Consider the following 144,179-nt stretch of genomic DNA (forward strand, 5'->3'; position numbering starts at 1 on the left):
CAGCACAAGGCATGGGAAGCGAGCTTACCCCAAAACAGCTGAGCTGAATGTGCCGACTACTCCTAGATGTGATGTGGGATGTCAGAGCTACAAGGTTGATGTGAGGAATGAGCTCTGCAGCATCCGGTTGATGAGTTTTGATAACATTGAGGTTGTGACGCACATGCCACAAATCTAGGGGAAGCGACACTTGGAGGGAGGTTTCTGAATTGTTCCTTGCATGTAACCTCCAACTGCTAAACATAGATCCCTGAAACAAGGGATGCCTTTGCATGTTGCCTTGGGTGAAACAACCCATGCATGCAAGTCTGTTTTTCTCAGTCCCGGAGGGAATCAATCAACTCAACAGCCCATGCAAGAGACTGCTTGACTGTTGGAGAAAAATGTGCATTTATGGATGGGAGCTGGGCTGGCTATCCAGGAGATTTGCGCAATTTCTAGGTTGGGTAGCTGACTGCTACCTAGATTTGCACAAATCCTTGGATGAATAGCGTACTGCTAGGAAAATTTGTGCAAATCCTATTGGGAGTGTTGGCTGGCAGGATTGCACAATCCTGGATCCCAACAGGCTGTCAGAGTGGATTGCACAATTTCTGGAGGGAAGGTTGGTTTCCCTCCAGAAATGTGCAATTTTAAAGGGGAAGCTGCTCATCCTGCAGTTGGACCATGTCTGGGTCAGCAGACTGTGAATGGAAAAGATCAAACTGTGATCAACAGGCTGCCTTTGAGCAAGAAAGACACTGAAGCTTGAGGACTTAACCAAGCAAGGCAAGTTGTTGTGAAGGTTGGTAGGGAGGCTCCAAAACAGGGTAGGAAAAATTTTGGTGGGTGGTTGTAGCCGCTACAATAGGTACCAAAACCTCCCAGGAATCCAAAGCTCAGCCAGAAAAGAATCCCATTGCACCATGGTTATCCAGGAAATTGCAAGACAATGTTAAAACCGCTGTCAAACCCGAAAAAAACCTATGCCAATGACAACAAATGAACCAAATAAACCAATGCATGTACCATGCATTCACACATCAACTAGGAAATCACACATGCAACCTGTTACCTGCAAAATCTTCATGTTGAAGTTGTTGATCCAACCTTCTCCTTGCTTTCCTTGCTTGTTCTTTTCCTTCCTTTGCTCTCCTTGTCTTTCCTTTGCTTGCTAGCTTTCTCCACTTGTTGATCTTCTCTCTATCTCTAAAACTAATTCCAAAGAAAAACTAACAAAATGCCCCAAATTGATCCTCTGATGCCTTTTTATTATTGATGTCTCTAATTTCTTCATTTTCCTTCATTTTTTCTTCAATTTCCCTCTCACACAAATTTGTGACCCTTCATCTCCCTTTTCTCCTTTTTTCTTTTATTTTCATAAATAAAATGTCAAATAATGCCTCTTTTTCCTTTTCCAATTTCCTTAGCCATAATAAATCGAAGTGACACCCACTAGGATGTTTTGCCCAACATTTAGCTTGGAATACATGCCCCGTGACCTTGGTCTTATTTTGCCTTTATTAATATTTATTACATGAATTTTATCCTGGGGTTTTTACAAACCCCTCCCTCTTAGGGGAACATCGTCCATAGTGTTCTATGACACCTATAACCGATAAAACCACTGAAAGCCAAAACATATTGCCTATGGAGCTTTATAACACAACTCGATGCAGTATTTACAATGACCAACATGACAATCATACGCTTAACACAACTCATCGCGGTATATATAATAACAACCATACATAGATATGTACACATACAAAAACTCCTTTAACTCAATCGGTAAATGATGATGGACACAAAGGTTGCATCTGATCAACCATCTCCCATGTAGTTTCATCGAACCCAAATTGCTTCCACTACACTTTAACTTGCTTGGTTCTGGAGCATGAGTTGTTCACGCTGCAATATGCACTAAGGTTCCAGCTAGACTTCTCCTTTTGGTTCCACTTGCAATACAAAACAATCAATCACATGATCAATATCCATCACATGTCTTTTAAGAAATGAAACATGGAAACATCAAGGACTTTCACTGTTGAAGGCAATGCAATTTTGTATTCCATTGGTCCAATCCTCTCAAAGATATTGAAAGGTCCACAATATCGAGGAGCCAACTTGGCACATGATCCAATCCTTAAGGAGATCTTCTTGGGCTTGATGCACAATTACACGTGTTCCCCAAACTAAATCTCCTTAAATACCCTATGTTGATCTACATAAACCATTTGTCTATCCTGTGTTTCCTTTAGATTCTTCTTCATAACCTACATTTCTTACTCCATCTCTGCTATAATTTCTAGTCCAATCAACACCTTGTTCATTGGATCACTCTAGTTGATAAGAGTATTACAACTCCGCCCATAAAGTGCCTCAAACAAACTCATCCTCAAGGACTCCTGATACCAATTATTGTACGCAAACTCTACTTGTGGAAGATATTCTTCCCACTTCTGTTGTTGATGCATAATGTACATCCTCGGCATGTACTCAAGAATCTTGTTAACCCTCTCTGTCTATCCATCTATTTGCAGATGATAAGATATACTGAAATCCAAATTTGTCCCCAAACATACAAACAACTCATTCCAAAACCTGGAAGTTAACTTAGCATATCTGTCGGATACAATCTTCTTGGGAACACCATGCAATCTCACTATCTCCCTGATGAAGACATGAGCTACCTCACTAGTTGAATTAGTATACTTCACTCGAAGGAAGTGAGCTACCTTGGTCAACTTGTCAACCACAACCATTATGGACTCATGTTGTCTAGATTTCTTTGGAAAACCTGTGATGAAATCCATGGAAATGACCTCCCATTTCCATTCTAAAATCGGAATCAGTTGCAATAGATTACCTTGATGCTTGCAATTTTCTTTTACCTATTGACAATCCAAACACCTTGAGATGAACTCATCTACCTCTTTCTTCATATTCGACCAATAGTAGAACTTATTCACAGTTTTTAGAGTTTTTTGATATCTCGGGTGACCTGAATATGGCTTGACATGAAATTCCCTCAAGATAAGCTTCTTGAGTTCACTGTTGTATGGAACATAGATCATGTCCCTAAATATCACCAATCCATCTATCATGAGATGATAATCCACACCTTCATCACATGTACTTTGCTATTGTAACCTATTCTTAAGTTGTTAATACTTGTCATCCTATTGTCCTGCATGTCCCATATGGACTCATAGTTTCTATTTGATTCACTTGCACTCTTCCGCTAAGAGCATCCACAAGCCTATTCTCCTTACCCTTAATATACATGATCTCGAAGTCAAATTCATTGAGCGTATTCAACCATCTAGCTTGTCTAGCATTCAGATTAGGTTTGTCAAACAAATATCTCGGCCCACTGTGATCACTCATTAAAACAAACCACCTTCCAAGAATATAGTGCCTCCACATCTTCAATGCATGAATGAACATTGCCAACTCAAGACCATGCGTCACATAATTCTTCTCATACTTATTTAGTTTCCTTGACTCATAACATACCACCTATCCCTCCTACATCAAGACTCCACCAAGTCCTCTCTTGCAAGCATCTATACATACCACAGACTCTTTATATGGATCTACAATATTTAGAATAGGATCATTTGTAAGCAACTGCTTCAACTGCTAAAAACTAACTGCACATTCCTCTGCCCATTCAAATTTCTTTCCTTTCCTCTACAAAGATGTAATAGCGTAGAAAATTCACGAGAACTTCCTGATGAACCACATGTAATAACCTTCAAACCCCATTAATGATCTTACTTCATCCACATTGCTAAGAGTTTCCCACTCCATGATAGCTCTGATATTTTCTGGGTCCATTGTTATACCTTTTTTGGAAACAACATGCCCTGAGTAATGAACTTTTATTTGAAAGAAACTACACTTACTAACCTTGGCATATAATTGATTCTCTCTCAGTAATCTTTAACATTGTTTCTAGGTGTTCTACATGTTCTTCCTCATTCTTAGAATAGAGCAACATATCATCAACAAACATTATCACAAACTTGTCTAGATAAGGATAAAACACATGAAAGTAGTTGGGGCATTAGTTAAACCAAAAGGAACCACAATAAACTCATAATGCCTATACCTGGTCTAAAAAGAACTCTTGTAAATTTCCTCTTATTTGGTGCGTACTTGATGATATCTTAATCTCAAATCAATCTGTGAGAACAATGTTTCTCCCTTCAATTGATCAAATAAATCATCAATCCTCGACAAAGGATACTTGTTCTTGATTGTCACCTTGTTCAACAGCCTATAATCAATAAACAACCTTATAGTATTGTTCTTATTCTTCACAAACAACATTGGTACAACCGAAGGCAACACACTTGGCCTTATCTATCCTTTATAAAGCATTTCCTTAAGTTGAAACTTCAATTCTACTAATTCTGAAGTACTCATCCTATATGGTGCCTTAGATGTTGGTGTTGCTCCTGGTACCAACTCAATAGAATGTTGACTTCCGAGTGAGGAGGCAATCCTGAAATCTCTGTTGGAAAGACATCCTGATATTTTTGTAAAACCATATACATCTTCAAGACTTTATCATCCTCAACATCCCTCCCTTTGTGATTGGAAACATTTACTACAAACAATACACACCCTTTCCTGCAACTATGTTTGGCCTGCATACCTGTAACCATTCTCACACGATGTAGGATTCTTCTTGCCCTGCAAGATTCTCTTCTCTTCATCATCATCCAAGCACTCAATAGCCTTCTCGTATCAATCTACCTTAGTCCTATGAAGGTACAACCAATCCTTACCCAAAAGCATACTGTATATGATCTGGATCTCTTCAACTACCGAATTAACCAAAATCTTTTACTTTTGTGATGTTAGCAAAATTGCATATGAAAGAGTATAAAACAACCACATGTGCATACTTTAAAGAAGAGGAAACATAACGACAACCATCAAATCAAATCACACACACACACATTGATAACAGAGTTCGCCCAGTGTGGGTTACATCTCTAAGCCCTAGTGTCAAGATTAGGGAGGTTGCTTCATTAAATGATGCAAGATGATGATGAGTATATAGTACATTCTTTGTCATTACAAGGACAAATTCCCTCGACCAGAGTGGCATGTCTCTCCATGAGACATTTTCCCTATAGGAATTCTCACTCAAATGGGCCCTCCTTCAGCACAACAAGCTAATAAATTCTCACATGACGTGGCATACAAATATCCTTAAACATAATGGTAATAAGGATCTCAACAACAAAATCAACATCTCAGCAAATCAAAAGAAATATATGGCATAATTACATCATATACCTCCACTTTCGCGGATGGAGAAAAAATGCAAAGCTTAGCTGGCGAAATGGATTGCACCGTTGAATTTGTGGCATGAAATCGTGTCAAACGACTATAAACTTGGCCCCTTTCTAACACCGTTGAAATCTGGACCCTCGAGAATATTGAAGATTCCCTCAAAGATTCTTCCTAGAGATGGTCGAAGAATCTGTTGCTCGAATGAAAATTCGAAGCACACTACTACGCTCCTTGCAAAATTCTGTGAAAAATGCCTATAAAGTCAGCATCATTTTGCCTCGGTCAAAAATCAACCTCCAAGGGAATCTTTTATATTCCTTAAGATTCTACCAAGATTCTTCACCATTGACTGCTTGAAATTTTGTTGCCCATATGAGGAAACGAACTGCACCATCACGTTCTCTATGAAATTTTGGTTCTTTTGAGTATAAATTTGACATATTTCTGTCACTCTGAAAAATTTCCCTCTACGGAATCTTTTAGATTCCTCACTGCATTAGAGAATATCCCAGGGAATATTATCTTGGAATATACCCTCTCGAAATTTGTGTGATCTCCTAGTTCTGCTTGTCCTTTCTGTCAAGGTTTCAAATGACCATTGTGCTCGATCTCTGCTCCTCCATTCAAATGAGAGAAATGTTGGGTTTTTTATATTTGTTTCGGCTGAGGTTACAAGTCATAGGTCATTGGCCTATTGGTAACAACCCCCGGTTGTCATGGGACCCACCCAGGGTAAAACCCTATGGGAACATTAGCATAACATTAATTTTAGAGGTGTGTAATCCGTTGGCAATTTTCTATGGTTTATGGCATATGGCTATGGCGTTGTAGGTATTGGTTACGGGGTCACCGTCAGCGGGTCGACCGATCGACAGGCGCGAATTTGACACCCGTCGGCCCCATTATGGTGTTTTCATTGTAATGTGATGAGTGGTGGGGTTCGATCTCCTGCCACCCGCATATATTAATATGTTGTTATGTGGTATGCGGTTGGTGGGGGTGGTAGCTTGCCAACCGAGCTTTATAGATATATATATATATATATATATATATATATATATATATATATATATATATATATATATATATATATATATATATATATATATATATATATATATATTTATTTATTTTTTACAAACCATACGGTTAAAAATAGTTCATCAGATTTTAAGAATTACTAGAAAAATTAAGTAGGCAACAAATTTTCCCTTTCCGACCATTGGATTCCATTTTCCGGAAAATTTCCAAATTGTTGCCTCATTAGTGGCTGCCACTTGACCTAGTTTAACCAAAACTTTGACTATGAATATCTTGAGCATACGAACTCAAATTTGAGTGTCGTTCACACCGTTGGAATCAAGGCAATGAGAAATACGACCTGATCCTAGTTTGGGTGGAATATGAGAAATTTGATTTTTTGAGATTTTCCATAGCCATTGTTGAATTATGAATGTGTCTAGAGCCACCTTGATCATTCCTCCCCGATGAGGAGCTTTTGATCCTCCAAAAGCATGAACATAATTTGAAACTGTTGTGTTACATTGTTTTCACATCAAGTGTCCTAACAGGTCACACTTCTTTCTCCTTCACCCTTGTTCTTTGGAGCCATAACTGATGTGTCGACACCTGCATCCTCTACAAACTTGTAGTACAATATTTGCAAACTACATGTTCAATTACATGACCAATCATGACCCAAATATCCCCATACTTGCCAAGAGTTTATAACACATACTTTGTGGTCAAGTTTACACCTTAATAAAAACCAATACCCCAGCTATCAACAAAAGCCCAAAACATCATCGCTGCTTTAATAAGTGATGGAAAACACATAATCACTTTCAAAATTTAAATTGAAACAAATGATTTACAAAATACAGCCATGACAAGTTTCCATATCTAATAAAACCAACTCTTACCCAACAAAGTGAACCACTAGGAATGTGGCGGTTTTGCTTGTTGAACATCTTCATCGACTGGTTTCTGCACGAGCGCCTTGTCCTTGAGACGCTAATCTAGATGGAGCCTTTGCTCTTTGATGTCCACCTCTGTTGCAATGACTGCAAAAAATCTTCTTCCTCCAAACTTACTTTACCTTCTTCCTTCCCTGATGTGTAGAAGGCCTTTCATGTCTCGTCCTCTTTTTTTCTGCCATTCTCTTCCAGCACTCAATAACCATATGGTTATGCAAACCACCAAAACTGCATATTTTTCGATGCCATGATTTTTTCTCATCATAAACACGCTTGTAATCAAAATGAAATTTAGAATATTGATACTATTTATACCTCTCTTGGCTATCTCTGGTGCAACCCTGGTGATGAGAGTTTGCATTAGCTCTTTCTCTACAATGTTTATTGTCATGGAAGGATTGTGTTTCAATCATCCTCTTTCTTTGATGGCTTCAACAATGTCTCGGAAGCTTCTTCTACCTTTGAGCACTCTCCTCCAGTGTATCCCAAGCCTGAAAATCGAGGTCTTTGTACAACCTTCAATGGTTGAGTCATTCCTTGGCCATTAACACCAAGTCCTCCTCCTTTACACCCCATCTTGGTAAGGAGTTTCATGTCAGTTCCTGGAATGGGTACCTCCATGTTTCTAATAGAAATAATGTCATGTAAAAATAAAACTAAAGAATGATCAACATTCTTTTACCTCAGCTGTCGATTCTAAAACAGGTGATGATGGCTTTGTTAAGCCTTCATTACGCTTCAATTTTCCAACGCCTCTTCCATGGCTCATAACTGAAGCTGCAATCTCTGCTTCTCCTCTTTTTCTTCTTGTATAAGTCTCCTCAATTCAACATTCTCTGCTTGAAGGCTCTGATTGATCTCCTCATCTGAATGACGATAAGATGATGAAGAAGATGAATGTTCACTCGAGGGGGTAGATGGAGCATTGTCTTCTACTCTTTTTTCTCTCGTTCCTCCCTTGCTATCTTTTCCTCATAATATGCATACATTATGTCCACCATGTGTGTCATCCTGAGGAGGTCATCATAGAAATCTCTATTGTTCTCCATTTCCCTTCTTTCTGCATGCTCAGTCTCTGGCATTCACACTCGTAATTCACATCAGCGAGAAGATTGCTCTGATACCAAACTTGATCCAGATCTCTTCAGCTACCGGAATTAACCAAGATCTTTTACTTCTGTGATGTTAGCATAATTGCATATGAAAGAGTATAAAACGACCAAATGTGCATACTTTAAAGAAGAGGAAACATAATGACAGCCATCGAATCAAGGCACACACACACATTGATAACGGAGTTCACCGAGTGTGGGTTACGTATCCGAGCCCCGGTGTCAAGAGTGGGGAGGCCGCTTCATTAAATGTTACAAGTTGATCATGAGTGCATAGTACATTCTTTGTCATTACAATGAAAAATTCCCTCAACAATAGTGGCATTAGTCGAACCAAAAGAAACACAACAAACTCATAATGCCCATACCTAGTCTAGAAAGCAGTCTTGTAAATGTCCTCTTCTTTGATGCATACTTGATGATATCATGATCTCAAATCAATCTTCGAGAACATTGTTGCTCCCTTTGTTGAGAAATCAATGCTAGTAGAATTAGGGTTAGATTTCTCTTCCTTGATATTCTTGTGAATTATGTTGGCTTATTTTATTTCTTTATTATATTATCTTTCATCAAGCAATTACCAAATTATGAGTGTATGAAGATCACAAGAACAAGAGACATGAGATGTAGGCACTCTACTAGGGAAAAACCCCTATCTAGGGGAAAACCCATTCAAAATTCTTCCTTCAGTAGTTAAGACGAGATAATCCATGACTCTTCAACCTAGACACAAACCTCCTCCAACCACCAAGTCATCCCTTCCTTCCAACAACTTCAATCTATACCTTCAACCTTGTAGTAGCAGTACTTCAACCCAACAAATCTAGAATTTCAACCTTCCCAATAGCAGAACTCTGACCCAACACATTCTTCTTCCTTCTTCTCCTGTAACTTCTCACTTTTTTTACACTTTCTTGATGTGTATCGAACTTGTCGAGTTGATATGCAAATAGATCGAACTGTTGTAGTATATATAGCCTCCTTTGTGGGTTGAATTGTCCTCTTGTAAGCCAACTTCATCAGGCAAGGGCCGACATGGCGTGGAGGTGACAAATTACATTTTTGACTCAATAATAATTCTTTTTACATGATTCAAAAGCCCAAGAAGGGTCTCATTAAATGGAAAATGACACTAATGACTTAATATATAACCTAGAAGTTCTCAATGGGGACTTTGATCTATAAAATGATGACCCAAGCATGAAACCGATGCTTTAATAAGTCATTGTAATAATAATAATAAAATTATTTTTCATTCTTTGACTCAAATATAGATATGAAGCCTGAACCTAGTTACATTCTTCAACACTCCCTCTTAATTAGGGAGGTATTCATAATTTACACACATATATACAAGTACAAGGAAGATCTCAAAACACAAGAACTACGAAGAACTTAGGCACACACGGTGCCACAGACTAGATTCCTGACTAGGGCAATCTATCTGGGTGGGACTAAGATGGACTAAAGCTTTCAGCCTCTCTAGGTACCATTAGGCTTACTTGCTAACCATCAACCTAGGGAACTAGGTGCATAATGCAAGGTCAAAGCTCTATGACCAACGCCACCCTCCCTACTTTGGGAACTAGACATCAACACATATGTTGGCCAGATGTCCTCCTAGGCATTTTGTATCACACAAGATGCCTCCTCAAGTCTCTTCCAAACACTTTTCGTTAACAAAATCAATGATATCAACCAAACCAAACATGCTTCTCAAATATTCAAACTTCTTATTAGGAAGAGACTTTGTTAACACATCAACTACCTATTCGTCGATCGGAACATACTGTAGCTTCATGATCCCATCTTGTACCAAACTTCTAATATAGTGGTACTTATTGTTGATATGCTTCATCCTTGCATGGAACACGAGATCTTCAGACATCTTAATGTTGCTTTGATTATCACAATTTATCACAGTAGGACTTAGAGGTTTCTCAAACAAATCTAACAGAAGTTTCCTCAACCATACAACCTCCTTTCCTACTTCACATGCAACCACATACTCAACTTCTGCACTACTTAAAGCAATAGGATATTTCTTTCTACTCATCCATGAAATCATCACATATCCCAAACTAAAACATCCACAAGAAGTACTTCTTCCATCTTTCTCACTGCCACCCCAATCAAAATTTGTAAAACCTGTCAACTTGACTTCCTTGTTATCATACTTTAGACAGTGATGAATAGTACCACATAGATATCTTAATATATGCTTGGAACCTATCCAATGATCATGACGAGGCTCCAACTAAAATTGACTAAGAATGTTCACAACAAAACATATATATGTTATAGTGTTTAAAAGATACATCAAAGAACCCATCAACTTTCAATATGTGGTAGGATCTACGAGACTTGAGTCAGATCTTCTCAACATCTTGAGATTGGTGATAATGAGGGTAGTCATGGGCTTGGAATCCATCATACCGAATTTATGTAACAACTTAATTATATACCTTCCTTGACCCAGATATATCTCCCCAGGTTTCTGCCATACTTCCAAACCAAAGTAATAATGCATGAATCCCAGATCCTTCATCTCAAACTTGGTTACCAACATCTTCTTTCATTCTTGTATCCTTCGCTCTACACTTGTAATAAATAAATCATCCACATATAGTAGAATAATGACTAGCTCATTATCCACAACCTTGATATAGAGATTTGGATCAGCAAAACTTTTGACGAACCTGATTCTTAGAAGGTATGCATCCATTCTTGCATACCATGCCCTAGGAGCTTGCTTCAAACCATATAGGGCCTTCTTGAGTCTACAAACATGAGTGTCTTTGCCATTTATTTCAAAGCCTTCAGGTTGTTCAATGTATACTTCTTCATCGATGGTTCCATTCAGAAATGTTTTTTTTACATCCATTTGATGGATATTCCACCCCATTGTTGCATCTAATGAAACTAAACGTCTTATAGTAGTATATCTTGTAGTAGGTGCAAAGTTTTCTTCATAGTCTATGCCTTCCTTTTGAGATAAACCCCTTACAACAAATGTAGCTTTGTACTTGTCTATGCTTCCATCAACAGAGTGCTTGATATTGTAGATCCATTTAGAAGCGACAACTGATTTGTCACTTGGTCTAGAAACAATTTCCCAAACCCCCTTTTTCATGATGGATTCATATTCTTCCTACATATCCTTCCTCCATACTTCTTAATGAGCAACTTCCTCAAATGCAGTTGGTTCATCTTCTATTAGTTTTATCATATATGCAGCATATCCAGAATATCTTTTTGATATTTTGCTTTCTCTAAAAGTTCCTTTCGTAGCTCCATGTCCTTCGGCATCTTCAAGATTAGATTTTAAGCAATTTGGGCTCTTCCTTGTGTCGGGCATGATCATAGGTTGAATAGGCTCAGTTGTTCCTTCTTCTTCTTCTTGATTTGTAGTAGGATTGTCGTGATGTTCTTCTTCTTTGAATAGTGGTATGTCTTCATCATCACAATCTATAGGAATATCTTTGGATCTTTTGTAGGCATGATTTTCATCAAATATAACGTCCCTGCTTACTTCAATATGTCTTCCTTCATTGATGTAGATTCTATATTCCTTTGAATAAAAAAATTAGCGAGTGAAAATCCCTTTAATGCTTGTAGAATCTAGCTTCTTTTGTTTGTCCTTTGGAACATAGATATATGCAGGACATCCAAAGATTCATAGATGGTCCACACATGGCTTCCTTCTTGTGAATGCTTCTTCGGGTGTCATATTGTCGAAGATTCTAAAGGACTTCTATTTTGTATATATACAATGGTCGTTGTTGCTTCTCCCCATAGAAGTTTTGGTATATCTTGATAAGAAATCATTGTTCATATACATTCTTCAATTGTTCTATTTTTCCTTTCTACATCTCCATTCTGTTCGGGATTGTAGGGAACAACAAGCTCCCTCTTAATTCCTGCTTCTTTGCAATATACAATTATTTGTTTTGAAGTGTATTCTCCACCATTATTGGATCTCAAAGTTTTTATTCTTCCCTCGGTTAAGGTCTCTACTTCAGACCTAAATTCCTTGAGCTTTTCAAATACTTCGTCCTTTGATTTGAGTAGATAGAGCCATGTCTTTCTAGAGTGATCATCAATGAAGGTTACATAATAAATAACACCTCCAAGTGATTTTCCAGACATAGGCCCACACACATCTGAATGAATGAAGTCCAATATTATTTAGACCTTGTTTTACTGCTTGTAAATGGCTTCCTTGTATTCTTTCCTAAGGCACATCCCTTGCATATCCCTTCATGATCTTCTTTGATATTGGGAATGCCATTTATGAATTTATTGAGAGAGGGAATAACCTTATAAAGTAAATTTCCATATCTTATATGCCATATTTCAATGGGATTGATTTCCATGAGAACTAGGGCTTGAGGAGATGGTGTTATGACTCTATATAGACTTCCTTCACGTATTCCAATAACCCTAGCTTTATCAATTCTGGAAGCTTTACCCCAAGCCAAAACTTTTCCATCTACAAAAACAATTATACCACCTTTATCTTCTAAGAAATAAATTGAAAGTAAATTCTTTTTTCAAACCTGAAGCATAGAGTATATTGTTGAGATGTACCTTTGCTCCATTGTCCAACTTTAAATAAGTTGATCCTAGGCCTTTAACAACATAGCATTTGTTGTCTCCCAATTCCACTGCATGAGAAGATTGTTCCTTTGATAGAGTGTGAAGTTGTTTACTATCTCCTGTCCTGTTTCTTGATCCTCCACTATCAATAATCCATGCATTGTCATCATTGAGTGAACTTGTGAGTGTAGCAAAAAACCCTTTACTTTTGACCTTGTTGAGTAAATTGTAGATGATTCTTTTGATCCAACTTTCTGCAATATTGAATCTCATTTTCAAGTATCTTATCATAGAGGGAATAGTCATTTCTTTCAAGCCAAATATAGTGATCTCCAATCTTCCTTGACCTTATCTTTGATACCATGTTGAGAAATCAACGCTAGTAGAATTAGGGTTAGATTTCTCTTCCTTGATAATTAATTGTGAATTATGTTGGATTCTATTATTTATTTATTATATTATCTTTCATCAAGCAATTACCAAATTATGAGTGTACGAATATAACAAGAACAAGAGACAGGAGATGTAGGCATTCTGTCAGGGCAAAACCGCTATCTAGGGGAAAACCTAGTCAAACTTCTTCCTTCAGTACTTAAGACGAGATAATCCATGACTCTTCAACCTAGACACAAACCTCCCCCAACCACCAAGTCAACCCTTCCTTCTAGAAACTTTGATCTAGACCTTCAACCTTGTAGCAACAACACTTCGACCCAACAAATCTAGAATTTCAACCTTCCCAACAACAGAACTTCAACCCAACACAATCAAAATTTCGACATTCCTAGTAGCAGAACTTCGATCTAGAAAATAGCCGAGTAACTTTGAATAAAAGAGAGAGAGAGAGAGAGATAGCCCAAAAACATCGACTTGCAATTATTCCTTCTTCTCCTTGTACTTCACACTTTTTCTGCACTTCCTTGATGTGTATCAAACTTGTTGGGTTGATAACAACGTAAACTTTGAAACGGAAACTGATATTGTTAACCGTTTCATAGAGATAGCAAAAAATTGACCCAATTTTGAAAAGGGGCGATGCAGAACACACATATTTTTTTCGAAAGCATAGTTTTTAGCACTTTAAATAATCAATACGATTACCCGTTTCGTAGGGGTAGTAAAAACGTGACCCGATTTTGAAAAGTGGTGATGCATAATACACTTCTTCTTTTTTTGAACATATTTTTGACACTTTAAATTTTCTTATGTATCAAATATAAATATTTGTTTTTAAATGTTAGTGATTTTCATGCTAATTTTGAAATGTGTTGATGCAGCATACCTTTTTTTGGAGGACTTATTTTTCACACTTTAAAATTTATTATGTCAATTTTTTTTTAAATTATGATTACTTAAAGAATTTTCAAGTTGTTTTATTTTTCTTTTTTTAAATGTTGATTATTTAAAAAAAAAATAATAAATAAATAAAAATTCTCATAAACCATAAAATAATTTGGAAAAAAGAAAAAAATGAAAAAAAATTAAATATATATATATATATATATATAATTAAGTAAATAAAAATACAAAAATTAAAAAAAAAAACATTAACAAAAACTAGAATTAATTAAAAATTAAAAACAAACTAGATTAAAAAAAATAGAAAATTAACCAAAAAATAAATAAAAAACTAATAAAATTAATATTAAAAAAAAAAAACAAAAACAAAATAAACTCAAATTATATATTAAAAAAAACCAAAAAACTGAAAATTTTAAAAATATATCTTTAAAAAAAATTAAAAAACATTTAAAGTTTATAAAGTTTTTTTTTTTTTAATTTTACTCATTTTTATTTAAAATTTTAAATATATATATATATATATATTTTTTAAACAATTTATTTTTTTATTTATAAAAAAAAAAAAAAAAAAAAAAAAAAAATTAATAAATTAATCAACAAATTTTTCTTTTTTCTTTTTTTAAAAGAATTTACCTCCAGCCGTCCGCGATTCCCAGAATATTTGTTTAAAAAAAAAATTTAATTTTTTAATTTTTAATTTTTTTGTTTTTAAATAAAAAATGCAAGTTTAATAAAAATATATATATTTTTTAAATCAAAATTACATATCCTTTTTTTTTAATTTGAGTTTATTTTTGTTTTTTCAGTTTATTTTTAAATGTTTTTAGTATTAATTTTACTAGTTTTTAAATTTTTTTTTTTTTGTTAATTTTCTATTTTTTTTTGTTTTTTAGTCTAGTTTGTCTTTTTTTTTTTTTTTTTTTTTTTCTTCTTCTTCTTCTTTTTTTAATTTTTTATTTTTTTCTTCATTTTTGTTAATGTTATTTTTCAATTTTTACTTACTCAATTTTATATATATATATATATATATATATATATATATATATTTCCAAATTCTTTTATGGTTTATGAGATAATTTTTTATGTTTTTAACATTTTTTATTTTATTTTTTTTTGTCTTTTTTATGTTTTTTTTTTTTAAGTAATCAACATTTTAATTTAATTTTAGTAGTTTTTAATTTTTTTATTAATTTTCTATTATTTTTTATATCTAGTTTGTTTTTAATTTTCATTTTTTTTTAGTTTTTTGTTAATGTTTTTTAAATTTTCTATTTTTACCTACTTAATTTTATAGTTTTTTTTTTTTGCCAATTTTTTTATGGTCTACAAGATAAATATGTTTTTTTTTACTATTTATTTGTTTATAATTTTTATGTTTTTTAATCCTTATCTTTTATAAGTTAATTTTGTTTTTTTTGTTTTTTTTTTTTTTTTTTACATTTTTATGATTGATATTTTGTTTTTTATGATGTTTGATTTTTTTTTTGTCTTTTTTTATATATTTGATTTTTTTTGTTTTTTATTTTTATGTTATCTTTTGTTTTTAGTATATATTTTAATTTATGTTTTGTTATTTTTTTTTAACTTTTTTTTGTTTTGTGTTTTTTCATAGTTTTAATTTTTCTTACTTTTTATTTTATTTTATGTTTTCATTATTTTTTTGAAATTTTAATGTTTTTCGAGGTCACGATAAAATATTTTATGCCATTATTTTGAAATGTTGAAATTTTACTCTTGAAAAAAAAAAGTGTTATCCCAGCGTCGACACTTTTTGTTTTGAAGGTGTTTTTTTGCACAAAATTTACCATTGAAAAAAAAGAAGTGTTATTCGAACATCAACACTTTTCGTTTTGAGGGTATTTCTTAGACAACTTTTTGCACAAAATATTGGTTTTCATCGCCATTTTTAAAACATGATGAAAATTTACCATAGAAAAAAAAAAGGTGTTATTCCAACATCAACACTTTTCGTTTTTAGCACTGTTTTTGATGTTTTTACGGGTTTTTTTTGTCAGAGTTCCCTTTTTGAGTTTATAGTTCCCGTTTCAAAGTTTACATTGTTTGATATGCAAATAGATCAAACTGCTCTTGTATATATAGCCTCTTTTGTGGGTTGAATTGTCCTCTTATAGGCCAACTTGGTGTGGAGGTGACAAATTACATTTTTGACTCAATAATAATTCTTCTTACATGATTCAAAAGCCCAGGAAGGGTCTCATTAAATGGAAAATGACTCTAATGACTCAGTATAAAACCTAGAAGTCCTCAATGGAGACTTTGACCTATAAAATGATGACCCAAGCATGAAACACGTGCTTTAATAAGTCATTGTAATAATAATAATAAAGTCATTTTTCATTCTTTGACTCAAATATAGATATGAAGACCGAACCTATTTACATTATTCAACACCCTTCAACTTATCAAACAAACCATAAATCCGCGGCAAAGGATACATGTTCTTGATCATCACCTTTTTCAACTGCCTATAATCAATACACAACCTAAGAGTACCGTCCTTCTTCTTCACAAACAACTCTGGTGCACCCCAACGCAACACACTTGGCCTTATGTATCCTCTATCAAGCATTTCCTTAAGCTGCAACTTCAATTCCATCGATTCTGGAGTGCTCATTCTGTATGTTGCCTTAAATGTTGGTTTTTTTCCTCGTACCAACTCAATAGAAAAGTTGACTTCCTTGTGAGGAGGAAACTCTAAAATTTTTGTTGGAAATACATCCATAAATTGTTATAAAACCGGATATCTCTTCAAGACTTTAGCTTCCTTAACATCCTTCCCTTTTTCATCAGAACCATGTACTACAAACAATACACACCCTTTCCTTCAATTATGCTTGGCCTGCATAGTTGTAACCATTCTCACTGATGTAGGCTTCTTCTTACCCTGCAAGATTATCTTCTCTCTATCATTGTCCAAGCACTTAATAGCCTTCTCGTAGAAATATACCTTAGTCCTGTGAAGGAACAACCAATCCATGCCCAAAGGCATATTGTACGAACCCAAGGAAACACATTTAGGTGTGTTGATTTAGACATACCGTTCAATTCAAATGCACAAGCTCTCACCCAATGATGAACTCTTTTCTTAGTACATTTAGCCAACTGCACCAACCAAGACTCTACATGCACTTCTTTTTTCAAACCACACTTATCCACTAGGTTAGGATTAACATAACTATAATTAGATATAAGATCAATCAAAATGGAAACAACTTGACCACATAGCTTACCTTCCATCTCAATAATGAATTCCTCGTGATCCACCTACTTGTTATCAAATGTCGCATAGATCTGAGGAATGCTCTGGCCAACATCTCTTGAGCACTGTAAATTTGAGGATTTCCACCTTGATACAACATAGAATCATGCTTGTGATGATCCTTGCCACAAATCCAACACTGCAACGGTTCTTTTCCACTAACCTTATTATGTTGCTCTCCAAGTTGAGGTCCATGTCCCTTCTCAACCACATTAAACTTCTTGTACAATCCAAAAAATTTCTTCTCACCTGCATCTTGAGGTCTTCCTCACTTTGGTGGCCACTTTCCTTTAGTCTTGCTATTCCCTTTCCAATCTCGCTTAGGCTCAGACTTATGCTTCGATTCCTCATAAAAGTGCTTCATCTTCCCAATGACTTCCTCCAGCGACTGAGGCTTGTCATACTCAATATGATTTTTGAATGCTAATGGAAACCCACTGATGAACCTTTGGACCTTTTTCTTCTCATCCTTGAGTTAAGGCACATACCTCAACAATTCCAGGAACTTAGTTATGTACTCCTTGTCTATTATAGATCCTAACTTAAACTCGTAGAAATCCTTAACCTTACCGTCATAGTATCTCTTTGACAAATACTTATTCTGAAAGAGTCTTTTAAACTCATGCCAACTCAACTCCTTGGTCCTTATGCCTCTACCATGCTTCACATCTTCCCACCAGATGTTGTTTTCCCCTTGAGACTGAAAATAGATATCCTGACTTTCATGTTCTTTGAATAGATGAAAATAGCTATGCATCTTGAAGAACTTATTCATCCCAAGTAACCATGCCTATGCATCTTTCGGTTTCTTTAGCTCTCCATCAAATGTAGGAGGCTTGGCCTTCTTAAACTCATATGGAAAGTATCCCCTCTCACTCCTCCTATAAGGATGATAGCTATGATGTCCATGATATGTGTCTGAACCGAAACTATAATATAATCCATAACCACTACCTTTTTTGTCAAGTGTATCTAAGAGTCTACCATATCTCACTGTGTCATCCTTGTCCAACCTGTGCCCTGATCGAGCTCTGCTACCATATGCCCCATTAATTCTATCCTACTATCCATAATTGATCTTTGATTGTCCCTATCTCTGCAAATCTGATAAACTCTGAAGGATCACAACATTGATCTCTTCTTGTTTTTCCTAAGCCCTAGAAAGTCTTTCTTGCAACTGAATGATCTTATCATTATCTGCCTTACAAATTCTAATCTTTACCTTTAAACTTCTCAAGGTGTCTGCTATGTCAAGGGAGTACCCATCTCTTGGTTTCTCATTTGATCTATAAGGAGAGTCTCATGAATTGTAATCCACCATTCTGCTAGTCATATATGATCTTTTTCTTCCTACAAACATACCATGTTAGATAACCAAATATAAACATAATCAACATACCTCAGTGAAGTCCAGGGGAGGCTATCTCATCTACACACATCAATCCAGATTAGCACAACACACATATATACATATTCATATCAACATATCGATATCATTCATGATAACACTAACTTAATACAATGACCTCATGCACGACAACCATAACCATGACAATGCATGCATAAGAACATGCATCTAGCCCGTCCAGTCCAAGTATCTGAACCATGATTTGATACCACTCTGTAAACACCCCTCCCACATTTACCCACTTTTATAAGCCCTCCGGGTAAATGTGAAATAGAGTGCCACTATGATATTACCCGACCTCTTAGCTCCAATTAAGGAAGTGGGGCCTAAAACTTAGACTTACTAACCACAAATTAACATCCTATATGGACTACAGATCACCCAGGAGTTGAAGAAACACCCCAGGTGGTCAATCCCTAAGCTGGAACTTTGTTTCAGTGACTTAGAATCCCAACCACACCCTTGACACTGCCTGCATGTGGTTGAAGGCATCTAACCGCACTCACAAGCCTTGCTCCATGCAGCTGTGACCTAAATTTCCCAGTTCAGTGCATGTGGTCCCAAGATCTGAGCCATAATTTCAGGCCAGCCTCCAGACCCCTGCCTAGAACCACCTGAGACTTCTCATAATGATAAATGACATAAGGACGATACTAAACATACAAAACTTGAATAAGAACTTGACCTAACCAGGTCTAACCATGACAGTCATTTTGTCAAACATATAATGAACATGTAAGCTACAAGTCATGAATGCATATTTGATCATAGGAGTCTGAAACTTATATGAGAATCACCAAGAAGGTCTTATATATTCTCATAATAGTTGCAATAACACTTTTTATACCCTGCATTCATTAACCATCAAATACTTGTCAAATCCTGAACAAGCCATAGCTAGAGCACATTACATATCCTATTAAATTTTTCAACTACGGTCAAACTCGACCTTGGATAGTAAAATGACTGAGATGGTGATTTCATTAGTCCTCTTTTCAAGAGGACCAAAATCGACCAAAAGATCACCCAATTTGGTCAAGTGGAAGTTCAGTTTTGAATTATTTTGTTCATACATGTATGCTGGAATGGGTCGACCCTAACCACATATGTAATTGCAAAGGTCGGCCTCAACCCCAAGTTGCCCCTCATGAAACCCTATAAATAGAAGATACCTCAAGCTCATTTAGATAGAATTTATCAAGTCATATTCTCTTCTCTTATTGTCTTGGTTTGTGTAGGTTTGTTGGAGGAAATTTCACACAAGGGTCTAAAATATCAAGGTCGAAGCTCTCACTGATCTAGGGATTTCTAGATCTCGAACACTAGCACAAAACTGGGCATTTTATTTCCTATACGCTGGCACACAAGACTATGAGAGCGTCTAGAGACCCATAGACACTAGCACAAAAGCTTATGATAGCGTCCAAGGGTCCAGAGGCAAATCTAGAGGTGTCAGTCCCCAGACGCTCACACGGAGTGGTCCTGAGAGCGTCCAGGTGGTCTTGGACACATGCACAATAACTACAAGAGAGCATCCAAGGGTTTTTGAGCAGATCTGGTGATTTTTTCCCCAGACACATGCACAAAATGGTCTGGGAGCATCCGGGATGCCATAAATGCTGACATACAGTTCACTGAGAACATCCAGACCTACTATAGACGCTCGCACAGCTCCTCATACCTACGTCCTGGACTCATAGATGATATTTCTATATTCCAAATATTTCGCTCAGTGATAGCAGTGTTCAGAAGTGTTTTGCACAGTGACAATAGTATCCAACAATTGACTTCAGTCTGTGACAACACATTACAACCATCAGAATGAAGGTTTTGATTATAAGCATGATTAGATCTGTTTCATGGATATCATATTTGTTTTGTTGCATAGATAAAGTTATGGATCTTGTACTCTCTTTTGCTAAATCATTTGATGGCGATCTAAGAAGAAGAAGATTTGCAAGGGTTTTCCCTGGTCTCGGACCAATCATGGTGTCTCTATGTGTGTGCATGTTTTTATTTTATTTGTTCCTTTATGTTTTGCTGCATTGATGATGATGATGTTGTTCTTTCTATATAATTGCATATGTTGATGGATTATGGTGTAGATATTAATAATGTAATAATGATGTGTGAACTTAGTGTATTAATGATTAAATGCAATTATCAAAGAAAAGAACAATGTAGTCCTATGAAAAATTAACACATCCATGCCTATAACCATCATATAATCATATTATTAACCATGACATAATAGTCATCAAATCATTATAATATCAAATATATATGCTCATATAATACAATAGGAAAATAATTCTTATTCACTGATGCAAAAGACAACCAAGTGAGGGACTTCCACGTACCACCCAACCACAAATTGAGTTGAACCAAATCTATCTTTCAACCAATCGCCCTCATGCCATATTCCAAACATGAATGTGGGATCTTAAGACATAAACAACCAGGGCTTCCCGAAGATTAAACCACCTCCACCCTTAGGCTACCACAATCTCGCCAAAACTGGTCAAGAGATCACAAAACCCCAACAAGCTTGGATGCCTCAGAGTTTCTTCAACATTACCTTTAGGAATATGTTTGTCTCCACCCACTTGTGGAGGGCTTCTCGGAGATTAAACCACCTCCACCCCCAACCCTTGGGAATATTCCCGAGACCACCTCACCTAGTACCAAAACCTTATGACAATCCAAATCTCAACCAAAAAATAATCCCATCACACCAAGCCTATCCAGAAAATGGAAAGGCAACGCTGAAACCACTGTCAAACCTAACAAAACCCATGCCAATGACTGCAAATGAACCAAATAAACCAATGTATGTACCATGCATTCACACATCAACTAGGAAATCACACATGCAACCTGTTACCTGCAAATTCTTCTTGCTGAAGTTGTTTATCCAACCTTCTCTTTGGTTTCCTTTCTTGTCCTTTTACTTCCTTTTCTTTCCTTGTCTTTCCTTTGCTTGCTTGCTTTCTCCTCTTAGTGCTCTTCTCTCTCTCTCTGAAACTAATTCCAAAGAAAAACTGACAAAAGGCCCCAAATTGATCCTCTGATGCCTTTTTATTATTGATGCCTCTAATTTCTTCATTTTCCTTCATTTTCCCTTCAATTTCCCTCTCATGCAAATTTGTGACCCTTCATCTCCTTTTTCTCCTATTTTCCTTTATTTTCAATAATAAAATGCCAAATAATGCCTCTTTGTCCTTGCCAATTTCCTTAGCCACAATAAACCAAAGTGACACCCACTAGAATGTTTTGCCCAACATTCAGCTTGGAACATGTGTCCCATGACCTTGGTCTTATTTTGCCTTTATTAACCTTTATTACATAAAATTATAACCTGGGGTTATTACATCAACGCCTCGGTGATTTTAGTTATGTATGCAACCTCGGTGATTTTATATATGTAGTGCACCGGTGGTATTTTTCCATGAAGCACGTTGCCAAAAAACATTTGCTAGAACCTTGAGTCGCTCATATTTTTTCAGTTGTGATGAAGTTTCGTTATAATCTCTGCTAAAACATCCACTACCACAAATGGATGTTTTAGCGAATGTTTTTTTGACAAAAATTTCCAATTTTATAAGACTAAAAACCTCTGTTATAACCTCCGCTAAAAGATATTTTCCTTGTAATGGGAACAATAATATGCCAGAATACCATTATGATGAGGATCCTTTCCACATTTTATACATCTCTTGCAACAATGGAGGCTATGCAATATCACATCATGTGGAAATATTACGTCCATAGGAATTTAGATTATGACCAAACACAATAATACCAATTGGAAATTACCAATGATGGCAGCTAAATGACTTTATTTTGCATTCAAACCAACAAAGTATTTTTACCTTCTTGACAGCATAGCATCAGTACCATGGCATTGCCTAGTAGTTTTATGTGAAATCTCGACAAATGTGTTTCCCTCTTTCCATCGTGACATTAATAGTGGAATTATCTCTTAGATTTCATTAAAAACAACTCCATCTGAGCATTTAAGGTCGCTAGGAAAATCTCAACATTTTTGGTGGATTTTATTTAACATATTTTGAACTAGGTTCATCTTCGTTTAATGGAGACAAGTTGATAAATGTAACTTTATTTTATTAGGACATTTGTTTGCATCATGTCTATATGTCCACAAATAATGAATAACATCTCATTCATTGGTCTCCTTCTTGTACGAAGAAAGTGCCTTAAGTGCTTAGAGTAGACTTCAATTGTTCACTTATATCATTCAACATTGTATCATCCATTTGGTTAAATAAAGGCATTCGCTAAACAAGGTCTGAACATAGATGGTGTTTAAGGTCACGATAGGGATTCATTGGTAGGTTTTTCAAGAAGATATTCTTCATCACTTCTTCATCAACCCCACTAGTTGCAACCTACTTATACTAATATACCACTAGATTCGTTCACTTAGATCCAGAGGTAGTTGGTGGTGTTGCATTCATTCCTCAATATCCATCTACCTAATTCTCCATTGTTATAGCTTGATTATTATTGTTTGTAGACAAGTCCGCATGTTGCCCATTAGACGTGAAAATAGAGCCAAAACAATAATGGTGATTATGATAGTGAAGGAAATCTCCCCAGCAAAAGGTGCTTGTAGCAAGGTTTTTGCCCCAAAGAGCTCAAGTTTTGTAAGTCCCACCATAAACAATAAAAGTATTTGTTGGAAAACTCAGAAGATGTCTCACTCTTCTGCACAACATTTATATAAATATCAAACTGGAAATAATCATCACTACCACCACAAAGATCTATAACATTGCTCACTCTAAATCATTCATCCCTATGTGTTGAGTTATGTCCCTAAAAGGTAATCAACATCTACGTTCTGGAAAAGAGAGGGAAAATCTCCATTTTTCCCTTATCCCATATACATTCTTGGCTATTGCCACCATGTCCTCATGAAATTAGGGTTTGCAAAATTCCTTTGCATATTAGGGTTTAATGTATGTAACTTTCCTCCTCCCATATTTACCCACTTTCATTGGTTTGCCTGGGATAAACATGAGCTGAGGATCACTATGATAAGACTAAACCTCCTATATGAACTTAAGGAAATGGATTCGACAACTTAAGACTTTATTGATCTCCCTCAGGTGCCACATGACCTCCAGGAGCAACCCAACCCCTCCAGGTATCCAATCCCTAAGTTAGCTTTCTGTTTCACAAACCTAGGGCCTCAGTCTCTCCCATAGGCTTGCTTCCAAGTGATTATGGACTTTTTCAGTCAGTTCTATGCCAACGACCCCGAATTTTGAGCCACTTTTTCAGGGCTAAGACTCATGCCCTTGCTCAGAACTCAATGAAACTTCGAGAAATGATAAATCACATAGAAACAAGGCTTCCAACCAAAACTTAAACCATGACTTGACCTGACCTCTCCCAACCATGACCAAAATTTTGTCAAACACATGGTGAACATGTAATCTACAGGTCATGAATGCATATCTGAACATCAGGATTTGAAAACTTATATGAGGTTTAGCAAGAAGGGTTTATGCATTCTCACAATAGCTGTCATAACACCAGTTAGGTCATGCATTCATTAACCAAACATTCATTGAATGAAATGTGATAAGATCCATACTTAGATCTATCATATAACCAACATATAAATAGATAGATAACAATGATAAAACAACCATTAAAGCCACATAATAACAATTACATTTACTTATCAAAGACAAGAGAAACTTAGCTCTTATTAACCATACGCAAAAGCCAACAAAGTCAGGTACTTCCACGTACCACCCGACCATAGATTCGTTGAACCAAATATTTCTTTCAGCCAATCACCCTTGTGGCGTATTCCAAGCATGAATGTGGGATCTCATGGGATAAACCAATCCATAAACAAACAAGGGAATCTAGAGGATAAACCACCTCCACCCTCACCATACCATGATCTCACCTAAACTAGTCCCGAGATCACAAAACCAAACCGAGCTCGAATGCCTCAGAATTGTTTCACCATCCCTTGAGGAATTTTCATGTCTCCACTGATGCAGGAGCATCCAACACCCTTAGTCAAAGGGAGGAATCCAAAGCAGAAAAAGAAAGCGAATGTGGACCAGGGGAGAAAAACAAGGACTTTTCTATTTTAAAATAGAGAGAAAAAGATGGAGTAGATAAAGTCTCGAGGAGACTTATTAATGAATCTGCCATGTGTTATGTGCATGCATTATCGAGCTTTAAGGGCTTTTTGTTAGAGGGTTGATTGGATCCTTCCGTGATCCGATCCAACAATGTTCCTTATATATATGAACCTACACGTTCAAGAAGAGAGGAGAAAACAAAGTGATATAGTTACAATATAGTTGAGAGGAGACTCTGTTCTAAGGCTGAAATGCCTTAGATGTAATTATGTTGCGTTTATTATAATAAATATGTGTTTGTATCTCCAGCGTGTCTGTAGAATGTCTATTTTCCAACTCTATTTCATATATGTGCGGCGAGGTTTTAATCCCAATTGTGCATGCATGTGATCGACCATCGACCACAGTAGGATCGATGGCGATCCAAGATGTAGAGTCAATTGTTATATATATGAATTTTGTGTGTGAAGATAGATCTGACAAAAGACCGTGTTAAGTACAAGAACCATTGAAGGTGAGCAAATTCATGTTTACACTAAGAAACATCGGAAAATTAGTTGGAATTTAAATTCCGAACTTGAACCCTTATAAAACATGGCCTATACCCTTATCGGGTCTGGAAGGTGGATCACAGATCGGCAAGTCAAAGGACCAGAGACAGTGGAATGACAGAACACCGATACGCCTATAGCAATAAATCAACAATGGAAAGTCAGGATGATCGATAGCGATTTCGCTGATGAACCGATGCCATTGAATATTGCCGATAATCTCTGATCGGCAATCGGAGCGATCGTTATTGGAGATCGAAGGTTGGAGTGGTGCCAAGGACTTGCGATAAGATAAGGAGCGGACCCACCGATAGTTATAAAGGTGGCCCTATAATATTTGAGGTCCGGCCATGGGTTCTAAGCAGAATTGTCTCGTGTTTTCTGTGTATTGGGGTTAAGGTTGATGCTTTGACTTTAAAGGGAATCCTGATAGTACTATGGGTTTCGATGGTCCCGATTATAATTTCAAAGCACTATTTAAAGGCTTAATGTGACATGTGTAAGCTCCCGATAGATGTTAATAAAGACCCGATAGTGGAATGGTTGGAAGGGTCTAAAGTAAGTCCACAGTTTAAAGGCTTAAAGCCTAAAATGCTTCCTATAGGCTTTGTGGGCCATAACCCATAGGCCTTAGAATTGATTTGTTTAGGGAAAAGGGATTTTGATTTACCCCCAAAATCTCATTCCCATCATCCACCCACCTGTTGAGGGTTTCCTGGAGAAAACCATCTCCACCCCCAACCCTTGGGGTTTTCCTAAGACCACTTCACCCGAATCCAAAACCTTCCGGCAATCCAATGGTCAACCGAGAAAGAATCCCACCACACCATGGCTATTCATAAATTGCAAGGCAAGGCTAAAAACCATTGTCAAAACCTGACAAAATCCATGCCACCAACAACAGTGAAACCAAATACACACATGCACATACCATGCATGCCAAAACCAACTAGGAAATTATACATGCACCCTGTTACCTATAAGTATTCGTGTTGAAGCTGCTTGATCCAACCTTTCCTTGCTTTCCTTCTCCTTCCTTTGGTTGCTTGCTTTTCCTTCTCCTCTTGGTGCTCTTCTCCTCTCTAAAACCAACTCTGAAAATGAATTGACCAAAAGCTACAAATTGATGCTTTGATGCTTTTACTATTATTATTATTATTCCTCTAATTTCTTCATTTTTCCATAATTTTCCTTCAATTTCCTCCTCACATGCAACCTGTGACCTTTCACCTCCCTTTTCTTTTATTTTCTTTATTTTTATATAAAAATGGCAATAATACCTTTTTTCCTTTTGAAAGCCTTTGCCATTGCCTTTGCCAATTTCCCCTTAGCCATAATACATAACAAGTGTTGCCTTCTAGGATATTTTGCCCAACATTCAGCTTGTAATAAGTGTCCCTTGACCTTGGTCTTATTTTTCCTTTATTAACTTTATTACATGAGCTTTTAACCCAGGGTTGTTACAAACCCCTCCCCATTAGGGAAACACCGTCCCTGGTGTTCTATGACACCTACAACCAACAAAACCACTGAAATCCAAAACATATTGCCCACGGAGCTTTATAATCCAATTCGTTGCAGTATTTACAATAAACAACCTGCTCAAAAGAAAAACCACCATGACAACTTGACAACCATACCACTTATTGGAGCTTTACAACACAACTCATGGCGTATTTACATCCATGTACATATATACATATACCAAAACTACTTTTCCTCAACTAGAAAACAATGAAGGATACATAGCTTGCATCTGATCAATCATCTCTCATGTAGCTTCATCGGGCCCAAAGTGCTTCCACTGCACTTTAACTTGCTCGATTGCTCTATTCGAGAGCATGAGTTGTTTCTGTAGCAATATGCACTGAGGTTCCTACTGGAATTCTCCTTCTGGTTCCACTTGCAATACAAACCAATCAATAATATGATCAACGTCCTTTACATATATTTTAATCAATGAAACATGGAAAACATCATGGATTTTCATTGTCATAGGCAATGCAAGTTTGTAGGCCACTTGTCCAATCCTCTCAAGGACCTCAAAAGGCCTGCAATATCGTGGTGCCAACTTGGCACATGATCCAATCCTCACATATCTCTTCTTGGGCTTGATGCACAATTGCACATGCTCCCCAACCTAAAACTCCTTAAATGCCTTGTGCTGATCTGCATAACTGTTATGTCTGTCGTGTGCTACCTTTAGATTCTTCTTTATAACCTGCATCTCATGTTCCATTTCCCAACATATCTAGTCCAATAAGTACCATGTTCAGTGGATCACTCCAGCTGATGGGAGTATTACAACTTTGCCCATAGAGTGCCTCAAACTGACTCATCCTCAGTGACTCCTGATAACCATTGTTGTAAGCAAACTCAACCAATGGAATGTACTCCTCCCATCTCCTCTGTTAGTGCATGACATACATCCTTATCATATCCTCCAAAATCCTATTGACCCTATCTATCTATCCATATGTCCATGGATGATAGGTTGTACTGAAGGCTAACTCTGTCCCCAAACCTGCACATAACTCCTTCCAAAACTTGGAAGTGAACTTAGCATCCCTATTTGACACAATCTTCTTTGGAACACCATGTAACCTCATTATCCCTCCGATGAAGACCTGTGCCACCTCACTAGTTGAATAAGCAATCTTCACTAGAATGAAGTGAGCTACCTTGCTCAATATATCGACCACAACCATGATAGAATCAAGTTGCCTCTGTTAGGCCCCTATACTACTAGTGTAACCCCTTATTGTTATTAGTATAACCCACTTATTATATTGATGTACCCATGTAGTGCCCATATTGTTACTATTGTGCCCCATAGAAGCCCACTATTGTTATTATTGTGCCCTTACATTATTATTGTTATGTCGGCTCTGATTATGTTATGACCCCTTAGACTCCTATATATAGAAAGGAGGTCTTTTCATTTGTATCATCCAAGAATTGTTCATTTATGTAATGTAAAGGAGGCTGCCCCCTCAAAGAGGCTGAATTCTAAGGCATTGATTTATCTTTTCTATCTTTTCTTGAGCTGGTTTCATAACATTTGGTATCAGAGCTTTGGATTCTAGGGTTTCGCTGCTCCAAACAGGTCATCGTGGAATTTTCGCTATAAATTTTTTTCTGTGACGTTTCAGAAGTAAAAAAAAAAACCCATTTGAGAATAAATCACGCTGAACCTTGGATCCGAATTTCAGAGCTTCTCACGTGATATTTACGGAGATATGATCAGAGGAAGTTGGTCTTTTACAGACTCCTGAATTACATTCAAAACAGGTGACCTGGGGAAAATCGTCATAACTTTCTCTCTGAGCATCATATTGAAATTTCGTAAGAAGGTACAGAAAGAGGACGGACTGTAGTTTTCTTGTATATATTTTTTAGAGTCAAAGGTTGAAAAAATTGACACGTGGCACTTCATACAAGTTCGCTATTCTGGAAAGGTCTATAATCAGGTCATCTTGGGAGATTGTGCATAACGCTTTTTTGGAGAATCCAATTTGGATCAGACTGGTGGCATTGGAAAGAGGACGCAGAAGGCTACTACAGGTAGCAATTTCAGAACTTAAATATCCGCAATTACAGAGTTACAGTCGTTTCAAGATCGAGGTCCTAAAATCAAGAAAAAGCAAGATGAGGAAGTTTGATGGCAAGGATTCGGTAAATTGGATACTTCAGATGGAGAAATATTTTGATCTACATGGTGTACCACTATTACAGAAGGTATGTATTGCATCTTCATATTTAGAACCGGATCAATTTTTATGGTATAAAGGGCTTTGTTCTCGTAAAAAACTTGTTACGTGGTCAATTCTCACAGAGGAAATGATAGCACATTATGAGGATACAAAGAGCAACACCTTCTTTAGAGAAACACCACAACAATTGGAAAGAGTAAAAGGGCTTTGTGACATACTTGAAAGTAAAATAATGGAAACAAGGAAGTCTACCTCTCACAACTTTAAAGATGGACGTGTTGTTTCTCCTAGCCTTCCACAACCTACAAGGGTTACACCACAAGTGGAAGAACTTACCCGCTGAATATTCCACATGGGAGGACAAGAATTTTATACAGAAGCATCAAGAACTACTCAAGCGTTGAGGACAACGCTTTTTGAAGGAGAGGGGCATGTTAGGCCCCTATACTACTAGTGTAACCCCTTATTGTTATTAGTATAACCCACTTATTATATTGATGTACCCATGTAGTGCCCATATTGTTACTATTGTGCCCCATAGAAGCCCACTATTGTTATTATTGTGCCCTTACATTATTATTGTTATGTCAGCTCTGATTATAGCTGGTTTCATAACAGCCTCGATGTCCTCAGAAGACTTGTAATGAAATCCATGGAAATGACCTCCCATTTCCATTATGGAATCAGAATAGGTTGAAGCAACTCACCTAGATGCTTACACTCTGATTACACCCGCTGACAATCCAAACATCTAGCCACAAACTCTACCACTTTCTTCTCTAGATTTGTCCAATACTAGAACTTCTTCATTGTTGTCAATGTCTTTTGATATGCTCGGTGACCTGAATATGGCTTGACATGAAACTCCCTCAAGATAAGCTTCTTGATCCCACTTTCATTCGACATATAAATCATGTCCCTGAATCTCACCAAACCATCTATCGTGAGAAGATAGTCTGCATCCTGATCACCTATACCCTGTTGTAACCTGTTCCTAAGCTCCACGTATATGTCATCATGTTGTCCTTCCTATAAGATCTGATCATGTAGATATGTCCCATAAGAGCTCACTATTGCAACATGGTTCATTTTCACTCTCCTACTAAGAGCATCTACAACCCTATTCTCCTTACCCTTAATGTATCTGATCTCAAAGTCAAACTCATTGATCATGGCCAACCACCTAGCCTACCTGGCATTCAGATTTGGTTGGTCAAATAGATATCTCAACCCACTGTGATCGCTCATCAATACAAACCTTCTTCTAAGAAGATAATGCCTCCACATATTGAAGGCTATGAATACTAGGTGCCAACTCAAGATCATGAGTCACATAGTTATACTCGTGCTCATTTAGCTTCCTGGACTCATAACACACCACTTGTCCCTCTTGCATCGAGACCCCACCAAGCCCTCTCTTGCAGGCATCTGTACACACCACAAACTCTTTGTCTGGATCTGCAATATTAAGAACTGGAGCATTGGTCAACAACTGCTCAAAATTGGCCACACACTCCTCTGTCCATTCAAATTTCTTACCTTTTTGCTGCAATGATGTGATAGGATATGCAATGCGTGAGAAGTTCCTGATGAACCTCCTATAGTAACCTGCTAACCCCATGAATAATCTGAATTCATCCACATCCTTAAGAGTTGCCCACTCCATGATAACCCTTATCTTTTTTGCATCCACTGCTATGCCTTCCTTGGAGACAACATGTCCCAAGTAATGTACCTTTGTCTAAAAGAAGCTGCACTTGCTAAGCTTATGTAATATCCCTCCCCTTAATAATAAATAATAAAAATAATACAAAAATAATAATTAATAATAAAATAATGAATAATAATAAATAAATCACTTAATAATAAATAATAATAATAATAAATCATAACTGTTAAATAATAAATGATATTAAAAATTATATAAAAAGAAATAAATAATAAAAATAAAAATAGTAATAATCATATTAAAGCTCTAAATAAGAATAAATAGAAATAAAACAAGAAAACTATCAAAAAGAAGGAAATAAAACAAGAAAGCTAAAAATCAAAAGAAAAGTAAAGAAATTAAACAAGAAAAAAAGTTGCATGTAGACACATGGAGTGTGTGCATGTGGTTCCCCTTCCAATGTCTTGTTCTATTTAATAGATGGTGAGGAAGATGAGAGGCATTCTTGCATTCTATCTTTCAAAGATTCTATCTTTCATTCTCTTGGGAGAATGGTGTTTTTAAGACATAGGAGTCACTGGCAGTAGTACGTTGATTGTGGGCTCGGGGGTGGCCAGTTGTAGCAAATCCTTGCACAATTGAGCCTACGGTTGGGTGGAGAGTCATCCCCAAAACCTTGTTGCGGTAAGCCTACTTCTACGACAGGTAAGCACTATTCGTAGTTGAATTTAATGTTAATTAGAAAAGTTAATTAGATATTTATTTTTGGATTATTACAGCTTAGCATATAATTAATGCTCTCTTAGCAATCTTAATATTATTGCTAAGTTTTTGACATGCTCTCCTCATTCTTAGAATATATCAATATATCATCAATGAACACAATGATTCACAAACTTGTCTAGATAAGGACGCAATACACTATTCATCAAGCACATAAAAGTAGTTGGGGCATTAGTCAAACCAAAAGGAACCACAAGAAACTCATAATGCCCATACCTGGGCCGAAAAGTAGTCTTGTAGATGTCTTCTTCTTTGATTTGTACCTAATGGTATCCTGATCTCAAATAAATCTTTGAGAACATTGTTGCTCCCTTCAACTAGTCAAACAAGTCATCAATCCTCGACAATGGGTACCTATTCTTGATCTTTACCTTGTTCAGTTGCCTTTAATCAATGCACAACCTAAGGGTACCATTCTTATTCTTCACAAACAATACTGGTGCACCCCAAGGCGATACACTTGGCCTAATGTATCCCTTGTCAAGCATTTCCTTCAACTGTAACTTCAGATCTATTAACTCTAGTGTGTTCATCATGTAAGGTGGCTTTAATGCTAGTGTTTCCCCTGTTACCAACTCAATAGAAAAGTCCACTTCCTTGTGAGGAGACAACTCTGGAATCTTTGCTGGAAACACATCCTAAAATTTCTATAATACAGGGTATCTCTTGAATATTTCTGCAAGCTCAACATCCTTAACTTTGTCACTAGAAATATGGATTGCAAATAGTACACACCCCTTTCTGCAACTGCGCTTAGCCTGCATAGTTGTGACCATCCTAACTGATTTAGGCTTCTTCTTTCCTTGCAAAATTATCTTTTCTCCATTGTCATTTAGGCACTCAATAGCCTTGCCATAAAAATCTACTTTGGTCTTGTGAAGATACAACGAATCCATACACAAAAGCATTCTATATGATCCCAGTGGCAATACATTCGGATGTGCTACTATAGGAATACCATTCAGGTCAAATGCATAAGCTCTTACCCAATGATGAACCCTCTTCTTAGTACCTATAGCTAACTGCACCAACCAAGACTCTGCATGCAATTCTTTTCTAAAGCCACACTTATCCACCAGGTCAGGATTAACATAACTATAATTAGATCTAGATTCAATTAAAATAGAAACAACTCGACCATAGAGCTTACCTTCCATCTCAATAATGGAGGTCTGGTGATATGCCTGCTTGTTGTCCACAAAAACATAAATATGAGGAATGTTATGCCCAACATCCCCAACTATTTGTGCCTCCTAAGCACTTTAGATTTGAGGCCTACCAACCTGGTACAATGGACAATCCTTCTTGCAATGATCTTTTCCACATATCTCACACTGCAATGGTCCCCTACCATCACCTCTAGTCTGTTGCTCTCCAGGATGTGACCCATGTCCCTTCTCAATTGCTTTGAACTTCTTGTAAGGAGCAACATTTTATTTCTCACTTGCATCCTGAGGTCTTCATCGCTTCGATAGCCACTTCCCTTTAACTTTCTCATTCCCATTCAAATCACGCTTAGGTTCAACTTTTTGCTTTGACTGCTCATAACAATGCTTCAACTTCTGGATGGCCTCCTCCAATTATCTAGGCTCATCAAACTCAATCTGGTCTCTATATGCTACTGGAAACCCACTGATGAATCTCTGAATCTTAGCCTTCTCATCCTTGAGGTAAGGCACATACCTCAACAACTCCAGGAACCTTCTAGTGTACTCATCATCTGTTAGAGAACCCATCTGCAACTCATAGAACTCCTTAGCTCTGTCATCATAGTATCTCTCTGATAGATACTTCTTCTTGAAGAGTCTCTTGAACTCATCCCAAATCAACTCTTCTTCTCGAATACCCTTGACATTATTCACATCTTCCCACCAAATGTCTGCTTTCCCTTTAAGACTGAAGGTGGCTATTTTGGCTTTCATGTTCTCTGAATAGTTATGCAATCTGAAGAATTTCTTCATCCCAAGCAACCATGCCTTTGCATCTTCTGACTTCTTCATCTCTCCATCGAATGTAGGAGGCTTGACTTTCTTGAACTCCTCTGGAAAGTACTCACTCCTCCTATAAGGATGATGATGATGATGATGGTGATAATGTCTTGTGGATGAAGAACTAGAATGGTTCCCATACATACCAGTCCTCCTTTAAGGTGTATCCAATGATTTTCCGCCTCTAGCTGTATCCCCTCTATCCAACCTATATCAGACCGAGACCTACCACCATAGACTCCATTAATTTTCTCTTCCCACTCTTGACTAATCCTCAACTATCCCTGTTTCTACAAATTTGACAAACTCTAAAGAATTGTTGTATTGACTTCTACCTTCTTTTCATGAGCCCTTGCAAGTCTTTCCTGAGCCTCAACCAACCTGTCATTGTCTGCTTTGAAACTTCTGATCTCTGCCCTCAAACTCCTCAATGTATCTGCTATACCAAGAGAATACTCATCTCCTTGCTACCCAACTGATCTATAGGGAGAGTCACGAGAACTGTAGTCTACCATTTTGCTCGTCATCTCTATTCTCTTCTTCCTATAAGTAGGCCATGTCAGATAAACCAAATAAATACCAAAATCAAAACCGTACCTCGTTGATGTTTAGGGGAAGCTTATCTCATCTGCAAAATCAGTCCACATTAGCATGATACATATATAATCACAATCATATCAATATAAAAACATAATGCATGACCATACCAACTGTGTACCATGACCCCATGCATGAAAACCATAACCTTGACAACATCAGATTTTACCCAAAGAGAGCGCAACCTGCTTTGATACCACCCTATAACCCACCTCCTCCCACATTTACCCACTTTCATCAGTTTGCTCGAGGTAAACATGAGTTGAGGGTCACTATGATAAAACTCAACCTCCTATATGACCTTAAGGAAATGGAGTCGACAACTTAAGACTTTACTGACCTCCCTCAGGTGCCACAGGACCTCTAGGAGTAACTCAACCCCTCCAGGTGTCCACCCATGAGTGATATTTATGTTTCACTGAGCTAGAGCCTTAGTTACTCCCTAGCCAAGGCCTCCAAGCGACTGTGGACTTTTTCAGTTAGTTCTATGCTAGCAACCCCGGAGTCTGAGCCACTTTTTTAGGGCTAAGACTCAAGCCCCTACCCATAACTCAATGAAACTTCTAGAAATGATAAATCACATAGAAATAAGGCTTCCAACCAAAACTTGAACCGAGACTTGACTTGACCTATCCCAACCAAGACTAACATTTCGTATAACACATGGTGAGCATGCAACCTACAGGTCATGAATGCATATCTGAACATACAGATTTGAAAAATTATCTAAGGTTTAGCAAGAAGGATTTATGCCTTCTCACAATAGTTGTCATAACACCAGTTAGGTCATGCATTCATTAACCAAACATTCATTGAATGAAATGTGATAATATCCATACTTAGATCTGTCATATAACCATGCTTATAACCAACATATAACCAGATAGATAACAATGATAAAATAACCATTAAAGCCACATAATAACAATTACATTTACTTATCAAAGATAAGAGAAACTTAGCTCTTATTAACCATATGAAAAAGAAAACAAAGTCAGGTACTTCCACGTACCACCCGACCATAGATTGGGTTGAACCAAATATTTCTTTCAGCCAATCACCCTCGTGCCATATTCCAAACATGAATGTGGGATCTCATGGGATAAACCAATTCATAAACAAACAAGGGAATCCAAAGGTTAAACAACCTCCACCCTCACCATACCATGATCTCACCTAAATCGGTCCTAAGATCACAAAACCAAACCGAGCTTGGATGCCTCAAAATTCCTTCACCATCCCTTGAGGAATTTTCCTGTCTCCACCCACTTGTTGAGGGCTTCTCGGAGAAAACCATCTCCACCCACAACCCTTGGGATTTTCCTGAGACCACCTCACTCGGATCCAAAACCTTATGACAATCCAAAGCTCAACCGAGAAAGAATCCCATCACACCATGGCTATCCAGAAATGAAAAGGCAATGCTAAAAACCACTATAAAAACCCGACAAAATCCATGCCACCGACAATAATGAAACCAAATACACACATGCACATACCATGCATGCCAAAACCAACCAGGAAATCATACATGCACCCTATTACCTGTAAGTATTCCTGCTGAAGCTGCTTGATCCAACATTTCCTTGCTTTCCTTGTCCTTCCTTTGCTTGTTTGTTTTTCCTTCTCCTCTTGGTGCTCTTCTCCTCTTTGAAACCAACTCTGAAAATGAACTGACCAAAAGCTACAAACTGATGCTCTGATGTCTTTTTATTATTGATGCCTCTAATTTCTTCATTTTCCCTTAATTTTCCTTCAATTTCCTCCTCACATGCAACCTATGACCTTTCACCTCCCTTTTCTCCTATTTTCCTTTATTTTTATAAATAAAATGCTAATAATACATTTTTTCCTTTTCAAAGCCTTTGCCATTGCCTTTGCCAATTTCCCCTTAGCCATAATACACAACAAGTGATGCCCACTAGGATATTTTTCCCAACATTCAGCTTGGAATAAGTGTCCCTTGACCTTGGTCTTATTTTGCCTTTATTAACTTTATTACATGAACTTTTAACCCGAGGCTGTTACAATGTCACCATGTGATGTCAACTTATCCATCTCCAGGATTCACCTAAATAAGTGCCTCTTTGATCATTAGATGGATATCGTCACCAAGATTAAACCTTTCGAACTTCACATTAGCCCTTAAAGAAAAATATAGAGCATGTTTCCACTAGTAAAAGGCCAAGCATTGAAATGCAATTTGTCTTGTGAGTTAAACCATATTAACAAAAACATCACAGTCTTTCATCGTATTAGCATATTCTCTAATTATATGGCGAGACAATGCTCTCCAGTAACACCCTTACGGTCTCCCAATCCATGTTTAAGCAAATAAAGCAAACGAAATGTATTAATAAACCTATTCCCAATGGACAAAGCTCTTTGTAAGAATTCCATAGCCATCTCAAAATTTTGCTAGGCCTTGGTATGACTGTGCCATATGACACCATCCTTCTAATATCTTGTTAAAAGGTGAAGCTTATTGCACATATAAAAATTCTGAAAGGCTACCCTGCATGCCCAAACATAATATGAATTAGTAAGATTATGCGACATAGGATGTGGTTTTACAAACTTAAGTGCTAAAGCTTTGAATGAACAATAGAGGAGAGATTGCAAGAATCAGCTAGTTGAGCGAGGTAGCTTCAACAAGATCGATTTTGTAAGAACTCTTAAAGAACCTTTGAAATGCTCATGGAAATACAAGAGATAAAGAAGTTTAAATGCCTTTTCTTGAAAATGAGTTCAATGTTAAACATGAATTCTTTGAAGATTCAAGCTTGATGTATGAACATCATACAAATAAACTTAATGATTAAAAATGACATGGATATGCGATGCAACTTTCTAACATGATAATGCAACTAGTATGACTGTGAATTAAAGCATGTGAATGAAGCAATACCTCTGCAAAACATGACGCATTCAAAAGAATGAGACCCAAGATGGGGCAAGTGGGGCATAAACAACTTACATTGTGAAAACACGAGCAACCATAGCCTTCAATGATAGCTAGGTCATCTAAAGATTTAACCAATCCAAGTCATAGGCATAACCATTGAAACCTTGAAAAGTAGAGGGGGGCCTAAGATTTGGGTATTTAGGCTAAAAATTTTGGGTGGTGTTGTAGCGGCTAAAAGATATCCTGAAGGGGCATATAACACTCCTTAGGTTACTTGATCCCTAAGACTTACTAGGGAAGCCTTCCTTGTGTTGGATTGTATCCTTCACTAAAGAGAGGGGTGTGGTTGCTAAGGTGACAATGGTAACACTCATGTGTGTTGCACATTGTCTAGGTCATTTAGTGAGGCTTTGCACTAGGTGCTAGATTTTGTGGTAATAGTCCATATTCGAGAGAGAGGAGAGCCTTGACTAAACCCACTCAAAGATTGGGCTTAGCTTGAGTTTCAAAGAGATGAAGCCTACTCTTAAGTGCTGAATTGCGTTCTTTGAGTCACCAATATTAAGTAAAGAGTAAGTCTTTAGGGTGATTCGAGAATTCACTTCATAAAACAAAACATATGATTATGCTTGATTATTGGTAGCTAGATCCAAACTGCATTTTCTTTAAAACAACCGATACACCTACAAGCCAAAAGAATACTTTAGCATGTCAGTAAAAAAACATTAAATCTTTACATTTTTCTAATTTATTATAGTAAATAAATCCAAAAAAAATATAAACAGTTATTTAACCATAATTAAAATTGTACTTATATTTTAAATAACAATAAAACCATGTCTCTTTCGGTATGATTACTTAAAACTTATACATAATCCGAATGTACCCGTAAATTATTGTTAGAACAGGTACAAACTCATTGGGGGATCTTGAAAGTGTCGAGAGCAATCTCAGCTGCTCAGGAGAACATTTTAAATATGAAAAAACCTACGAAAGCTTTTACCTGCTCAATATTTTATGTGCGATGAGGTTTGTGGACTCGAGGGCGTACAGAGCACAACTGATGTAGACGATCTGATGTCTTTTGCTCACATAATCAATGTGTAAGCAACAGAATTAACAACCCAGATCAAAGGGATCTCCGAAGAATGCCACTCCTATCAGATCGTTTTGTGTTGAATCCTTCTCGATGCATAGACGGTCACACGAATCTGGTGGACTGTTATGCCCACACAAGCTCTGCATGCCATCAGTTTTCACAGAAAATGCATATGTCACTGAAGGCAATCAACAGACTTATAATTTCAAGCTTTGGCATACATGCTTTTAATGTTTGCCTGGAGTCTGTTCCCTGCAGAAACTTGAATTTCAAGGTAATTGTCCCCGTTTTATCTCTAGTCCCTGCAAGTGATTGTTCATATTGTATTCATATTTCAAGACTCCTGCGTTGTCCTGAACTTTGCATCTAACACTGTTCTTTTGTTGGTTTCCTGTTTGGCAATGGCAGTTGTGTTCATTGTTGGGACCTTCAGATCTAAGCTAATTCCCATTAAGCAGAGCTTAACCGTCAAATAGGTTTACAACTTTGCGAAAGTCTCCGAAAATTCTCAAGTGGGTCTAACTTTTAAGTATCTTGGAATTTTCATAAAAATTCATAAAAATTCTAAAGTGGGTCCAAGTACTTTGTCAATTTTTGGAGAAATTATCATTTGGGTACAAGTATTTTGAAAGCTTCTGCCAGAAAATTTCATCAATTGGTTTGAAGATCTTTGTATTGGCAGCTTTCAATGGCGGCTTTCAAGCAACCGGGAAGTGGTGGGTTTATAGCAGCAGCAGCAGTCTTTGTATGTTTGCTTGTAATTCACATGAGTCTAAGGCCTCCCGCGCAGCAGCATGAGTACCTTGGGACTTTTCCTCCAATGTATGTCAATTCTGCTATTGTGTTTATTGTTCCGTTCGCGTTATTAAAAATTCTTCTTTGGAGAATTTTGTCAATTACAATGCCTTTGCACTTAGAGTGCCGAAAAAATATGTTAAGGTGTGGACAACCTAATTGATAAGAAAATTTCTACAGAAGAGAGTTTACTCCCTTAATTTTATTCACTGTTGACATATGTTACATGCACAGATAATTTTTTCTTCGTTTAATACAGAGACAGGACTGTAATATCCAGAACAGGCAGTCCACGAAAGAGTATATGGAACGTGCAGAGCCTTGTGCACTGGAAGCCTTGCGAATGGTGGACTGCAAAACCCATAACAGGTAATTGATTATTTGCCTTATTCTTTTTGCAGATGAAGTTTATAAAGTTTTAATTGTGTGGAGGTAGATCTACCTCTGAATCATCTATAATATTCTTTAAGATCCTAACTCAAAGGTCTTACTTCAACTCCTGTAAGGCCCTAATCCCAAGCTTTGATTAGACAAGGTACTGGGCCCTGCGCTCAGGTAAGGTCCTGGTCCCGACCTCTGCTAAGGCAGGCAAGGTCTTGACTGAAAAGTCTTACATAAGGAAAGGTCCTAAGCAAGGTATGTATTAATTCCTTGCCACTGAAAATATGCAGGTCCTCCCGTGGAAAGCAATGGATACATCAAAGTTGATTGCCATGGAGGTCTTAATCAGATGCGACGAGATGTAAGTGTCTGAAATAACGGATCAATGCTGAGTTGAGGTTGATTTTTTTCCTTGAAAAATGCTTCTCATACTGAATTAAATCACAAAATCCAAATTGGCTCGCGCCAAGCAAAAAGTTCTTAAGATAGGTTCAGTTAGTTGATCTCAACTAATTAAGCACAAGTCAACAAGCATACTCCATCTGGAGGCCATTCTCTCTCTCTCTCTCTCTATATAAAATTTTCCAGGGAATAGATCTCAACTAGTTATGCATAAGTCAGCAAGCATACTCCATCTGCAGGCCATTATATATATAATTTTCCAGGTAATATATTCCTAGGAAACTGCCTAGGCACTTCCCCTCATTCTGAGGATGGTACCCTGGCTAAACCATAGATTCTTCAAGGCACAAAGCCAGGTCAACAACTCATTAATAGGTCCTTTACTGCTCATCAGCAATCGGTCCACTAAAAGCATACATGTCTCAAAGTGAGATTTGAAACTAGGTGGGAAGGGTAACAAGTTATCCTCACAACTACTCAGCTATGCCCAATTGACTCTGAAGACTAAGATATACTCCAGTCATTTTGAATTATTTCACCCAACCCAAACAAGTATTTTTCTTTTTTCTTGCATATATATTATGAACTATCTAGCTCGGACTTCTCTGTTTCCCAAACCCAGAAACGAGTTTGTTGATAGTGTTTACCTTGCCAATCTTGTTGTCTCTGCAGCTATGCGATGGTGTAGATGTTGCTCGTCTACTCAATGCGACGTTAGTCCTGCCAAACTTTGAAGCGGCTTCATATTGGAATGATACAAGGTAGCGTACAATGTCTGATATGAGTAGGCATATTACTAATGTTCTGGAAATGTTTGACGATGCAATGAAAACATTTAGAATCTTCTTTGAAGTTTTGCAAGCAAAGAAATACTGGTGCCCTTGTTTTTATGGTTACGTAAACAGATTGCTAGGAAACAAATATGTCAATTCTGTGTAGCAGGGGAAACTGAAATTAACAGCATGTGTTATTAAAGGATTCAATATATAACCACATAAGGGAGAAGAATTCAACTACTTCCACAATTTGGAGTCAATAAAGTTATGAAAATAAATAGACTTAGAACTAGAGAACTTTGGGTGTCTTGACTCTTATTACACAGATCAATGAAAATAGGACGGACATTTCAGATACGTTGTAAATAGGACAGACAACTTGTAATGTACATGTTTGATAGACCAATTGGTCTAATATGCTAAGTGAATTTATTCAAATTTCACCGTCAGCTTATCCCTTTTTTATCCCCAATCAGCCACTAAAGAATGGTCAATCATGGCCTTCTGTGTTCAGTGATTTGTTTCTTTGGGGCTCTTGGTAGCTGGAACTGGGAGCTGATATGTTAGCTACAAACTTGCTCTCAATCATGGCCTCCTGTGCTAAGTGATTTGTTTCTTAGGGGCTCTTGGTAGCTGGAACTGGGAGATGTTAGGTACAAACTCGCAAGAGTCGAGCCTTTTGTAAATTTGTCCATGAAAAATGCGAATTGGCTGCTAGCATAATTATGTTGCTGGATGCATCGGATAAATCCTATTATCTTGGGGAAAAGACAGCTTAACCTAAAGGAGCATGCCAAACCCAGACATCAGAGTCCAAACATTATCTGTTTCCATCATAGTTGTTAAGTACTTTTGAAAATTCTTGACAATTTTGTTGGTTTGTAATATGTATAAAGCACATATGCACGGGGGAAGAAAAGAATGAATTGTCACAGTAAACTCTCTTAATTTTATATTTTATCAGATAAGATTGAATAATTTTATTAATGACCACAAAAGGTAGGTCAATGGGACCTAAAGGTTTACCTAATGTGAACGAAGTGTGGCACTGCGAAAGCAACTCCTATAACAACGCTGAAAGTGAAAGTAAGGAAGCATAACTACGTATCTGGATAAGTTATTTGCTATTAAACCAAATAATATAATAGTATAAGTGTAGGGATACAATAGAAAGGCTAGAGACTGAGATCCCAGTGCTGAATGAGAGGGAGGGAGGGGATGGCAAGGCTTTCTGGTCTTGATGGGAAAGGGTGAGAGGGGCACTGAGGTACATGTTTATGATGTGCAGATTGTTTCAAAATTGGATCAAATTATCCCAAATTTTTATGTTTAATTTAAGGATGTGGATTATCCTATATTAGTTTATTTCAGTTCTAGTTTTAGCAGAATATGGCACCCAACTAAAAAGGTCATTAAATCTTCAGCACCCCTTTAATGACCGTTTTATTTTCTCTTACACCAAGCATCTCCCTAAACTTCCAGCGTTTCTCCTTGATCAAAGCTTTCATGTAGATGTCTACCAGCTATTCTTTAGTTTTGCAGTACACAGCCGTAACTTCTCTAGTGTTGCAAAGAATGTGAGCTTTGAGCTTGAGGCCTCTCCCGAGTCCCAAGTATATGGCCAAGCATGATTGGTCTAGATATAGGAAAAAGGTGGAGAGGGGGTTATTGAACTCCCTGAATAGGAAATGGAATTGACCATGTATCTCATAGTAATAGGGATGTCTGAAAATAAAGTGCTCCTTTTCCTTTGTCTCTTGTAAATGGTAGATTTGCCATAACCTATCCTTATGTGGTATCTGGTGCTTAACTTCTACTTGAATCTAGTGAGGACCCACTCGGAACTGGCCTAGGGGATCCTAGGTCCATGCCTCTCATGTCAAAGCATGTAAGGGGACCATGCTATGAGGCCATTTTTCATCTCTCGGAAGTGCTTTGAATAAAAGGCCATCTTGGGTCTCAAACATCCAAGGGGGACGATCCATGTGACCTAGATATATTTCTTGTAAATACCTTCCTTGACAATCCCATTCATCTCTTGCTTATTAGGCAAGTGTTGACCAAGAGTATTCAAAGAATACGTGAATGAAGGCAGTCTATGATATACTAGCTAATTGAAGGAAACTTGAAACCTTTGAATTCCAAGCCAATGCTCTCTCGAAACGTGGGGTAGAATGAGTCATGGCCTCCCAATATTGGTAGTCAAGGTATGGGTATTGGTCTTTCCCTATCATCGAATCTTTGAAGGTGATGTAGCAACTCAACTAGTCTGAATATAGTCTTGATGAGTAAAGGGTTTCTACAAACTTTGCTTGGATGATGGGGCGGGGGACCATCCTCTGGCATTTGATGATATAATGGAGTAGAGGGTTTACCCTCTCTTGGTATGGGCCCAATTTAATTTGAATAAGTTTGGTCCCAATACGTTTGAATTGTATGAAATTATGAGTTTGATAATGGGGTCCATGAGGTCCAATTTGTATGAGATGTATTGAAATGGTGTTGAAAACATTGACTCTCTATAAGAGCAAGAGATCCATACCCCTTATTCACTCAAGGTTGGAAAGCTTGCCCCAATTTGGATGAGATGTATTGAAAATGGTGTTGGAAACATTGACTCTCTATAAGAGCAAGAGATCCATACCCCTTATTCACTTAAGGTTGGAAAGCTTGCCTCAACCCAAACCTGGGCTTTAAAAAGTTGAAAATTGAACCCTTTGGAGTAAAAGTGGAAATTTGAGAGGGACTTCTTCAAATAGTTGAAGGTCATCATCTTGGATTACCCAAGGCCGATTATCAACTCTTGGAGGTCACAAAACTTCGCAAGAGCATCCAGTTGCCTTTGTAGTGTATACAAAACCTCAAGAGTTGAGGCCAAGAGTGCTATGTCATTGGTGAACAAGATATGGAGATTAAGACACAATGGAAGAGACATCTATCACCTAGATGGATTGCTTATGTAAAAATTCCTTCAACTCATCTGCATAGATCTCGAATAATGCAGGTGAGAGGGGACACCCTAGCTTCAGCTTGATGGTACTCATGAAATTAGATAATCCATGTGTTGTATGAAGATAACTAAGGACTGCCTCATAAAGTCCTATGATAACAATGATAAGAATCTTTGAAACCCTAATGTCTTTGAGCCTTTGAAACATGGCTTCCCATGGAATTAAGTCAAAAGTTTTTTGTAAGGCTACAAAGTAGTAGAAGATTTGTGAAGAATGATGTCTCACCTGCTAAATGACCATTGATAGAGTGAGGATATGATCCATTGTCTAATATCTTGGCTTGAAGCCTGCTTGGCACCTGCTTGGAAGGTTTCTCCTTTGAGCCCTTTGAATAACTACAAATGAAAGGTTGTGGCAACTAGAGCTGAAATAAAATCAAAACATGTCACTAGATACAAAGATTGTGCATATTTTATCAAATGATCTCCTTGAGCGAGGATCAATGTTTTAAAAGTTGAATTGAACTCAGAATTGGTTGAGGGTCAGATCGAACTCAAACTAGAATTTCCCCATAGCTTGGTTTGTGGACTGGTTTATTAAAGCATACATACAATATTAATATTTTATTGAAAATAAATATATTCATGTACATTGATGTAAATCCAAGATTCTAAAGTTTAAACCATGTTTCCAAACCATTAGAGAAAATATGCAAAATCTACTCATATATATATATATACCATGTAAGGGAGAATATAGCAAAATGGCATTGAGTGTGAAGACTTGGGAGGGGAAATAGGGCACCAGTGAGAACTTTAAGAAAAATTTCTAAGTTATTTGAAAATATTTATTCAATAGCGCTTAGAAGGCGGACCCCTTTAGGAAAATTTTGCCACCAGTTAGTACATGGCTTCTAGAAGATTGGTTGGTCAAGTTGCCTCAACCTGGCTCCTAGAAATTTGGTTGCTTCAGCTGTAGAGCATGGTCAATTATCTAAAGTGAGTCCTTAAGTCGACACTGCTTACTTCTCTACTCACACAATCACCGTCCTTGTGGAAGGGGCTATAGTTACGACATTACATCCATAGACTATCGCAAAAGATCACCATACACTCCCTATAATGCTAAGTTGGAGTCATTAGAAGGCATCTATTTATGAAGAAAGTCTTTGTTATTTATATTGGGATTAATTGTGCTAAAAAGGGTCCTCGATGGTGCAAACCTATATTTGTCAAGTAGAGGAGGGCTAAATGAAATAAGGGCCTGTGATGGGGGTGTTTTTGATTGCTAAGAAAGATGAGGAAGAAATTCAACAACATTAATAAGAGTGGCAATTGGGCAATGATGGTAACAATGAAGTATTAGGATTATTGTCATCATCATCCAACATTAGCAACTTCTAGCCATTATTATTAGAACCAGATAAGAACTGACAAAATCGGTTGGTCTGAATGGTTCCAAGGCTGTATTGGTTTGGTTGAAGGAACAAAACTAGAAATAGCCAATTTGATATGCAACTAAATAGGTTGGCTTGATAACTGAAACTAATCAACTTGATACAAAATTGACCATAATTGCACAAACTAGTTGATTCTATATGGAACCATAAAACCGTGAGAGGGATTGCATAAACTCAATTTTTTTAAAAGAACATTTGTTAATACTTTAGAGCTAACCGTAAATCGCTACTAATCCTATTTTGGGCTCGAAGTCAGTTAGAGCCTTTTTGTTGATGTATTTTGATTTAGATATGGTTTGTACTCAGTGTAATTTTTGTTATATGCACCCTTGCTATATACATGAGAAGCTTTGCATGTTTATGTATAATAGTTTGGATTCACATGGATGCCCATGAAAATATATTTTTTCTTTCAAATTTGAATATTCTATGTATTTTTTTGTCGATTAGTTTTTTGGGTTGGTTTTGGTTTTTGGGGTCAATCAATTCGATGATCGGTCTAGTTTTGATAACATTGCTTCTAGCATAATTTGTTATCATTGAATTGGATATCATTGGAAGGAAAGGGGTCACCATCAATAGAGGGTCCATCACAATGTTGCACATTTGGAGAGGGCCCTTTACTATGTTGCACGGAGAGGGCCCTTTACTATGTTGCACATTTGGAGAGAGCTTATTAATGGAATGCTCATTGGAGGAAGGATCACCATTGGTTTCCTCATCAAAAGAGGGCTCGAGTCTTCACTAGGTTGCATATCCTTTTGAAAAAAGGGAAGGCTAGAAGAGTCCTCCATAATAAGAGAGGAGTTGGTTGAACAAGTAGGTCCATAGGTCTTTAAACATTATTTAGAAGAAGATCTCAAAAAGGTACCCAAGGTTGCATTGAGACTTGATGAATATGTTGTAATATCCACTACAAAAGACTTAGAGTCATGAACAAGTAACTTTACTAAAGAATAAGAGGCATGTTCCATGGAGATGTGTTGATAATCATCGCTAGAAACATCATTGGAAAGAAATAATGTAAGAGATCCTAATAGGCCACGAGGAACAAAATCAAAGAGAGTCTCGTGGTGCTTAGTCACATGGTAGATGGGGTCATAATGATGATACCCACCCATGTTCTAGCAAGGCATATATTGGATAGGTGATGTAATGCACCTTCCATAAGGGAAATGGATCCATGCCCTTGACCCAAAAATTCTAAATTGTGAAATAGAAGGCTTTTGCCTATGCAAGCAATCATAAGGAATCATACTAGAGATAGTAAGAGTAGGTATTTGGTTGATGATAAATGTTGCATAGACAATTGCTTCAATCCTGAAGGAAAGCTTCATTTTCTAAAAGTGAAGCATACAACAGGCCATCTCCATGATTTCCCTATTCTTTTGCTCAACTACATCGAAAGCACTCAAGCAAGCCATTGCATTGCATATTTACACTTGACTCTAGTCCAACTTCCATTTGTCCCAATGGTCTATTTGAAGCATGGGAAATAATCTAGGAAGGTCAAAGTTATTTCTTATCTCGATTCCCATGTATAGGAAAGTCAACTTAGAAGTAATATAGTGACAACGATACTCAAAATTGCTTATTGGATTGCCTTACCCAAAGGCATATAGAGCGATATTGATACTCAATAGAAGGAAGACAAGTTACGAAGTAAAACAATTCAATATATGAAGTATAACAATAAGTGGGGGGTTAGGTTTACTTGATGTACATGAGTTACCTCGAACTTTGTTTTTCCACCCTTCTTCATATGCCTTTTGCCTTTGATTGATTTTTCTTCATAACTATTTGGGGCTCTAGGGGATGAGAGCATGATGTGTAATATATAGCAGTGGATACCCCCTTAAGGTGGGGTAGTTCATCGGCCATTAGGGGTTGGGACAATCATGGGTTCCATAATGATGTAGGGGGCTCATCTAGGGCCCACAGGAACCAGGGTGATGGCCATGGATAAGGGGTAGAGCTCATATTTGGCTTTTGCCCACGCGCTAAATTTGTATGTCCCGGCCATCTTTTGCATTTTGTGGTACATTTCCTGTTGTGAGTGGCCAAATTATGCTTTTTATTTTCTTTTTAATTCCATCAACCTTCGAGCATCGTTGCAAGCCCAACCTAAGGTGTGGACAAGGGGAGAGGGAGGCTAACCTTATGTGGACCCGGATGGGAAAAGAGATGAATGGGGCTAAAATGAATGGAAGGGGGTGATATATATGGTGTCGGGAAGCGGGACCACACAACCAAAATCGATATTTCCCATGTAGTGCCAACCCTAAAGCTAATGGCCAGTAAAGGAGATCCCACGGGACTACGATACGAGGCTAACCACGAAATCGTGTAGTGGAGACAAGAGTACAGGCCTAGCCCACTCTTTCCGCCGAATCCCCCCACCATGCCATGCCCTAATGTGCCCATGACAAGCAAGGAAAATAACTCAACTATACTAATGAAAAGCCATACCTTCGGGGTCGGGAGGCCCACCTTCAAACATATAATCATAACAGATGGGCAAGGGACCACATGGCTAGCTCAGGTGGTGGAGATAATGGCACATCGAGCTATCTGGTGGCTGCAAGGGGTTTCTGACTGCCAGCTGAGGACCATCTAGGAAAAACGTTTTCTCCTATATATACTACCCACAGGTGGTCGGTAACAGGACCCATAGTTGAGATGACTAAGCGGAAAGTAGTTGATATGACTAAGCGGAAAGTGCCATAGCTTACTATCATCATCTTCATTGCCCATGACTATATGTTTGGATTCATCACAATATCTAGAAGCAACAATTTTGAAATTGTCGTTGATGTCTTTAGCAACCCCTCTATTTGGCCCAAATTCCACCTTTTTGTTGGTGTGAGTAATGTGGTAGATAGAAAGAAGATTTGGTTCCACTCAAGGAACATGGAGAACATCTCTGTATTGAGCTTTATCAATTTGAACAATATTGCAACCAAAGATTGAAAGAGTTGAGTTTTTAGTATTACCAATAGTTACCTTCTCATATTTATCTAAAGAATGGATAAACTCACTTGAATTAGATGATCTTACAAATGAGTGAGGTGGTGTACTTATACCTCTCCACTCTAGGGTTAACCCCCCAAGGAGTGTAGTTTGATTTGACCCTAAAATACAATAAAATGTAATAATGGGTGTAACAACCCACAACTACCCACAACTCCATTAGCACATGGCTAGAAAGGAAGATTAGCTGAAATATCTCTACATTTATCTCTTGCATTTACTAGCTCTCATTTGTTGTCCATGAAGGCCCATTGCTAGGTTGACCCATTATTTACATATACATTTGACTCTTACATACCCCCATTAGGGTCATTATATACATTACATATTACTCCCTTTTGAAAAGATTGGTCTTCAAATCTTTGTAGTCAGGGTTTTACATATGATGAAACCAACTTGTAGGATTTCCTTAGTTTTTTAGTCTCTTGTTGCTACTGTTGATTAACCATCAATCCATAATCAATTCTTTTTCATGTCGATCCTTTATAATTTGAGGTCAATCTTTTCATTTGATTCCATGCATTGTTGTGTGTTTGCCACTAGGTAGGTTATCATTGTTGGTCTTTGATATTATCTTGTCGAATCATGATTGTTCCTTAATGCCACATTCTGTGAATGTCATTGATTTTTCTATATGCATCTTTCAAATTGTGGATGTTCTTCTTACCCTTCTTGTATAATCTATAAATTGTCATTGTGTTGAAAGGCGCTCTCCAGTTAAATATGTAAGAGATGTTGTCCTGTCTTGTTATGTTATGTAAATGTTTTGACTTGGTCAAAATAAAATAAAATAAAATAACCCTATGTTAAACTAAAAATTCGACGCTATTATTTTTTTAATCAATTTTTTTTGGGTAGTTAAGGTAAATTTGAAATAAAAATAAAAATAGCCCTATGTTAAAATAAAAATTCTACGTTATTATTTTTTTGAATTAATTTTTGTTGGGTAGTTAAGATAAACTTGACTTGGTCAAGTTCTAGGTGGTTTTTGAGCTCCGGGTTTATGAGAACCCATGGTATAGCCCATGGTTTTCATGTGGAATATAGCCTATTTAAAAGGGGGAATTAAACTAGCCTAGATCCATCTTAACTTTGGATCTACCAAGTGCCGAGAGGGATCAAATCTCTTGAGATGTGAATATCTTAAGATGCAAAAAGATTTGATCCCTCTCGGCACTTGGTAGAACCGAAGACAATTCCTCACAACAGATCTTATAAAAGTTTGAAATCTTAGATTATGCAAATTAATTTTCCTTAGATCTAGATTAACTAACTATTAGCTTTGCTTGAATTTATGAAATAGCTTAAGTAAGAAATAGAAAGAATGTAGGAATTTCTCATTTCCCACCCCGGTTTTCAGTTTCTCCTTATTTCTCCCATATAGTTAAATTCCCTTTCCCATAACCATACATTTAACAAGCTGAAAAAAAATAAATTTGCTGAAAACACAAATTCTGGAAATTTTACAGAATGCTGGAAATTGCAGAAATAAAAATCAGCAGTAATAAACTGCCATTAAAATACATTTAAACACTGAGATTTTTGGTCAATGTGACCCTGGAAAAACCCCCTACAACTCTTGGGGAAAACCAGTTTGAGAGCTCTTATTTATTTATGAAAATTGCCTTTTACAGTGAGAAATTTTCAGCAAAAAATCAGCAAGCAAATTTACAACTTATCTTTTTTCCCATGCTTCACAGCAAACAGGACAGCAATAAATGCTGTACGGTCTCCTCGATTTTCGTGCCCACTTTCAGCATTAAATGCTGCTGTATGGCCCTCGTTTTGTGTGCAGAAAAACCAGCAACCTGCTCCTCGATTTTTGTGCAAACCTCTCCTCGAAAATCGTGCCAAAATCCGCCTTTCACTGTGTGCTGAATCAGCTGTACAAATCTGCTCAACTGCTGCCTTGGAATGTGTGCCAAGCTGCTGTCTCCTTCTCCTCCCTGCTCAGAAATCTCTCTTGCTCTCTTGCTCTCCTTCTCCCAATCTGCTCATGAAAGAATTGAATCGAATGTGATCTTTTCCTCCCTTAATATAACTCCAAGTGACTTTTGGGTGATCCAAGTGACTTTTGGGTGATCTCTAAATCCAATGGCTGAAATAGATTTAGATCAATGGCTGAGATTAAATGCTCATTTAAATCTCACTTTTTATTTTTTAATTCACTCCACTTTAATAAAGACCCACTTAGTCATTTATTTTCAAAGTCACTTTTCCTTTCTAATTTTTCATTGACTTTATAAAAGTCACTTTAAAATTAGACTTAGTAACTTTATCACTTAAAGTCATTTTTAAATTAGATTTAACTTTATAAAATTATAAAGTCACTTTAGGAGAAAAATTAAATTCTTTTGGACACTTTTCCCTAGGCCAAAGATCAAAGCCTAAGGGAACCACCTGTCCTCCGGTACCAAACTTCAACACTCCCTCTTACCGAGGAAGGTGTTCCTCACCACACCCATCTTGTCTCTGAAGTAGACATGCTTGCCCCGTGGTAAGGCTTTGGTAAGGATATCTGCAACCTGCTCATTAGTGGAAATATACTCAAGCTTCACAGCTCCCTTCTGAACATAGTCTCTGATGAAATGATATCTGATCCCGATATGCTTTGACCTGTCATGAAATACTGGATTCTCTGTGAGTTTAATGCAACTCTGATTATCACAGGAAATCACTGAAGGTCTCAACGACTGACCAAATAAGCCAAACAACATCTTGCGAAGCCAGATAGCCTCACAACTAGCTAGACTGGCTGCCATATACTCTGCTTCCGCTGAACTCAGTGCTACTGACTGCTGCTTCCGGCTGAACCATGACACTACTGCTGAACCCAACCCAAAACAGCACCCTGAAGTGCTCTTCTTATCAGAAGCACAACCTGCCCAATCAGAATCAGTGTATCCTGCCAATCTCACTCCATCTCCCTGCTTGTAGTCCAGACCATAATCCACTGTCCCCTGCAAGTATCGCAAAATGTGTTTTGCAGCCACCCAGTGAACCTTCCTAGGCTCACACATAAACTGACTCATCGTGTTGACTGCAAAACAGATATCTGGTCTAGTGTTGACCAAATACATCAAGGAACCAATCAGCTGCCTGTACAATGTGGGATCCACCAACTCGGAATCTGAAGCATGAAGCTTCTTCCAGTTGGTGATCATCGGTGTCGACATGGGTCTACAATCCTCCATGTGGAATCTGCTAAGGATGTCCACAATATAGTTCCCCTGCCCCAGGAAGAAATGCCCCTCCTCCTGCCACACTTCCAAACCCAACAAGTAATGCATCAAGCTGATGTCCTTCATCTCAAACTCCGTCGCAAGATCTCTCTTGCAGTGCTCTATGAGTCTCTCTGCACCTGTAATGATCAAGTCATCCACATACAGCACCAGAATGAGAGGCTCCTCACCAATCACAATAAAGTAAAGGTTCGGATCTGCCTCACTCTTTGTGAAACCCATCCCCTGCAAATATGTATCTATCCTGGAGTACCAAGCTCTGGGAGCTTGCTTCAGGCCATAAAGGGCCTTCTTCAGTCTGCACACATGGGACTCCTTCCCATGCACCTCAAAGCCCTGTGGCTGCTCAATGTACACCTCCTCCTGTATGAGGCCATTGAGAAATGCGGTCTTCACATCCATCTGGTGGATCTTCCAACCCATCTCTGCTGCTATGGATATAATGGAGCGGATCGAAGTATATCGAGCCACGGGAGCGAAGGTCTCCTCATAATCAACTCCCTCTACCTGGGAGAACCCTCTAGCCACAAACCTCGCTTTGAATTTCTCAATGCTGCCATCTGCAACATGCTTTACCTTGTAAAGCCATCTAGAAGTAACCACGGATTTGCCCTCAGGCCTCGGCACCACATCCCAAACATCATTCTTCATGATAGAAGAATACTCCTCCTGCATGGCTTCTCTCCAGACCTGCTGGCTAGCTGCCTCCTCATAGCTAGAAGGCTCAGAGTCAAGGATGCTGGTAACCATTGCCATATAGCTACAAAACCTCTCAGGTGGTCTACTCTCTCTGACCGGCCTCTTCGGCTTAGCAACAGATGTGGCATCTCTCAAGGTGTCCTGAAGCCACTTGGGCTTTCTCTTCCCTGAGCATGCTTCTCCCATAGGAGAATGAAACTCCTCCTCCTCATCACCATCAGTAGCCTGAACTCCTGACTGTCCGTCTGCTGTCCTCCTGCCTGCACCTGAACCTGTAGAAGTTGAGGCACCGTGTGAACTGTCCATCAATGGACTCCCTAGTGAACTGCTCTGTGAACTGCTCTGCATGCTGCCCGGAGCACCACCCCTCTGGCTCGGCGAGCCACTGCTCACTGACGGACCTGACATCCTCATAGATGTACCTCCGGATCCTCCTGATCCCTGCCCACTGGATCCCTGCGACTGACTCAACTGCTGCTGAGGGTCTGGCTGATCTAGATACTCTAACTCCCATGACCTCCTAAAGGCCCTGTCCTCCTCGAACTTCACATCCTGTCTGACAACAACTCTCCTCTGTGCAGGAATGTAAATCCGAAAGGCCTTTGAGGTCTCACTGTAGCCCACAAAGATACCCTTCTCTGCGGTGGGCTCTAGTTTGGTCCTCTTCTCCTTGGGTATATAGGAGTATGTAATGCATCCAAAGATATGAAGATGACCAATATCAGGCTTCTTCCTATAGAAAGCCTCCTCCGGAGTCATGTGCCCCAAGGCACGATGCAGACTCCTGTTCTGCAAGTAAACAGCTGTGTTGCAGGCCTCTGCCCACAAGAACAATGGCAACCCTGATCATGTAACATGGCTTTGGCAGCCCCTATGATGGATCTGTTCTTCCTCTCCGCAACCCCGTTCTGCTGGGGGTTGTAAGGAACAGTGAACTCCCTCCTAATGCCTGCCTCCGCACAATAGTCAACAAACTCTCCAAGGGTGTACTCTCCTCCATTGTCCGACCTCAAGGACTTGATCTTTCGACCTGTCTGAGTCTCCACAAGAGCTCTGAACTCCTGAAACCGCTTGAAGACCTCACTCTTGGTCTTCAAAAAATAAATCCAGGTCCTCCTGGAGTGATCATCAATGAATAAAACATAGTACTCATATCCACTCAAGGAAACATGAGACATCTGACCGCTCACATCGGAATGAATCAAATCAAGTATCCCCGTCGTTCTGCTGTCACTGCTGGGAAAAGGGGATTTGGCAAACTTGCCCATCGCACAACCTCTGCAAGTATCAAAGTGATCAGTACTGAAATCTGGCACACCTGTAGTGATCTCCCGCAATGTCCTCAAGGCTCCATGATACATATGTCCCATCTTGCGGTGCCAAATCTCACACAGCTCAGAACTGCTAGCTCTGCTGTCGGTACTACTGCTCAATGCCAAAAGGGGCTGGAATGCAAACTTGTACACCTTTGCATGGCGTACACCTATCACTCTAGCTGAATCAGCTGGAGTGCCCTTGGGATACATCAACACCTGTCCTCCCCTGAACAATACCTCATATCCTCTGTCCTCCAAAGCTAAGACAGATATGAGGTTCTTCCTCATCCCTGGCACATAAAGAACCTCTGACACCTTCAAGGGAGGTTTGGACTCCCTCGGAAATATCACTGTCCCCACCTCGATTGCTCTAACAACTCTGTCATCACCGAGTACTACCTCAATATCAGTGCCACTCTCTGAAAGCTCTGAGAAGTACTCACGGACTCCTGTCATATGACGTGAAGCCCCACTGTCCACATACCAGATACCTGAAGATGCTCCGCTAATCGAGGGAAAAGCATGCTCCCTCTGAACCTGTGTGGCAGGTGATCATGCACTAGAGGACTCACACGTAGTGGACGCAAACTCTCGGTCAAAACGACCAGCAAAGTCCTCAATCTCTGCTGAAGCTGCCACGTCTTGGTTCTTCCCCTTCTTCTTCTTCTTCTCCAGACACACAATTGCATAGTGTTCCATCTTTTGACAATTCCAACACTTCACCTTGGAATAGTCCTTCTGTGTGTTCCCCTGTTTACCTTTACCTTTGCCTTTGCCCCCACCACTGCTTGTGGAAGCCTGCTTCTTCCCTTTCCCTTTCTTGCCTCCTGCCACCAGTGCTACATCCTCATCCTGCTCAACTGGCTTGGCTGCCCCAAGCTGACCTTTCCTGATCTCTGTCTGAATGCAATCATCCCAAAACCTCTCCCATGTGGGAAGGGTCTCACGTGCACAAACCCCATCAGCAAAGTTCAACCATGAACGGGGGAGGCCATTCACTGCAATCCGCACCAACTCAGTGGGTGGAATGGCCTCTCCAATCGCTGCCAACTCATCTCTCACATTAGTAATCTTTGTGAGATATCCAGCTGCACTATCATTACCCATCTTAATGTTCTTCAGCTTCTCCTTCAGGACCATCTTCCGGTTCTCATTGGTACTCTGGTAGAGATTGGACAACGCTGTCCACATCTCATGGGCATTGCTCTTTCCTCTCACATGAGGAATGCAATGGTCTTTGATTCCGTCTATAATCAGCCTCTTACACTTGTTGTTCTTTTTATTATAAGTTGTCAACTGAGTAGCATCAGTAGGCACAACAACAGGGTTCTGTGTGGTATGCACCATGATATCCCAGACTTCTGCCTTCTCAAAGATACTCTGCATTCTCTCCTTCCAAACGCTGTAATTTATATGCCCATCCAGCCTATCCTCCACCCTCAATCCCAATGACATCCTGCTGTCATAAAACTGAAAAATAGCACTGCTGTAGTAAAGATAAAACTGCTGTTTATGAAAAAAATCAGCTTGTTGGAATTTTCTGAGTGAAAAATCAGCAACTGTAATTTTTCCTTTTGCTGTCCCAAACTGCCCTTCAGCACTCAAGCTCTGATACCATGTAGAAATTTCTCATTTCCCACCCCGGTTTTCAGTTTCTCCTTATTTCTCCCATATAGTTAAATGCCCTTTCCCATAACCATACATTTAACAAGCTGAAAAAAAATAAATTTGCTGAAAACACAAATTCTGGAAATTTTACAGAATGCTGGAAATTGCAGAAATAAAAATCAGCAGTAATAAACAGCCATTAAAACACATTTAAACACTGAGATTTTTGGTCAATGTGACCCTGGAAAAACCCCCTACAACTCTTGGGGAAAACCAGTTTGAGAGCTCTTCTTTATTTCTGAAAATTGCCTTTTACAGTGAGAAATTTTCAGCAAAAAATCAGCAAGCAAATTTACAACTTATCTCTTTTCCCATGCTTCACAGCAAACAGGACAGCAATAAATGCTGTACGGTCTCCTCGATTTTCGTGCCCACTTTCAGCATTAAATGCTGCTGTATGGCCCTCGTTTTGTGTGCAGAAAAACCAGCAACCTGCTCCTCGATTTTTGTGCAAACCTCTCCTCGAAAATCGTGCCAAAATTTGCCTTTCACTGTGTGCTGAATCAGCTGTACAAATCTGCTCAACTGCTGCCTTGGAATGTGTGCCAAGCTGCTGTCTCCTTCTCCTCCCTGCTCAGAAATCTCTCTTGTTCTCTTTCTCTCCTTCTCCCAATCTGCTCATGAAAGAATTGAATCGAATGTGATCTTTTCCTCCTTTTCCTCCCTTAATATAACTCCAAGTGACTTTTGGGTGATCTCTAAATCCAATGACTGAAATAGATTTAGATCAATGGCTGAGATTAAATGCTCATTTAAATCTCACTTTTTATTTTTTAATTCACCCCACTTTAATAAAGACCCACTTAGTCATTTATTTCCAAAGTCACTTTTCCTTTCTAATTTTTCATTGACTTTATAAAAGTCACTTTAAAATTAGACTTAGTAACTTTATCACTTAAAGTCACTTTTAAATTAGATTTAACTTTATAAAATTATAAAGTCACTTTAAGAGAAAAATTAAATTCTTTTGGACACTTTTCCCTAGGCCAAAGATCAAAGCCTAAAGGAACCACCTGTCCTCCGGTACCAAATTTCAACAAAGAACAAACACATAAGCACACCATCCACACAAATGAACACTATTTATCTTAGGAAACCCAATATGTTGGAAGGTGAGGTCTATCCTCTTCTCTCTTTGCTTCAATTACAAAAATGCACATACAAAGGAATGTTAAATTACTATGGCATTATCTTTTGACTTTGTGGCTTGAATGATTGCTAAAGGATCCTCTTCCTCCTCTGTTATGCTCACAAAGTACCACCCTTAGATGTATTTCTCAACTATCGAACAAGATACAATGCTTAAGAATGGAACCCCTTCTCCTCATAGTGGCCCAATACCTAACATAGCCTGGTAACGATATAGGGGTAGGGTGTTGACTTCCTCAACTTTTAACTATGATAAGGTTTTGGATCTTCTAGAATTTTCTTGAAAGTCCACACGTAGCTAACTCCACATGTGTGAGTAATGTGGGGGAGTTGACGTGGCATCCACTTGTACCATGGTGGTTAACAAGGGTAGTCAACTTGCAGGGGGCATAACTTTTGCATGCGAGATGCGATTGAGGTGATTTTTGTACTGTTGGAAAGATATTGCTGTGTGGATCAATCAAAAAGATGTGGGCACAACTTCTGGAAATGAAACTCCAAAAAGTGTGGTTTGATGCCTCAAAATGGCTGTGGAAGGTTCGAGATCCCATTTTTCCAAATTGGGACTTGCCACAAAAATGGGTCCTGTCTACTAATCCCTCCAATTTTTCCACCCAAAAGTACCAAGATACATGACAAATTATATGATGAACCAATTTGGATCATACCTTCCCATTTAGGGAGGCTTTTGGTCCACAAAAGCTTTACTGAATGAGGTGAAGAAAAATTTCCACTACCTTCTCCTTCAAGTACCATTTTTCTTTGCCTGGAAGTTGTCCTTTCATCCCACTCTGCCAAAGGTCATTCTAGCCCTGCCTTGTAGTTCTGGATTTCTTTTGCAAAGCTATATCTTTGTCAACTTTGCTTGAGCATCTAGTGCCAAGTGCTCTATGGTAGCTGGGACCTACTCCTCTTGATCCAACATGGAAGGTTCACAGAGTTCCAAATTCTTCACATTCATTATTGAGTAAATGTGCATATATGGGGATAGACTAAGTTTGTAGGTGTTATCTCCCACCATCTCCAACTCCTCAAAAGGGCCATTCCACAACACCTTGATCTTATTACCAAGACCTTGTAGTCTTTCCTTTTTCAACTATAATCAAACTTTGTCTCCCAATTTGAATGACTTCTTGGTTTTATGTTTATCATGCATGGCCTTATACTTTTCTTATGACTTCGTTGATGTCTCTTGTACTTGCAATTGGATTTGCTTAATATTTTCAACAAATTTTTATGCTCTCAATGCTTCTCCAATGATGTCTTCCCTCACTCCTCCCTGTTGTCCATATACAACATCTAAGGGTGAAGGCTGCAAATACCCAAAACAAGTTTCTAAAGGGACTTACCAGTAGTAGTGTGGACTAATCTATTATAAGAGTGCTAAATATAGATTAGATTTTCATCCTAGGTCTTTGGATGCTTTTGATTGTAATGACTCAAAAGTTGCACCAAAGTCTCGTTAACTACTTTTGTCTACCCATTTGTTTGCAGATGAATGTTGTATATCTCTTCAACTTAGTGTCCATCTTCTCCCAAAGTGTAGTCCAAAAGGCATTGAGAAATCTGGTATTCTTGTGCAAGAGGATGCTTTTTGGTATCCCAAAGTGCACCTAGACTTGTTCAAAGAACATGTTTATTTTTCCTATCCTTTGATAGTCTTTTTATAGGGCATGAGAATGCACATCTTGCCAAACCTATTAATTACCGCAAATAAATAGTCATGTCGCTTCTGAGTTGTTGGTAAACCACCCACAAAATCCATTGTAATGCTTTCCCAAGGTTGTGTGGGTGCTTGTAAGGGATGATATAAATCTTGCTTCCTATTATTGGGTTTGTTGGTACAACAAATCCGGTAATAGGGCCATGGCTAGGGTTTCGTTACTTTTTTCTTAAGCCAATTCCTAGATCCCACAATTTCCCACAAATACGTCTAAAGAAACCTCACTTTGATACCAATATAATCTGTAAGATGTTGTGGATATTCCACTCGAATAGTTCAACAAATTGAACAGTTGAAGCTCAAGATGGAGGAGAGCAGCAAGAGCAATGAAGAAGACTCCATTGGGTTGGATCTGAACAAGAGCAATGAAGAAGAATCCACTGGCCTGGATTTGAACAGTCCAGTACCAATGGATGTTTAGTCTGTTCTCTCTCTGGTTTTGCAAATGATTTTGTATGGCACACTTCAAATGTAAATATTTACTTTTTCAGTTTTGTCAAATATATAGCTATAGGATCTCTGGAATGAGAAATTTTTGTAAGAATCAAAGTGAAAACTCTTATAGAAGGAAAGTGGAACAATTGATGTATCAGCAGCCCTCAGTAGGCTTGAAAATACTTTGTAAAATCCCGATTTTGCACACGAATGGGCGCATTTCATATATATAAAAATCTACTCATTCTGGTTTAAAAAAGAACCTCCTTGGAGAGAGGGAAAGTGCAAAAGGTAAATTGCTGCAACTATATACATTGTACTCTCAATATTTTGTTAGGTATACAGGAGTACAATATTGGTACGTTGAAAATAATTTTTGTAGAGGTTGGTGAGACATCGTCTTTGACTAAGTCATACATATACACTTACAACTGCTGGTTCAGGTAAATGAAATATACAAAATATAAAACTACATATATAAGACATCGTTGAGTAAGTCTCATCAATTTGTCTCCTATGACTCTTACTTGCCATCATAGTGGACTTGCAAAAAGTCAAATACTCAACTGCAATCCACTCCAAAAAGTTTGAGCCAGACAGAACTCGAAAACATACTAGAGAAATACATGTCACCTTTTTCCCCAAGTGGACATACATCTCTTGACCCATCAATTCTATGCTGTCTTGTAACCTTCATGTTCTATTCAATCTATCGAGGATTGAAAGGGTTTGTCTAATATTCTCTTGCTTTTTAATTTTTGCGTTATAAGTTATAACTGAATATTTATTAATATCTTCAGCATGGGTCCTTTGACATAGGACATTTGTTGTTAAGCTACTTTTTGAACATGCTGTTTTTTGGGATTACTCTACAAATTTCTACAAAAGCATTCTTGTTACAGGCCGAGAGGCACTGATATCTAGTCACTAGCATCTTGTCTAATGACAAGTGGGAGCAAGCATCTCACGAATCAGCCAATCACAAAATCCTCTCTTGGCAAGCCTTTTAGTTGCAGATGTCCGGAGGAGGGTCACTTGATATCCCTCTGAAGGGAAAATCTGTTATCGAATTTGTATGGTGTTCAGTTAAATTTTATTCTGTATGCATTACCTTCATACAGCTAGATTTTATTCTATATGTATTACCTTCATGAGATGCTCCAGATATTCCCTCACTGGTTGTAACCCATATTCTATTTGGAAGTTTGAAACAATAAGGAACTGTCAGCAGAAAACTAACCTTAAATGAGAAAGGTTCAGCCAGTTCTCTCAAAAGAGTCAAGCGTCTTTCCTAGACTCATTCTTGTTCTTTTGACAATTAACTTGTCAACTTGCTTTTGTTTCTATTTTGGTTTTGATCTTAGGATCCTTGAGGTATACCTATACTTCAAACCCCCCTCTAGGGTTATGAGTGCTTATGTAATCGCTGTACTAGGCTCCAACATTTCTCCTTCCCATGAAATATTTGGTGAATTTGTTCAAGGTATCAATGATAGTTTCTGCAACTCCTCACTTTTTGATAAAGATTGATGATTCCTGGAAAATAATAGATTTTTCCTCTTTAGAATCTATCTAAATGTTCATGCATGTTTGGTTTGTGCAGATTGAAAAGCTGATTTTGATATCTCATCTTAAACAATTTGTAGTCCTGATGAGCAAGCTATGTACTTGTGAAAAATAAAAATATTGTACTGCAATCCTAGGTATCAGTGTAATAGAAGGCAAATGAAAATGAAATTTATTCTAATTATTTGTCCTCTCCAAAATTTTGGGCCTGTTACCATTCCATCTGTCATCATCAGAGTGTAAAAGCCCCAAGCATCTAGATGATAGATTTGGGTAACTAGGAGGTCAGACACTATCATCTCGCCAACTCTCCTTTGCTCTTTAGGCTGACTTTCCTCTGGCTTAAGGAGGCTTCTCTAATAATTAATTAGTATTGCTGGAAACTAAAGATATGAAGTGTAAGGTGTTGTGAAGAGTAATTTCCAGCAAAATAGGTTTGAAAATGTTGTAGAAAAAAGTAGATGGGAGGACAGAAGATTAGTGTCTAGTCCATTGCGTGAATGGAGTCATATCAATGTTCAAAAGGGGGGCTGTTCTAAAGATGATAAAGAGACAATATGTCTGAAAGTACAAACTAAAAGTTCCATTTTCCTTGCTTCCATATGAGTGTTACATCTGTAGAAAACAACCAATATTTGAGGAGCTTACATCTATCAATATCCATGTATGAGAGACCTCAATGCATGAGTAGTGAAAGTAATATATTTATCAACAAAGTTCTCATGATAACAAGATGTAGAATATGGGAAATAGTCAGTGTTCCACGGGGACTCGCCCCCACCCCTAGGGGTCTAGTTTCCTCGCTCCCCCGCGCTCCGAGGACTTGGGGACGAGTAGGGGACGTTTCCCCACGCTCCCAAAATGGAGGAAACTCAGGGGGCGTGCCAGGGAAACGTTTCCCTTCCCTGAGGGGGCGTTTCCGAAAAGGGGGACATAGGGGGACATGGGGGGACGAGAGGGGACGAGGGGGGGCGAGAGGGGACGTGGGGGGACGAGGGGGGACGTGGCACACCTTTAATGCATTAAAAACCATTTTAATTAACTAAACGCTGAACTTAATCTTTAATTAAGAGTTAATTAACGTTTAGGGTTTTGGAAAATCGTTGTTTCATGTTATAAAAACGGCACCCTGAACCATGAACAACACACTTACAGCCTTTGCAAGTTCGCTAAGCGCTCCACTCACAGCGTTGGATTTCACTGTTCGGATTTTAATAAACAGTGCCTGTATCATTATTGATTGTATTAGGAATTGTATACAAAAGGTAAATTACCTAAAAAAAGTCAGTGAATTAATACAATTTGTTGAAAGTGCAAGCTAGGAAAACCAAGACCTTGATCGTTTCAATATGAGCTCTCCCCGTTCATGGTGATAGTAGGTTTAGGAAAAGAGCCTACTGTCACATGTTCTGAAAAGTAGATCTGACTATTTTGTTTCCAGGAACCAATTAACCACAAGTATGGGTGAAAAATCCGACTTGTAAAAACTTAAAAGACTGCCTCCTTGACTACCATGCGTTGTGTTGATGAGACCTGACTGAAATATAATATTGTTGATATAATAAGATCTGATTAAAATACAGAATGTTAATATTCCACCAGCCACCCAACTACTTTCCTATATGATTTCTCAAAATTCTGCCCTGACATCTAATTTCGATCCCATGAGAACTTAAAGGGTTCAAAATATACATTCGCTCAAAGAAAAAAACCAGCAGGATCTGTAAAATGTAAACTAACTAAGCAGTCTAACAACATGAAAAGAAGAAAGTAACTTCCACTTACGTGTCTATTATTTTTTGCATGAGATTGCCGATGGAAAAATCTATGGCACAAGGTTATGGCTGTCGCAATGGTTACCTGGAAACTAAATAAACAATAGACAGTCAGCCTATTACTATATTAGGCCTATGGTCTTTACCTATGGAAAAAGCATCCAGGTTCTGTTTAGTCCAAGTTCCAAAAATGATTTCTTTTAGACTTTTTCTCTAGGTTAGCAGTATCTAAAACAGAATTGTGAAGGTATATCAGACCTATGGGCTAGTCCTATGGAAGCATTGCCAAATAGGCTATTCATATATTAATATTATCAGTTGAAAATCTACGGCCTGCCTAATATGTCAAGAACTTAGAAGTCCAATTTCTCAAAATCATTATACATAATCCACTATAGTTCTGAGTTCTCTCTATGCTTAAGTTTTCTTCTAAGAAGGACAGTTCACTCTTTGTTTAAGTTTTCTTCTAAGAAGGATTATGTAAATTTTCAAATTCATTGCTTTCTTGCTCCAGGAATTCATATCAATGATCATGCTTTGCAGCTTTTCAATTCAAACCAAATTGTCATAGTGGACTCAATTAATAAATTATATTTTATATTTATAAATTTTTAAGACCCTGACGCTCCCCCACGTTTCCTAAAAAATGGTAGGGAGCTTTTGCATAGGCCGCTCCCGCGCCCCATCGCTCCCTCGCCCCCTCGTCCCGGAACCTTGGTGGAACATTGGAAATAGTACACCAACTTCAAACCCCTGCAATACATGTCCTGCTATATCAACATCAAATAAAAGTGATACAAACATCCTAACCCATAAGAAGTTTTTGACTGTCCAAGCACCTCCAAGAGACTTGCTATTAAGCTCCAAAGGGGAGGGTTCTCCCAAATCCAACCATATTAAGAAGTGAAAAGAAGTGAGGGAGGTGCTCTTTGAATAGTGCATCTAGCTCAACCTCTTACAACAAAAAAATAATATCTCCATTACTCTAAAAAGCACTGGAAGTCTACAAGCCTCAAGAATAGGGGGGAGATGGCCCACACACTATGGAAATAAACTATAACCCAAAAAAAAACAGCCAAGTGAAAAATGTTTTTTGTGAGCCAATAAAAGATGCATAGACCCATAATAATGGATAAATAATGGGGGTTGGCCCCGTCCAGCGCATAAGCATGTAATGGTCTATCTGAAAATGCAACTGCATGGTACATCTCATCGAATGGCCTTAACATGTGCGTTGTTCCACTTAACCACATTCATGGGCAAATGAAAATCCAGTTGACTTATACACTGATATGTTGAAGCTACCCTACTTTCATCTAGAAGAAAATTTATGGAAGCCTATTGCTTGGTACATGCCCCAAATGAAGGCCTGTGGCTTCATATCATTAGAGGTCCACCATAATATAAGTTGGCTCCACTTAAAAAGAGAGATTGGTTGACATGTCCCGTCATCACGCTCCAATTCATAGGTTGATAAACATGGAAATCGTTGAGAATGTGGGCATGCGACTTCGTATGCATGGCCCTTTCAATGTTCCTCTTGGCAATGGGTGGGAAAATGAAAAAAAAAGGTTGCTTGATGATGGTTGGTGGCTCCATGGTCGTGAGTTTAGATAAGACGACTCCATGCCATGGTTCATAAGGCAAGAATGTGGTTCAAACATATAATAATCTATGGAAATGCTTTATAACCAAAATAGCTCCACAATGACCAAGTCAAAAGGTTGAAAAGGACGGCTCTATTTCAAATGATATAGCATTGAGCTCATAGCATGTCCTATGGTATCCTTCCCATTACAAAATGAGGACCATAACAAGGTGGCTATAACCCACTGCTTTATTAAGTTGTCCTCTTAATAAATAAAATAAATTACCATTCCTCCACATGTGTTATTAAACACATGGGTTAAACATAGGGTTCATATAACTTTTGATTGAAGTCCCTCCCCTTCTTGGTATATAAGAATTTGAATTCATGTGGTGGGTGGATCCCCTCTTAAAAATAAAGTGGTTCATTGTTGTATAAAATAAAGGATAATTAAAAAAAATGGTTTAATAAAATATCATGTAATGTGTAGGCCCCTTTAACATGGATAAAATGAAATATATGTTGATGTTTATAGCTCAGACAAGTGCTTTTGCATAGACTATGTGTCAAGCATGCAGAAGATGCTAGATTGCCTCTTTAGGTTCTTTCTCATGAGGAGTAAGTGATTATTATGATTTCTTTCCTAAGATTAACTTACAAAAAATACATTAATTAATTTAATTGATTAATGTTGACTATTAAGCCAAGTTTTCGAGGATAATTTAATTATTTAAGGGACTTAGATCTAATCTCTATCGTTGATCTTGTTGATTTTTCATAGGTCTTCTAGCTGATAATTACTTTAAATCCTTTTGATTTCACATTCATCATTAAGCAATTACAAAGAAGATCTTCAACGTTAGAACAAAAATGACAATACGTTCATAAAGAGACAACTAGGCAAGAAACACAAACATTTTACCCTGGGAAAACCCACATGGGGGAAAAACCCAACAACGTTTTACTTAGAGAATTTTCTTAGTTCAACAAGAGATACATCTAAGTCAAATAAAAAATCAAACTGACTAATGAAATAGTTGCCCAAATAATTCGGCTTGGTCTAATCTGCGAGGGCCGAAATTTGCCCTACTTTTGCACCCAAGAATTTTGGTCCTGCTGCTTTGGTATGCCTAGAGACTCTGCCTCGATTTGTCCTTTGCCTCAGATTCGGCCAATACTATGCCTCAGATCCGCCCTTTTCTCTTTGCCTCAGGTGATCCAAATTCATGCCTTTTGGAGGAGGATGAATGGCCTATATATAGGCATTTCAAGAACCTGAATGGGTGCATCCCTTCACTGGGGCTGACTTGTCATTTGGAGCCAAAAATTCAAATTTTCTCTTTTGAAACCAACATGAAGAACATGTCTTACATTTTCATTATATATATATATATATATATATATATATATATATATATATATAGGGCTAAGATGACATGAAGAACAGGTTTTACACAATTCAAGGGATAAAATATTAATTATGAAGACCGACCATAGCTACAAAATTCAACACTCGCTTTTAGCTAGGGAGGTATTCATAATGACTATCAAATGTTTTCTTGTTAATAAAATTTCTCTAAGAAAAGTTTATAACAATTCATCATTATCATCAACATCATTTAATTACCATAATCTTGGTCAACAACTCTAACTCATGGTAAATCAATAACATCAACTAGTTACCATAATTTTGGTTGGTACCTTTGACCTATGGTGCACAGGTATACAGACTAGTCTTGGTTCACCATCATCTTGATCAATATCTTTGACTTATGGTGAATCTCCAAAGACCTCACTCTCATGAGTAATTCCGGGCTGGATGCTAAATGTGTTCGCTCAACCTATTTGGATATTCTGAGCCTGATGTTGAAAGGCACCCACTCAACTGAGTGATTCTGGTCTTCTAGGACCATTCTTTCTAATTTGAGTCAACATACTTGACACAGGAAGAATGACTATTCTCTGCTGGACTGTTCTCCCTAATCCTGGTCAACATACTTGACACAGGGAGAATGTTTGTCCCTGATGCTATCATATCAACACTCTGGACCATTCTCTTGACCTAGGGAGAATGATTTTCCTTGCAATTTCATCACTCCCTCTCGCTGAGAGAGACTTACTCAATTACTTCAAGCTTGTCCTTGAAGTATACAAACTTCATCCTGGGATAGAGGCTTTGTCAGCAATCTGCTTGACTATAGAATAGTACTGGAGCCATACTGCTTCCTTATGTACCATGTCTTGGTACTAGATCTCACTATGCTTTGACCTGTCATCATGGTTGTCTCCTACACTTTTTCAAACAATCCTGCAGGTTGCAAGTAGTTTGTAAAGCTGTACTGCTTCCCAACTTGCTAACCAAGCTGCAATATTCTTGGCCTTTGCAGTACTGAGTGTGGTAGATCTCTGCTTCCTGCTCATCCAAGAAATCATCACGAAGCCCAAATTGAAGCAATATTTTTATGAACTCCTTCAGTCTTCTGCACTCTTTGCTCAATCTGAATCTGTGAATCCCTATATTTGTACTTAACTATTTAAGACATATCTCAAACCATAACTTATTGTGTCATGACCAAATGTACCATGTTGATACTTCAACATATGTTGAGCCATATGCCTTGGCTCAACCATAAACTGATTGACTTCCTTTACTAAAGCCATCACCATGGCTACTTTCCGGTTACCCTAACTTATCAACTGATCCATAATGGATTTTGGATAGACTCCTAAGTCTAAGTGTTCCTCACAGAGGAAAATGAAAGTCCAAGGAAGTTCCTGGAAATAGCCCCATTGCAGAGATTGTCTCATTCTGAATCTACTGCAACTTGAATGGGCAAAAATGGACTTAGGATGCAGAAGTTATTGCAGAAAGAAGATGCCCTTTGTTCTTTAGAAAAAGAGGCAAAATCCCCTAAAATGGGCAAAAAACCCTTATAAAGGGAAATCGCATCGGAGAGGGTCCAAGAGCGGACTTAAGCGGAAAGGGGAAGAGACCCCCGATTGCCGATCCCCGACATATCGGGTCGGAGGTAGGCTGGTGCATATAACATGAGGAAAGGACCCGGGCCGATGCGACATTGCGATCGCCGATCGGTGGATCGGCATCAACGATGGCATAAGACAAGGGACGGACCCCCGGGCTATGCGACGAGCGATTGCGATATATTGCATCGCAACGTCGCATCGCGGTGATAAAAAGGGTGATAATACATGCACATGTGATCGCCGGATCCGATGGGTTTTATAAACCCAACTTCATAATGTTTGAGTTTCGCCGTAAAGAGATTTTCTGTGTATTGGCGCATTTTGGCATAAAAACCGAAATACAAAGGAAAAAGCCCCCAAAGCAATAAAGCGGACCCGAAAGGGAATTATAAACACGACGCATGATATTTGAGTTCCACAAAGGCGGGATTTCGGGCGGGCCTTGGGCGGAAAGCGATATTGGGCTGGCTCCGCCCGCTTCCACACACTGGTCAACACATGGCTGGCGGAGGAGAGAGGAAAACCGCCTTTTCGGGCGGGTAACCCTCGTACTCCTAAGCTGCCCGAAATTGGATATCGACCGTTGATTGGAGATCCCGTAGATCGACAGTGGGGATTGCGATAGTGGCCAAAGGCGGACACGATGCGATATTAGGGCGATTTCGATATAATTTCAAGTTCGATAGAAAGAGTTTTGTCGGGTTTTTCACGTTTTCCTGTGTATTTGGGATTTTACCCAAAACACTTATGCGATGTGATATAACGCCTAATGGCGGACCCGAAGGGATTTTAGGGGCGATTGAATGGGATTCCATGTCCGAAAATCACGCCCGATAGTGTATTTTGCAGACATTCTGTGTAACCGCTCCTGATCGTCATGCCACGCTACCAGCAGGCGTTTTTACAGGCAGTGATGCATTTTGAAGCCATGGAGCCGCAGAGCCAGAGGGCTAGTTTAACTGACAGGGAGCAGAGAAGCCATAGAGCTGCAGAGGGATAATGAATTGCAGAGAAATGGCTGAGGTAGCTGAAAAGCCGGAAAAGTACCTCAAAGGAGGCAAAGAGCTCAATTGAGAAAAAAATAAGAGAGCAAAGAGAGCGAAAAAGCGAATGCGTAGAGCAGCTGAGGGAGTCTTTGGAGTCACTTGGAGGTCAAGTGAAAAGCCAGAGAGTTGAAAGTTGCAGAAAGCCAAAGCTAGAGCCAGAAAGCCAAGAGCTTCAGAGCCAGGGGATAAGATGGTGTTCTGAACCCATTGTGTTCTATGTAAACCAGTGGAGTTAAGCGTGGAGATTGTAAAAGAACTTAGACCATAATCCCAGAGAGCCTAGTTGAGTTGACTAGAGCTCAAGGAGATGTAGCCCAAGAGTTTTGGGTGAACTCCATATTAAATTGCTGTTCTGTGTGTGTTTTATTGCTGCATTGTATCTACTGTTTTATTTGCTATTATATGTTTTATATCAGCTCAAGCAAATAAATTTAAAATACACAAACAGTTTAAAAACAAACACAAGCATGCACCTTAATTTCAAGCACATATTTAATTCCGCATTGGTTAATCATATAGACTTGGGAATACTTAACCTTTGGAAGTGGGAGAGGTGCTTGTAAGTTAGACAAGAAGCCTAAGTGACCCATTATCAGATCATCAACTATCTAGCATGACAATCTCAATGATAATCCACCATCTCAAAAATCTCTGAGGGATCTCAATAACATGCTTCAAGGAGGTATTGCATCGAATCTAGGTCCTTCATCTCAAACTCAGAGGTCAACTCCCTCTTAAGCTAAGGCAAGGCTGCCTAACTGCTCCCTCTGTTACATAAGCAAACCTTTCTGCCACAACTGATCTCTCTAGCACATGAGTCCCTCCGTTTTTGTTAGAGACAAATCATATAGGATCAACCTTGATCCATCAATCGAAGTTTGATGTACAATCTTCTATTTGCAAGTAGGAGACTCCTTCATGACCCTCAAAGCCTTGAGGTGGTTCCATGTACACTTCTTCCTGAATTTATTCATGGACAGAAATGACCTCTACATCCATTTGATGTATTTCCATAATAGAAGCAACAAGAATTCTGTTAGAAGTGTACTTGGCAACTGGAGCAATTGTCTTTTCATGATCCTATCACTCTTTCTGGGAGAACCTTCTAGTCTCAAATCTCACTTTGTATTTGCTATCTATTGTACGCTAAGATCTTGTAGATCTATTTAGAAGTCACCATTGACTTTCCTTAGGCACTATCAAGGTATACTTCAAATTTGTTGATTTGTTTGCTCCTCCTGAGCTCATATCTCATCTAGTACAATATCTCTTAGTACAAATCACCGATTCTTGGAGAGCTGTCTTGTCACAAGCTTTTCTTTGTTTTTCCACTTACTTCCATCTATTGCAAGAGCCTTGGTGTATATGCAATCCTCACTAGGAGGCCATGGAAGAATGAATACAACCCAAGAAAAAAGACAAATACAAGAGGCTAATTAATAGTAAAACAATAACAATAATAATCAAGGAAGAGAGATATATGTTACTTATCTTTTGAGGATTATAGGGAAGTGTCAGCTCCATCTTGATTTTAGCCTTTCTTGCATCCATCTTGCAAATTCATCAACACTGTCCTTATAATTAGCATGATGTCATTCCTTCCTTGCATGAGCTAGGGTTTCTTCTTTCAACAAAAACATTAATCTAGGTTCAGATCTAGGGTTTTATCCACAAACCCTAGGATTTCACATTCAAGACTTTCGGTCTTCTAGGATTTACAAACTGTAGTTTTTCAAAACTCACTTCACACCTTTTGCAAGTCCAACAAAATTTTTAATGTGCAAATTCTCCTTTCCATATCCAAATGTCCAAGAATATATAGAGTCCCCATGCCTCATAAAACAATCAAGGATATTCCATCAGAAGATACACAATAGTCATAATAAGGACACGTCAAGTTCAACAAATGACTCATCTTTCTTGAGAGAACTTTTGGTCTCCAAACTTGAAAGGGAACTCAACGTCTTCTTCATTGTAAGCTTATTATGTCAAAAGCGAACTTACTCCATCAAGGTGTGCTCTCTTCAAGTGATAGTTATTGTTTTTATTTCAAATTTTGACTTTTAGGATTGAACACGATAGGTTGCATCCTTTAGTACCCAAATACCCTTAGTCTCAACAATCAATATTAGCAGCAAATGCAATGAATATTTCAGGGTCTTTACTTAACAGTGCAAGGTCCATGACAACAAATAGTATTGATACAAGAGTTTTCAAAACAACTTGCTTCTAAACATATACAAAGCAACATCTTCAAAGAAGGGCACAGGTTCGTTATATTATGCTTCAAATGTTAAACAATTGTGTATAGATCACATATTTCTCTTATGAGCTTTGTCTTGCTTTGAGCCATAATCTGAATTACTTCTTGAATTGGCTTTCATACTTCAGATCAAAGGTGTATCTAATAATATGAGCATGATTGAAGATCACTTGTGAATCTTATTAATGAACTTGCAAGCGAAAATATTCCTTCAACATAAATAGTTATCATAACTGTCTTTCTTCAAAAATTCCTTCATGACTGTTGTAAAGCAATAGGTCAGATCTTTGCGAGAGTCTTATGGTTTGTCTGAGTAGTAGATTTCAATCATTGTTTAGTCTTTTCATGAGACAACTTTGATACAAACTTTTCAACCAAGCTTGTTCATTGACAAAGCTATTTGGTGATCATCTCCTTTAGTTTACATTCCAGGCATCAAACAAACTTCTCATAGCTTTGTTGGCCCTTTTTATAGGTTTGTATTCCAGGTCGCAAACTTGTCATCCCATCATTGTGATGTGCTTTGCATGGAACCCTCATGCAAAAGAGTAATTCAAAGTTCAAACAATGTGCCTTGTATCTTTTGTCAATTTTAGAACAAATCTTAGATAGAGATAATTTCAAACTTCTTTTGGTTACTTCCTGAGATTTCTCAGCCTTAGTTATATAGGCTTAGATTTCCAATACACTCACGATTACATCAACATCTTCCATCACAAGTTCATGCTCCTATTAACATGGCTTCTCCTTGATGATGAGGTGATATCATCAGACAACTAGGGTATGTTCCAAGTTAGGGTTGTAACTTGTCTCCTTGTGAACATGATGAAAAGGTCTTATGAAACATTAGTCAAATTCGTGACTTGATTATACCATAGAAGGAACCCAAAACAAATTATAAGCTGACCTTTTCCATTAACTGAGACATTTCAGATTCTCTAAGGCCATGTCTGAGGCTTCTCAACCTTATATCACTAGTCTTGAGGCCTTTTGTCCCTCTTGCAACAAAACTGAGGCATCCTCGACCTTCTAAAACTTAGACTAAGGTTTGGACCGAGGTCTTCTCCTACGGTCTTCCTTAGTTAGACTTTGACCTAGTTCAATCCTGCACCTAGGGCTTCGTTCCTCACAATTAACCTTGGTCAGAACATACACATTTGCAAACAAAGATTTGGATAAGGGCTTCTTCAAGGTTGCTCCTTTCAAACCATGCTCTAAAACCATGTTGATTTTTCATAGGTCTTCTAGCTGATAATTACTTCTAGTGATTTTTACTTTAAATCCTCTTGAATTCACATTCATCATTAAGCAATTACAAAGAAGATCCCCAATAGTAGAACAAAAATGACATTAGGATCATAAAGAGATTGCCAGACAAGAAACACAAACATTTTGCCCTGGGAAAACCCACATGGGGGAAAATCCCAACAACCTTTTCCTTAGATAAATTTTCAGTTCAACAGGAGATGCATCTAAGTCAAATAAAATGTCAAACTGACTAATGACATATCCCTAGTCACACCTAGTCAAATTGCCCTTTAGACAAGTCAATCTGTTGCCCAAATAATTTGGCTTGGTTTGATCTGCTAGGGCTGAAATTTGACCTACTTCTTTACCCAAGAATTTTAGTCATGTTGCTTTGGTATGCCTAGAGACTTTGCCTTCGATTTGTCCTTACTTCGCCTTAGATTCGTCCAATACTCTACCTTAGATCCATCCTTTTCTCTCTACCTTAGGTGATCCAAATTCATGCCTTTTGGAGGAGGACGAATGGCCTCTATATAGGCATTTCAAGAACCCGAATGGGTGTGTTCCTTCATTGGGGATGACTTCATCTTTTGGAGGGTCGACTTGTCATTTGGAGCCAAAAATTCAAATTTTCTCTTTTGAAACCAACATGAAGAACATGTCTTACATTTTCATTATATATATATATATATATATATATATATATATATATATATTTTAAGGGCTAAGATGACACAAAGAACATGTCTTACATAATTCAAGGGCTAAAATATTATTTATGAAGACCGACCATAGCTACAAAATTCAATAGATCTCAAGGGGGGCATAGGATATAATCCTAGCCATTGATCTCTTAGGAGATTTGGGTAAGGGATTTGGCTTAATGAAATTATAAAATAAGCCTAAGAGAGAGGTGAAAGGCACATGGTGAATGAGAGAGCAAGAGTGAGAGACTCAAAGACTGGAGAGAAGGGAAAGGTCTGCGACGAGGTAATTTTGTGAGAGAAATTCAAGGAGATTGAGATAATGGAGAAGGAGGTTGGGATAATGGAGGAGGCTAAAACTAGTAAGAAGCTAAGTTTTCCAGCCAAGTGTTTGTGCAGAGGAGGAAGGCCGAATTCCTTCATGCCCAAGGGGGTTGTATAGGTGAAGAAAAGGAGGCAAATTTACAAGTAGAAGAGCCAAGTTTTCTACGGTTGAGATTTTTCCAGTGCTGAATTTTCTAGTGGGTCAAATTTCTCTAGAGGCCAAAATTCAAAGGGGGCAAAATCTAGGTTCCATATTGTGCTATATTTTTTTGTATATTCTCTGTGGGTCAAGGCCCTCATTTTCCTAAGTTAATAAAGTGAAGGAGAATTTGTTGGGAAGAACATTATGCTATATCTTGTTTTTGATTTTCTATTTATTTTCCATGCAAATATTTTATTTTTGAAGTTAAGATACCAGTGTATTTATTTCCGACAATTTTTAGAATTTTATTGAGCAAACTAATTTATGGGTATTAAATAATTGTTGAAAAAAATAAATCTGACTTTGTATTAAAAGTTAACATGGTATTAGAGCACTAGAAACTTTGAGGTGAATATCAAATTGTCACAAGGGTTTATAGCAACAAATTATTATTCTTCCACCAGTTATATTTCTGAGGTTTTGAGTATTTGATTTGGAGGTTTGTAAGGATGGTTGCAACAAGGTTAAGGTTTGAGGGAGTTGGAACTATACATTTTCAACTAGAGTTAGGTGAACCCATGTAGGTTACATATGTTCTATATGTTCTAGGGCTACATAAGAACCTTCTTGTAGTCTCAATTAGGGAGTACAAGGGATATGAAGTTCTTTTCCAAGGTGGATAAGTGATTGTCATGCTGAGATCCTCTAGTTTGAGTATAGGACGAGTCATGGGGAGGAGAGAGGGTAACATGTATATGTTGAGGGGTCAACCATTGAGGGCCTTCGTTCATGACAATGACAACTTGTGCGAGCTTTGGCACAGGAGGATCGCACATTTGCATCATAGGGCTTTGCTTATATTATGATAGATTATCAGTGGTCTTCTTGAGTTTAGCGTGGAGCAACAAGGTCTTTGCAAAAGGTGTTCTTTAGGCAAGTATGCCACGACTGCTTTCCCAAGCAGTGATTCTAGGTCCAAAGGGTTGTTGGACCTAGTACATCTAAACGTATGTGGACCTACGTTAGTGGGGTCCTTGAGTGGGTACAAATATTATGTTACCTTTATTGATGATTATTCCTAGAGAACTTGGATCTACTTCATGAAGACCAACGATGAGGCCTTCAACAAGTTTTAGGAGCTTAAAGCTCACATGGAATACTAGATTGGGAGGAAGGTCAAGGTTCTTAGATCGAACAATGAGGGTCATTATACCTCCAATGAGCTCAAGGACTTTTGTAGAGAGGCAAACATCAAGAAAGAGTTGACAATTGCTTACAACCCTCGGAAAAATGGGGTTGCTAAGAGGGAAAATAGGGCCATCATCGAGGCTATTAAAGCTATAATTCATGATTAGGATCTACTCATGTCCTTGTGGGCAGTGGCATGTAATAGAAGAAACTACATTTAGAATAGGAGTCCTCACAAGGTCTTGGGAGACAAGGATTTCGAGGAGGTGTTGAGAGGAGTGAGATTAGAGGTGGGACATTTCTACATTTTTAGGTGTTAATTGTATATCCATGTACCATGAGAAAAGAGAACAAAGTTGAAGCCCTCAAGATAGATGGGCATTTTTATTGGTTACAGTGTGGCTTCCAAGGCATATGAAGTGTATATTCCATCATAGTGGAAGATTGTGGTGAGCAGGGATGTGAGATTTTAGGAGCACAATGCCTTGAGGGAGTCGCATGATATTGTATTAGTGGCACATGATTGGGAGCGAGAGGCTCTGAAGGTTGAGGACAGGCCAACAACATGGACTTAGTTTTGAGATCAAGAGGAGTAGGAGGCACCTTCTAGTTTTGTTAGGAAGAGGCCGAGATGGTTTGAGAAAACTCTTAGGTAGGTTGACGAGAATGTGGAAGATCCTAGGAGGATGTTCAGAGAGAGTAGACCACCACAATTTTTTCCAACTACATGGCACTTATGAGTGACACTAGTGATTTCAAGCCTTACTAACTTTGAGGAGGCAACAAACCACCAGGTTTGGAGGGATGTCATGCTGGAAGAGTATTCTTCCATTGTGAATAAAAATGTATGGGATATTATGCGTAAGCCAATAGCAAAAGCAGTGGTCACTTCAAGATGGATCTTCAAGATCAAGCATGTTATAGATGGTAGCATTGAGAAGTATAAGGCTAGGTTCACGACGAGAAGGTTTTCCCAAGAAGAGGGAGTGGATTATGAAGAGGCTCTCTAGTTGCTAGATACACATCTATCAGGGTTGTTATGTCTATTGCCTTAGAGATGGGTGGAGGATACATTAGATGGATGTGAAGACAACATTTCTTCATGGAATGATTAAGGAGGAAGTGTATATCAAGTAGCCATGGGGTTTTGAGGTGCTTGAGAGAGATTCTCATGTATGCAAGCTACAAAAGGCTTGTATGGTCTCAAGCAAGCACCTAGGGCATGATACTCAAGGATTGATGGGTATCTACTAGGCATGGACTTGTTGATCCCAATTTGTACTCTATACTAGTTGATGATGATCCACTAGTACTTTATGTGATTGATCTCTTTCTTATAGGGGTAGAGAAGCTCATAGAGATGTGTAAGAGGGACCTAGCTGCAGAGTTTGAGATGAAGGACATTGCAATGATGCACTGCCTTTTGGGGTTTGAGTTGTGGCAAGAGATAGGTGAGATCTTCCTTGGACAAGTGAAGTATGTAGTTGAAATCCTAAAGAGATTCAGGATGGTGGATTGTAGGCCTATGTTGACACCCATGATTAGTAACTTGGGGAACCTGAATGCTTCTAAGTTAGAGTTGGTGGATCCCACATTGTACAGGCAACTAGTAGGTTCTTTGATGTATCTGGTCAACACTAGGCCACATATATGTGTTTTTGTGAACACACTAAGCTAATTTATGGAGTCAAGGAGGGTGTATTGGGTGTCAGCAAAGCATGTGTTCAAGTATCTTTGAGGTATAATGGAGTATGGACTTAGGTATGTCAGGAGTGGTGGAGTGCAGTTAGTAGGCGATACATGGATTGGGCTAGAGTGCATTGGACAGGAAGAGCATCTTTGGGTGTAGTTTCAGTTTGGGGTCAGTAGTGATCTCATGGTTCAATTGGAAGCAATTTTTTGTGGCACTTAGTTCAGTAGAGGCAGAGTATATGACAGCTAGCTTGGCGACTTGTGAGGCCATTTGGCTTCGCAAGATGTTGATAGGGTTATTTGGTCTCAAATTGGATCCCATAGTGATTCATTGTCACAATTAGAGCTGCATTAAGCTCTCAGAGAATCTAGTGTTTCATGACAAGTCCAAGCATATAAAGATCATATATCATTTCATCAGAACAATTTAAAAGGGAGCTGTGATGCTCAAGTATATCTTTATAGATGAGCAGGTGGAGAGATTCTCACCAAACCTATAGTGAAGGGCAAATTTGTGTTTTAAGAGATAAGTTGGGGGTGGTGCAAAATACCTTCCTCGCTATGAGAGAGTATTGATGTTTATAGCTCGGATAGGTGCTTCTACATGGGCTAGATGTCAAGCATGCAAAACACGTCAGATTGCCTCTTTAGGTGCTTGCTCACGAGGAGTAAGTGATTATTATGATTTCTTTCCTAAGTTAACTTAGAAAAAGTACATCAATTAATTTAATTGATCAAAGTTGACTATTAAGCCAAGTTTCTAAGGATAAAATTTAATTATTTAAGTGACTTAGATCTAATCTCTACCGTTGATCTCAAGTGAGGCTTAGGATCTAATCCTAGCCATTGATCACTTAGGAGATTAGGGTTAGGGATTTGGCTTAATGAAATTATAAAATAAACCTAAGGAAGAGGTAAAATACTAAAAACACATGGTGATTGAGAGAGCAATTTTCTCAAGGAGTGAGAAACTCAAAGACTAAAGAGAAGGGAAAGGTGTGCAGCTAGGTAATTTTGGGAGATGAATTTAAGGTGGCTAAGGTTGTGGAGGAGGAGGTTGAGATATTGGAGGAGGCCGAAACCAGGAAGAAGCTGTCTTTTCCATCGAAGGGTTTGTGCAGAGGAGGAAGGCTGAATTCCGTAGTGTGCAAGGGGGCCATATAGTTGAAAATAGGAGACCAATTCACAGGTGGAGGAGCTGAGTTTTCCAGGGCCGAGATTTTTCCAATGTGCCAAATTTCTCTAGAGGCTGAAATTCGAAGGGGGCTGAAATCCAGGTTCCATACTGTGTTGTATTTTCTGTGTATCCTCTGTGGGTGAAGGCCCTAATTTTCTTGAGTTAATAAAGTGTAGGAGAATTTGTTGGGCAGAACTTTCCGCTGTTTCTTGTGGCTGATTTTCTATTTATTTCCACTGCAGATATTTTATTTGTGAAGTTAAAATACCAGTGTATTTATTTCCAGCAGCTTTCAGAATTTCATTGAGCAAATAAATTTTTTGAGTATAAATAATTGTTGAAGACAAATAAACCAGACCTGGTATCAAAAGTCAACAATAGATAGTTGGACTTGTGAAAATATTATGGCGTAAAAGGTGTACACATGAAATAAAATAGAGAGGGAAGTTTATGGTGATGTAGTTGGTACTTAAAAGGTTTATTGGATAGATGGAGGGAATGGTTCATTGGCATATAAAGTGAATTGCATCCACATGTATGCCAATGAGGGTATACTACGGTACTACCCAAAGGCTTTTGCCATGGTAATAGGAGTGGATATTCTAGCACAACCCACCATAAACAAATGTCATAATGACAGGAGTCCAAGGGCAATGATCTGGCAAATATATACAATAGGACCTAGGAGCATCTCACAACCATCAATCAAAGCATCATAACCAGAAACTTCTAAATCTGGAAGCTCCATCAACCAAGATATGCCACCATGAAGAAGAACCACAGCATGGCAATCCACTACATAAGCGGCAAGCCACTTCTCATCCCATGCCACCAACGATCTGTCTTTACCAACATCCCAATGTTTTGAAGGCTAGGATCAAAATGCCAGCCTGCAAAAATCTGACTCATGTGACCAAGGATCATATGTACAACCCTCACGCAATATGATGGGTAGCAGGCCCACAGTTATAACTTAGAAGTGACAAGCCTTGCACCTCAATGGGAAGGAATAACTTAGAAAGAAAGTCATTTTGAGTTCTTTTTTGTTAACATTGAGCTGGGAGATGTCAATTGGTAGGATAGATATTCAGTACAATGATCTATGAAGTGGTAAATCCTATGGCGAATAATTAGATAGATAGAGAGTGAAACAAAATTACTCAAGCACCAAAAAAGATAAGTGTTTCTGGCATGACTACAAGCCTCAAGGATTTCTTGTGTGTTTGAAGGGATTTTACTTTCGACATGATCATTGAAATCTTTGCTACTATAACCTAACACTTTTAATTATCACCTTTAACATTATAGATTATTGTTGTGATTTTGTGATGAACCTTGTCTTTGCGTTTGAAAAATTTGCTATATTAATATTTATATGAATCATTCCAGTGATTTCTGTATAGAACTATCTCTATAAACAAGTTGCAGTGGGTTGTGAAATATGTTTTATGCTTTTGGTGCCCTACTATAGATGTATGATTTCTATTTCTAAGGAATACTTATAACCAGGCATAGATCTTATTTTTGGGACTGCACATATTCTACATGTTCATTTTTGTGTCTTCATTATTACTTGGAGCTCAAGCAAATATAGTTTCTCTTCTTTCAATTCTTTATAAAATATTCCATCATCACATCTCCGAACATTGTATAGCATGCCCCATTTTTACAATAGTTGGTTAGTGGTGTTATTATGATTTCCAATTTGCAATACAATCAAAAGGAACACAAATGACATGCAAATGAAATTTGGTGTGGATGGCTAGGAAATGACCTATTACAATTTTTTTATAACGAGATTACTTTATATGCAGTGGTTTTGCAGATATTTTCGATGTAGACTATTTCATTCAGCAGATGAAAGGATTTGTCCATGTTGTGAAAGAATTACCCAAGGACTGGCCTCAAAAAAACCAGTTAGAGTTGATTGTCGTAAAAAGAAAGGTCATTTTGATTATATCGAGTCTGTACTTCCTTCTTTGGTGAAGCATCAATATATCATCATTACCCCTGCAGCGAGTCAAAAGATAGATAGGTAATTAACATTTCTGAGTGCTTTCTAAATTACTCATATCTTCTGGTATGCTTTTCAAGTTGCAGACTATCTTTCTTCACAAACAAGGGACTCTGTAGTGGACCTAAACATAGGTCAATGAGGGTAATTGTATTAGTTAGTTTTAAGACTAGTTAATTAACTTTTAATACATCAATAAACTTTAACGTGATTCATAATGTATGATAGATTCAACATTACAGAGTACATCATTTGGCATCAACAATTCGTGAGTACCTTAGCCATATGGGTACTTTGGTCCAGAGCTTTGTCTCAGCCTTTCCTTATTTTAGAGTTGTATTATATGAGTTTTAGAAAGTTTTCAGAGATCAATATTCCAGGGTGATAGCACATCCTGCGCTATTGTTAGCAAATTCTTCAATTCAAACTTCCAACATTCTACTTTTAGCTATTTTCCCCATGCATCAGATACCCATGGGGGATGGAGAACAGTCAGATGGACACTTTTAGATTTTGGATTTAGTGATTTTTTATAGGTTCTATAATTAGAAACCTGGTCCTTTTCAGCACCAAATGATGGTATATTTCCTATTGGGGAGATAGGTTTATGGTTCGAATTTGGGGTGAATTAGAGATGTTATTTTCCTTGAAATTATTTTAGAAATTTCTATTTTTCAGAGGTAGTCTAAATAAAAGGAAATTATCCAGTATAGATATTAATCCACAGTTGGAATTTTAATTGAATCCAAGACTGATTTTTGGGCCTATTTTTGGCCAATCTATTATTTTAGCAAGTTGATGATATATCAGGTGGGTGATTATCTTTTTTGAGTACCCAGTATGGCATAAAGGATTGGTGCAAACTTTTAGGCCATTCCAAGAACATTTATTTTTCAAGGAGCAGATGCATTTTTGGCACTTGCTAGTTTTGAAGGCTCGTGGTTTAGTGAAGAGTTGGATGTAATAGCCCCAATTTTGATTTTTCAGCTAAGGTCAGCGGGATCCTTGGGGGTGGTGCTAAGCATAGCAAAATTTTGCAATTTGGGCGTTGGAGGCAATTTTGGTATGGGAGACATGAGGACTTAGGAGAATAGGAGAAATTACAATCTTAGTGGAATGTGGGGACCACAAAAAGGAGGCAATTCGACCTCTAGAGGTAACTCGCCCTTGTGGAGAAGGGAGAGAAAGAAAGGGGTGCGAGTTAGTGAAAAATGGGGTCCACCAAGGGAGAGAGGATCAACTTATATAAATAAAGCAAGTAGGCCTCCATTTGGGATCTTTTGACAATTTTACTTTTGAACACAAGTTTTCTTGAGCTGTTTAGCCAAGTCAACCAGTGCTATTTAGCACAAGGGATTTCCAGGCAGAAATTCCAACTCTACCTTCGGTGAACTTCGAGTGTCACCCTAGGAGAGCATTTGGGAGTTGTTCCAGGCATTTGGGGAGCCAATTTGCAGGCTTTCCATCAACAAGGGCGTGGTTTTTCCAGGGACGCAGAAGCCAAGTTCGTGGGGTTGAGGGAGCTGGTGTAGAGGGGTTGTTTGCTTGGAGTTTTTGCAATGAATTTGCCACGAGTAGAGGGGATTTTCCTTGGGTGATTTGCATGGCTGAGGAGGGGTTTACTGGCAACTAAGAGTTTGGGGAGCATTTGGAACTGGGAATCATTGGTGATTGGGAGGAGAAATAAGTTGGAGTTAGGGAGGACTTCATTGAGGGAGATTTGGTCACTTTGGTAACAATTCCACTCCTATAGCTTCTCTGTCAGATTGGTGGGACCAACACGCAGTTTTGGGGGTCACTGGTGACTTGTGGATCTAGCCCAAACCCCTTTCTGGGTTTTTGTGGGTTTGGTGAGACAAGGCTAGGATTAATTTTGCAGAATTTTCTGAGCACTCCTAAGGGAAGAATTGCTAGTTCAACAGCAAAAAATGTTGGAGGGCGCAGTTCACTTTAGGTCCATTTCCACCACTTGGGTTCATGAGATATTTTTGAGTTTTGCTGGATATCTAGTGAGGAGGCCTTCCATAGAATTTCAGCTCATTCTGTGCACTCTTCAGTGCAAGTATTCCACTTCCATTCAGCAGCCAACAACAACATTTTATGGGTAGGGCGCAGTTTTTGGTGGAGAACCTCTCTGGCACTTGAGCATTGTACTCTCACTTGGGTTTTGTGTAGCTTGCAGTAGCAAGCCCAAGTTCTGTCTTTCTTAACATCTGATGTGCTTAGTTCTCCACATTAATAAAATGGCTCAGTTGTTTGGCGCATTTTCTTGTGTATTTTGATGTGTATGCCTGGAATTTGTTTATTGTTGTTATTTCCTTGTTTATGTCTTTGTTTATTGTTGTAAATTTCAATTTGGAATATTACAATGGTATTAGAGCATGATCTTGGCCAGCAGTGGGGAAGCTAGCAAGATCATGATAGTATTGGGCATGCATGCACATTAATTGGTGGAAGTATGGACATCCTAATGACACAAGAAAGATGGAGTACACAGAGGATCTAGGAAGAAGTCCACAAAAATAATGAGAAATTAATAGAATTAAAAAGAATGTAGGCCCAATTTTGTAGCAGTAAGGGGATAAACCAGGACCATCTTCATCCTTCAGGCAAAGACACCAGAGGTGCACATGACATGGGGGTGAAGCCATTTACACCATGTGGGGCAAGTTGACAAAATCAGGGCACTATACTTCATCAAAAGGAGTGGACAAGACAGGGACAGTTAGAGGGTGAGACTAGGAGGTGCTTTTGTTGGTGGAGACTTGGATTTAGATATTAGGAGCCCGAGGAGGAGGTTGAGCATGAGGCTGAGGGCATGCGAGAGTGTGAGGAGCATTTCGATGTACCCAATGTGACATAGGAGTCACCCTTATTGGAGGTCCCTTTGCTAGCTCCAGTTGACACCCTAGTGGAGAGAGTAGAACATACACTCAGAGGGCCATTTGTTGACGAGGTACCACCCATGGATGAGGTGTCGTTTGTTGTTGAGGGATCCATTGATGAGGTGTCTAGGGTCGTGTTCGAGTTTTCAGGTGATAGCGTCCCACAACAGAGTGGTGAGGTTCCAAGATGCATATCCATCGCTGATGGGGTACCAAGGGACATGTCCAGTGACGAAGTGCCAACAGGCATAGGGTTATATAAAGTTGTGACAGAGTTTCCAGAGAATAGCCACCTACAACAGAATGGTGAGGATGTTATGCATGATGAGCTATCTATGGAGGGGCAATTAGTGGCTCATGTTGAGCCCATGGCAGAGGAGTATGAACAACCACCCTTAAGTCAGCTGTCGATGAAGAGCAAACAGGTGCATCGATGACCAACAGACCTGTCATACTTTCAGACGATAACCCTCTTTAGGCATACATCGATGGGGCTTGCAACATTGTTGGGTTGCTTCTGCACATTGGTGAGAGAGAGGTTGTGTTATCTAGGTAGATTATATGTGTTGACCAAACTTGCAAGATGACGAGGACATGAGTTGTGTAGGAAGCAGCATTCGCAGGATGGAGAGCTTGTTCCATGTACAAGTGTTCGTGCATTTGATCCCTTTCTTGGGGTTGGATGGCGAGAGATATTGATTTTGTATCCAGTGGAGCCAGCTAGGTGCTCAGATATATCCATTGCCAGGAGCATAGTCCAACAGGGGCCGTGGGTTGCCAATGGAGCTCGAGGGCTAAACGATTGTTGGGATCCAGGAGGGATTCCCCGTTGTAGTGTGGGCTTGGTTAATGGTGGTATTAGTATTGCGATGGATCCGGTGATCGAGTGCCCACACACTTTTAGATCTCCATCAACACTAGGGATGGGTTGGATTGATAGGAGAGCAGGCAGACTCCGCGGGTTGTCCTGGCATGTGGGGCATGCATGGGACTTTAGGACGATCAACATACTCTAGCAAGAGTTTGTCGGAGGAGGTGACATAAAAAAACCACCAAACATTGCCTTGTTTTGGGCTAGGTACTTTCCACAGTTAATTGGGACATTGTGTCAACAAGAAATCAGGAGAAACATAGTGGTGGCATAGCCATTGGTACATAGGGAGATTCACCTCTTGGGTCTCTTTGAGGGACTTTGGAGGGGAGATCCATGTATCAAAGGGTACACTGATGTGATCGTGGAGGTGGTGATGCTGGCAGGGTGCCGGTCGACGCATACTGTCTCAGCTTTAGGCCATGACATCTAGTGGTGTGTAGGAGCATACCGTGTTGAGCAGTGGTTTGCAAGTGGGCATGGATATGCATGGTGGTGTGTCGTAGTGTGCTGGTTGGCGTTGTGGAGGAGGTAGAGTGACTCACATCGCATTGAGTACACATGGGGAGTGTCGGGTTACGGGTACAGTGACACATGCAAGATATGAGATGGTACAAGATGGTACAACAGTAGCAGGGGGTATCTAGTGGTGTACAAGGATAGGCCACAATGTACAGTGGCATGCTGAGGTGTTAAATTTGGACAACTAGGTCCAAACTCCATGTTCTGATGCTCAGATTAAGAGGCTAATATTTTTGTTGGATTCCTCTTTCTGAGAGGTGTAAAATCCATATAAAAATAGTCTTAATCCAATGAGCAGAACTTATATTTTGAATTTATTATTCTTAATAAATTATATGTGCAAAGGTCAGCCAGTTTTGTAATGTAGGCTCACATGCCCAACAGATGTGTCACACACCCTCATTGATGGATATATATATATATAGGAAAAGTTGGAGAGAATTTGATCACAACACAACTCACATCTTCCTCTCTCATCCTTAAAAGTACGAGCTACCTGGAGGACGAATTTCAGCCACACGTGGGAAGGACGAAGAGGATTTTTCTGCTGCTAGGGTTTCGCTGAAGTTTGACCAGCGTTGACTTTGGTCAACGCTTGGTCCAAACAAGCTGAAAACTTGTGGGAGGTTCGATTTTTGAAGGCCATACTACCTGGCACAAAAATCGAGGTCAAAGGGTTGACCGTTTTGCTGCTGCGTTGACTTTTCAGGACAGCGTTGACTTTTGTAGAACTGACTTGGGTTGACTCATCTACTGGTTGGAGGGTTGTTGTGACACATGCTGGGCTGGCTGACCAAAGGAGACTTTGCTGGTTGAAGCATCCTGTTGACCGCCGAAACAAACACATACATTTTTCTTGTTTCTGATTTGTCTTCTGTAAGATCTGCTTATATGTTCTATCTGCATTTTGCTTATCTACTTGTATGATTGCTGTGAGAAAAGTGAAATTGCTCTTAGCATAGAACATCTACAAAACTTTACATGGTATCAGAGCTGAGGTGAAGACAAACTCTATCTATAGCAATCATCATCGAAGGAAATGGATTCCTCTAAGCTTGAATTCAGGGAGAATGACAAGCTGACTGGAAGTGATGACTTCCATGCCTGGAAGATGTTATTAGATCTCAAATTAGAAGATCATGATCTCCTAGATCATGTGACAGGGAAGATTCAAGAACCTCCATCAAATGCCTCTGCTGCTGTTAAACACAAATATAAGAAGGGAGAAATCAGAGCAAAACTGTTGATCAGGGAATCCATAAATAAGAGTCTGGTTGCCTACATAGCTGAACTAGGCACATCCAAGGAGATGTATGACAAGCTGATACTTATGTTCCGAGTAAACAATGTGAACCAAGTGCTATTCCTCAAGAACAAGTTAAAGAATATGAAGAAGGGCCGAGACGAGTCTATTCAAACTTTCTTTATGAAGTTGACCGAAACCAGGAACAATCTGCTAGCTATTGGGGAGACAATAGCTGATCGTGAGATGGTTCTCACCGCACTTGGAGGACTTCCATATGAATGGCAAGTATTCACAACTACCATTCTCAACAATAATACCATCCCTAACTTTGATGAGCTTCTGTCTAGACGTATGCAAGAAGAAACAAGGATGAAGGAATTTGATAATGAAAGAAATGCTGCCTATGTTGCTCATTCCCGAAAGAAGAACTCTGGTGGTTCCAAGGACAAAGGAAGGACTAAGACTCAAAAGAAGAAGGGAAAATGTTTCACCTGCCATAGGACTGGACACTATGCTAGAGAATGCCCCTTCCAGAAGAATTCTCCCGATAGTGACGACAAACAACAACAACCGAAGGAATGGGAATCAAAGAAATGACAAATCCAAAGGAAAGAGGAAGGCTCACTTTGAAGGAAACCATCCACCTTCTAAAAGGACCAGAAATACCAGGTATGAGGAGTCTAATGTTGTTGATAAAAGAAATGAGTATATTCTAATATCTTCTCTCTCAGCTGCATCTCCGCCCGACACTATGGATGTCTGGCTAATCGATAGTGGTGCCTCAAGACACATCACCGGATTCAAGGAAGCACTTTCTGACATGGTTGAAAGGGATACTAATCTAGAAATTACCCTTGGGGATAATGCCACTTATCCTGTGAAAGGGACCGAGACTGTGACCCTCCACTTGTCTCAAGGACAAGTCCTCCATCTACAAGATGTACTCTATGTACCCAAATTGAAGAAGAACCTTGTGTCTGTATCTGCCATGGAAGACAAAGGATTCAATGTAACTTTCTCTGATGGAAAGGTACTCATGTGGAAGAAGAGCTTCAAGGAAGCTATCTCAATTGGTTTTAGAGTTGGTACACTCTACCAGGTTGGAGGGAGTCCGTTGGGAGCTATGACTTGTGATACTATCCGTCAAACCGAACTATGGCACCGAAGATTTGGACACCTTCATTACAAGGCTCTTCCCGAAGCAAGGAAGGTGGTGACTGGGATGCCTGATTTTGGAAATAATCATAAAGGTGTATGTAAGGGCTGTGCTGAAGGAAAACATACAAGGGGACCTTTCCCCTCAAGTGTCACAAAGACATCTGAGATATTGCAACTGGTCCATTCTGATCTTTCTGGTATGTTGCCTGTAACATCCCTGGGGGGATGTTCTTACTATATGACATTTACTGATGACTTCTCTCACAAAACCTGGATATACTTCTTGAAGAAGAAGGATGAGGCTTTCATGTGGTTCCGTACCTTCAAAGCCTTGGTGGAAAATATGACTGGAAAGAAGATCAAGATTTTGAGGACTGACAATGGCACTGAATATGAGTCAAATGAGTTCAAAGACTTTTGCAGAGAAGCTGGCATTAAGAGGGAGACTACCACTGCATATACTCCTGAGCAGAATGGTGTTGCTGAACGCAAGAATAGGACTATTGTGGAAGCTGCCCGTACCATGCTATGTGACCAGGGTCTTCCAAAGTTTCTGTGGGGAGAAGCTGCAAATACTGCTGTGTACATTCAAAACCGATGCCCTCATTCCGCTTTGGACTCCAAAACTCCCGAAGAGGTTTTCTCTGGTAAGAAACCTGATGTCTCACATTTTAGAATTTTTGGATGTCCTGTCTATTTTCATGTGCCGAAAGAAAAGAGAAGTAAGCTGGATGCTACTGGGAAGAAAGGAATGTTTGTGGGCTACAGTGAGACTTCTAAGGCATATAGAGTCTATGTACCTGGTCAAAGGGAAGTAGAGATAAGCCATGATGTCACTTTTGACGAAGATGCTTCCCTAAAGAAAGTAGTAGATCTTCCTAGATCTGAAGAAAACCATGAAGAAAGACCTGGAAATCTGGAAGAACCCCAGGATGAGACTATGCCTGATGTTGAAGAGCCAATGGACCCTATTGATCCTTCCCCTTCTCTAGGAAAGAGGCCATCATGGCTCAGGGACACCCTCGAAGATGCTGAGGGTCATGTTGCCCCAAGGGGAACATTCCGAGAAAGCAAGAAGCCGTGTAGATACCAAGGGTATCTAGCTGCCATGAGTACTATTATACAATCTGAACCTGGATCTTTTGAAGAAGCCATCAAGCATCAAGTCTGGAAGGATGCTATGCATGAAGAATATGAGGCTATTATGAAGAATGATGTCTGGGATGTGGTCCCGAGACCGAAGGACAAATCTGTTGTCACCGCTAAATGGCTCTACAAGATTAAACATGGATCTGATGGGAGTGCTGAAAAGTTTAAGGCAAGATTTGTTGCCCGTGGCTTCTCTCAAAAGGAAGGAATTGACTATGACGATATATTTGCACCTGTGGCTCGATATACCACCATCCGATCCATCATAGCCCTTGCTGCTACGCAAGGATGGAGTCTTCATCAGATGGATGTCAAGACTGCTTTTCTGCATGGTGCAATAAAGGAAGAGGTGTATGTAGAACAACCTCTGGGATTTGAAGTTCAAGATCGAGACACTTATGTCTGCAGGTTGAAGAAAGCCCTCTATGGGTTAAAGCAAGCACCCAGAGCTTGGTATGAGAGGATGGATAGTTACTTGATGAAGCTGGGCTTCACTCGAAGCAATGCTGATCCAAACCTTTACTTTAAGGTTGAGGAAGGAAAGCCTCTCATTCTAGTGCTGTATGTGGACGACCTCTTCCTGACAGGTGATGACCCTCTCATTCATCAATGTAAGAGGGAGCTTGCTGCTGAGTTCGAGATGAAAGACCTAGGACTGATGCACTATTTCCTAGGCCTGGAGGTCTGGCAGAGACCTGGAGAGATTTTCCTTTCTCAAGGAAAGTATATTGTGAAGCTTCTGGAAAGATTTGGGATGGTGGACTGTAAGTCCGTGTCGACACCAATGGAACTCAACTTTAAGAAGTTGAGTGGCAGCGCTGCAGGGCCTATCTTGGCCAATCCTACTGAGTATCGTCAACTCATAGGAGCTTTGATGTTCTTAGTGAACACCCGTCCGGACATATGTTTTGCAGTGAATACTTTGAGTCAACAGATGGTTGAGCCTCATCATTTTCACTGGGTTGGTGCCAAGAATCTTTTGAGATATCTTCGGGGCACGATAAACCATGGGCTGAGATACACTGCCGGGAGTGTGATACTCCGGGGATATACTGATGCCGATTGGGCTGGCAGTGTGGTGGATCGTAAGAGCACATCTGGATGCTGTTTCAATCTTGGTTCTGCTTCGATCTCATGGATGAGCAGGAAGCAGAAGTCGGTGGCTTTGAGCACCGTGGAGGCCGAATACATCGCTGCTAGTATGGCCTGTTGTGAAGCAGTTTGGTTGAGGAAGCTCTTTAGTGAGCTGTTCCAACATGTGCTAGATACCACTGTAATACTCTGTGATAATCAGAGTGGGATTCGTATGACTGAGAATCTTGTGTTCCACGACCGATCCAAGCATATTGATATCAGGTACCACTTTATCCGGGATATGGTACAGCGAGGCGCCGTAAGGCTCGATCATATAGGAACTGATGAGCAGGTCGCGGATATTCTCACTAAGCCCCTGGGGAAGGTCAAGTTCCTAACCTTCCGTGAGAGTCTTGGTGTCGTGGAAAGACCCTATGATGTGGGTCCTGTTGGACGATGAGCTCTGGGAGCTCTGGGGGGCTTTGGGGATAGCTTCTCGGAGCTATAAGCACTCATAATGCTTCTGCCCCACCCTTGTGATTATTGAGCTGGTTCGCCACTCATTTAATCTGTGCCCCGTATGCATCCTACCCATTGAGTTCAGGGCTCATGGGAAGTACCTCTCATTTGGCCAATGAGGTGTGGAAAAGCTAGAGACTATTAGCAAAGACTGATGGACGCATCAGAAATTGCCGTACTCTCTATCTAGGATGGCATGGTCCAACCACTTGATCTGGGATCAAGATTTGTGAGGTCTGGGACCTCTGGACTGATTATGTCAGTCGGGGAATGATGTCTTTGTGACTGACCCACTTCTGTTCTGAAATAAAGAAGCCAGGAAAGCAAGTTTCGGCGGGATGACTCACGATGTTAATTGCACTAATAGATGGAGTTCTCCCTAGTTGAGAGGGAGTGTTAAATTTGGACAACTAGGTCCAAACTCCATGTTCTGATGCTCAGATTAAGAGGCTAATATTTTTGTTGGATTCCTCTTTCTGAGAGGTGTAAAATCCATATAAAAATAGTCTTAATCCAATGAGCAGAACTTATATTTTGAATTTATTATTCTTAATAAATTATATGTGCAAAGGTCAGCCAGTTTTGTAATGTAGGCTCACATGCCCAACAGATGTGTCACACACCCTCATTGATGGATATATATAGATAGGAAAAGTTGGAGAGAATTTGATCACAACACAACTCACATCTTCCTCTCTCATCCTTAAAAGTACGAGCTACCTGGAGGACGAATTTCAGCCACACGTGGGAAGGACGAAGAGGATTTTTCTGCTGCTAGGGTTTCTACTGCTAGGGTTTCGCAGAAGTTTGACCAGCGTTGACTTTGGTCAACGCTTGGTCCAAACAAGCTGAAAACTTGTGGGAGGTTCGATTTTTGAAGGCCATACTACCTGGCACAAAAATCGAGGTCAAAGGGTTGACCGTTTTGCTGCTGCATTGACTTTTAGCTTGCTGCCCCTGCGTTGACTTTTCAGGACAACATTGACTTTTGTAGAACTGACTTGGGTTGACTCATCTACTGGTTGGAGGGTTGTTGTGACACATACTGGGCTGGCTGACCAAAGGAGACTTTGCTGGTTGAAGCATCCTGTTGACCGCCGAAACAAACACATACATTTTTCTTGTTTCTGATTTGTCTTCTGTAAGATCTGCTTATATGTTCTATCTGCATTTTGCTTATCTACTTGTATGATTGCTGTGAGAAAAGTGAAATTGCTCTTAGCATAGAACATCTACAAAACTTTACATGAGGAGTACATGTATACACGGTGGTATGCAGGGGCGTGTGGTGCTGCATGACAAGGTCTTGGAGTGTTTCCTCCAAGGAGACTTATGGACTGGGACACCAGGCATACCTTTGGGTGTAGTTGACCCAGGATCGGTGAGGACACATATGAGCGACATTTGATGGTATCCTTGGGGACTCACATGCATGTTCCTCTTCTACATCGCTTGCAGGCACAAATGATCTGGGCATTGTCCTTTGACACTTGGGCACGAGCAACAGGGTACAAGGAGCTTACCTGAGATATTTGGATGGGACTCAGTGCACCAGGTGAGAGTCTTCTCAGTGGTGGCATTGGGGCAAGGCATGAGCTGACAGGTACAGGTTTGGGTAGTGCGTGGTTTGCTGTAGTGGTAGCATATGTTCCACCCTTGAGTTCACACTTAAGGGGATGCATGACACATTTTGGGCAAGGCACTCCTAGGTATCACAGGAGCATATGTAGCAGGTGGTACAACAAGAGTAGGTCAGTTTTGCATGCACTAGATTGATTCATGATGTGTGGAGTCAACATATCGCTTGCATGCAGGGAGCAGAGATGTGGGGCAGGTGGATTTCAGTAGTCGTCAAGACTATGCCACAACATATTTGGTTATGGGATCTAGGGATTCAGTTGGCCGATAGGCCACTCCGTTTTGTAAGGAGCAAGACCATAGCAAAGGGTGATAGAGCTCCCTTGGGGTTGACACATGGGGGATCACTAAGGTGTCCATTGTATGGTGAGACAAGTTTTTCTAGTTGCAGCTTAGGATCAGGATTAATAATGGATGGGTAGATATTGATATCATAGAGACACCTGGGTAGGATGAGCTTGGCCTTCGTTGTTATTTTGCCACCAGGTTTCAGGGGAGGAGGATATAGTGTGCGCATGATGGGTAGCATGTTAGAGTCAGAGTGGCGCAACGACAACATGGTGGCCCCCTTATGAGATTGGCATGGGACCCACGCATCACAGTACTTGACAACTCAACGACCTTTAGGGATGAGCTAGCTACTATAGAGGGAGGTCACTCAGATCTTCCATTGGGCTTTAGTGACTTGCTGATGGCATGGGGGACTTCATCAGGATGGCAGGTTAGACAATAGGAGGATATCTGGGAAAGCTCATGCAAGAGAGACTTCATCCCCACAGGGATTGGGTTGTACCTTCAGGAGTTTACTCTTTGAGTGCATGAGGTGGACTACTTGGTAGGGCAGGTTCATGGGGAGTTGGATTGAGTCCTACATTATCATGATGCACTACTTATTAATAATATGCAAAGGGCTTCTGGTATCTATACCTGTTTGGACAATGAGTGGAGCAAGGGGTGCTTCACATTGATTAGGATGGTTTGGGATCTTGGTATTGAGGGATTCCTTTATGATAGAATAGCATGGGGTAGGGATGAATTAGTGGCACATTTGGGACCTCGATATTGTTTGCAGTGCTCGTTTGGGCTAGCAGATAGTGGGGGCGCTTGTTCGGGCATTGCTTGAGGACAAGCAATTTTTGGTGCGGAGGACTGTAATATCCCCACTTTTGATTTTTCATATGAGGAGGTCAGCGAGATAGACTAACTTCTTGTTGGGGAGAGATTTTGTCAACACATCAACGACTTGTTTATATATTGGAATATATTGTAGCTTTGATCCCATCTTGTACTAAACTCCTAATATAGTGATATTTATTATTAATATGCTTAGTTCTGGTATGGAATACGAGGTCTTCAGACATTTTGATGTTGCTTTGGTTATCACAATTCATAACTATGGGATCCAAGGTTCCTCCAAACAAATTTGGCAGAAGCTTCCTAAGCCAAACCACTTATTTTCCAACTTCACAAGCATCAACATAATCAACCTTAGCACTACTCAAAGCAACCGAATCTTGTTTACGACTCATCCAAGAAATCATTGCAGATCCCAGACTAAAACAACCACTTGTAATGTTTCAGATTCCCTTTCAATCATACTTTAGACAATGATGAATAGTCCCACAAAAATACCTCAAAATATGCTTGGTAGCCATCCAATGATCATGACGAGGCTCCATCTGAAATTGACTTAGAACATTCATTGCAAAACATATATAGGGTCTAGTATTTACCAAATACATCAACGAGCCAATCAACTGATGATAACATGTGGGATCAATGAGACTAGAATCTGAACTTCTCAATTTCCATAAGTTGGTGATCGTTAGAGTTGTCATAGGCCTGGAATCCATCATACCAAATTTTTGTAGAATCTTGATGATATACTTTCTTTAACCAAGATATATTTCTCCAAGTTTCTGCCAAACTTCCAAGCCCAAATAATAATGCATAAGTCCTACATCATTCATTTCAAATTTTGCTGCCAACATATTCATACATTCTTGAGTTGTATGCTCCACACCTGTAAGAAGTAAATCATCCACATTTAATAGAATAATCACTGGTTCATTCTTTACTACTTTGATGTAGAGATTTGGGTCTGCATTGCTTTTAACAATCCAATTCTTAAGAGATATGCATCCATTCTAGCACACCAAGCTCTAGGTGCTTGTTTCAATTCATATAGAGTTTTCTTCAACCTGCAAACTTGAGATTCCTTGCTATCTATTTCGAAACCTTTTGGGTGTTCAATGTACACTTCTTCATCTATGGTTCCATTCGAAAAGGTTGTTTTGACATCCATTTGATGGATGTTCCATCCCATAGTAGCTGCTAAAGAAATCAAGGATCTAATGATATTGTACTTGGCTGTAGGAGAAAATGTTTCTTCATAATCCAATCCTTCCCTTTGAGAGAAACGCCTTGCTTCAAATCTTGCTTTGTCTTTATCTATGCTCCCATCGACAACATGTTGGATTTTGTAGTTCCATTTAGAGGTGACAATAGATTTGTCACTAGGTCTAGGAACAATTTCCCAAACCCCATTTTTCATGATTGATTGATATTCTTCTTGCATGGCTCTTTTCCATTCATCATGATTAGCGGCATGTTCGAATGTGGTTGGTTCTGCTTCAATTAATTTTGTCATATATGTTGCATATTTGGAGTACCTATTTGGTCTTTTGCTTTCTCTGAAAGTACCTTTTGTTGCTCCATGTCCTTCGACATCTTCAAGTGTAGCTTTTAACCAATTTGGCCTCTTCTTTGCTTCGGGAATGATTGTAGGTTGAATGGGTTCACTTGGTCCTTCTTCTTGATTTGTAGGTGCATTGTCATGTTGTTGTTCTTCTTCAAAGAGTGGGATATCTTCTTCATCAGATTCAACAGGAATATCTTTGGACTTCTTGTATGCAAAGTTTTCATCAAATATGACATCTCTGCTAACTTCAATTCTACGATCTTCTTTTATGTAGATTCTATAAGCCTTTGATGAAAGGCTATATCCAACAAAGATACCCTTTAAACTAGTAGAGTCCAACTTCTTTCTTTTATCCTTAGGAATGTGAATGTAGGCAGGGCATCCAAAGATACGAAGATGATCTACATATGGCTTCTTCCCTGAGAATGCTTCTTCTGGTGTCATATTTTCAAGAATTCTATGAGGACTTCTATTTTGTATGTATACTACTGTCATTGCTACTTCTCCCCATAAGAATTTTGGAAGGTCTTAATTAAATATCAAGGTTCTAATGCATTCTTCAATGGTCCTATTTTTTCTTTTTGCTACTCCATTTTGTTCAGGATTATAGGGAACAATGAGCTCCCTCTTAATACATGCCTCCTTGCAAAAGGCTATGAGTTTCTTAGATGTATATTCACCACAATTGTTGGATTAAAGAGACATTATCTTCCTTTCTGTTAATTTTTCCACTTCTGATTTAAAATCTTTAAACTTTTCAAAGACTTTGTCCTTTGTTTTGAGAAGATAGATCCAAGTCTTCCTAGAGTGATCATCAATGAAGGTCACATAATATAGATGGCCTCTAAGAGATTTATTTGCCATTGGTTCACATACATCGGAATGAATGAGGTCTAACACTTCTTTAGACCTTGTGTCACTGCTTGTAAATGGTTTTCTTGTATTCTTCCCTAAAGCACATCCCTTACATACTCCTTCATGATCCTCCTTCAAGATGGGGATACCTTTTACCATTTGACTTGTGGGCAATATTTTATAATGAAGGTGCCCATATCTTCTATGCCAAAGCTCAGAGGGACTAGTATCCATGTGAACAAGAGCTTGAGGAGAATGTGTTAAAAGTCTATATAACCTTCCTTCACAAATCCCAATAACCCTTTCTTTTTCAATACTAGAGTCCCTTCCCCAAGCAAGAACTTTTCCATCTACAAAGGCAATCCTGTCTCCTTTATCTTCTAGACAAGAAATAGAAACTAAATTCTTTTTCAAACCTGGAAAACAGAGGATGTCATTGGGATGAAGCTTTCCACCATCTTCCCTAAAGCACATCCCTTACATACTCCTTCATGATCCTCCTTCAAGATGGGGATACCTTTTACCATTTGACTTGTGGGCAATATTTTATAATGAAGGTGCCCATATCTTCTATGCCAAAGCTCAGAGGGACTAATATCCATGTGAACAAGAGCTTGAGGAGAATGTGTTAAAAGTCTATATAACCTTCCTTCACAAATCCCAATAACCCTTTCTTTTTCAATACTAGAGTCCCTTCCCCAAGCAAGAACTTTTCCATCTACAAAGGCAATCCTGTCTCCTTTATCTTCTAGACAAGAAATAGAAAATAAATTCTTTTTCAAACCTGGAAAACAGAGGATGTCATTGGGATGAAGCTTTCCACCATCTTCTAGTTTCAATGAGGTAGATCCAAGACCTTTAATTGCATAGCTATTGTTATCTCTAAGCTCCACTGAATGAGATGATGTTCCTTTTGATAAAGTTTATAGTTGTCCACTTTCTCCTATCATATGGGTTGAGGCTCCACTATCAATGATCCATGCATTGTCATCTTTAAATGTACCTGTAAGTGCTGCTATGAATCCTCCAATTTTGATTCTTCTAGATAGATTGTAGATGATCTTGACTCCTGCAACTTTCAAGAGACCTTTAAGGGTTTTGAGTCTCATCTTCAAATAACTTGCCATTGACGAGAGAGATCCTTCTTTCAAGAGTGCTTTCCTTCCTTCAAATGATAGCCAACAAAGTGATCTTCAAAAAGTCCTTCCTTCACCTTAGCTCTGATACCATGTTGAAAAATCAATGCATGTAGTTATTAGGGTTTTGATTCCTCTTTTCTTGATAATTACTTGTGACGTTTGTTGGCTTCTTTTATTTCTTTATTATGTTATCTTTCATCAAGCAATTACCAAATCAAAAGTTTATGAAGATCACAAGAACAAGAGACACAAGATGTAGGCACTCAGCCAAGGCAAAACCCCTCTTCAAGGGGAAAACCTAGTCAACTCTTCTTCAATAATAGAATCAAGTCAAAGTGAGACAATCTAAGACCTTTTGACCAAGACAAAGACTTCCTCCAATCACCAAGTCAACCCTCCTTCCAAGTAGACAAACTCTACCTCAGTCAACAATAGTCAACTCCTTCAAAACTGCTTCAATCTGGAATTTCTGCCCCCCTGCAACTCATACTTTCGGACCTACAATCACTACAAAAATTTCGGCCACTGCAACTTGCCCAGAAAGCCTAGAAAAACTCGCATGTGTGAGAGAGAGATGCCCAAAAACTTCAATTTTGATCTTCCTTTGATTTGTCCTTTCTCCTTGACTTCACACTCTTTTTCTTCTTCCTTCACTTGCAGATCGAACTTGTTGAGGATGGATGCCAAATGGGTCAAGCTCTTCTTCTATTTATACTGCTTCCACAGGGTCGAATAGCCCCAATCTGGGCCAACTTCATCAAGGTAAGGCCGACTTGGTGAGGAGGTGACAAATAACTGTTTTGACTCAAAAAATAATTTTCTTTTCATGATACAAAAGTCCTGGAAGGGTCTAATAAATGTGACAATGACTCTTATGACTCGAGAAACCCTAGAAGCCTACAATGGAGGCTTTGACCTAATAAATAAATAAAATGAGCATGAAACCCATGCTTCAAAAATAATTTTTCTTTTGCAATTTTACAATAAATACATAATGATAAAGTACAACAATTATGAAGACCGACCATAGTTACATTTTTCAACAAGGATATGGGTGGATGGAGTAATCAAGGTTGGCATCAAGGGAGCAACACTTTGATAAAATCTTATTACCCGATTTTATATTACGCTTATAAGTTAGAATTCCTTTCCGTTTTGCACATTGACAAGGTTTCTTCATGTCTCTTGTGCAATAAAGGTCATTAGACAAAACATTCTAGGCTAGACAAAACTTCCTAAATCAGCTGGGGGTAGGCTAATGATAGAAATTAATTGGTTCTTGGCTGCACACTTGTCTAGGAAAATTAGTTCTTGACTGCACAATTGTCTTTCCTAGAATAGAATTGTTACCACACAAAATAGAAGGGGACCTTAAGGGCAACCTAAAGGGGCAACTACTAGGGCACAACAACAATTTGGGACAAAGGCCCATTGTCACCATAGCTTATGCCTCCTCTTCTCGGATTTTCACCAATGGAAGGAGTCCCAGTGTCTCTCACTTGTGATAGATACTCCTAGGATAAGTTTGAAGCGAAGCAAGATGGATCATTCAATGGAAAGGCTCAATAAAGATGCAACCTTTGGGAGAAGCTAGAAAGGCTTTCCACGAAAACCCCCTTGTAATAGATAGCTACACGGGACCTAGGGTTGATGTATATGTTAAGGTATGGGTTCATCCAAGGTCAGGGTGTTGAAGAATCAAGGGAAGTTATGTGTAATAGGATTCTTCTAAACTTGATAACAATTTGTGAAGCACTTTTCTAATTTATCTTAGCTTGATCTTCTTCTTATTATTAGTGTGTGTGTTTACTTCATCGAACTGCTACCAAAACATAAGAAACAAGAACACAAGATATAGGCTCTATGCTAGGGCCAAAATCTCTCTCTCTTAGAGAGAAAAACCTTTTCGTAAATTTCTCTTATTGAAGCTTCTTATTGATCAATGCCAAACCCTAGACCCTTGACTAGAAAATCCTCCAAGCACAAGTCAAGTCCTTCCTCCTTCCTGCACTTTGTTCCCGACACTTAGTCCTCCTTCCGACACTTCCTTCTCCTTCTTCCAACACTTTCCTCTTCTTACAATTGTTGGTAGTCCTTGTTGTACTTGCCCTAGAAGAGACACTTATCCTTGGTCTCTAGTGAAGCCCTTCACTAATGATGATAACTTCCTTCTTCTTGACCAACCGAGCTCCTTCTTCAATGTGTAGGTACAGACTTGATATGACAGTTCTGCAGCCCTAAATTCTCGCACGTGTGGGAGGTTTAGTAGTGTATTTGGTTCCTTTCTCCTTCATATGAGAGAGTTTCTTCTTTGCTCTAGTGGTAGGCCTTGTTGGCCTAAGCTTCAAGCCCAAACCAAGATGAATATATGACTGTGATTTGCTGCTGATATAACTGCAGACTTCCCTCCTTTTTCTTGCACGTGTGATTGTACTTTGCCCTAGAAACAGTCCCAAAACTTCGCTTTTCTTCCTTCTTTCTTCGCTGCACTTGGAGACCCCTTAAACTTCGTCCTTCTTCACTTTTACTTGACTTCTCTTGCTCGCTGATTTCAGAGGTGGGTATTGGTCATTATGAGGGAGTGGACAACCTATATATATAGAGCAATGCCCCTCCTTTAGGCCGACTTGTTGACTGTAGGCTGACTTGGTCTTTCTTCATCATTTTTGCTGCTAGGAGGATGTCGTTGCATGGAGAGGACTTGACTTTGCTTGGAGATATTTCCTTTGACTCTTATACAAGTTTATACATAGTGTAACATGCCCTTAAGGGTCTTCAATAAATACATTGACTCTTTGACTTCCTAGAAGCACTTAAATATGTGCTTGACCTACTTCAATGAGCAAGAAACTCATTGATAAATATAACAAAAATAATATTTCTTTTCTTGAATAAATACAAATATCAAAAGTACATTTATGAAGACCTAACCTAGTTACACTTTCTTCAACACTCCCTCTTAACTAGGGAGGTATTCATAAATCATTACAAGGTGTTTGGCTATTTTTCAATCTTGAAGAATTCACATAAGAGAAACCGGATTGGCAATCCATCTGTTATAGCATCATAGTAACCAACATTGTCCATAGCAAGGCCTTGACTAACAACTCTATCTCTCATTAGATCATAGCACAATGTTGACAAGACCAATGACTTATAGACACCTTAGTCATTGTCTCTCAAGGTACACACTCACTCGGGTGTTCACTGAGTATGACCTTCTAGGACTATTCTTGTCTTGGGTTCCCAACCTTCAAAGAATATCGGTCCTCTTGCCTACTCTTGTCTTGGATGCCCTACACATCCTCAAAGAGTATCAGATTCCAGATGATTATCTAAACCTCCCATTCTTTCTTCCCAAGTGAAGACAAGAATGTTGTGTCTATCTCTTCCTCTCAATTGAGGAAGATATGCCCAAGTATCCTTTGACAAGGTACTTGTCCAAGTTCCTTTGTAACTGGGAACTTGTTATAACTCCTTAGCTAGGGACTTGTCCATTCATCAACAACTTCTCCTTCATGGGTCCTTTAGCTGCTTGATCTCCTTCTTTGATGTCATGAATTCTTTGTTTTAACTTCTTCTTGGTAGGGCACCGACCATCGATCACTTTCCTTCTTGGCTTGTCATGTCATTGCTTCTTCATGGAAAGTATCCTTCTAGATGTGTGTCAGGTTCCTTCATCATCTGGCTACTCCTTTGTCATATGTCTATGCTTTTAGAATACTTATCACATAGATGCTTAGTTGTACTTGCGTGTTTCCATGCTTAGATTTGGTAGCCCTTCGTGACTTCATCCTGACTTGCTTCAACATTAGATAGTGCTTTTGTTGGATGGCCTCTTCATCATGACATCTTTGTTGAGTTGAATAAGCTATCTGCACCTTAATATATCCAAGACCTTCATAGGTGTCAAGGGTCCTTTGATCTTTTTCTTCCTTTGTCAGAGTTGTCATGCCTTCTTTCGGGAGATGTCTTTAATGGATCTTGTTGGATAGTGATTCCTTATGACAATGGTGTTCTTCACATGCTTTATCTCTTTCTTCATTTGCTTCTTCTTGAGTTGTTTAGATAACAATCTTATACTTCCCCATGAGAGCACTTTCTTCTTTTCCTGCTTACTTGAACTAGTCAACATTTCTTCTTCACATGTCTTTTAGTTAGCAATCTTGTACTCCTTAGGAGAGTATTTTCACTTGCTTCATGGAGTAGTCAACAACCTTATGCTCCTTATGTGAGCAATTCTCTTGTTGACTTGTACATGCTCTTGAGTATGTCTTCGGTGAAAGAGATATTTTTGTACTTGATCATGTCTTAGATCTATTCCCATGACTTTAATAATATATAAGATGACATGACTTTACCTTTTAGTGCATACATACCTCATCTTGATTCTGCTTTGATCATCTTAGCTTCATTTGATGGTCCTTCTTGATTGATGTAGCCCTTCTTTGCTTCATCCATTCTTGCCTGCACATCATTCTTCCTTGTATTCCATGAATGGAATTCTTGTTGACACATCTGCTCTTATTTATGAACCTTCTTTTGAAGATTCTTGTCATAGGATCTTGTAGATCCTCATCCTGCAAATGTCTCTTTCTTTTGATGATGGTGGCCTTCTAGGATTTACAATCATGATCACTTATTCTTTTATCATGGATGAGGTCTTATAATAGGTATGCTCCTTCTATATGAATATCTTGAGCTATATGTACACTATGCTCCTATATTCTAGAAGATATTTCTAACCATGCATTTTGTTCTATTTCTAAATGCTCCTTCTACATGAGTATTTTGAACTCTATGTACATCATGCTTCTAGATTCTAGAAGATGTTTCTAGCCATGCATTTTTATTCTATTCCTACATGCTCCTATACTACTCAAAACTTTGAAAGAAGACTTTAAGTAAAGAAGTAGACTTAGTCATAGTAGAGATCTGGAGGATCTTCCTTCTTTTGCTTCTTGTCTTCTTCTTTCACCTCTTGAGTCATGTGAGCTTCTTCCCTTTTTATTTTGTTGTTGTTGTCCTTCTTAAGTTTTGGACAATTCCTTTTGTAGTGTCCATATTCTTGGCATCCAAAGCATTGGATTTTGGACATATCTCTATTGTTTGTTCTTCGTGGACCAAATTTGCCAAATTTTCCCTTTTTCTTGGCCATGGTTGCAAATGCTTGCTCCTTTGATCCCACATCCTCTTTTGCTTTGAGTCTAGTTTCCTCTATCTTGCATAGAGACCATAATTCACTTAGTGGGGTAGCTTCCTTCTTGGCATATATGCTTGATGTGAAGTTGCCCCAATCCTCAAGTAGAGCATTGAGTACTATGGTTGTCATTTCTCTGTTAGACATGACTTCTCCCAGCTCTTGAAGTTGATCCCTCATCTCAGAGATCTTCATGAAATATGGAGCTATTCCTTCCTTTGATATCTTCATCTTATACAAATAATTTTGAAGAGATATCACTTCTCCAACTGTGCTTACCGAGAATAGCTCTATTAGCTTGTCATAGATTTCTTTTGATGTTTCAAGTTTGGAGACATAAGGAATGAGAGAGTCTTTGATGGATTCTATTAGAATCCTTTGAGCTCTTGTCTCATCCTTATTGTACTTGGCTAAGGCTTGAGTTTGTTCCTTAGCAGGGATAGTGATATTCCCTTTGATGTGTTCTAGAAGTTCATTCTCCTTGAGAAGTAAATCAGTCCTCTTCTTCCATGCAAGGAAGTTAGTGGTCCCAACCAATTTATTGCTTTCCTTGCAAAAAGACATTGATGTATAATCAGAAGGGGACATATACTTACTTGATAGAGTTTGAGATGTAGTGGACTTGCTTTCTTCTTGAAGACTTGATGGCTTGCCTTCCTTGGATCTTGATGTTCTTCAAGTTGCTTTCTTCAAATGGACTTGATTGATTGCTTGATGACTTGGCTTGTAGTGCTTTTCCTTTTGAAGATGGTGTGGCTTGATGTAGGTCCCTCCTTGATTTGCTCTTCTTGTAGGTGCCTTTATACAAAAGGCTTCTCCTTTTGCTTTGTAGTCTTCTTGTAGTCCTTTCTTGTCCTTGATGAGATTGAGACTTCTTGGCTTGATGCTTCAACTTTTGTAGATGTCCTTCCTTGATGAGTGTTCTTGAGATGCCCTTTTCTTGATGTGTCACCTAAGCTCTGATACCATGTTGAAGAATCAAGGGAAGTTATGTATAATAGGATTCTTCTAAACTTGATAACAATTTGTGAAGCACTTTTCCAATTTATCTTAGCTTGATCTTCTTCTTATTATTAGTGTGTGTGTTTACTTCATGAAACTACTATTAAAACATAAGAAACAAGAACACAAGATATTGGCTCTCTGCCAGGGCCAAAACCTCTCTCTCTTAGAAAGGAAAACCCTTTCGTAAATTTCTCTTATTTAAGCTTCTTATCGATCAATGCCAAACCCTAGACCCTTGACTAGAAAATCCTCCAAGCACAAGTCAAGTCCTTCCTCCCTGCAATTTGTTCCTCGGTATTTAGTCCTCCTTCTTTCGACACTTTGTTCTCCTTCCGGCACTTTGCTCTTGTTACAATTCTTGGTAGTCCTTTTTGTACTTGCCCTAGAAGAGACACTTATCCTTGGTCTCTAGTGAAGCCCTTCACTAATGATGATTTCTTCTTCTTTACCAACCGAGCTCCTTCTTCAATGTGTAGGTACAGACTTGATATGACAGTTCTGCAGGCCTAAATTCACGCACGTGTGGGAGGTTTAGTAGTGTATTTGGTTCCTTTCTCCTTCGTATGAGAGAGTTTCTTCTTCGCTCTAGTGGGAGGCCTTGTAGGTATAAGTTTCAAGCCCAAACCAAGATGAATATATGACTGTGATTTGCTGCTGATATAACCGCAAACTACCCTCCTTTTTCTCACACTTGTGACTGTACTTTGCCCTAGAAGCAGTCCCAAAACTTCGCTTTTCTTCGTTATTTCTTCGCTGCACTTGGAGACCTCTTAAACTTCGTCCTTCTTCACTTTTCCTTGACTTCTCTTGCTCGCTGATTTCAGAGCTGAGTATTGGTTGTTATGAGGTAGTGGACAACCTCTATATATAGGGGACTGTTCCTCCTTTAGGCCGACTTGAGGCCGACTTGTTGACTATAGGTGTTTCTTCATCCATTTTGCTGCTAGGAGGATGTCGTTGCATGGAGAGGGCTTGACTTTGCTTGGAGATATTTCCTTTGACTCTTATACAAGTTTATAGTATATACATAGTGTAACATGCCCTTAAGGGTCTTCAATATATACATTGACTCTTTGACTTCCTAGAAGCACTTAAATATGTGCTTGACGTACTTCAATGAGCAAGAAACTCATTGATAAATATAACAAAAATAATATTTCTTTTCTTGAATAAATATAACTATCAAAAGTACATTTATGAAGACCTAACCTAGTTACACTTTCTTCAACACAGGGTAGTTAAGAGAAAAGGCTTTTTATGATGTTCTTAAACAAGTAGCTAAGCACAAACCTTCAAGAAATCCCCAAGTCAAAGTAACTTCAAGAATTCCCACTTGGTACGATGGCTAGGGCATCAAATATCTTGAAATTCAACATTGATAATGACCCCAAAACATGAGGAGACCTAGAAGAAATGCCAACACATGAGATTGTCAGATTAGTTTTGCGAGATCTCACTCCTAGGAAATTTCGCACCAAGCCCTATAGGGGCTACCTATTCTTGAAGGGACAAAAAAATGAGGAGAAAAGAAGGTGAAATAATGATGTTTCGCTAAGTGATATGATCACCAAGGATTTCTAGACCAGTGCCTGTCTATTCGGAAATATGGAGTCAAGGCTTACTTTGATTTGATGATTCTCGCTTTATCAAGGTGACCTATGTAGCTTCGCTAGCCCTAGAAGAAGCAACAACATAGCTAGAAGAGGATTTTATACTTCGATGACAATGTTTAATGGAGTTTCAAGGATGCAATACACAAGATTGACCTCTAGGAACATTCTTTCATCATTGCCTATGAGTAATGCATGAAATTCTTCCAAAAATTCTAATGTTCTCACAAATTCACATTGAATTAGTGCACATTAAGCATCATGAAACGAAATTCCATACATTAGACATTAAACAAGGTAAAATATAGCATTAAAGAGCACTTACAAGACAATGATAGTATATCCATCCATTAACATTGCAAAAAGAAGCTCCAAGAAAGATAGCAAAAATTTTCCAAATGTCAAAGTGCATCCCAACATCCAAATTTCGTCCAAAATTGCAGGTCCGAGTTCTTTTCACAAGAGAAATCGAAAACCAAGTGATGATGTTCAACAAATGAGGCTTATATGAGCCTCCAATAGTTCACATGGGCCTAATTAGCCTAATGAGCCCCTAAAAATGACTAATGTGCAAAATAACAATAAAATTGGTGACAAGCCCACCAAATAGCTCAAAAGGTACATAATATGCCCTCCTAATGAGGTTGAATGATAGAATTATGGTGCAAAGGGCCATTAGAAAGTCAATAAATGTTCCTCATGTGTCAGAATGAAGAAGAGGGCTCTAAAAATGATGACCAAGGGGTTGGCCCCTCGGTTTCCAAGCAAAACATTTGTGGTGCTCCCAAGTGGCTCCAATAGGGTCAACATGTCGAAACTCCATCCATAGGGGCTAGAATGATGATACAAGCCCTCCCATGTCTCCCTAGGTGAGACAAAACCTCATCTGGGCCTTGGATCATATGCCAAGTGTCTGGTGTAAACATGTGGCCGACTGGGCAATGTGGTCCAAGTGCATCATCATCTCTGCATGAGTGGGGCACGAGCAAGCCAAATGTGGTGCTGAAGAATCCCATGGCGTGGCAATCAATGCTTTGCTTGTGGAGGAGGCCCATGGCTTTCAACGCTCACCCTACAAGTGCCATCACGACCCTATGGAGGGTTGGATCCCGTATAGGGAGGTCAAACCCAAGGTGAAGACCCATTTGCTGTCCTGTATAAGATCCAATGCGTCTCGTCGCCCTCTAGTACAACAATTCATTAGTGCAATTGAGTAAATAAGCTTACAAATTAGGGGTCCATGTGGACACTTCATAGTGGCATGACCTTCCAAATGGGCTTTAGAATGTACAAGTGTTCCTAGGCTCAAAAGGGAGGTCAATAAAGGACCCTATTAGGTGTTTTCAACCTTTAAGGGAGTGATAGGTCCATGGTACATCCGTCAAATGGCAGGTGTTATGTGAAATAATGATGGAACAAAGTGGGGTAGCAGGGAAGGCTCCAAGCCACATGCCCTGGTATAAGGGTAGCTACAATGAGGGAATCTCACACATGGGTGTATAGATGTAGGAGGGAGCACTCGTGGTACATGAGTTACCCCAGACTTTGTTTTTCCACCCGTTTTCATATGCCTTTTTCCTGATATTGGTTTATCTTTCTTTTAACTACTCGAGGCTCTAAGGAATGAGAGCATGATGTGTATGATACAGCAGTGAGTACCCCCTTAAGGTTGGGCAATTTATCTACCACTAGGGGTTGAGACAATCATGGGTTCCTTAATAATGAAGGGGGTTCACATAGGGGGCCCTAGGAACTAGGGTGATGGCCATAATGATAAGGGGTAGAGCTCATGTTTGGCTTTTGCCCACGTGCTAAATTTTTATGTCTCGACCATCTTTTGCTTTTTATGATACATTTCCTGTTGTAAGTGGCTACGTTATTCTTTCAATTTTCTTTTTCGTTGCATCAACCTCTGGGGCATTGTTCTAGGCCCGACCCAAAGTGTGGACAAGGGGAGGGGGAAGCTAACTCCTTGTGTGTTAGAAAATCAGAAAGTTAGAAAGATGTTCTTATACTTGATAATTACTTGTGATGTTCTTGAATTCTTATTATGTTTCTTTATATCTTCTTTCTTTTAGTTCATCAAGCAATTACCAAAGTAATAGCACATAAAACAATGGACACCAGATATAGGCTCACAACCAGGGAAAAACCCAGTCAGTAATTCTTCCTTCAATAGTTTTCTGGAGATATTACAAGACTCTATACCTTGACACAAACTTTCCTCCACACCAAATCAGCATTCCTCTTCTCTTGCAGATGATCCTACTTGACCTGGCAGCAACACTTTCTTCAACCCAACGACTTCGACCTTGCTTAGGAGACTTTGATCTTCACTGAAAAACTTCGATCTTCACATAGCAATTTCGATCTTGGCCCAATACAACTTCCTGAGGCAGCAACACCCAGAACCAACAACTTTGACGTATACTTTGATCTGGCAGCAACAACATACGACAACTGGCTACAACATCAACAAGGGAAATTTGATCTTCCAAACTAGGGCACGAGATAGAGAGATAAATGCACCAAAACTTCGATCTTCTTCCCTTCCTTCTCCTAGACCAAATTCGCACTTCCTTTTCTTCCTTCCTGTATTGCGCACTTTTTCCAGCTTCAAGAGATATTGAACTAGCTTGTGAGTGAGTGCTTGAAATGGAATTCGAACTGCTTCATTTATAGTCCTTCGGTGAGTTCGAATAGCCCTCTTTGAGACCAACTTGATCATCTTAAGGCCGATTTGATGTAGAGGCGACATAATTCATATTTGACTCAATACTTAACCTTTTTACATGATTCAAAAGCCCAAGAAGGGTCTCTTTAAAAGTAAATTGACTCTGTTGACTCAAAATAAGTCCTAGAAGTCCTTAATGGGGACTTTGACCGAAACATGATGACCCAAGCATGAAACCCATGCTTTAATAAGTTATAATAATAATAATAATAAAAATAATTCTTTTCTTTATTCTTTTGACAAGTACATTACAAGATGACTCAAATACATTTCATGAAGTCTGAACCTAGTTACATTTTCCAACATTGTGGACCCAATGGACAAATGTGGACCTGGATGGGAAATATGTGGAAAAGAGTTATAATGAGCGGAGCAGAGTGATGTATGTGGTGTCGAAAAGCGGGACCATGCAGCCAAAAGCAGGGTTTCCCATGTAGTGCCACTCCTAAAGCTATTAGCCAATAAAGGAGATCCCATGGGACTAGGATACAAGACTAACCACCAAGTTGGACAAGGGGACGAGTACAGACCAAGCCCATTCTTTTCACAGAATCCCCCCATTATTCTATGTCCTGATGTGTCCATGATAAGTAAGCAAAAAATACCCAATTACATAATGAAAAGCCATACCTTCGGGGTTGGAAGGCTCACCTTCAAACATACGATCATTATAGACGGGTGAGGGCACATAATGGCTGGATCAGGTGGCAGAGAATGGTGGCACATCGAGTTGTCTGGTGGCTGCGAGGGGCTGTTGGTTGCCACCTGAAGACAAATATAGGAGAAAATTTCTCTTATGGGTGTCACCCATTGGTGGTGGGTAACAAGAACCATTATATTAATAACTCATCAACTAGAAGAAGAGACCTCCAAAAAGAAGACACATGGAAGATGGGCACTTCATGTAGCAACACTCTTGAATAAAATCTTGGAGGGAAAATCTCTTATAGGGTGGCAACATGTTATGAGTCAAATGAATTGGCTAAGGAGGGCAAGCTGATTATAGAACCTGAATCGGTTCTTGATTGCCACACTGGTCATCCTAGTGATAGAACATGTACTGATTCTCTCAACTAAAAAGCTTGGAGGGAAAATATCTTTATAGTGTGGCAATATGTTATGAGCCAAATGAATTGGCTAAGGAGGGCAAGCTGATTATAGAACTTGAATCAGTTCTTGATTGCCACATTGATCATCGTAGTGATAGAACTATCATAGAGTACCTCATTAAGTGGAAGAAGATGCTTCTGAAAGAAGCCACATGGGAAGATGAGCACTTCATGTAGCAACACTCAACTAAAAACTTGGAGGGAAAAACTCTTTGTGGGGTGTACCATGTTATAAGCCAAATTGAGAGTGTTGTATGGCACTCTAGCTATTATAAGCGATCACTTGTCTAAGAGTGGGCGGGTCAATCAGGTCTAGCTTGGGTAGTTGAGAGGAGGAACTTTATCCTCCCCATCGAAGTTTTGTTCCTGCAATGAGTATATTGTTGTAATAGCTTCAAGCCTTGTTGTTGACATGGCCTTGTGCCCTGAAGAATCTAGTGTTTACCTTGGGTACGATCCTTAAAATAGGGGGAAGTTCCAGGGGGTTTTCCTAGGATATGTCACTTGAGAAAGAGTAAAGAGTAGATTAACCCAGAATTGGGCCTAAAAGTGTAATCAGTGAGAATTAGTATATAGTAGGTTGTTATAGTCATTGGTCCACATATTGGTATATGATTAATCATCATTGTATATTGATATCTTTGAGGTTATTCAGGGCTATTCTCCTAATATGAGTTATTGTTTAACTTATCATCATTATTATTTTTGGGATCCATGCTCCCCATTTATATTTGCTGTACTTGGTGTTAATTATGTTGTTATGGTTAATTTTGGATCTTTTATCATAATGTAAAAGGAATCTCACCACCTCGACCAATCATCAAGTTGTTGGGTGTCAATCTGACCTTTGTAGGGTAAAATATGCACCTTCTTTTCCACTTTGAAAGAAGAACACAGATTCACTGACAGACCTCCTCCAATACTACTAGATCTATGGTTGGAATGGCTCCAAGGGTGCTGGTGGTGGATAGTGGCCTATAATACTATGACAGAGGATGTTAATGTCTGCAACAAATGGATCAGTCAAGACTCAATTGTCCATCCATAGTCTTAACCTTGTTTTTAAGATTAGCAATTTTTGCCTTAAGTAATTCCATGCAAGTTTCCAAATTGTCCTACATTTCCATTTTTGTCTAAGGGTTAGAATAAATTATGTATAAACTCTACCAACTTTTTGAAAGAGGACATGCTATTACCAACTTGATTCAGATACATCCCTTGTTGAAATAGCATGACCCCAACAACAGTTATGACAAGCTCAACTCAAATACATTGTAAAGTCAATGGCACAACAATACCAAAAGCAAACTGGATAGAAACATACATGAATTCATAAATTTTTCATACACATTGGTATGATGATTTAGGCAGATAGGGCTACCACCACAGAATCGAGGATTGGACTATTATTACGGAACCGAAGAATTGGGCTATCATTACAGGACTGTGTTTGCTATCATTACAGAACCAAAGTTTACTAAAAGAACATGTTATCATAAGTTTGACACCACTACTCTACCAATACAGAACCGAAGTATAACTCTGTTTCAAGATCATTGTAGAACCGAATTATGATGACACTAATAAAGTATGATAGAAGTATGATGAGGGATGCCACAGGACTGAAACAAAAGTGAGTTGCCATAGGATCGAAGCATGGTAAGGATGTCACATGAGAAGGCTGCCATAGATCGAAGCATGGTAAGGACCGTAGCATAAAAGGTTGCCATAGAACTGAAACATGACCGAAGTATATTGCAGACTGTGTTATCACATGAATACTACCTAAGAAAATTACCATAACAGTGAGCCGACCTACACTTTGGCACACAAGTCGGCCTCTATACAGTGACATGTCCCTTCATTTGTCATTGCAAAGAAGCCTATTTATACGTAGGCCGAGATTCATTTTCAGATCACTACTACGATCAACAAGCACAGGGAAAAGGGCTGTTGTTCACAACTCGTGAACATAAAGAGGAGCATAATACAGTTGATGTTTCTAGGTTTATAAAACAAGATTAACACCTCCAGGCAGCTAGAATAATGTTGTGATCAAACTCAGACCTATATACTTCTATCACAGCAACTCGGATTGTGTTGATGGCTCACAACAATACTTCAGGACCTTGTTTTTATGATGTGTCACAGTAATACAAACCTACAATGCTCAAACAACTTGGACCTAGGTTATTTTTGTGGGACAAACCTTCTATTTTGTAGGACATCATCACATAAAGGCTGGATTGGATAGCCAAGGATTGAAGGACAGTCAGTTTGAGAACACTTGAAGATCACCCTCAGTACTGAACCCTCGTGCTTGTATGACCTCGGAGCTGCAAAACATAATCTTGGACTTCTTGTTGTTTTGTAAGTTCGGATCGTGGGCAATATAAGGCACAATCTTGGGTGAAGGACTTCTGCTTGTGAATAATGAGCAAACTCAGCTCGGATTATATATATAAACTCTTGTAGCAACCAACCTCAGTCTCAAACCTCCTTCAAGCTCGGATTTGCTCGGTGTATAGTGATAGACTATGATCTTGAGGGGCAGACTTGCTAAAGGTTTGGGCAAATCTCAGATTGGCATTTAAAAGGTTCAATATTGAAGAAACTCTTTTGAACCCTGGACAGTGAATAGAGCTTGGAACAAAGAACAACGAAGAATTTGGTCAAGGACATACAAGTAAGTGCATCACTAATCAAAGCTAGTGAAGGGTTTTGGAGACTTTGATTGAAGTATTTATGCAGTGACCTTGAAGAAGATTGAAGATATTTTGAGAAGCCTTAAGAGATCTTGGAGATAACATTGAAGACCATGATGCATCACTGATGTCATCATGAGGTAACTTGGAGAATTTGATTGGGTACCATGAAGGACAGCAGAGACACCTTCATGTAAAGAAATCAAGTTTGTCATTGATGACGTGACGTGAAGACTAAAGCGAAGACTAAGCGAAGATTGATAGGGCTCGTTGAAGAAGACATAGGGAGCCTTGAAGTATAACCAAATACATCTTGACGAAGTGAAGTTGAGGGTTGGAGCCTCGAAAAGACAAGGTTGGTGCCTTGGAGGATAGGGTTGGAGCCCTAGAGGATCGGAGTCCTCAAGAAACCAGGTCGGAGCTTGAACTAGATATAGGGTTGGAGCCCTACATATATTGTATTTGATTTATTGAAGAAATTAATATAAACATTTATTCTTATTGTTGTTCATTTTGTGTTCTGAATATAACTGATCTAACTGGTAAAAGTAACAAGTGAAAAGGAATATTGATTCACCCCCCCTCTCAGTATTTCCAACAATTGGTATCAGAGCCAGTACCTTCACTCAAAGCCTAACAACTTGAAGGTTGATCCTTAGAACACAAATGGCAAAGCCAAAGAAGAAAGTCTCCAGTCCTCCTAAAGATGTCTCTTCCTCAACCATGAACACTGGAGACAATCAAGTTGTGAAAGTTCCAGTGTTCAATGGAAACTTTGATGTATGGAAGGTAAGAATGAGAAATTTCATAATGGCTCAAGGCGTTGGAGTATGGTAATCAGTGATCACTGATAACATGATGAATGGAGAATCCAAGGAGTACAATGCAAAAGCAATGAAGGCAATCTTGAATGGGCTACCAAATTCTATAAAGGCCAATTGGGAAAAATGTTCGTCAGCAAAGGGTATATGGGACAAAATTCATGACCTTCACTCAAAAGGAGCATTCACCATGACCACTAGTCAGGAAGATGATGGAAAGCAAGAAGGAAATCTAGAACCCATCAAGGAAGTTGAAAATAAGAATGATGACATCAAGGCCAAAGAATACCTAGAAGAAGAAGAAAGCAAAGAAGACTTTGAAGAAGATCTCCTGACTAAACTTATAGTTTCCATGGAAGAGATTAACAGTTTGAAAAAGGAAAATGAGGAACTTAAGAAGAAAGTGCAAGATGGTGACCAGGACAAGACAAGGAAGGAAGTTGACCTTTTCAAGCTTCAAGAAAGAGATGAGGAGCTCACCAAGCTTAAGGAGGAATTTCATCAAAACAAAAGAAAGCATCATGAAGAAGTCATATCCATGACAAATCAATTGGATAAGGCAAAGAAAAGGGAAGAAACTTTGTCAAGCCACCTTGAACAAAGACTCAAGAGTTTAAACAAACTTGAAGCAGAGATTGGTCAATATAAGGAAGAGGTCTCCTCCCTTAGATCTCAACTAGAAGAAGCAAGGAAACAAGCACAAGGAGCTGAGAAGGTGATGGAAGCTTTGGCATTCATAGAAGGACAAGTTGATGAAGCAGAAAAGGAGAGAAACACCATGACATGCCAACTAGAAGAAAAGGATGATGACATCACCAAGTTAAGATCAGAAATCACTTCTCTTAAGGCCCAATCATGTGAAGCAACCAAGATGAAGGAAGAAATGGAGATCATACTATCAAAGAAAGATGAAGAATGCAAGAAAATAAAGGAAGAAATTGTCTTTCTTAAAAAGGAAGTTGACTTGCTAAATAAGAACTTGAAAAGTTCTCAAACCCTAGATGACATCCTAAGTCATCAAAGGTCTCCCCTTGATAAATCAGGTCTTGGCTATGTAGGTGAATCCTCAAGCAAGAATGATAATTCTTCAAACAATAAGGATGTGAGGAAGCCAGAAAGAAATGTTGAAGCTCCCAGTTCCAACAAGGTCAAGGGGAAGAGTCAAGACAACTATGGAAGAAATCCTACTCCAAGAAAACTTGCAGATGGTGTCAAGAATACAAAAGGCAATGAATATCATCAAAGAATCCCAAGGAAAAAAGCCTTTAGAAGTACATCAAGGAAATTATAATCATGATGAAGAGAAGGATGGCATGACTGGTGGTACAACCCTATGGTTCGTTGCAATAAAGTGATGGATGGCCAATGCCCTACGAAGAAAAATCTAGAAGATGAAGGCTCCATGATGAAGATGAAATTCATGACACCGAAAGCAAGAGCCATACAAGCAACTGATAGTAACATGATAACCACCAAAGCAAATAGTTGTTGTTGATAACAAGTCCCTGGATAAGAGGGAGCTTGGGTATATTCCTTTTATAGACACATCATTCTTGTCTTCATATTGTGAAGAAAGAATGGAGGATTGGGTAAGCATCTGAGATTGATTCCGATACTCTTTAAGGATGTGGTAGGGCATCCAATAGGTAAGAGTAGTCGAAGAGGAAATTCCTTGAGGATGTATCATTCCAAGATAGGAATTGTCCTGAAAGGACATACCTTTTTGAATTCCTGGGTGGGGTATGTGCCTTGAGAGACAATGATGACGGTGTCTATCAGTCATTGGTCTCACCAACATTGTGCTCTGAACTTGTGGAGAGATAGAGCTATTAGTCAAAGCTTTGCTATGTAACAATGCTGGTTGGTATGATGCGATGCTCTGGCATAAGCTAAGGAAGTAGCTTATGAGATGGCTTACCAATCCAACTCTTCTTATGAGAATTCTTCAGTTTGAGAATGTCCAAGTACCTTGTATAGATTATGAATACCTCCTTAGTTAAGAGGCAGTGTCGAAATATGTAACTAGGTTCGGTCTTCATAATGACATACGTAATCATGATTTTATGTATTTGATGTAAAGAGAAAATAAATTTATTATTGTTCTTGAGGCATGGGTTTCATGCTCAAGGGAAATTTATTTATAGGTCCAACACCCTTTGAGTGCTTCTAGGGCTTGTCATTAAGTTTACAAGTCAATTGAGTCATTGTCAGGTATGGAAGACCCTTTTGGGCATGTTACATATTGTAAAGAAAATTTATTTGAGTCAAAATAGAGTCAAAGACCCTCCAAGACCTTGTCATAATGCTCCAAGTCAAGTCGGCCTACAAGAAGCCTATATATAAAAGACTCAACGTCATTTGTAAAACACATCAAGCAAGTTCGTTGAAGACACAAGAAACACTAGTACATCTAGCGAAGGAGAGAGAAACAAAAGAAGAAGAAAATTGAATCTTTGAGGATTGTGTTAGGGATAAATATGTTCACACGTGCGAGGAGATTAGGGCATTATTTATTGAAGCAAAGCCGAAGTACAATCACCTCAGGAGGCTGAAACAAGGTGGAAAAGGATCATTCTTGCAAGCCAAAGTTCCAAGGAGAGTAGCCCAAGACAAGCAAAGAAGAGTATCACCTCAATTTTCCCTTTATTGGTCATTTGTGCAAAATTGCACGGATAATAGGGAGGCCGAAAATTGCAGGGGAAAGAGGCCGAAGTTGCAGTCAAGGTTGTAGATCAAAAAGAGAAGCAGAAGCTGCTATAAGGCAAGTTTGACTTGTGATGGCTTGATGAGAAGGAAGTTCTTCTAAGGATAAATTTGACTTGGTCTTGGAGGAGTCTTGGTCAAGGGTCATAGGTCTTGGAATTTGTCATTTGAAGTTCTATAAGAAGAGGAGTTCTTGTGGGTTTTCCTCTCAAAAGGAGAGGTTTTGGCCCTAGCAAATAGCCTACATCTTGTGTCCTCTTGTCTCATTGTTCTTTATTGTTTGGCAGTTGTTTGATGATAAGAAACACTAATTATAATCAAGGTAAGTAAAATACATCCCAAGCAGTTATCAAAGTAAGAGAAATCACCTAATTTGCTGCCCTTAGATTTCTCAACAGTTTGAGTGGAGTCAAGCTAGAGGAGAAGTGTTAATGCACACTAGTCAAATTAGGAGTCTATCTTGGTCAAGTGGCAACAAACGATAGAAGAAACCCCACACTTGGGAGATTAGGAAATTTGTTGGAGTATGACTAACAATGCAAGTAAAGAAAGCTTAGTTAATTGGAGTGAGGATAGAGTGGAGAGAGAGAAACCAGTGCGCATTAATCAACTAAGGATAAAGGGGAGTGAAGTAGTAATTTGCTAGAGCTAAATTGGTGATGAACTTGGGTGAGGTGGAGAGAGAGTAGCTCTGCACATGGCTAAGTAGAGATGCTTTTAGTCCAACTGGGGTTGAACTATAACAAGAAAGATATGCATTTTGTTTAGTGGAGATAATTTTGAGTTAAACTGAAGTGAAGTAGAGAGAGAATGCATGCACTTAGTTAACTCATCCATGCATGAATGCATCCTAATTAACTCCTAGAGTGTGCCAACACACTCATACATCCATGCATGCATCCTAGTGGACTCCAGTTGACTTATGCATGGGCTCTTGAATCTCACTCAAGAACCCCCCCCAGCTGACTCATGTGCTTGCCATATCATTACTGACTCATACGTGCATCCAGATTCTGCCACTTGTCTATCCAGGAATTGTCACATGTCTCTGCCAAAAGTTTCCACATGTCATCACATGAGATTGCCACATGTCACCCTACTATAAATAGGCATGCCAAAAATAGCAGCCCCCTAAAAAATAAGAAAAAATGTCTGAAACAACTAGGGGAACCTTGCCAAATATAGCATGGGTTAAAGTAGGCAGTGGCACTGCGAAATATAGAAATTCCTCACATGCTTATGAAATTATTCTCACCTGACTCGATTTTTAATGAGGAGTCCGAATATGTGATTAGATTTTCCATGCAACCCCTGCTAAAAATAACATTGCTTTGCATGTTACCCGAAATTAGCTCATTGGAATTGTGAGCTTGCCAGGATCTCAAGTATGCAATCACCACTGAGATGCAAATCTCTGAACCTTATCTCCTAAAATGTAGGAGCACTACTGAAAGTAGTAACTCTCCAATCTGATGAAAAACCTATGCAATATTTGTCTTTGAATTAGGATCACATCACAGTACCAATCCCATACCTGAACTCTATGGTACAACCCCTGGCTCAAGCAAAGTGCCTCTGAATGCTAGCCTAATGAAATGTGTTGGCCCTTGAACCTCGAGATTTGCAAGGGGGAAAAACCGAGGATTAACTCAACCTAAAGCTTACAACACAACTACCATTCCTCTAAATTCAATACCATGTGAACCCCTTTACAATTTGAATATGGGATAAAATAACATAAGGAGGGAATATGAAATGATCCATTTCTTGTCCTTTCATATCTTATATTACAGAAGTGTACAAAGATCGGTAAGATGAGACAAAGAAGAGCAAGAAAATTCGTCATGACTATTGTGCTTCTGTGCATGACATGTGTTTAGCTATCCAATCGTGCCAGTGAGCTTGTGATGGGCCAGGATTAGTGTTTCCTACGAAAAGTGCACATGAAGGTAGCATGAAAAAGTCTAAGCATCACCCGAAATCTGGAATAACACAATCATCTTGTAGCTCGAGGCTGGATGACTGAGTTAAGAATCAAAATTGTTAACACCAAATTTCCACTCTAATGCGCACCAAGGTTGATCTATGAAATGTGCATTGTGTGAGACTTTGAACCACTGAGATAACAATCAAAATTGCTTGCCCATATGTAGACAGACTTCTAGGCTGGACTTGTCTTTATCAGGACTCCTCTAGTGATGGGCTTAGTTGATCTTCAACTACTTCCAAAAGCCTATTCCATCCAATCTGTTATCTTGGTTTTTCAAGTTGATAAATTGAGGGTTGTATGATGGTAAAACTTCAAAACCATAGGCTTTGTGATGTTGAGTGTGATATCTAAGTTGACATCAGTATTGGCCAAGAAACATTTCCTCTGCTTTCTTGGTAGATCAACAAGTTTACAAACTTTGTAAGTGTAAGCTTCAATTTTTTGGAGATTTGTTTCATTGTAGTTAAAATGCCTTGACATTTCTAGAGTTATAATGTTTAATTCATTGCTAGCATATTTTCTTTGGTTTAGTTAGCCTTGTCCTTCAACTAGATATTACACAGGTGTTAGACATTTTCATGTTGCCATAACCCTTTTAGTTGCATTCCTCTTGGTCAGAGAAATTGATCCATCGCTTTTTTTTCTTTTTGGACCCTGAGATGGTAAGTCTCAGGGCTCTCTGCAACCATGTTCTTACTATGATTTGGGAGATCCAGTTGTTCTGAGAATCCCTGAATGATCTCAGGCACAAATGCTCTGGTCATACTTCAAACCATCCTCTCTCTTAAATTCAGATCCAAAACTTCTCAAGCAAGGGAGTGAATGGTGAAAAATCTTTTGCTCATCTCTGCATGCCCCACTCCTATTGGTGTTGGCCCATTGCAATAGCGTCACACAAACTTATGTCTTGGAAAACTAAGCATTTCAGATTTGAAGGCACAATGAGATGGTCATCTTTATAGAGAATTGACTGAAAGCACAGCTATGTTTGACTGTCATTAAATATTATAGCTTTTCTGTCCATCAAGCTAGGATTAAAAATTAATACTTTGGATTTATGATGTATATATAATTTATTTGGCCTTGAAACCTGAATTTAGTGAATATCTAAATTTGAAATTGAATTGAAATACGAATATGTGATGTTATTGATTTTATTCTGTAACATTTTTATGATTTATTGTGAGGATTTTTCTTAGCATTCAGAAGTTGTTTCATAGCCAATTGAATCTGTTCATTACCAGGGATTTAACCATGGTTTTTAGCTTTCTTAAGCATATGGTGTCTAATGATTAAAAAATGTAGACCAGTGGACTGACTTTATGACAAATTTGCAGACACCCATTTTATGCCAAAGCAGCTCGCTGTCATGCATGTTTCAGAGCTCTACGCCTTGTTAGGCATCTTGAGCTAAAGGGAGCTGAACTGCTACAAAGGATCCCTCAACCTTTTTTATCTTTGCATCTGAGATTTGAACCTGACATGATAGCTTACAGTAGATGTGAGTATACTGGCCTTGCTCGGAGCTCTTTGGATGCAATTAATGAAGCTAGAAATGGTAGGATAAGCTTCTCAGGGGATGCTGGAATGGCATGGAGGAAGAGAGGAAAGTGCCCTCTAACTCCGAGAGAGACAGCCTTTATTTTTCAGGCCCTTGGAATCCCCACTAACACAACTATTTATTTGGCTGCTGGTGAAAGCCTCTTGGAGTGGAAGGATTTCACTTCTGTGTACAGGAACAGTTACACCAAATCTTCTCTTCTAGACAAGGCAAGCTTGATGGGATTGCCTGGCAATAGCAGAGCTGCATTGGACTACTATATATCCATCAATAGTGAGGCATACATTGGGACATATTTTGGGAACATGGACAAGATGGTAGCTGCAATGAGAGCTTTGAGTGGGCGACCAAACACAATTTTTCTCAACAGGAGAGCTTTTGCAGAAGCTGTTTCTCAAGGTCTCAATGGAGAGAGGCTGGCAGATTATTTGTGGGAGGCTCACAGGGATGCTTTAGTTGATGGAAGAGGATCTGCTCTACCTGATTGCTTTTGTGTGTCCAACATTACAGATTCACATTAATTGTGATGATAATTTAGTTATATGCTATCTCCATATTTCATGCTTTCAGAAACCTGATTTCATCTTTGGAGTGGATCTTCAGCATGGGATATTTCTGTTCTTTTTAAAAGGGTTGTTGCCATTTTTTTACATTGGTTTTGTTAGTTGCAGAGGGGAAGGGAACCGCAGCTTATAAAAATTATGTTGCTTCTGATAATAATCTGAAGTTACATGAGAACCTGCTCTTTTGAGGTTTTGCAGCAAAGGAATATAATTTTTTATTGGCTACCACTTTATAATTTATGTTTTGTAATGGTCTATAACTTTGTGGTTTAAGTGCTATAAAACTTTGTGATGTAGCGTTCATTGCAGTACACAAGGATGGTCAAAAGCGATATTAGAAATAGGCTGCTTTCATGTCTAGGATGAATGGAGGATGGACACCAATAATACTTCCACACTTAATAATATTTGTTAGTTGTCATTTTCAGGGGTTGGAGGGGAGGGAAATATCTTTCTGATATTCTGTTAATATAATAAAATGTAATATGGCATGTTAAAGTACGGAGCAGGTGGGCTGCACCAAGAAAAGCATTTAACAGGTTACCCTCTCTGAGTAGATATACAGTTATTGCTTACATAGATTTAACAAATTCGACATGAAGTCTGTTCTTAAAAGTGGGCTTTGATAAACAAAAATTTTCCCCATGGGGCAAGCCAATGAATTTAACCACCAAAACACCTAGAGTTAACACTACATAAATAAAAGCCAAATTACCTGCCAACACAAGCCCCATGCACCATCATTGCCTTGTGGGCTAACTGACATCCTTAGGAATCCCTTGCAATAGCATAAAGGGGATCAACTTACGTTCATATCTTAGTGTGGTTGCTTGCCTTGGAAAATGGCTACAGGCATGCAAGGGAACCTTTCATTGTTTATTGGGCACTCAAGCTTATCTGTGTAGCCTTGTGGCCAATTATGCCTACCTTCATTGCTGGCTCGACTTGCTTGAAGTTGTGATTTGTTGCTATGAGCAAGATGGGGAAGGGTTTCACAGAACTCTAGTCACGGTGCATGGCACCTGACTCGAAAATTCCATAAGTTGGTAAAGCTGGTTTGAGTTTGTGATTGAATCTGCACAGACAAATTGTTGATAACATCTATTGTGCAAGGGAAGTGCAAGATAACGTTTAGGGGTTTTCCAGAGACAAAAAACTCTATACGTATTAAACGCCAAGAGTTGTTGAAGTCAATGGTCCAGGGCTGTTCATCTTCGAGGATGACAGACTTCCAAGAAAATAGGACCAAGGAGACTCTTCCACTAAAAGGCCTGGTTGCCTTGGATTGCCTTCAACACCAGTAGAGTTGTTTGAATGCCTTGACCTTTCATAATATGCACAAGCAGGGGTTGAAACACCCGAATTCCTTTGTCTTTCTTCAAATCTGTTCAAGGTGAGAAAACATTGCCATTTTACATAATTGTGATTGGTAATCTTCCAACTGGGTCTGCAGATGCATGAACATTTCCCAAGTTTCTTCCTACTTTGCTTGCAGGCAATGCACAGGGAACATACTTTTATTGTATTGCACCGTTGGAAAATTGTTGGATAATGACAGATTTCCAACTTTGCTGATGTTTTCTTTCAAATGCTCTTCTGTACTACTTTGGGCCTTTCGCTTATGCTTCTCTATCTTGATCTCTCTTCTTACATCTCTTGAAAATTAGTTGCAGAAATATACAAAGAGAATTTTTACAATCAAGATATAGCTATACAACCTATATCTTTTATTAGATTCATTTATGGATATCATTAACGTTGTGCACTATTGAACAAAACCAAAATTACAGTATGTTTTGAGCATGATAGGGGATTTTTTAAGCCTTAAATTTATTTTGTTATCTTCTACTTGATTATTGATGTACTCCCTTCCACTTTGACGGTTGACTTTCAGTCGAGGGGTTGTTTCTCTTTATTTGTCATTGAAAGCATCGAGTTGACAACTGCCACCTGGTAAACAGAGGTGGTGTTGTAAATTGGGAAAATATAATAAAAATAAATTAAATCGTATAAACAAATTTTAAAAATTGCATTGTTAACATCGGATTTGTTCACACAAATTGAGTGTTGAATTCCAACATGTGTTTGTGTGGACATCGTAGTTTTAAAAACTAGAACCGGTGACTGGACTGGTCCACCTAATAAACCGGGTTTCAAACTGGAACCGGTCAAACTGGTACTGGTCAGATTTCAATGAACCAATTTTTTAAAAAATACATCAAATAATTAATTTTTAATGAACAAAACTATTTTGAATATTTAAAACCATGATTCTAAGCCAAAAGAGACAAAATATGCAAAGTTTGTTCATCTATATACCATGTAAAGGTGAATATATTTAAATGGCACCGAGTGCAATACATATCATCGATAAAACACATGAAGCAATGAGGCTCTAAATAGCTTATAAAGTCCAAAAACAATGCTACAAGCTGTGAAGCCATTGGCCTACTACAAAACTACAAGTCTACACATGATCAATCATCAAATACCCCTACTAAACACATGATCATCATCAGGATCTACATAGACATCATTTGGTTAAGAGTTTGAGGATGCCTCAGCCTCATCTGCAACCTCAGTGGTAACACTGCCACCAATAACAATAGAAGTGGACCTAATGGAAGCACGGGTAGGTCAAGTTGCATGATTAGTGCCTTTCATTGGTTGTTTGTCTTTCCTTGATGCGGCTACTAATCCTGGTTCTGATTTACCAAATCTGCGTCATCCCCCCTAATGCCATGTCAATATCAAAATCAACATCAAACACAAGATCTTCAGCCTCGACTTATTTTGATGTTGGATCAATATCGTCCAAAACAATGGGATCTAGATCAGGTGTTTTGTTCATCATTTGGTTCCACTTTAGTTGAAGGTTGTATTGCACGAAGACTAGATCATTTAACCGTTTTTGTTCCAAATGATTTCTCTTCATCGTGTGTATGCGCTCAAAAAAGACCAATTGTACTCACAACCTGAAGCATTGCAAGTTTGGCTAAATACTCTAATTGCAAACTTATGAAATTGAGGACATTGGCCGCCAAATGACTCCCACCAATGTGTTGCAAAAAAAAAAACACTAATTAGTAACTTAGTTCATTTCATTACTTATTTACAAATTACAAGTATTTATAGATAATTTGAATTGTAAATTTGTAAACAATTTAACTTGAAAAGAAAAACAAATTGGAATTGCTTACCTGGTTGATCCACATCTCTTGCCATCTTTGCCAAGTTTTTGCCAAAGGTAGCAACTGCCATACTGAAAAGAGTAAGTTGTTTATGTATTTCCAACTGGTCTGCATGGATAGGGACCATGCGCTCCGTTGTCACTTATTGCAAAATGTGTTTCCAACTGTCCAAAGAGTAAATGAATAGAGAAGTTTGTAGTAATTTTCCAAGCAACAGAAGGACTCAAAACTTAAATCAGACCACCTCCATTGGAAAGTGCTTCGAACAAGCTTTCAAACGATATGTGGAAGTCCAAAAATGGACTCCTAGATAAAAATATATGGTCTGAAGTTCAAGGATTGAAGCCTTAGGAAGGAATATCAGAGGTTCGATATATCGAAGATCACATATAAGAGGTCCAGAGATATCGACGATCGCAACATCAGAGCATCAACCATATCGGCGACCACAACATCAGAGCATCAACCATATTGGCAATCACAACATCAGAGCATCAGACATATCGACGATCACATATCAGAGGCATACCGGCGCATCGCATATCAGACATCATGAATATTAGAGCATCGACACATCAGAAGGTTAGCGAATCGGAGAATCATAACTTCTTAAGGTGACGACTTTTAAAAAGTTGTGATATGCATAATGCGTCAATAGTGTTAAAACCGTTGGAAACGCCGACAAAGGATTAGCAAAAGATTTCATCGCAAAACCAAAGGCGGGTGAGCCCTTTTCTCTCTCCTCTAGCAGGACATGTGGTGGCATACGATTGGTCCTGATAAGCTACAATGGCATCTGACTAAGTATGATGTGGCGGTACTGAAGGACACGTAACAAACAATTTTTCTGTTTTGAGGGGGCTTAAGGGGACAAATCTGGGTGACACGTGTCACCACTCATGAGGGGCCACATGGAGTGATGACCTCATATCATAGGTTGGCGTATTGGAGATTGAAGATGTCGGCACTTTGTAACACTTGATACTTGAAAAAGTTCCGATAAAGGGGCTTTGATATAGGGTTGGCACCACAGTCGCAAAGACTCAAAGAACCAAGTGCGTTGAGCACTTAACGAAGGAATAATAGTCCCCAACAAGAACAAAAGTGCTTTAGCAACCCAAGGCTAAGCGGTAGGTCACGACCCTTGGTCCTATGGTGAGAAATGCGAGAAGGGATAAGCGGAAGGAGCTTGTCATATTAGAGGTCGGTAATCGAAAGATTATAATACTGCACCACTATGAAAATTGCAATATGGAATTTTCTCCGATAAGCATGGTATAGAGAGTTAAAGGCGTATGGGTCGGCAACTGCAAGATTGAATTTGAGAACAGAGGAGTTGGTCTCAAGAGTAATGGTGACTATCAAAGATCGTTGGGTCAAGGCAGCAAGAACCACGATCTGCAGGAAAGCGTGTTGGGTCTACCTTGAGGTGATAAAAGCCATCTTTGTGCTCCGATGCAAATCTTCAGTGAGTAAATGGAGGTATGCGACTCAGGAAGCAGTGTGTAAGTCACTTGAGAATTAATTTCTCAGCATGGAGCTCCATGCAGTCAGGTAATGAAAGACTACCAGGTTAATCTTTGTTTTTGCACTATGGCAAGCAACCCACAGTTGATTGCTCCCAGCTCCAGAGAATGGGGAATTTAAGCAGTTAAGGCGAAAGCGATCAGTGAACTGGCCGAACAACTAAACAAGAACATCATGGCAAATACATGACATGATCGGAGGCCATCACAGGAATGGCAGGGATATGTTTTACTAAACCTTCATTCAGTTTTCTTTGTCATTATTCTGTAATTTTTGCATTTTCTAGAACGGAATCAAATCTGATTGTAATCATTTTGGGCAGCAGAACCTTCACACGCTAAGACAACTAGTTGATTACGCAGCTGGAGCTTGGATGAGATATTTTGTAACCGTTGTTGAAAGCCCCCCCTTTCCTTATAAGTAGGGGGAGAAACACTTAAATAAGGTTCCCAATTTTTGCATTCTAGAGGCCCGAATTCTGCTTTTGCAAGTTCTGAGCTCTATTTGCAGAGAGAGTGGCTCCACTTTGGTTCAATTTGCTTGTTCGTAAGGTGCTCAGGGATCTACAATTGTTAAATGTAATGGATTGGTGATTTGGACTCCATCTTCAAAGATTAATGAAGCAGTTTGGTTGATTCCAATCAAAGCAATGCACAATATGTTTTCCCCTTTGTATATCATTTCATGTATGTCTTTCCTCTTCTGAAATTGTGTATGACGTTGTCGGTTTCACTCTCTCATGGTTGTATGTATGTTGATAAGTAGTGAGAAGTACCTGTGCAAACACAAATTTTCTTGTGTTATTTGATAGCCTGCAGTACGTGTGTAATCACGGATTTACTTGTGTTATTTGATAGCCTACAATACCTGTATGTAAGCACAAATTTACTTATGCTAATTGGTGACAAATGTATTCATGAGGCATAGAGCTTGAGACCTTAATTCACGCTCCACTTTTTCTGCATTTTCACCTCCTCACTCTTCCATATTTCTGCTGGAGATTGTTGCTTAGGATTTTGTGTTATGTCCAACCCTCTACATCGATTTCCCTCCTTTCCTTCCTCCTATTCATCTATACTACAATAACAATGTTAAATTGTGTATTGTTGTATTTTGGCCACCAGAACCAACGCATTTCTCTTTGAGATTAACCATATCTACCAGTGTTTATTTCAATCTATGTGTTTGCTTGAGTTTACCTTGGCAAAGGGCTATTGAACCAATTACGTGACATATGGAGTGCAACAAAAAGCCTTTAGATAATATTCAAAAACACTCTTTTTGGATGCCCTAGGCACTGGTCTCCTATCAACCCATAGGTTGTCTATAGGAGGATTTTATATCTTCTGAAAACAATTGTGTGACATGAGATAGAAAAATATACTACATCTTTCTAGTGCCATTGTCGGGGAACGAATTAGAATTTTTTCCCTGGGTACGACAAATTTTACATTCCCTCTGTCGAGTGAGCAAGGGAAGTGTGGGTTGAAGATCTCTCACCTTGGCAACTCCACTGTTTGACTCTTATTGTAAACATCTTTCTTTGGCTTGCAACAATATATATCAATTCCAAGCCCAGCTAGAAGGTTCAGGAGAAGATTAAAAGAGTTGAACATCAAATATCAGTTTGGGGGCAGTGGTGCATGTTTGTTTTAGTTGTTGTCTTCCAAGAGAACAATGGCATAAGGTCTAGTACTTAGATGCTAGGCTGGTATCATTGTAAGGTTGAACTCATTTGGGTGAATTGATCCCTATGCATAAGCAAGAGTCGTATATAAATAAGCTCATTATGTGAGTGTTTAATTTCTAGTTTTATGAGGAAAGGACTCTCAACAAATGAAGTTCCATGGAGATTTTATGGTTTTATAGGTTCAATATATTTTTGACTCCATGCCCAATGGTGAAAGCTACTAGTTTGCAGGTTCTTAGCACCTTGCTAGCAAGACACTATCCCCAATTGGAGCCATTGTTATCACTTACTGCAAAATGTGCTTCTAGTTGTCCAAAGAGTAAATGGGAAAATAAGTTTGCAGTCATTTTCCAAGAAACAGAAGGACTCAAAGCCTAAATCAGACCCTCTCCATTGGAAAGTGCTCTGAACAAGATTTCCAACGATATGTGAAAGTCCAAAAATTTATTCCTGGATCAAAAGATATGGTCCATTGAAGTTCAAGGATTGAATCCTTAAGAAGGAATATCAGAGGTCGATATATCAGAGATCACATATCGGAGGTCTAGAGATATGGGCTATTGCAACATCAGATCATCAGGCATACCAGTGATCGTAAGATCAGAGCATCAGGCATATCGACGATCACATATCGGAGGTCAGGCATATCGGTGCATCACATATCGGAGGTCCTGAATATCGGAGCATTGACACATCGGAAGGTCGATGAATCAAAGAATCAAAACTTCTTAAGGTGACACCTTTAAAAAGTTGCGATATGCATAATGTGTTGATAGTGTTAAAAACTGTTGGGAATGTCGACAAAGGATTAACAAAGGATTTCATCACAAAACCAAAGGTAGGTGGACCCTTTTCTCTCTCCTCTAGCAAGACACGTGGTGGCATATGATTGGTCCCAATAAGCTACAGTGGCATTTGATGTCAATATGACATAGTGGTACAGAAGGACATGTGGCAGACATTTTTGGCGTTTTGAGGGGGCCTAAGGGGACAAATTTGGGTGACATGTGTCACCACTCATGAGGTGTCACGTGGAGTAATGACATCATATTGGAGGTCGATGTATTGGAGGTGGAGGATGTCGGTACGTTGTAACACTTAATACTTGAAAAAGTTTCGATAAGGGGGCTCCGATATTGGGTTGGCACCACATTCACAAAGACTCAAAGTACCAAGGGCGCTGAGCACTTAACGAAGGAAAAATAGCCCCCGATAGGAACAAAAACACTTTAGCAACTCAAGGCTAAGCGACAGGTCATGGCCCTCGGTCCTATGGTGAGAAATGCAGGAAGGGCTAAGTGGAAGGAGCTCGTCATATCGGAGGTCGGAAATTAGAAGATTAGAATACTGCACCACTATGAAAATTGTGATATGGAATTTCTCTGATAAGCACAGTACAAAGAGTTAAAGGTGTATGGGTTGGAAACTGCAAGATTGAATGCGGAAACAGAGGAGTTGGTCTCAAGAGTAATGACGATTGTCAAAGATCGTCGGGTCAAGGCAGCAAGAACCATGATCCGCAGGAAAGAGTGTTGGGTCTGCCTTGAGGTGATACAAGCCATCTCTATGCTCTGACGCACATCTTCAGTATGTAGATGGAGGTATGGGACTCAGGAAGCAGTGTGCAGGTCACCTGAGAATTAATTTCTCAGCATGGAACTCCGCGCAGTCAAGCAATGAAAGGTTGCGAGGGCAATCTTTATTTCTGCACTGTGGCAAGCAACCGATAGTTGATCGTTCCCAGCGCCAGAGAGTGGAGAATTCAAAAAGTTAAGGCGAAAGCGACAAGCGAACCGACCAAACAACTAAATACGAACATCATGGCAAAGACGTGGCTTGATCGGAGGCCATCATAGGAATGGCAGGGAAATATTTTCGTCAACTGTCATTCAGTTTTATTTATGTCTATTATTCTGTAATTTTTGCATTTTCAAGAATGAAATCAAATCTGATTGTAATCATTTTGGGAAGCAGAACCTTCACACGCTGAGACAACTAGTCGATTAGACAACTGGAGCTCGACTGAGATATTTTGTAAATGTTGTTCAAAGCTCCCCCTCTCCTTATAAATAAAGGGAAGAAACACTTAAATGAGGGTCCCAATTTCTGCATTCTAGAGGCCCGAATTCTGCTTTTGCAAGTTTTGAACTCTATTTGCAGAGAAAGTGGTTCCACTTTGGTTCAATTTGCCTATTCATAAGGTGCTCGGGCATATACAATTGTTAAATGTAATGGACTGGTGATTTGGACTCTATCTTCAAAGATTAATGAAGCAGTTTGGTGGATTCCAATCCGAGCAATGTGCAATATGTTTTCCCTTTGTATATCATTTCATGTATGTCTTTCTTCTTCTGAAATTGTGTTATGAAGCTGTCGGTTTCACTATGTCATGGTTGTATGTATGCTGCTAAGTAGTGAGAAATACCTGTGCAAACACAAATTTACTTGTGTTATTTGATAGCCTATGGTACCTGTGCAATCACCGATTTACTTGTGTTATTTGATAGCCTATAGTACCTGTATGTAAGCATAGATTTACTTATGCTAATTGGTGACAAATGTATTCATGAGGCATAGAGCTTGAGACCTTAATTCGCGCTCCACTTTTTCTGCATTTTCACCTCCTCACTCTTCCATATTTCCGCTGGAGATTTTTACTTAGGATTCTATGTTATGCCCATCCCTCTGTATCGATTTCCCTCCTTTCCTTCCTCCTGTTCATCTATACTACAATAACAATGTTAAACTGTGTATTGTTGTGTGTCGACCACCAGAACCAACACATTTCTCTTTGAGATTAGCCATATCTACCAGTGTTTATTTCGATCTATGTGTTTGCTTGAGTTTACCTTGGCGAAGGGCTATTGAACCAATTACGTGACATATGGAGTGCAACAGAAAGCCTTTAGATATTCTTCAAAAGCACTCCTCTTGGATGCGTTAGGAACTGGTCTCCTATCAACCCAAAGGTTGTCTCTAGGAGGCTTCTATATCTTCTGGGAGCAATTGTGTGACAGGAAATAGAAAAATCGACAACACGCTCCAAGCAATCAATCAATCCATCTCTGAGCTCCCCAACTTGCAGATCTCCTAATTGAGCTTTATAATGATACTTTGAGTTCAAAAAATACCCAGCAACATGTATAGGATGATGGGTTTAATTTATCCATCTGTTATCAATGATCTCCCATATACGACCGTATTTAGCTAACCTATCCTTGTAAGTTGCCCGTATCTGCTCCTTTTCCTAATCCATAGCCTCCTAAATGTAGCCCATGGTAAATTTTTGCCCATCCACCATCTTTAGCACCTTAACAAGGGGCTCGATAATTTTCATAAGCTCTGTAGACATTTTTCAAAAATAATTGTCAAAAACTTTCTTTTTGGTGTCTTTGCCATCTTGTCTACGAGCCCACTGAGATTCAATCCAATCATAAAAAAAAAACATTTTCTATAGGTTTTTTTGTTGAGAATTGATACATTGCAATGTGAGGAAGTGAGTTGTAAATCTCGTAATTTCATGCCTAACGAGCTCTTTGCCCCTAGTGTTTTTCCTCATTAGGCTCAATACCCATGAGTGGTTGTAGATTTATTTTGTAATGTACTTGGCACGCTCTACAATTTTTTTTACCCACTCCACTTTGCCGGTGTCCTCAAGTATGAGGTCTATGCAATGTGCAACACATGGAGTCCAAAATATGGTCTTATATTTGGACTCAAGCAATTTTCCAGCAAGAACATAGTTTGAGGCATTATCTGTGATGACCTGCACAACATTCTGCTCCCCCACTTCCTGAATAATCTCATCCAAAATCTCAAATAGAAGGGTTGCATCCTTCACCTTATCAGATGCATCAACTGAGTTCAAAACATAGTTCCTTGAGGGAAAGAAACAAGGAAATTAATGATAGTGCGGTTCTTTCTTCGATCCATCCATCTGACATGATGGAACAACCTGTTTTGAGCCATGACTATCTATACTTAGCCAAATACTCATCAATGGAAGAAATATCTTTTTGAAGTCATGCATAATAAGGCCTTTGAAGCCCTTTCCTACAGCTATAATAGAGTTCCACTTAGCTTGGTAATAAGGTGAGCGAGCAACATTAAATGGAATATCTGCATCATATCACCATCTAGCAATGTATTGATAAGAAGTTTCTTTGCATTGTTTTTCCAATGTTCATCCAAAGTGGGTTGATGACTTGGCTAAGAGGAAGTGGGATAAGCAGAAGCAGGGGTGGCAGAGGATGAGAAGTAACTCTGGATGTTTGTTCTGTTTGTTCCTTTAGATTGTTGGCCAAGAACAGGAGGAACATAGTGAAAGGGGTCATTGGTGGAAGGGATAGAAGAGGAGTCTTGAATCTCATAATCATCATACCCACTCTCTTTCATGGCTTGTAATAATTCCCTCTTCCTTGAAATTTCTTCTTGGATGGATTTCTCCATAGCCTTGTTCTCCTCGAACTTTTCAAACTTGGCAAGGTATTTTGCCCTAACATGACCTAACACTTCATTTGGTGCTTCACATGGCTTTACTTGGCCTCCTATCCCAACCAAGTGTTGTTTCGATCTGAGAATACCCCAACCTCCAATAAATTTATTGCAAAATTTTCATTTCATTTTTCCATCAATCACATCACAATGAGCTAGTGCAGTGTCCTTGGATTTTGGAGCCATGTTGGCTTGAAATAATTAAAATCTGCAAAGAAATCTGCCATTTAAAAAAAACTGCAGCTAAGAAAAATGGAAAACCCAAGATAAATTACGGAAAAAAAAAAAATGCATATGTAGCTTACAAAACTTGATGGCATAGAACACATAAAAAAATTTAATACGTGGACAACAATGAAATGAAGATTTTTTCAAGTGAAAATCCTTACCTGGAAATGAAAACTAGCTTCCTTATCCTCTTCTTGAAGATGTCAACACTACTAACAACTCCAAACTATCTCCAAAATAGCTCCAACTCAAACTCCAAGCCTCCAAGATGACTACTCCAGCAAAAACTCAACACTCTCCAAGCTCCCAATCATACTCACAAAAACTCCAAATGAGATGTGTGAGGCAAATGAGGGGGGTGAGCTCCTTTTAAAGGCTTGGAGAGGGTGTTTTTGGAGGGAAACAACCCTCACTTTCCCTCCAAAATACACAAGAAGCTTCTTGAAGGACGTCATGTGGGTCCACCGTGGCCTTGGCAATGAACTAGCTAATTTAGAACGGAACCGGCCAGTTTGGGCCGGTTTTAGTGGTTAGGGGTACGAATATACATGTCTACTAGGGAAAGGCCGACTTGGCACATAGAGGGGTTTCTATACCAACATTACATTTAAAAAATTATTTTTCTTTTACAATATGTCCAAAATAGGACTTTGACTCTGACTAAAACCTAGATGCATGAAGAACATGCTTTTCCAGAAAAATAATAATAACTTTTCTTTTTCCTTTCTTTTGCTTTTTACATAAAATACATAATGGTGCAAATTATAAAGACCGAAACTAGTTACATTCTCCAACACTCCCCCTTATCTAGGGAGGTATTCATAATTGTACAACTAGTACAAGAATATTATCAAACTGAAATATTCTCATAAGAAGAGTCGAATTGATAAGTTATCTTTAAGCATAAACATCATAACCAACATTATCAACATAGTAAGGCCTTTAACTAACAAGCCCTACTTATATTAGAGCATAATATTGGGAGGCTTTACTTGAGACACCACACTACCTCTTAAGGCATATACCCCATCTAGATTTTTCATTAGGCATGTCCTTTTAGGACTATTCTTGTCTTGTTTTAGGACTATTCTTATCTTGGATTTCCAATCCTCAAAGAAAATCAGTCCTCTTCGACCACTCTTCTCTTGGATACATGTCCAACCCCAAAAGAGTGGCAGTCTACTTCCTATCTTGGATTCTCTATCCTCAAGGAAATCTTAGATGCTTATCCAATCCTCTGGACCCAATTCTCCCTCCATGGCCTTCACTAAACATATGACTTTTAGTCTTGGCCTAGCGCATGACACGAGAAGAAGAGATTATAATGTCCATCATCACTCTCTCTCTCTCTCTCATCCAGAGAGGAGATCTTCATTCCCTCTTGATCAGGGAATAGTCTTTGCTTCTTTTCAAACATTTAAGGAGACTTCTTACTTCCTCTCAAGCATAGAGGAGATTCCTTCCTTTCAATTGCGAAGTCACATATTTTTTTAGCATGTCTTCATCAATACGTCAGCTACTAGTTCTTTATGGATATCTTTGAGTAGTTGCATGGATCCTCCTTTTCCTTTGTATCTCATCATATAGAGCGTTCATCTTCCTGGATCCAATCTATTGAGAGGGTTCAATGGATCAATCTTTCATATCACTTTCCTCTAGTCATCATCAACAAAGGCATTATATTACGCCAATCAAAGTAGAGCTAATCATAACTCCCTCTAATCATAAAAGTGTTGAAAATGTAACTATGGTTGGTCTTCATAATTGCTATTGTACTGTGACATTATGTATTTATTGTTAAATTGAAAAAGAAGAAAGAGAATTATTTTGAAGCATGGGTTTCATTCTCATATTATTTATTTATTAGGTCAAAGCCTGCGTTGTGGGCTTCTAGGGTTTTTTAATTCTTAAGAGTCTTTGTCACATTTATTAGACCCTTCTTGGGCTTTTGTATCATGTAAAGAAAATTATGTTTTAGTCAAATCAATTATTTGTCACCTCCTCACCAAGTCGGCCCTACCTTGATGAAGTCGGCCCAAATTGGGGCTATTCAACCCTATGGGAGCAGTATAAATAGAAGAATATCTCGACCTATTTTGCATCCATCCATCTATAGATTCGATTTGTAGTGGAAAAAGAAGAAAAAGTGTGTGAGGTTAAGGAGAAATAAGGACAAATCAAAGGAAGATCAAAATCGAAGTTTTTGGGCATTTCTCTCTCAAACATGTGATTTTTTCTAGGTTTTATGGGCAATTGCTTCATCAAGGATTGCTCTATTATATTTGCAGAAGGGTAATACCATTCATAGAATGATATCCACCGATTTTCTGCCTTCATCCATTATTTCCATTTCTCAACATTCTGCCTGTTGAAGGCAGGGTGATCATCTTTTGGAAGAAGCATCACTTCTTCGAAGTACAAATGTTCTTTTTCATGTGTAAACATATCCCAATTGAACATTTTCTTTTTCCATTGATCTTCTGGATCATATGGATTGATACCTTTAAAAATCTTTAAAAATGCAACTATCTCTGAATCAGAAGGAATTTCTACATGCTTTGGAATTTTATCAATGGGATTTCTTCTGTATTCAGGAATAGGTGAAGAATCAACATAACCTAAACCATAAGTAGAAGAACCAGAGACTGTATGTACAAGTAGTTCTTCTTGAGGATTGAAAAATACAACCTTTTTGTATCTTTCTTCAGAAGAGTCAGACGGAGGAGTAAATATGATCATATTGATCCTATGACGGTCTGAAGACTCACCATGTGGTGTAGGTGGTTCTGAAGAGAATTGGCAAAATGTTTTTGAGCAGTGTGGATGGTCACAGACTGAACTGAAAGGCTGAGAAGGGCCTGGCTGTGAAAATAATCTTCTGATGGAATCATACACTGCTTGGTCAATTACAAACTGTGGAGGTGCAGAGGTTTGGACAGGATGTAATTGGCTGATTGTAGTTGGAACTGTAGAGACAGAAGCAGAGGGTCCACCACGCTGAACTGTGTTGACTCTGGGAAATCGTGTGGTAACTTTGCCATCTATCTCTGTGATGATTGATTGGGCTGCAGCAACAGGTTTCTTTATGGGTTTTCCCCAATTTGTTACCCAATCATCAGGAGGACATAAATCATTGCGGGAAACATATACTGGTGCTACTGGGTTGCAAGAAGAGTCATATTGAATGAGAGTGACTCGGCCTTCATCTTTGTCAGGAGTATGTAATACAACAGGAATTGTTGTATTATAAAATCAGACACAGGTAATATAAAAGATAGCCAAATTTTTTGATTTTGTTTTGAAATTTTCATATCCGGCAGTCTGGATACCTAGAGTTAGACATTGCAGGACATTTGGATCATCTAATGCAACAAAAAAATAAGGGAAAACATCATACTGTACAGGGCCTTCAGCAAGGCTTGTCTCAATGCCACCTATCATGGCTTGTGTAAATGTAGTCCATCGATTATCAAATAGGGCTGAGAATACATAGGATTTTTGGCCTTTTCTATGTAACGCATTCAGTCCTATCCAAACCATCCCCAGATGGGCGTACTGATAACCAGCTTTGAGAGCCGCTTTGATATGTTTGGACTCTAGAAGAGAGATGGTCAACATAGCATTTAATGTTAGGTCAGCTTTAATGGATTTTTCTTTGATTTTTATCTGACTGAGGGCATGGAAATTAAAAGAGGATAGTCCTCGATAAACATCATGAGGAGAAACTGGTGGAAGTTTCCAATTAACAGTAGGGTCTGTTTCTTCTTGTTCAATGAGTGCAGAATTTCCAGAAGTAGATTCAGATCGACATAACCCTTCTAAACCAGATCTTAATTCATCTTCAGTCTTTATAGATTTAAAATGTTTTGAACCAAACATTCCCATAGACTCAGAAGATTCAGCAGATGAATTTCTATGTGCATCCATTAAGATAAGTTGGATAAATACCCGTTCAAAGACTTGCAGTAAATGATGAAAACAGAATTGCAACTTTCTTATGAAGGAGAAATTGCGGCTTCCTCACGTACCGAAGTACGAATTCTCGTCTAACGTCTTTAACACCCTCCAACGCCAACTCCGGCAACAACGGGCTATAAACGCTATTCAGGACTCAAGCGAATTCACGATCCACTCAAACAATATCTCACAACAAAATCCACTCAAACAATACTGGCTCTGATACCATTTCTATAGGACCTTTCACAGATATAAATAAAACAGCAAGTTGCGGAAATAAGAACAGGGATTTTATTATATGGATGCAAATTTTACAGAGGGATGAATCTTTTCCTCAGATTGACTGCTGCAGCATTTAGTAGATATAAGTTAGCCGAAGCATAACAGATCTACAGGCTACCTGGCATACAAGCAGACTGAGTCTCAAGATTATACAGACTGAATAATACTATGAACTGGCCACTTTAGGTTCACATCGATGTCTAGCATCAATGCGCAGGCTTCTCGATTCTCCTAAAGACTTGAACTTCTCTCGTGATGCAAGCAGATCAGACTATCAGTCCGCAGATGCAGAGCAGGAGAAAACTTTGACTCAGACTAAGACTCTAGACTTCTTCCCAGACACGAATGAATCTTACTTCGCAGCCATCTTATTTATAATACTGGAAGGGAACCAACACTCGTGAATGGTCTTTGTACAAACTGGTGACTCAAAAGTAAAACTTACCGAAAGCAAGATTCGGGCATGGGAGGACTGTCCCCTGTTATCTCATCCCTGATCCTTTTACGGAGAGCCAGAGGCATGTGGGGACCGAATCTTAGTACACACAGTATTTACACAGAGGATATTCATAAAAGAGAACCCTCGAAAGACTGGAAAGACTAAAGCTTGAGATATGCAAATCTCAGTTGTACAAATTACAAGGTGGAGATTCCAGCACGAGGGAATCCACGAAAGCTCGTCCAGCACCATAGTCGGCTGGAAAGACCTCATTCAAAGGTGTAGTAGTCAATTTGAGGATATGTGTAGTACTGGTACCTCCATCTGTCAATCAAGTAATTGGAATAATATTGTACCCATACTTCTTTTTCAGTTTCCCAAGTTGAATCATCATGTGGGTCAGGTAAATCTAATTCATTAAGGTTCATGAATGGGTTCAATTCTGGGTCAGCTTGCTGGTGGAATTCTTCATAGTTGGTACTTGGAATTATCCTCCTGCTCTTATAGTGGTTCATTACGAACCATCGTACATGGCCACATCTTCTGACACCATTCAGAAATTCTGTACTGTTAATATTTACCAAATCTATTATTGTTTTATACAGGACTTGGGTCATCATAGTGCTAATGGGACTGAAATTTGGGATTCTCAACATACCCAAGGAGTATGGTTTCATGATGAGAGGTGATAAGCCGTATTTTTCCCACCAATCCATAAACCATCTTGGAATAGGGTCATCTTCTTCCATGTCTTCTACTGGAGTTCCTTCAAACAAAAAAGAAAACTGCAAGGAATAAAACATGGTAGTGGAAAAGTTCTGCAGATTCATTGCTGTGTAGAACGCCTCTTGCTGTCGGTCAAGATCATAATTTTCTCTGTGAAGATGGTTGTCAAACCTTCTGAATGTTATGTGACAACTGGTGATTCTATTATCATCTTCATGATCTCTTTCAATTACATAGGCAATGCTTCCAATTTGTCTTAGATAGTCCAGGGCTTCAAGAGCTTCATTATTTACTTCATCTTGATGAGGATCTGTCCAAAGAAAATCAATGCCTGTTCTATACCTTACTTCTTTTATTGGTCACCAATATTCATCATGGTCTAGAAGGCTTGTCTCTAAATCATATGAAATCCATCCAGATGAAGTCTTAATTTCTATAGTGTCTTCATGTCTTTTGATGAAATTGCACTGCAGACTCATTATTGAATGTTCAGATAAGAATTCTTTGCTCAACATATCTGCAAAATTGTTCTTATCTCCTTTGACAAATTCAATATCAAAGTTATACTGACTGAGCTGCATAATCCATCTCACCATAGCGGCATCTTCAAAATCACATTTGTGAATGGCAAATTTAAACGCTTGGCAGCCTGTTCTAACAATGAACTTTGTGTAGATAACAAAATCCCTAAATTTTGCTATGCCCAAACAAACTGCTCTAAGTTCCTTCTTCAGACTTGACCAGTTTAACTGATTTTTGGCCCATAGTCCAGAAGCGTATTGACAAATTTCAATCTCACTTCTGCTACTGGGGTTCTTTTGGCACAAAGCTGCTCCCCATCCTTCATTGCTGGCATCTGTCATTATAATCTTTTCCCATTCTTCTCTGATAGGAGAGAGAGGCTGGATACTTCTCACTTTTTCTTTTATCCTCCTAACTGCTTGAGTGCAGTCATCATTTCATGGGATTGGATCTTTCTGAAGCTTCTTATTCAACAATTTTCTTTCCTGTGCACAATGCTTCAGAAACTTAGAGATATAATTTAAACTTCCCAAAAATCTCTGTAACTGAGTTTTATCTTTAATTTCATCAGGGAAATGATCAACAAAATTCAGACTTCTTTGGATTACCATATAAGAACCAAACTATATATTGTAACCCAAGAAGTCTATTATTGGTCTGAATAACTTCATTTTGGATTCTGATAATACTATACCCATTTCTTTGATCCTGCAGAGAAAGATTTTCAAATGTTTAATATGGTCAGGGATATTATCAGAATGAATTAGTAAATCATCAATGTACTTTTTCAGAAAATCCTCCATTCCTTCAAAAGTCTCATCCATTATTCTCTGAAAGGCTGAAGGGGTGTTGATTAGGCCAAATGGCATGATATTCCACTCATAATGCCCTTCAGGTACAGAGAATGTTGTTTTCCATTTATCTTCTTCTTTGATTCCTACTTGCCAAAAACCAGATTTTAGATCAAATTTTGAAAATATTTTTGACTTTGATATTTGGGCAAGTATAGAAGATGGCTTCGGTAAGGGATATGCATCATAATCCAATATGCTATTCAGAGGTTTATAATTCACAACCAGTCTTGGCTTACCTCTGGCAATTTCAGCATGTTTATTAACATAGAATGCAAAACATGCTATGGGACTTTTACTTTTTCTGATAAGTCCTTTCTTTAAGAGATCCTTAATTTCTTCTCTGCAAAGTTTCATTTGTCCTTCGTTCATTGCCACTGCTTTAGACCTCCTTAGTTTTCCGCTAAAATCTTTCTTAAGGGGAAGTTCTACTTCCTGCTTCTTGATATGCCAGAAAGCATTTGGATTGTCTGAACAACATTCCTTGAATTTAGCAGTGAGATCTGCTATTTCAGAGGCATATTTTCCATTATTCAAATGTTCTTTTGTCTTTAGTATCTCTCTTTTTATTTCCATTTTTGCCAGAAGATTTTCCATCCTATCAAGCCTTCTAATTCTAATAGGAGAATTAGAATTAATAAATGGGAAAAAGATTTCTTTATCTTCGAGACTGATAAAATATCCATACCTCTGAGTTCTTGTATCAAATTTAGCTCCATGCATGTTGAAGTTCTGGAAAAATGGGGTCCCAAGGTACATCGCACAATCCAGTCCTGGGACAACGGGACAAACTAGATGAACTCCAATTTTTTCTGTTAGCAGAACATCTATTTCTGCTTCATACTTGGTGGGGATATCACCACTTGCTGTAATCACTCTTGGACATGTTGTTGGCCTTCGGTGGTGCATGCTGACTACAGTATCACTTACAATATTTAACCTGGAACCAGTGTCCATAAGGAATTTCCAGAATTCATACTGGTTTCCAATTTTTACCTTCATTTTGACACAATACATCACATCTCTGTTCATGCTATTGCATCCAAAATCTGTCCTGGCCTTCTCCTCTTCTTCTCCTTCTTCTGGGCTGCTCTGCTGCTGAACCTGTCCTGGATGATAAGTCCAGTTCTCTGTTTTTCCTGATACTGGGCCTTGTGATGTAGTAGCATGGGATACTTGAGCATTCATTATCCTTAGACTCAACTCATTGTGTCTTTCTACACACAATCTCCTATTCTCCTTTATTGTTTTTCTCAATTCTTTAATTGCCTGATGGACTACAGGCAAAGTTTGTGGTAGATCTTCTCCAAAGTCTTCGTTTCTGAATTGCCTGGTTAAGGCTTCTACCGAGAAGAGAGTAGCAGGAGGCACATATCCTTTGTTTGGAGAATTTTTTGAACTAGAGGGAGCTTGCTTTAAATGTTCTGTTAGCAGAGATTTGTACATATTCTTCATTTGAGGGTCAGTAGCAGCCATCATCTGTGCAAAGATATTTTTGCTGGTTTCATCATAATCAGTCTTCATCACATGTACAAACATCAGGGTCATCACAATCACAATATCTACATTCTGTACAATGAGGATCATTACAGAAATCTTCATCCGATGATTCTTTTGAATCAATAAAATTTAAATCATTTTCTGATTCAGAATCAGAAGATACAAGCTCATCACAGCTGCTAGGAAGATCAAAGGAATTAATTTTTCCTTTCTTATTTCTATACTGGACTTTCTTCTTTGATGGTTCCTTTTTCTTGCTTGGACAATTTGGGGCTGTGTGGCCTTTCTTGTTACAATTGTAACAAATGATTTCTTTATCCTTGGAAAACATTTTTGTATGCTTGTAAGGTTTAGCTTTGTAATGTTTTCCTTTTGGTTTTTCTGGGGAAATCTGGGAATTCTTTTTGAAATGTCTTTTCTTTCTGTGTTTATGCCCCTCAGAATTGCCAGCTTTTCCAAGATGCCATTGCTTACAGAGTTGCTAATAGCTATGCGGTTTCTTAGGATTAGTTGCGGCTCTGGAAATCTTCATTTGTGAGCATAATTTAACAATGATAGCTTTAACAGCTTGCCTGATTATACCAAATTTTTAATCACCAACCTTCACTGGTTATTTGTTAACAATAGCTGAAGAGACCCACTGGGGAAGAGATGCTACAAAAATTTCCTTCCATTTTGGCTCAAGAATAAGATCTGGAGTCAAAGTGTGTAATCTGTGAAGGAATTCATTAAAATATTCATCAAAATGCTGCATGTTATGCAGTTTCATTGCAAGCAGAGTAATTGTGGTAATGTCATTGGTTATTTGGGGGAAACCAATGAAATTGATTGTAATGCCATAGAGAAGCTTTCCTATCATATTGTTAACAGGCATATGAGTAACAGGGTCTATGTGGGTGGTACCATCCTCATTTAGGACCACAACTTGTTCCCAATTAGGAAGGAGGTTTGGCTCTTTCAGTGTTTCAGCTTTTAGCCAAGAATCCAATGTACCCTCAAATCCTCCAATTATCCTTCTAGTGGCATTAATGGGACCTATTTCATCTGCAAGATAGGTCCTATAGCAAACAAGCATGGAATGTAGAACATACATGATTTCAGCTTCAGTGCAATTGTCAATATTCCATGAATAAGTAGCATTTGCAGACCAATCCTTATGATATTCTGATTTCATAAGGTCTCTGCGATCAGGAGCAGGATTCCAGGTAGTCTCCCATCTGGATCTTGAAGATGTAGCATTCACCTGGTCTTTATCATCATCAGACTGTTCTTGGTCTGTTATAGAGAAGTTATTGATACAGGCTTCAAGGTCTTCAATTTGCGGCTCTGCGTCTATTTTGTGAAGGCTTGTATCAAAACAATCTTCTTCATTTTTAGAAGAGGAATCTTCGAACATGAAACTAGAAGATTCAAGCTTATTTGGTTCCTCAGTTTCTTTAGATTGTTTTGTAACTGGTTGCGGGTGAAAGAAACTAGGATTAGCAAACAAAGAATACGGATGAGTAGAAGTTGGGGGTGGAAAGGTTATAGAACTGGGAGTCCTGATGAGGCTTTCCATAGAAGGAGTAATAGAATACGGAACATAAGACTTGGGTTCTGAAAATAAGGTCGCAGATTTGTAGGCTTCCACCCTAGGCTTCTTCTTCAGGGATTCTATTCCTTGAGATACTTCCCAAACTTGCTTTTTCACAATGTCTAGAGAAGTACTGATCTTGACTATTTCCATTTCATGAGCAGAGGCAACTTCATGGATCTTTTTTTGTGTCTGGACTGTTTGTAGAGATAATCTTTCGAGACTTTTGGCAAGAGCCTTATCATTTTATGCTAAAGTGGTTACACTGCTATTCAGACAAACTGTGTTATAATCCTGTTTTCTCAAAATACTTTCAAGCATAGTCTTCATTTCAGAAATAACAGTCTCAATATTCTCAAATTTAGTACTGACAAATTTCTCAAGACTAGACAGAGCTATATTAGTCCAGTTGGTAGCAACAACTGAATCTCTTGCTGCCAATGCAGGATCATCAGCATGAGATGGAAGTAACTTGTACAATTTTCCATCTTGACTTCTTATCACAAAATTCTTCCAAGGGGGAAATTCTGTATCTGTTTCCAAAAGATTACCATCAAGGAGTTCCCACTTGTGTTTATTTGGTGTTCCAGTCCGTATCATATTTACATGGAGCTAGGAACAAATATTTCTTAGTAGTTTCTCTCCTTCAATTTGAAAAGCAATTCAGAAATCAAGCCAAGCAAAAGAGAATCAAGGATCCAGAAAAATTTGTAGAAGAAAAATTAAAAGAAAATCCAGTAGTAATTCCTCCTCCTTTGAAAGCCCATGTTTTTCAGCCAAAATTCAGAGCATGATGAATAAGCCAAGTTGCAGGGGCCGAAATTTTTGTTGTGATTGCAAGTCCAAAATTCTAAGTTGTAGTGGGTCGAAATTCCATATTGAAGTAGTTTTGAAGGAAGTTACTCTTGTTGACTTTGAAAATGTTTATATACTTGGAAGGAGGGTTGACTTGGTGATTGGAGGCGGTATTTGTCTAGGTAAAAAGGTCTTGAATTGTCTCACTTTGACTTGGTTTGATTATAGAAGAAGAGTTTGACTGAGTTTTCCCCTAGAGAGAGGTTTTTGTTAATTTTAGGTAACAATGGTATGTTCTATGCTTAAGATAAATTTACTTCAATTTATTTATTAGCCCAATATCAATATTCAGTTTAGCAATCACATCAGCATGATAGTAAATGAAGATAGAACATAAACATAAACACTAGAAGACAAGCCAAGAAAAGAGGACACAAGATGTGGCACCAACCAAGGACAAACCCCAATGTGGGGACACCCTTGATCAATTCTTCTTATATTCTTCAATAGTTCAACGAAGAGAGATAGTACAAATTTACAAATCTGATAATTTATGACAGCAGTAGAAAAGCCTTAACCAGAAAAGTCAACGTTGGTCAAATAGGGAATAATTTTTCCTCTAAGAGACTCAGTCAAACCCAGTCAACTTCGGCCTCCAACAACAAGCTCAAACAACCCAAAACAGTCAAGTCAAAAGCTGGTCAATGAAAGTCAAACTGCAGCCAGCCTAGGGCAATCAACACTGGTCAAATGGGAGGTCAAATCACCTCGATTTTAGTGCCCATATCTACGGCCTACCAAGGAGAAGGTCCTCACCCAAATCCACAGTCAAGAGGAGGTCAATGCTGGTCAACACAACCCAAGAAACAACCTCTGCAATTCGGTCAAACTGGTCAATGCAGTCAAACAAAAAATGTCCTCCTTTCTTCATACGTGTGAGAGATAACTGCCAGATTTGCGTACCCATTCAAGTGAGGAGAGAGAGATGAGTGAATATGAGATGATGATGAAATGACTTGAGGTATCCTTCTTTTATATGCAACGTAGAGGATGAGCTGGGGGTTTGAATGCCTGTTTTTCTTGCTAGCCGACCTTGACAATTTTCCCATAATATAAATAAATTCATATCTTCATTTTTACATGGTTGAATCGGATGATATTTAGATAAATCCTACACCTCTCGGAGAGAGGAATCCAAGAAAAATATCAACTATAATAAATAAGATGATCCATATGTATTTTGGCCCTAGTTGCCAATTTTAACAGTTTTGCCTTCGCTGAGTGCCAACATATTGTGTCTCTTGTTCTTGTGATCTTCATGCATTTTTTATTTGGTAATTGCTTGATGAAAGATAAAATAATAAAGAAGTAAAGAAGCCAATACAAATCACAAGTAATTATCAAGAAAAGAATAATCAAAACCCTAATAACTACATGCATTGATTTCTCAACATGGAATCAAATTTAAGGTGAAGGAAGGACTATTTGTAGATCAATTTGTTGGCTATCATTTGAAAGAAGTAAAGTGCTCTTGAAAGGAAGATCTCTTTCATCAATGGCAAGATATTTGAATATGGGACTCAAGACTCTTAAAGATATCTTAAAAGTTGCAAGAATCTTTAGTGTCAAGATCATCTACAATCTATCTAGGAGAATCAAAAGTGGAGGATTCATAACAACACTTATAGGTACATTTGATGATGACAATGCATGGATCATTGATAGTGGAGCCTCAAGACATATGATAGGAGAAAGTGGACAACTACAAACTTTATCAAAAGGATCATCATCTCATTTAGTGGAGCTTGGAGATAACAATAGCTATGCATTCAAAGGTCTTGGATTTATCTTGTTGAAACTAGAAGATGGTGGAAAGCTTCATCTCAACGACATCCTCTATGTTCAGGTTTGAAAAAGAATTTACTTTCTATTTCTTGTCTAGAAGATAAAGGAGATACAATTTCCTTTGTAGATGGAAAATGTTTTTGTTGGGGAAGAGACTCTAATATTGAGAAAGCAAGGGTTATTGGGATTCGTGAAAGAAGGTTCTATAGATTTTTAACACATTCTCCTCAAGCTCTTGTCCACATGGATATTAGTCCCTCTAAGATTTGGCAAAGAAGATATGGGCACCTTCATTATAAAATATTGCCCTCTCTGAGTGACATGGTAAAAGACATCCCCAACAAAATGTTAATTTTTGTCATCTCGAGGATAAATTCCCTCCTTTGGACAATCTTCCTCATCAAGAAATACCCCTCCTAGCCCTTGGAAGAATTTAATTTGGTTAAGGAAAAATATATTTTAATATGGAAACTCACATGTGCACAAAAAGGGCAGGTCAGCCCAAAAGGAAATTGGATACCCATGAATGGTTATAAATACAAGTCAAGTGACCCTCATTTGGACATCATCATCATCATTCTTCTTTCTTTGGTTTGGTTGGCATAGGTATGAAGTGGTTCATGGAGATTGGTTCATATAGGTCCGAAATTGCAGGATTCAAAGCTTGCACGTGAGATCTATGGTTTTGGTTTGTAGCTGCAAGGTTTCCACAAGGAATTTTCGATTGCAACTGCAAGCACACATGCTCATCCATGTGGTTGGAGGGTTTCAACCGCACACATGTACACTCTCTCCATGTGGTTGGAAGCTAGGGTTTCGTTCCATCATTTGACCGCAAATTTTGGTAATTAGCAAATATTGACAATTAACCGCAGGTTTATGAATCAATGTTTTGATTATTAGCATTATTGGGTTCATCTCTTGATGTTGTTTAGTTGACTTTGCTAGATGGTTTTTTGAATGAAGAAATGGATCATTGCATTCTCTCTTTGTTGAAACGTACAATGAGAATCTAGTAAGAAGAAGAATTTGAAAGGATTTTCCCCCTTTGTGGGGTTTTTCTCTGGTCTTCGATCAATCTTAGTGCCACTATGTGTGAATGTTTTTATTCTATTGTTCATTTATGTTCTGCTGCATTGATGATGATATTGTTCTTTCTATATAATTGCATATGTTGTTGAATAATATTATGATGTTATGGGATGAATTCAATGTGTAAATAATTAAATTCAATTATCTAAAGCAAAGAACAATATAACCCTAAGAAAAATTAACATGGTATCAAAGCTAGGTTGAAGAAAAGTCATTGAGATCATCCCTGAGAAGGCACCCTTGATGGATGTAAGAGAAGATGGAGAAGACCTAAAATAATGCTAGGGTTTGAAGGAAACCCTGGGGAACTTAGTTATTAGGGTTTGATGAATATCATGAGGTTAAATTTTGAAAGAAACTCTGGGATAAGATAATGGCTTGAGTTTTGCAGTTTTGAAACCCTAGCATGATCAATGAAAAGTTGTTCTAGCACTTGTGACAAATTGAGTATAACCTAGATGGGCTAGTCTCGATTAGGCCTCATTATTGATGAAGTCAATGAAAATATTGAAGGCTAGGTTGGGTCAAGAGGAATATGATGACCTCTCATTAAAGATAAGTACCTTTAGATTTATATTACTTCTTTAAAATTATATTATTGTTCAGGATTATTGATTTAATTATTGATTCTTGCATATTTGAGTATGTGGATTATTCTAACCTCTAGATGAGATGTGATAATTAGATCCTTCTTGAGGATCATCTAAGTTGTAGGAAAAGAAATCTAGTGCAGGAAGATAAGTGCTAGTGGAAAGTTGATGAAGTGTTGCAACTGCCAATGACATATAAGTGTTACAAGCTGCAAAGGTACATGAATGCTACAAGGTATGTATAGTACATTGCTTCAATATTATAGCCACAATATTGGATGGCAAGTTAAGCCCCGAGGTATGACAAGAATATCACCCTCATGCATGCATATGAGATTAAGTTTGATTTCTAGTTCATGTGATATGTTGGTGCTCTTGATATTTGGTAAGCATCATTTTAGACATGGTGGATTTCCTGATCTCATAAAGAAGGCTAGATATATTGATTTTGATATATGGCAACTTAATATTATTGTTAATGCTTATGATAAGCATGATGAAAGTGTGAAAATAATATTAACACTCTTGTTGATCTTGGTAAGGTTTTGTTAAGCTTAGTAAATATGACAAGTGGTAGAATTGGATGCCCTGACTTGATATTGTGATTATGATCCTTGAAGTATGAAGATACACTTATATGACACTAATCCTTGATGAATGTTTGATGACATGTTCATATGTGATGATGAAGCAATCAATGATGACTTTTTATGATATATGTCTGAGAACCTGATATAGTTTGTGATCTAACAATTTTGTTGTAGCATGACAATATTATGATAGACAGGTTGATGTCGTGAATGATGATGATTGAAGAGATTTCTCATTCAGAGAGAGAAACTCTTCATGAGATTTTAAAACCTAGTATTATTTTTAAAAGAAGACACTTGACTGTTGAAGGAAGATTTTTGATCATGAATAAACATATGATGTTGTGGAAAAAGTTTTGGAAAGTTTTGATTTGTTCAGAGAAGTTTTCTCCTAGTCCAAGCCTCAACTATTGGGAGAAAGGCTTAAGGGTGTGGTTATAAGCCTCCCAACTGCATGGAAGAAGGCCTATGGGTGTAGTTGACCCTGTAGGATACAAAAACTAAAATAGTATGCACGAGACCAGGATCACACCAGGAGTATGACAGGTCTACAAACATAGAGCATATGATGGAGAGTTCTATGAGCAGAAAACATTGTATGGTTTGAAGAAAGCTCCCCAAGCCTGGCATGTCTGCATTGATAAGTTACCTAGTGAATACTGGAAGCAGTTCTGATTTGAACCTCAAGTTGGTCCAAGGTATGCCTTTGATTTTGGTTTTATATGTTGACGATCTATTCTTGACAGGTAGTGAGCCTCTGATGATCGAGCATAAGAGGGAGTTGGCCTTTGAGTTCGAGATGAAATATTGCGAGATATGCTCCCGGAGATATGAGTTTGCATGGATACACTAATGTTAACTGGGATGGAAAACATTATTGTCAAAAAGAGAACATTTGGGAGTTGCTTAAGCTTGGGGTATGTCATGACATTTTGATGAGTAGGGAATATAAGTCGATAACTTTAAGAACAACCGAGGTTGAGTACATGGTTACTAGCATGACTAGACGTGGGGCAATTTGGTTGAGGAATCTCTTTGGAGAGTTGTTTGAGCAAGTTCTTGTTGTGACAATGATATATTGCGATAAGAAAAGGTGGGATCCGATTGGAAAAATATCTCATATATTGCTAGGACTAAGATATCTCCTTGTGTCGAGGCAATGCTACTGTATGAGACAACCTTAGGCTTGTGGTTGCTACCTCCGTGAGAGGGAGGATGAATAAGGTATCATTTTGTGACATGTATTTATTTGAATTTATGTCCTGCATGAACACGAAAACAAATGATTGTTTCTCTTGGTAATGTATGAGACAATATGATTGAACTCTTTAGTGAGTTGTTTAGCCAATATCGAATATGAGCACGTTGATATGTTTTTGATTTAAGAATCTCTGGCTTGATCGAGGACACTGAGCCAACTCTTCCCCCCCTGTTTGAACTCCCAGAGTGAGGAATTGAGAAGTAGGGCTCCTAGGGTTGAGGGATATTTGGACAATAGGGTATCACCCCTTTCTGCTACCCATAGGGTGGAAGATGTAGCCCCCCTATCTTGGTCTATGCAAAGTATATCCCAATTGGCATTTGTCTTTCCCACCCATCTGGCCAATGGGTGTTGGATGCTTGAGTTAGGCGTGATCCTTACTACTTATGGTAAGTGGAATCCCATTGATGCTAGAGACGCAGATGCTCTACCACTGACTCTTGAGGGTCAAGTTGGGAAGATCAACAAATAATAGGATAGGCAAGATCCTTACCATTTATGGTAAGTGGGGTATCCCTCCTATTATCGCCAGCAGGCTTGCGGGGGAGTGCGCCCTCCCCTCCCCCCTTGAACCCATTCCTGAAGCGTGTTCTAGACAGGAGCACATTAGGAGAGAACCTGGGAGCGCGCTCGCTAAAACAAAATCGCTCCCCACTAATTCAAGAGTGATATAGGGATATATTAAATATTTTTGAGTGGGTAATATTCAAGCCTATGGCCCTAGTGTTGATATGCAGTTCATGGTAATGCTAAATTATTAAAATAAAAGTGACATTCTCCTTTATCTTTCATTTTCATCATTTTACTTAATTTTTTAACATTACCATGAAATGACTGAAGGTGTTTGACAGTGGTTTTGACCTCATTGGATTTCATATGGAGAAAGTAGAATTTTAGATCTCAGTCAAAATCCAACAAACTTATCATTTTTTCAGGGTTTCAGGATTGGGGCAATTGCAATGTTTCCATTGGATTTTGTCATGTACTAGGGTATGGAACTTGTATTTAATCAAGAGAACCAAGCCCTCTATGCAAGGGAGACTCCCAATAATGAAGAGCAGCTAGGGTACTAGGGTATGGAACTTGTATTTAATCAAGAGCACCAAGGTCATTCGATTATGCAGG

The 144,179-nt window shown here is 38.8% G+C and overlaps 1 pseudogene across 1 annotated transcript; it reads left to right on the plus strand.

Moving 5' to 3' along the window:
• Positions 1-38,196: 38,196 nt before the first annotated feature.
• On the plus strand, positions 38,197-116,141 carry LOC149242267 (O-fucosyltransferase 13-like; annotated as a pseudogene). Its single transcript, XR_016246627.1, has 8 exons — positions 38,197-38,679; positions 38,814-38,917; positions 39,088-39,227; positions 39,460-39,569; positions 39,872-39,942; positions 40,656-40,744; positions 77,944-78,164; positions 115,115-116,141. The product of XR_016246627.1 is annotated as an O-fucosyltransferase 13-like (transcript).
• Positions 116,142-144,179: the final 28,038 nt, after the last annotated feature.

Source organism: Pinus tabuliformis, chromosome 8, assembly GCF_031772625.1.
Source record: "Pinus tabuliformis cultivar Carrire ecotype Pingquan chromosome 8, CPIR1, whole genome shotgun sequence".
Classification (NCBI taxonomy): Eukaryota; Viridiplantae; Streptophyta; class Pinopsida; order Pinales; family Pinaceae; genus Pinus; species Pinus tabuliformis.